The sequence below is a fragment of the Canis lupus genome, chromosome 6, assembly GCF_048164855.1.
Source record: "Canis lupus baileyi chromosome 6, mCanLup2.hap1, whole genome shotgun sequence".
Lineage (NCBI taxonomy): Eukaryota > Metazoa > Chordata > Mammalia > Carnivora > Canidae > Canis > Canis lupus.
The window spans coordinates 27,266,258-27,382,219 of NC_132843.1; the positions used below are offsets into that span (position 1 = coordinate 27,266,258).

Sequence of the window (115,962 nt, forward strand, 5' to 3'; positions counted from 1 at the left end):
GGCACCATCCTTGCTTGGGCTCGGTCTTCCACCTGCCTTCTCAGTTTGAGCACAAATCCTGCTAGGTCAGTTTAGGGAGAATTCCCTGAACCTTGACACCTGACCACCCTGGTCTGCCTTCACAGCAAGAATCTCCTCACCCTTGATGTCTTCTCTTAGTAATCTCCCACCCCTTGACCCCCTCATTCTGCTCCTTGGCTACAAATCCCAAACTGTCTTTGACATCTTCAGAGTTGAGCCCCATCTTTCTCCCCTGTTGGGATAGTCTTGATATGTATCACAAAAGACCTTAATAAAAAGTCTTTCTTACTCTTTTAACAAGTATTAGAATAATTTTTTAACAGTATCAATACTTGTCTAATATATCTTCAGTCTAATTGCTTAAATTCATATTTAATCCAAGGCAGTTTCCTAAAAAGTGACAGACTTACTTTGGCAACCAATTCCTTGAGGTGGCCTGTAAGTACTGGAGATTAAGGGAAGCCTGTTCTATGAATTTACTTTGTGAAATACAGAAAATCCAAGTGGTTCAATCTCCAAAGTTTATGTACAAGGGGTCCTTCCAGCCTCAGTTTTGTCTTCCTGAAGGGGCTCAATCCATAATTCTAAGTGCATGATTTTTATTTTTTATTTTATTTTATTTTATTTTTTTAGTGCATGATTTTTAAACACAAGTTTCTCTGGAATAATTCCAAATCACCTTTTATTTTTCTCAAAGACAGAAACCGTAGCAACACTTTTGGAATTAATATATTCTTTTATAAATTGGGTATCCCAAAATGTTAATTTTAAATTCTGGCTACAATTATCAGTTGTCATTAAAGTTAACAGACAAAAGAGAATGCAGTGGTACAGGTGTTTAAAGTATATGGTTTTTATTATATTCAATTCAATATTGTTAAGCCCTTTTAACTTTGTTTTGATATGAAATATTTTACATCTCTGCAGACCAATTAGCTTGCAGAACACCTTCTTACTAACATTAGTATCCAATTACACACACATGCATCAAATGCATATATAATTTATAATACTTTTTTAAAGTCTTTTTTTTTTTTAATTTAAATTTGAGAGAGCAGCATGATAGGGGGCAGAGGGAGAGGGGAGAAGCAGGCTCCCCACTGAGCAGGGAGCCCACCATGGTGCTCAATCCTAGGACTCTGGGATCATGACCTGAGCTGAAGGCAGACACTCAACCAACTGAGCCACACAGGCACCCCTAAAGAATGTCTTTAAATCCTTAACTTTTAGAAATATAAAATCTTCAGACCTACCATTAAATCATACTGGTTTCAGATTACTTATTTCATCACTTCATTCTGAACTTAGGAAAAGATCACACAATACTCATGTAAGGATTAGATAATGGTGTTAAGTATCTATGTTTTGGGTTTTTGTTTCAGTATCTTGGAATTACACTTATAGGGTATAGATCTAAATTTTCCCTGCTAGCATTTGCTAAATACAGTACAAGCTACTTTTTATCATATACCGACGGGGAAACATCAGGCAGGATACCTGGTATTTAAATATAATTGTATGTGACTAATAAGGGATAAATAGAAGTTTTTTAGGTGAGGTCTAAAATGGTCTTTTAATTTTTAAATTTTGTGGCCAAAAGCAGGCCTATTTTATTTACTAGTGACAGTTTTTATCTTTTATTTTTTATTTATTTATTCATGAAAGACACAGAGCGCGCGCGAGAGAGGCAGAGACACAGGCAGAGGGAGAAACAGGCTCCATGCAGGGAGCCCGATGTGGGACTCGATCCCGGGTCTCCAGGATCAGGCTCTGGGCTGAAGGTGGCACTAAACTGTTGAGCCACCCAGGCTTCCCAGTTTTTATCCTTTATTTATTTATTTATTTATTTATTTTTCAGTTTTTATCCTTTAAAAAGAGTTTGTTGCATTCCCAATTCAATACAAGCAATGTTTATGACTTTTTTTAATTTTTATTTATTTATGAGTCATAGAGAGAGAGAGAGAGAGAGAGAGAGAGGCAGAGACATAGGCAGAGGGAGAAGCAGGCTCCATGCACCGGGAGCCCGACGTGGGATTTGATCCCGGGTCTCCAGGATCACGCCCTGGGCCAAAGGCAGGCGCTAAACCGCTGCGCCACCCAGGGATTCCTGTTTATGACTTTTAAATAAGTACTCAGACATCTGCCTTTGGACTGATCAAATACCTGACTTTTAGATAACTGGAATATAAAGGGAATATATAGTTGGGAAGCAGTATGGCTGCCTTCAAGCTTGTGTTTAAAACTCTAACTTGGACTTCTGGATTTTGCAGGGAGCATACTCCCCTGCTAAGATTTTGCTAAGTACTGTGTTGTTTCCTCATATCAATTCAATAAGAAGTTCACTATTCCCATGAGTTTCCAGCATACCTCTAAGATGCATTATCTTATCTAGGATAAAATTCCTCATTAGAGAGAATGGTTCATCTAAAATATTGCTGGCATATGAATTCTAAAGAATTTATAAACTTTCTGATCAGTCTTAATATATGGGCACCAAATATGCTTATGTTCTCTCTAAGCATTTCCCTGAAAACTACAGTACCTAAATTCATGAGAGTAAAACACTCAGACCAGTCCAACCTTAGTTTTACCTGGGGGAATCTGATAACCTCAACTAATATGTGAACCTTCAGGCTCACATAGGAGTTACTAACTTTAATAAAAGCAGAAGAATACATGCCACCTAGTTAGTCTTTGGGTTAAACTGTAAACAGAACCCTCGCTCGAGTATAATAAAAGTCCAGATCTGAGAGACACAGCCAAAGCTGGGTAAGAGGTGCTCCTCCAAGGAAAAATTCAAATATTTTTCTTCAGCTAGTACATAGTTCTGGCGGTTGCTACAGATACTTTACACAATCAGAAATGGCATTCCTCATATTATGTGGTCAAACTGATGTTTCATCCATCCAAACGTAAATCTAGTAATTTTAGCAGTGAGAACAAGTGGCATGGTCCTTGGTCTACGGTTAGGACAGTCTGTCCCATTCCTTTTTGTCATATACAGTCAATCCTAGTCATGGCAACAAGTATAATGAAAGAAGTTTGATTGCCCATCATGTTTCATTTTCATCTGCAAAGGTCTTTATTTTACTGGTCCATACTATAACAATCATTGCAATTGATTTCAGATAGGGAGCCATGTTCTAGCCATCACAATATTTCATGCTACATAAACAGAATAAAAAACTGTAGCCACAGAGAAGAATAAATACACAGCTGTGGTTTGCAGGGGTGGGGAGGTTGGGGTCACACGGAACAATTTTAAAGAGTTTCTGTTGTTTGACCCAAGCAACACATACTTGAAATCAGGCCACTACATTTTTAGCGCCGCCTTCAGCCCAGGGTGTGATCCTGGAGACCGGGCATCAAGTCCCACGTCGGGCTCCGTGGAACCTGCTTCTCCCTCTGCCTGTGTCTCAGCCTCTCTCTGTCTCTCATGAATAAATAAATAAATAAATAAAATCTTTAAAAAAACAAAACCTTACCCTTCTATCCAACAGAATGAGTAAGATTAATGCCTTCAGATTTCCACTGAGCAAAAAGTATGTTTATATATATCCTATCCCATTAGTTTTTCTTTTAATTCATCAGTATTGCTCAGTTAAAAAACACATTTAAAAAAATCTTTTCCATTATTTTTTCAACCCATGGTCAGTTGATTGACCTGCAGAAATGAGTTCAAATGTGAATTATCTATTCTAAAGCACTTTTTCACACCATTTGTAGAACTTATAGTCAGTGTCTCTCCCACATTAGACTCTGAGTTTTATAGGGCAAAGCTGTATCTTTCTTACGTTTTAATTCTCTCAGCTTCTGGTATAGTATTTGCTACATATTAGACACTGAACACATTCATTCAGAAACCACAGAAACTACATATGCTTTATTAAGTGGAAAAGGAGTAATTATTTAGACATATTAATTAATTAATTATGACATATTAATTAAAATTAATTAATTTTATGTGCCTAAGTACATAGGCACATAAAAACTTGAAAAGCTGAGGAAGAGTTCTGGACTGGGTATTCTAGGGAAACTATAAACTCTGAGAACTTATTCTTCTTACTGGTTACTACAGTTCAGGTGGCACCATTCTTGAAACTGAAAAGCACTGAACTTTTCTCCAAGAGAAATAGCAAAGAAATGTATTTCAATTCCTGTTCTAATCCCAGTGAACCAGTGATGGCTGCATGAAGCTCTGATTTTGATAAAGCTTCACAGAACTAGAGACATATGCCATAAACAAGAGACGGAGAAACTGATGGCGAAAAGGGCATGTATGATCTATACTTGCAATCCCTGCTCTGAAAAAAATGTGGCATGAATTCAGAAGAAAGAAAACTTGTCGAGTACTCTGATAAACTATCTTCAAGGACTGTAAGAACCTGATGATACAATTTTGAGTTTATAACTAAATTTTGTTGGCTCTTAGATGGTATATCTTTCTAGAGAGTAAGACTATTTTTTTAATCTGATATAACCTCTGCGAACAATTGCTGAAATCAGGTTTCAGTTTTATTCTTTATTTTTTTAAAAGATTTTATTTATTTATGCATGAGAGACACAGAGAGAAAGGCAGAGACACAGGCAGAGAGAGGAGAAGCACGCTCCATGCAGGGAGCCTGATGTGGGACTCGATCCCAGGACTCCAGGATCATGCCCTGAGCCAAAGGCAGATGCTCAACCACTGAGCCACCAAGGCGTCCCAGTTTTATCCTTTAGAAAACCAAAGTATGCTGTGCAGAAGCATTCTTAGAGAACATAAAATACAAATTACCATTTCATTAAGTAGCACACAATGAATCAACTCTATACATCCTTAGCACTGTATTTTAATAACAAATGAGATTTCTAATACAGTAAAGAAATTTTAAAGTGCCTAATGTAACAAAAATAGAAACCAAATCAAAGTCCAAAAGTGAACATGAAACAAGAATATCTTAACCAAATGATGCTTATTACTGGTGCTTTTTATAAGTAACTATTCATAATTTGTAAAAAAAGACAGAAAGCAAGCACTTAGTAAATCCCCTCATTTTATCTAACCTCATTATTCAAAGGTAATTATTAAGCTGCCAAAAATATATTTAGTGAATATATATTTTTAAAATATTTTATTTATTTGAAAGAGCGAGCATAAGAGTATAGACAGAGAAAGGGAGAAGGAGACTCCTTGCTGATCAGGGAGTGCAATCTGGGACTCGATCCCAGGATCCTGGGATCATGACTAGAGCCAAAGGTAGACACTTAACTGAGCCACCCAAGTGCCCCTCTAATGAATGTTTTATTTCATATATTACTAAGTAACATCTGAAAATAAATTTTCATATTTATTGCCCTGGATTATTTTAAATATTTTATTTATTTGAGAGAGAGGGTGCACATGTGCATGGGCAGGGGAAGGAGCAGAGGGAGAGGGAGAGAGAGTCTGAAGCAGACCCTGTGCTGAGGCTAGAGACTGACACAGGGCTTGATCCCACAACCCTGAGATAATGATCTGAAGAGTCAGATGCTTAATGGACTGAACCACTCAAGCACCATGCCATAGGTTATTTTAATTAGCAGTTGTTTCACTGTATAACTACAAGGATTTTTAGACTAATTTAAATAATATAGAGCTTTTAAAAATTCACACTGAAAACACTTACATTAAAAAAGATAGCTTTAAAAAAAAAAAAAAAAAAGATAGCTTTTGGGATCCCTGGGTGGCGCAGCGGTTTAGCGCCTGCCTTTGGCCCAGGGCGTGATCCTGGAGACCCAGGATCGAATCCCACGTCAGGCTCCCGGTGCATGGAGCCTGCTTCTCCCTCTGCCTGTGTCTCTGCCTCTCTCTCTCTCTCTCTCTGACTATCATAAATAAATAAAAATTAAAAAAAAACCAAAAAGATAGCTTTTCTGTTTAAGTATTATTTTCAATCATATGCTTTGAAAGAGGTATTAGTCTTAAAACAACAAAAAAAGTCATGTCATAAGAAAAAATAATCAATAAGCTCAATCACTAGCAGTTAGCATTTTATTGGTTCCTGGTGGGGAAAATTACACCCACCTGGAAAAAGAGCGAGCTTTATGCTATTGACGTAAAATTTCACAATGTTAACTGTTCTGTTCATCAATGGATATAAAAGCAAGAAACCAAAGATAAAGGAGCTAGAGCTTTCTTCACCATGCTAAGACATGGAGATTAGTAATTCAAACAGGGAGAACGTTAAGCCCTAATAATGACATTTGTGTTAGGCTAAAATATTTAGAGCTACCAGCTAGATAGGAAAAGGAACTGGGCACAGGGCTCACCTGAGATCCTGCATAGCTCAAACACCAGCTCCAAAAGAAGAATGAAAGTAGTTTAATGTCCCTCCATTAAGCCCATACCAGCTATAGTCTATAACCAAGGCACCACTTCCCACTTTGGGCAGTTATAACTGAATTACATAGAGATCTTAAGAAGAGTTCAACTACCAACAGTAGTGCTCTATTAACTTGATCCCATAAAAGTACAAGATTTTATTTTTTATTTATTTATTTTTTTAAAGTACAAGATTTTATAACAAATATCAAGAGCTGGAAAAAGAAAACAATAAACACTACTGTATTAATGCATGATTTAAAACGTCTTAAAATCTCTCATTTGAATTTCCATAAATAAAATGAAATTTCTTTCCTGGACAAAGAAATAGGACTTTAAAAAGATGATAAGCTTAACCAAACAAAGTACAAACAATTTTTCTAGAATGTCTGAATTAGCTAATGGCTCAACATAACAATTTCACTTAAATTCAAAATTTCAATTTTGTAGCTTTTCCATGATGCATGGAATTCAAATGTGAAATGTATAATTCTAAAATTCATTCCATATTCCACTTTAAGTCAATTATCATTAAGATAATTATCATTATCTTCACCAAAAAGGCAGTAAAAACAATTTCTATTTTTGATGTCATTTAACAGTTGGAAATAAAATCACAGGGATTTCTGCATGAAAATGGCTAAACCTGTGGTGGTATAAATACATCAAGGGCTAATGAGTCTTTCAGATACTGTAGATGATGGCCAGCCCCCATACTGCATTTCAGTTTCCCCTTCAGTCTATCAACCTCTGAAGAATTGCAAGACATGAGCTAGACAGAGAAATGAAATAAGGAAATATGGAAAAATTTGCCAGGATGCAGAGTGGGGTTCATTAAGACTTGAAGGAAGCCAGATGAAAAGCATTTCTTGGCTTGTCAAGAAAGCACACTTTTTTTTTTTTTTAACAATTGCTTTTTGTTGGAGCAAATCTTCTCACTCCAATAGTTTCTCATATAGAGAAGAAATCTCTATGAGGTAAAGTGTTAGATGCCTGGAAGTGATGCACAAGGCATCAAGGCAAACCTGGAACTTAAGTGTGCTTCAGAATTATTTAGAGGGCTTGTTAAAAATATATTATTGCTGGTTCCCACTCTCAAATTTTTCTGATTCAATAGATCTGGAGTCCAAGAATTTGTACTGCTAACAAATTCTCAGCTAAGGCTAATCCTGCTGTCCTATGGAACCACTAATTTAGAAGAAATATGTTAGAATTAAAATGAAAGTAAGCTTTGGCCATTTCTAAAAGTTGTTACTATATTTCATTCCCACTAGACTGTAAACTCTTTGAGAAGACCTGCAGTTGAATCATCTCTGTATATCTCAAAAGATTTGACACTAAATGTCTAGAATATACTTATCAATGCTTCATTCTGACTCTGTTGATGTGAATATAAATTACTGCTTTGAAAGAAACAAATGGAAATCGAAGCAGGAACTTGCACAGATATTGTACACCCATATTCATAGCAGTATTATTCACAAAAGTCAAAATGTGGAAGCAATCCAAGCATCCATCAACAAATGAATAAACAAAATGTGGCACATCCATACAATGGAATACTATTCGGTCTTAAAAAGGACACACTCTACAATGTGATGAACCTAGAAGACACTATGCTAAGTGAAATAATTCAGTCACAAAAGGACAAATATCTTTAATCCCACTTATATGAGGTACCTAGAGAAGTCAAATTCAAAGAGACAGAAAATAGGATAACAGTTGCAAAGGGCTGGGAAATAGGAAGTTATTGTTTAATGGGCAGAGTTTCCGTTGAGAAAGATGAAAAAGTCTAAATATTCATGGTGGTGATGATTGCACAACGTTAATCATCAATGTACTTAATACCAGAGTACACTTAAAAATGGTAAATTTTTTATTACATTTTTTTGTTACATGTATTTTACCTCAATAAAAACACAAACCTGAGTGTAACATCCTTTCACAAGCCCCCTCCAGTAGTGCTTTTAGCTAAGATGTTGGTTTTTAATTTGCATACCTGAATAATGTTATAATTTCAATACAACTTGACATGTGATGCAAAATGCGGATTTGGTAATCATGGAGCTGCTACACAATGTATCAGTTAACAAGCATCATCATGTACTGGTTAAGAAGCACAGGCTCAGGGCAGAACTTGGAGATGGATCTGAATCCCAGCCTCGCCATTTGATCTGTTCAGGGTCACACGGAATTTACACTGTGTTTTAGTTTCCTCGTATGTAGAAGTGGAATAATCAGAGTATCTATTTTTATTTTTTAAAAAGATTTTATTTATTTCTGCGAGACAGAGAGAGAGAGAGAGAGAGAGGCGCAGAGACACAGGCAGAGGTTTGAGAAGCGGGATCCATGCAGGAAGCCCGATGTGGGACTTGATCCTGGAACTCAGGATCACGCCCTGGGCTGAAAGCAGGCGCTAAACCGCTGGGCCACCAGGGATCCCCCCAGAGTATTTATTGCAAAGGACATATGAAGCAATATTCATATGAACAGTTCCTGATGCACAGTAAGTACCACATATGTGTGAACTACCATTATTGTAGAGTACAGACTAGAATTTGCTGTGTGGGGCACTATTTCTCAAAGTACAGTCTTTCTCAAAGTGCATCAAAATCATGGGAGTACCTTGTTAAAATGTAGACCTCTAGATCTCAAATCTTCTGAAGCAGCATCTTTGGATAGGTGCCACTGTATAAAACCTGCTACTGCAAAGGGGGAGAACTGGAGTGGGAATGAGATACATCTGGATTCAGATAAAGTAACCAGAGGACTCCCAGGAACAAAGAACCAGGAGCAGTGGTCAGAGGACATTTCCCCAGCTTTCTAGACAATAAGAATCACAGAAAATTCTGATTCAATAGGTATGTACCCTTTCTGAAAATGTCCCAAATGAACCTTACCAAAGAAATTTGGCAAACACTGACCTAGAGATTCCCACAGATTTTTAGTATTCCCTAATTCTGCTTTAAATTCAAGATTTGGTGAGGGCCCATGCTCTACAAGTGCAAAGTACCAAACGAATTTGTTCACTCAAAAACACTTTGGCATTACAGTGCAGTAGGTCACAAAAGAAGTGGTGATCCTGTTCTCTCCCCATAAGGAACTTGCTGAGGAATGAGCTGTAAAAGCCATACTTCATTATTATCTGGAATTGCAAATTGTGAAGCATGTCATGTACTTGAAAGTTGATCTAGAGTAATGGTTGTCAAGAATGTGGTCCCTAAATTCAGTGCATCAGCATCAGTGCATCAGCATCAAATTGTTAACAATCTAAACTATCAGGCCTTACCCTAAAGCTCCGGGAGCAGAGCCCAGTAATCTGTAGTTTAGTAGCCTTCTAGGTGATTCTGACGTTCGCTCAAGTTTGGGAACCACTGACCAAGCAAAAGGAATCTCCTTCAACACTTTCTCCACCATAAAGTCAATGAATACTTCCAGTATTCTGCTTCCTTCCCAGTCCATTAATCTCTCCCCTCCCCACCCCACATTCAATTAACCAATTCCCAAAAACAATGTACACATTTCAAAAACAACATAAAACTTTATTAAGAACATCTTATATTATCATCAGATACAGCCAAAGAAAAAGGGGTAAATAAACAGGGAAACTTCATCTTCCCATGTGCTATTGCCACCTCAGAACAGACTCGTGTGCGAATGGCTGGAATTACAGATGGCAACAAATGCTCTGTATAAATAAATTCAGTAACACAATGCTCCCTTTCTATACAGAGAAGAACTGGGTTTACACTTTAAAAAGCTTTGATATAGTGCAACAACTATGAAACAAGACTACATCTTTAGGAGCTATTTCTTAATAGAATACAAAGCAGTTTTGTAGCTTTATGTTATTTCATATAATACAAATTTTTAGAATGGAAAATTCAGAAAGGACATTCTAACTTTCCCAATTAATTTGTACTTTTGAATTTTTTTCTTTCTAAAGATTTCTCAGAGCCAGTTCAATAACTATACTCTAATAGAGAATCTGCTCATCTACAGTGACAACTGACAACCTAGTTTTGTTCTTTTAATTCTGCAAATCAAGATAACCAGGTCATCCAAGCTTTTGCTGATTCTGAAAGAATTCTTATAGAAAAACCCTGATTCAGAGTGCATGTGAGAAGAGGTACCAAAATAGCTGCATCTGGACTGGTTTTCCTAGAGAGGGAGGTTGGCTATTGAGCACAGCTGATTTTCTCAGACTCCCGGGTTCCCCCAGGTGGTTCTTTTACTTACTGTAGTGACGGAAGGAGCAGAGGGAACGTCAGGGAATCTGTTCAAATTGCCACTCCAGACAGCTCTCTGCACTGTTTGTGGAGAAAAGAGTGATGGTATCCATTCAAACCACAGTACCCCTACTGCAAGTGTGGTGACATGCTTTTCTCTTCAGGGGCCAGGCCAAACTGCACTCAAAGATGCATGATTTGCCTCATGTACATACACAGCGGAGAAAATGCTCATGATTTAGAATTTGGTATTATAGTACCCCATCTTACCCTATTTCTTGAGAACACGTAAGTCTACCTGTTAGAAAGGAAGACTATTCACTGCTAAGGCTTACCATGTTAACTATCATAAGGCTGAAAAAAATAACTTCTAAACCAGACCATGTCATTTGTGTTTACAGTTAGTGAATTAACCAACAGCTAAAGGTTTGTGGAGGATTTGGTCAAAGGGTGGGACTGGGGGTAGGATTCAGGTTGAGTACTATCACTTATCACAAATTGCATCAAGCTCTTTAAAAAAATAATGCATTTTTATCATAAATATTTAGAACAGATACTGGCAATAAAATCAGTATCTAAGAAGTCTGTCTTAAATGGTGAAAATATTTCAACAAACTTCTAATAATTCAAATCTTCCCAGGAGTACATAGTTTATAAATTAGTTTTAAATGGAAAAAATATATTTTGAATGGATAAATCACCACTTTAGCAGATCATAAATAAGATCAAGACACTGAAAATAAATTAATATACAAGCTTTTGTTTTCACTTTAACAAGAAAAACTAACTTACATGGTATACTTTTATAACAGGTATAACTAGGTTTTTATAATTGTGCATTGGTTACCCCACCACCCCCATGCTGAATCTTCTTCTCACATATCCTACACCTAGGGACAGAGGTACACAAGACAGACAGACACCCCAATGTATGAGTCTGGCTGCTGCACACCATTTTCTTAGTTAGAGTGATGTTACAAATGCTGGTCAGGATCTATTAGTAATTTGTCAAACACATTACAAGTTAAGTACATTCATGGTTAAGTGGATTAGATTCCCAGGTGAGCTTTCTGTGGTAGTGTTTACAGGGAAACTAATTACTATTGTTTCTGTGAGAAAATGTGCCCAGAGTCCCAAAAGTTGACTAAAAGACTTTGGAATATAAGCCATATATAGATGGGGACTACTAAAATGTGTCTATGTTTTGGAGAGGTCAAAGTGTTAAAAGCACTGTTTCCAGAACTACTGGGTACTGAAAGTAAGTATTTGCCTTTTCCTTCACATATAAATTAATTTTAACTATAATTTCTAATATTTAGAACAAAAGAGTGAAGCCATTCAGACTAGTAAGACATTAACTGGCTTATGGGATTTAAAAGACGTTTGTTTTATTGACTACCTAGTTTGAATCTGCTTACAAGGAAAAGAAAAATGTCTAATATGTAATGAGTGAAAATAATGTTTATCCTAAGTCATTATTGAGTATAAATCCACAGCTTAACAATGTGATTTAAAAAGAAAGCAGGAGAGCATGCAACTGCTCTAACACACAGGGTTAGAAATAAAAGGTAAAAGTACATTTGTTTTGGTAATTCTAAATATACAAATATAGTATTTGCCAGATCTACCCTGTAGTGTAGCACTGCTTAATTTCCAAATATACAGTCATTCAAAAACCTTAAGGAAACATTAAAAATGTTCCAGGCTACTTTACTGAACTTCAAGGAATATTGTGTTGAGATTTTAGAGCTAAAAATACTATTGTTTTTAAAGTTAAACGGCTAAGTAAATAGTAAAAGTTATCATTATTTTGTTTCTTTTAATCCCCTAGATGGCTTTATGTTAAAGGGATCTATTGTGTTAAAAGGAGACTGATTTGAAAATAGCAATCAGTTCCAGAATTAAAGTTGTCCTCTTGGTAGAAGGTCAAATTTTACAACATTTCCAAAGCATTTTCATATTAACCTACTCAAATAATTCTAAACCATTTGATCAAGGGGGTCCCTATTTAACACTCCTTTTATTCTACACTGGCAGCTGGAATGGAACCCCGACAGTACTATTGTGGAAAAGTTCCCTAAACTTTAATCTGAGCCTTACTTTTGTGTTAAATTACTGACCTCTAGAAAATAAGGAATCAAAAGCTTTAAGAGGCACAGAACTGATATTTTGGTCAGGAAGAAGGGTGAAGATTAAGTTGGAACATTTAGTCACTCCTACAATCAAGTCCTAACTATACCATAATAAAGTCTCTACCAACTCTTGATTAATTCTCACCCTTTAGGAATTACATACTTTACAGTGATTAGATACTGAAGAAAATAAAGAAAAATATTTGAAAATACATGAAGAAATAGAAACATGGAATTTCTCACAAGGCCTTGAATCAAAAAAATTTACAAAAAGATCTTTTGAAAATAATCACTATTTCTAGGCTTATTAATACACAGAGATCACTTTGTTTAAACTAAGTCATGTTAACTTACCAATAAAATAGTAAACAAACCAACATTTTAAACAATTTTTATAAATTACTTTTCACTTCTTTTTCTTAGTCATTCTCTCAACCATATACAAAAATAACGCTACAGGACTGTCCACCTAACCTGTCTCCATCTCTTGCAAAGTCCTGGGCCCTGGAAAGAGACTGGTCATCAATCTTCACTGTAGATGTCCCCTGCAAAGGGCAGGTGCATGTGGCTTCCAGTAACATTGGGCAATCGGGATAAGTCTGGCAGGCTCTGGATCCGGGACCTGAGTTCTTTGCGTACCAGGGAAACTCTGGCTAACTTCCGCTTGTATTCCTGTAAATCAAACCACTTTCATTAGCATTCTGAGAGTTGAGAGAAGAGCTATCTAACTAATACTCTGCATATAACCTGGTATTACACTCAGTTAATGCTGAATAAAAAAGGATGATTACAACGTTAGCTTTAGGATCAAAAAGGGACTTTGGAAATACACTACTAGGATAAACTATTATTATGAAAAAACCACAAACCACAATCTTTTCTTTTCTTTTCTTTTTGAGATACAGAGAATGTGAGCACAAGTTGGGGGGGGGGGGAGTGTAAAAATTTTAAGCAGGCTCCATACTGACTTGGGGCTCAATCTCACAACCCTGAGATGGTGACATGAGGGGAAATCAAGAGTCAGATGCTTAGCTTGACTGAGCCAGCCAGGTGCCCAAGAAGCCACAATTTTAAACAGTTGTTGTTACACATCTGTGAAAAGAAGACTAACATATTAATATTCCAACCTCAACATGTAAGATTTCCAAGTGTCCTTGAGCTTAGATAAGAAAAATTATGTATTTGTTTTCACAAACCTAAACTCAAATTTAGCCTTTTTTTTTTTTTTTAAGATTTTTATTTATTTATTCATGAAAGACACAGAGAGAGGCAGAGACACAGGCAGAGGGAGAAGCAGGCCCCACACAGGGAGCCCGATGCAGGACTCGATCCTGGGACTCCAGGATTGCGCCCTGGGCCAAAGGCAGGCACCAAACCACTGAGCCACCTAGCCTTGTTTTCAATTGTGAATGGTGGCAACACATCACAGGAGTATTATTAGTACCTGTGAGTTTGTCTCCAATAGAAACAAGTTGCTATAATATTACAAGTTTTTAAAGCTATCTTGAAATACTGTTTACATTTGTTACAACTTTGAAATTACGGTAGTTATTAGACCAACCACTAAATGTTATTTAATGTGTCAATAAAGATTCATATATTATTGTACAAATTTGATTATGTCAACAACTGTATTTTAATATAATTTGTTTCCTTTGTAATGCCATGCATTTTACTTTCTACATTAAAATACTGAACTTGAAAAAAAATTAAAAAAAAAATACTGAACTTGAAGGGCACCTAGGGGCTCAGTCACATTAGGTGCCTTTGGCTCAGGTCATGATCCTGGAGTCCTGGAATCAAGCTGGGAGCCTGCTTCCCCCCCTCCCTCTGCCGCTCCTCCTGCTTGTGCTGTCAAATAAATAAAATCTTAAAAAAATAAGATACTGAACTTGAGAAGGGGTCCAAACACCAGACTACCAAACAATTTCAACGGCCCAAAAAAGGTTAGGAAACCCTGCTAACAGTGGTCCAAAGACTCAGAGACTGGAAACCAATCAAGATCATTTGGCTTAGAGGGAAACAGCCCATTCTCTACACTGGGAATATCTCCTTTTAACTGGTTTCCAGAATTCAACATGGAGAGGATTCTTCTATGCTCGATCACCTAGTGGAGGGGAGATGTGAAAGAGGGAATTAATTAATTAATTAATTAATTAATTTATTTATTTATTTAATTTATTTAGAAAGAGGGAATTTTGAAAATGGGTATTTTTCCTTCTAGAAAAGCCTAGAACCTTCTCCTTCCCTCTAACCATTTGTCTCACAAATAAGACAGAAAAGGTAATTGATAAGCTTTCTTTTAGGTAGAAGGTCTAACTATCAAAAGCCCTTCTTCTTTGGTGTTCTCAATTCTGTACAGAGTCAGCTAAGGAATTTTTGAAGGAACAGATTTTTCAAGAGAACTTCAGTCCTACTACCTATTAATTAAATGAGAATAATCTCTGGAAGTGGGTCCAAAGTTCATGGATTTTGTAAAGTTCCCAAAAGGATGCTAATACATAAAGTTGTAAGCCACTTCTTTAGTTTTTCTGCCTAAATGAAATCAACTAGTAAGGTTTCTTTGTATGACTGAGCCTTCTCCCTTAAAGAATAACCACACAAGGGGAAAGGGATTTATAACAATTACTAAACCTCAACTGCTCTAAGGGAATGGGGAACAGAAGCATTCTGAAGTACAGGGAACTGGGCAGAGTAGCAGGCAAAGCAGGCAAGGCTGAAGGCTGGAAAAGTTCAAGGATAGCTTTGGGCACATAAGAGGTAGGTGTCAATTCTTGCCGTATCTACATGTCCCTGCATTTCTAATTTATCATGAAGATCAAGATGGAGTATAAGAATTTAATAGAAATCTAGAATTTCAAGGTATGAATTTTCCTCTTCCCTTATCCCCTTCACAAGTGATACACACTGGAACACCAATTAAGTTTCAGCATAGTAGCTCAGAGCGGCATACAAAAGATTAGCACCAGAATATTTCACATTCTAGATGCATACCTCTCAGTAAGATCTCATTACACATGTCCACATTTAGCAGTTTCTTCCTCAAAACACACTGGTATGGGGCAGACAACTTCTCTCCATCTGTCCCACTGTTCTTAGATAAATCATTTTTGAATAAATACATAAAGCAGTCTGGGGCCAGCATGATATATTCAGATGTTGTTCAAACATACTCAAAAGCAATTATTCTCTGCTAGAAAATATGTGGGGGTTTTTTGTCTTTTTTTTTTTTTTTTTTTTAGAAAATATGTTTTGAGGGGCAGCTCCGGTGGCGCAGTGGTTTAGCGCCGCCTGCAGCCCAGAGCGTGATCCTGGAGACCCTGGATCGAGTCCCACATCAGGCTCTCTGTATGATGCCTGCTTCTCCCTCTGCCTGTGTCTCTGCCTCTTTCTCTCTGTCTCTATGAATAAATAAATAAAATCTTTAAAAAAAAAAAAAGAAAATATGTTTTGAGAAATGTCATGTCCCTTTAGCGGTCATTACTGCTCACCCTAATTTCCAGTTTCTAGCATCCAGTAGGTTGTTCTTCAATTAAGATTTAATTCAAATGATATTGGCAACTACAAGCTTTCAGCTAATTGGTGTATATAAACAAAAGCTGCCATTTACTGAATGTCCATGATATGCCAGGCATTAAAATATGAACTCATGGGGCAGCCCGGGTGGCTCAGTGGTTTAGCGCCATCTTGAGCCCAGGGCCTGATCCTGGAGACCCCGAATTGAGTCCCATGTCAGGCTCCCTGAATAGAGCCTGCTTCTCCCTCTGCCTGTGTCTCTGCCTCTGTCTGTCTGTCTGTCTGTCTGTCTCTGTGTGTCTCTCATGAATAAATAAAATCTTTAAAAAAATAAAATAAAAATATTAACTCATTCAATCCTCTCAATAGTTCCATGTGAAAGAAGAGTTATTATCCTTCATAAGCATGTGAAATCATACTTCCCCAACTCAGAAACAAAAGTATGTAGTAGTCAAAGCTTTCTGCTATTGCCACAGGCAGGATCTCCTACCCAGAAGATTTAAAGAGCTGTGGCAAGTTGTCTGATGTGAGCCTGAAGAACTGGATGAAGCCTGGGAACTACTCGATAACACGAACCAGACCACAGCCCTGTTAGTTTTAAATTGCTTGATTAGGTGGTCTAGACAGAGGCTCCAAGGTTCCAGATTGGTTTCTTATGGCAACAATGCTTACAAGAGGATGCATTACTTTGATTTTGCTGTACAATAACAACAGTACTTCTCTCAGATCAGAATCACAGCACCATGAATGTACTCTCCTTTTTCACAGCCCTTTTAGAGAAATGCTATCACAGCAGTCCCTGGCATATGGCAAGTATATATTTATTAAAGCAATGGAGATATAGCATTAAACAAAACAGATAAGGTCTCCTGCCTCCACAAAGCTAACATTTCAGAAGGAAGGAGACCTAAAAAACATTTAAGTATTATTTTAGCTATAAATACAATAAAGAAAATAAAATTGGGCAAAAGGAGAAGAGGGCATTAAAGATTCAAAATGTCGTTTCAGAACTACTGACCTAGAGGAGACTGACTTTCAGCATGATAGTGTGAGGAGTTCAACTGACCCACTCCCTGATGAAAACTATTTTAAAAAAACATACTAGCCATTTAAAGCCTCTGGAAATGATCTTAAAGGACATCTATTCCAAAAAAATCCATTAAGAAAGGCAAGCGTCTGTGGTATCAACCAAGATGTTCCCTCCCTTCCTACTCGAAGCTCAGCAAGGCAGACTCCCCTCAGACACCTGCAGCCAAGAACACAAGGATCACTCTGGCAGTTCCCAGTCAGAGGGCTTTCTTCCTGAGAAGGGCAAGGCATCGGCATTTATCATCCTATCCCCAGCTACCTGTTGCTAAGGTTGCCTCAGCATAGTGTAGTTAAGGGCCAAAGGGCTTTTGACTTGGCCCCCACTGGTAAAACAGAAGCTCTATCTTGGACGTGGCAAGTAAAGAATATTGTGGCGCTGAGAACCCTCGCCCCGACTCAGGAGGTGATAGGCCACAAAGGCAAAACTGAGATAATACAGGCTGCTGCACCCCTCCTCACTTACTAAAAGCTCAGCTCTTATACAGCAGGGGTAACACTCAGACAAAAATTTACATTGTCCCCATCCCTAGTTATAGACCCCTGACACAAAAGATTTTTGCCTGACAGAAGAAGCAGGCCATAAAACAGACAGAACCTAATTTCTTCACAAAGGAACTGATTTTAGTTAGAACAAAGCAAGGAAAAGTTCAAGCCTAATGGTAATGTCAAGAACAGTGGAGGCTATGGCGAAAGGCAATTAGGAGATTCATAATAGCTAAACTGTAGGCCAACTAGTTTGCAGGAGAGAAAAAGGGAAGACAGCTAGGAGGTGACCTCCAGATGTTAGAACAAATATCTAACACTGACCTCAGAAAGAAAATCAGTGATCTCAAAGAGGTATCTACACCCCATGTTCACTGCAGCATAATTCACAAAAGCCAAGATATGCCAACTGAGTTTCTGTCAACAGATGAAGGAATAAAGATGATGTAGTGCATATATATATATGCACACACACACACATATATATATAATTAATATTATTCAGCTGTAAGAAAAAAGATTAATTCTGGCATTTGCAAATGGACAAACCTAGAGGAGATTATGCTAAGTGAAATCAGTCGGAGAGGATCCCTGGGTGGCGCAGCGGTTTGGCGCCTGCCTTTGGCCCAGGGCGTGACCCTGGAGACCCGGGATCGAATCCCACATCGGGCTCCCGGTGCATGGAGCCTGCTTCTCCCTCTGCCTGTGTCTCTGCCTCTCTCTCTCTCTCTGTGACTATCATGAATAAATAAATAAAATCTTTTTAAAAAAAAAAAAAAGAAATCAGTCGGAGAAAGATGAATAACTATGTAATCTCACTACATGTTGAATCAGAAAGAAAGAAAGAAAGAACGAAAGAACGAAAGAACGAAAGAAAGAAAGAAAGAAAGAAAGAAAAGAAAGAAAAAAGAAAGAGAAGAGAAGAAAGAAAAAAAAAAGAAAAGAAAAGAGAAAAGAAAAGAAAGGAAGGAAGGAAGGAAGGGGGCACCTGGGTGGCTCAGCAGTTAAGTGTCTGCCTTTGGCTCAGGGCATGATCCTGGAGTCCCGGGATCGAGTCCTGCATCGAGCTCCCTACATGGAGCCTGCTTCTCCCTCTGTCTGTGTCTCTGCTTCTCTCTCTGTGTGTCTCTCATGAATAAATAAATAAAATCTTGAAAGAGAAAAGAAAGAAAAGAAAAGAAGAAAAGAGAAAAACTCATAGAAACAGAGTAGAGTGGTGGTTACCAAGAGTTGGGATGGCAGGGGGAGATGTGGAAATGCTGGTCAAAGGAAACCAGTATTCAGTTATAAGATGAATAAACTCTGGAGATCTAATGTAGAGCATGTTGACTATAGTTAATAAAATACTATGCTGTGCACTTGAAAATTGCTGAGAGGAAACCTAAGTGTTTTCATCATACAGACAACTATGTGACATGATAGATGTGTTAATTGCCCTAATTGTGGTTATCATTTCAACAAAGTAGACATAACAAATCACACTGTACAGTTTAAATATATACAATTTTATCTGTCCATTTTTAATTAGTAAAACTGAAAAAAACAAGTATCTCCTTCTTCAATTAGTAAACCAACCCCAACCTCGCCCCTAAAAAAACTCCACAAAAAAAAAACCTAAGCATGAAAGAGAAAATACAAATTGTGGATCCACTGGCACATATGCACTGAATCAGGAAAAGTCAAAGTGACAAAGTCAATCAACAGGCAAAGCCAATACTGGTTTTAAAAATCCCTCTCAGAATCTTCTCATTCTTTTTAAACTAAACCTGCATTTTGCAAAAACAGCCTTTAAAAAATTTATTTTGTGTTTAAACTTAACTTTTTTTCCCTAAATGAATTTCTGTTCCAGCTCCAAAGAAAGGGAAGAACTTGAATTTTAAACTTTAAGATAAAAAGAATAAATAAATAAATAAAGATTAAACATTTCCCCAGAGCAAACCCATTAAGAAATTAAGCCCCTTCTCTTAGCAATAAATACTGAGATGGGGATCCCTGGGTGGCGCAGCAGTTTGGCGCCCGCCTTTGGCCCAGGGCGCGATCCTGGAGACCCGGGATTGAATCCCACGTCGGGCTCCCGGTGCATGGAGCCTGCTTCTCCCTCTGCCTATGTCTCTGCCTCTCTCTCTCTCTGTGTGTGACTATCATAAATAAATAAAAATTAAAAAATAAATAAATAAATAAATACTGAGATGATGTATACTGCTTTTACTGGAAATGTAAAAGCAGCAGGGAGTCTGCTGAAGATTCTCTCTCCTCCTCTCTCTGCCCAACCTCCACCTCAACCCCAGCTCACCCAGGGCTTATGCTGTCTCAAATAAATAAATAAATCTAAAAAAAAAAGAAAAAAGAAAAAAAGACAACAAGTGCTGACAAATATGTGGAGAAACTGAAACCCTCACACATTGCTGGTGGAAATGTAGTCTGGCAGTTCCTAAAAAACCATACAGAGTTACCATATAACCCAGCAATTCTATTCATAGACATATACAAAAGAGAAATGAAAATGTATGCCCAATGAATGTTCATAGTAATTCACAATAGGTGAAAAGTAGGAAAAATAATCCAAATATCCCTCAACTGATGAATAGAGAAACAAAACATGATATATTCTTACCATGTAATATTATTTGGCCATAAAAATAAACAAAGTATTGTTATATCCTATGACATGAAAGACCCCTGAAAATATGCTAAGTAAAAGAAGCTAGTTAAATAGACCATTTACTGTATGGTTCCATTTATATGAAATCTCCAGAAGAGCCAAATTTATAGAGACAGGAATGAGATTTGTGGTTGCTTAGGGCTTGGGGGTGGGATGAAGTGGAAATGGTTTAAGAGGTCTCCATTAGGGTGGATAAAAATAATCTAAAATTATAGATAGTAGTGATGGCTGTAAAATTCTGTAAATATATTTAAAAACTGGCTGACTGAATTAGTAGAGCATGAGACTCTTAATCTGGGGGTTATAAATTCAAGCCCCCTGTTGGGCACAGAGATTGCTTAAAAATAAAATCTTTTTAAAAAAACCCTGTACATTGTACATGGTATGTGAATTACATCTCAATAAACATATTAAAGGGAGTTTTGAAAAAAGGCTTTGTGAGTTAGTCTGAGAACCTCAGTGCCACAAATAGTATTGTTTATTTTTCTTTTTTTTAAAGATTTTACTTATTTCAGAGAGACAGAGAGAGAGAGAGAGAGAGAGAGAGACTGCACACGTGGGGAGCAGCAGAGAGAAGCAGAACATGGAGCCCAATGTGGGGCTTGATCTCATGACCCTAATATCATGACCTGAGCCAAAATAAAGAGTAGGATGCTTAACCGATTGACCCACGCTAGCACCCTCGAACAGAATTGTTTTTATAATGGGAAAGGGATTCCAAGTTCTGCTACTTCACAAGAAATTCACTTAAAAAAAAATTCAAGTGCAGTAAATGCCAAGCTTATACAATATAAATATTCTCCAACAAATTCCAACCTGACTTTTTGGAAAGACCAATCTGTTAATGCAAATATTACATAAAAACCAGTGATGAACATGAGCGATGGTCAAAAGGGTCAAACAAAAGCAATTCCACAGAAAATAAAGACATTGTTTATAATAACTACTTTCTATACATCTATAACTTATAACACCTATCAATTTATATACCAACATGTTAGATGCAGTGTGACAGTCTTTGGATTTTAGATTCTAGTTCTTACTGTGTATTATTTTCATTTTTCCAACAAATGCATCATTCTGTTATTTGATATTGAATTTGAAGGTCTCAACTGATCTACTCGATACTTCATTTAAACATTTCTTGAGTATCTACTACAGAATGTACCCAGTCACTATGCTGGGAACACAAAGATGAATCATAATCCTTACCTAGAAGAACATGTAAACAAATGAATAATTACAATAAAGTATGATGTGCTCCATTAGAGGCAAAACCCACTTTCTATGACATACCAGAACTGCAGGATGGAGGACTTCGCCACAATGAAAAGTTCAGGAAGGTTTTCAGAATTGAAAGAGGTGAGTAGAACAAAATAGAACATGGAAACAGCAAGATAACAGGGTAGAGAGGATAAAGAGCATGATATGAGCATGCCAATTCACTACCACCAGTGTATGGTACAGAGTGAAGAAATTAATTCCATTACCAAGACAGCCACATTTAAGAGTTTGAACCTGAGGAAGAAACCCAATTAGGAGTTCACTGCTAATGTCTAAGAAAGAGAACTAGGGTCTGAACCAAACCAGTAGTAGGAGAGCACTTCACAAATTACACTGTACATCAAGTAGCAGTGCACTTTACAAACTACACTGTATGCATGTACTACCTTAATCCAAAAGATAAATGCCTGACGCCAGCCACACAACACAATTTAATAACATCAGTCAAAATTAATGAATAAACAATTAGATCTTAGTTATCCTTGGACAACTACTACAACAATCACCATTCAAAAAAGATGGTATCATCAAAAACTATTCAAAATGTTTTGTTGAATACCATTTGTATTAAATTATCCATATTCTGCTGCAGATTTGTTAAGAATTTTGCAGAACAATCTGTAATTTTCGACTCCAAAGACACAGTAAAGCAATACACTCTATTTATTGATAAATAATAAGGAATTCTGTAGTATTAAGACTGCTCTGAACACAAAATTTTTGTAAAGCCAAAATTGATACAAATTCCTCTTCAGAATCTTTTGTCCAAATTATTCCTTTTACCTATTATCCACATCCAATTTCTAACCATCCTTCAAGTGCCAGCTTAAATCCCAAACCCTTCAACTGAACTTTCTCTGATTACTTCTCCCACACTGTACTTTCACTAGTACTTGCTGATCACTCAACAATGTCCTGCTCTGACATCCTACTGATTGTTCACATATGCACAAAGATACACTAAAAAAACTGAATGAGTACACCAAAAAATAATGGAAAACAATTCTAGTCATCTGAATAACTAAAGCCCTTTCAGACACACATGTATTTAAGAAATACAACATTCATAAGAGAATACATATCTTTTCTTTATATAATTGTTTAGCTACAGCCTTAAAATATTTTTTTTTAGATTTGTTTTGGAGAAGGGGAGGGGCAGAGGGGAGAGAGAATGTTGAAGGAGACTCCCCACTGAGCTCGGGAGCCCAATGCAACTTGATCCAGCTTCATCCCATGACCCCAAGACCATGACCTGAGCTGAAATCAAGAGTTGGTCATTCAACTGAGCCACCCAGGTGCCCCAAAAATTAGTTTTTGAAAAGAGGATACAGATCAAATGAAAAATTTATCTGCATACTTTTCTACTAGGAAATGATATTTAAATTAACTAAAAAACCAACTTTGCATCTTTTCTCTCTACAAATTGTTCTTTTCCATCTTAACGACCTTTATTTAGCTAATAGCTATTTACAGTATTTTAAATGAGACACATCTTAAGTCCACAACTACTTTTTAAAGTAGCCTCTAGACCCAATATGGGGCTCACACTGACGACCCTAAGAGTCACCCACTCCACTGACTGAGCCAGCCAGGCGCCCTGTAAGTCCGTAACAATTACGTACATACTATACTTTGAGTAGGTATGTGTTATATACCCAAAACTCTACAAGAGATAGACTTTTCAGAACCTCAGGCTTCCTCAAACCACCTCTCCCAACTTTCAATCACTATTTTCCAAACTTCAATGAGCTAATTGCCATCTTTTATTTCTTCACCACATGAGTCACCTATACTGTTTATATAGTATTTTTATTGAAACTACCTCACTTTTTAAGAGCTTCATTCTAAGAAACATCCATATAATCACAGCTTTGTTGTGCTACTTTGGATTTCATTCACTCACTAAAACAATTACTAGAGTAAATGTTCTCAGGCAGCATTGTGGCAGGACTTTGAGAACCAATGCTTTACACTTCACTCTTATTAACTGTTTACATGGGTCACTTTACATCTCCTTCATTATATTCCTCACTTAACAATGCCCATATTTGTCCTCTCTGTACTTCAACATTAATGAATTAGGTGTGATGTCTTGTGTGCACTCAGAGTGGGTTAGAACTAGCTTGAAATCTGAACTACCTATAGAAAAGCCTTTTACACCTGAGCATATATTGACTAATCTTCTCCATTTTAGAGCTACGTTAAGACCAGATACTGTCACACAAACTTTCTACGTTAGTCTCACACTAACTTCCTGAGCTGCTACTATTAGAGTTATTTCTGAACTTAAATACTGTTACACTATTACTATTCTGGTCTTCATACCCATAATTAGGGGGAAACACACTTTGTGTCCAGCAGAGCACTGGCTATGAACAGGTCCCTAGTCAATACTTCTAAGCATGAGGTCAAAAGATCTGGGTGCAAGTACTGCCTTGATTTACTACCTATGTGACTTTAGGCAAGGACTCCCTAAGATTATCTAAGCCTGTTGCTTTCTTTATAAAACAGGGATACCTATTTTATAGGGCTGTAAGGATGAATAAATTAAAGCACAAGTTTTCAAATTATGAATTGTTATATAACTTGTTAATATTCTGGGATGGTGCCAGAACCACCGTGCACTAAGAGCAAAGAAAATAAATGTCCCCAAATTTGGAGTTCTTAATTATTTTAGGGCTGACCCAGATACAGTTCTTCTAAAATTCCAATTGCTGTAAATAAACATTTTAACTATTTCTGAATTTAAGTATTTATATGGCTGCTTTTTTCTTGCAGATGCTACTAATAATTACACTCTTGGGTCATACTTGATTAGGACTTTAAAAAAAAAAAAAAAGATTTGGGAGAATTTCAACTGCATCTGCATGTGGTCATTAAAAACCATGGGCAACAACTGCATGTATCAGGCCTACCATGTTACAGCCCCTTTCTCCGTATCCACTTCTTGAGAGCTTCTGTAGCAGGAGGAATGCATCAAGCCAGGAAGCCCAATCCTAATTCTACTGAGCATGCTGTGTAGCTTAGCATGCAAGTTTGAGCATAGTCCAGGTTTCAGGATGTTCTGAAAACAGGCCTTTGAGAAGTCTTTCTCTCTTTTCATTTGTAAAATCAATCTTTAGGTTCCCTTTCAAGTAGAACAATGTGATGGGACTGGATAAAACCCAGTAAGAAAGACATGCTGAGTCTTTTTCAGCAAAGGAAATCGGGTACATCTGAGAATGATAGTTAAGACTTTCCCTCCTCCTCCTCCAACAGTGTTTCTTAACGATGGAGACAGTGGTGTAGTATTCCCATGACACCCTATTTCCGAAGGCATATCTATGCAATATCCAAGCAACTTAATTTCTCCCTGAATACCTCAATATATGTATCCTTAGTCTGAAATCTTGTTTTATTTAAAATTTATCATTCTTACCAGTCTTTACCCATTTGAGAATTAAAGTAAGTGAATTCTTGAGTCACAGAAGAACAAATAAATTTTGAAGGTAAGGTTACTTATCTTCACTCAAAATAGTATCGAGACACAATTTTTATATTATAGAACCCCATCTCCACAATCTTGGTTCCTTTTTTTTATTCTCTTGAAGACCCCTAGTGGTTTTGTTCTTTAACGTGTATTCCATTATGTCAGTTCCCTCTCTTAAAATGTTAACATACATGTCTTTCTTAAGTTTCTGCTCTCAATATAACTATTAGCTTGGATTCTCATTTTTCAGGATTCACTATAATTGACTTCATTTTGGTTACCCTGGGGTTGGGGCTCTTTGGTAGGATAGATAGGAAAAGTCAACTGAAGTATTAAGACTTAAAAAAAAAAAAATCGCAGTTTTGTTTTTAAGAAGGCCAAAAAATTCCACCATGTTAGGGGCTTTCTGAGATTGATTAGTTGTCTTAGTTGTCTATTGCCATCTCCAGGAGAAAGAGGGCAAAGCAGATAAAGATATTCAGTGGTTTGCTTGAATTTGTCTTCTACTAATACTCAAACTTAGCTTGGGATCTAATCCTGCTTTTGATAATTTTTTAAAAATATGTAAAACGCAGTTACCAAGTTCCTTCTCATTTCTTTTCACATTCCACTTCTCTCTGATGGAGCCATTTTCCCTTGACTGTGTGCACAAGTTTTATCATTTAGTGGCAAATACTTTAGTGTAAATAAATAATCCCTAACACAACCTCTGACATCCTTTGTAGGCTTACTCTCATTCTCTTAAATGTGCTTTCTAAAGGCAGATTTAACTTTAAAAAAATATCCTTGAAGGGGATCCCGGGTGGCTCAGTGGTTTAGCGCCTGCCTTCGGCCCAGGGCGTGATCCTGGAGTCTGGGGATCGAGTCCCACATCAGGCGCCCTGCATGGGGCCTGCTTCTCCCTCTGCCTGTGTTCTGTGTCTCTCATGAAATAAATAAATAAAATCTTAAAAAAAATAATTCCTACCTGTTAATAAGTTACAAACCTATTACTACAAAGGTTCATTAGCTTTCTAAGTTGTTAACAAGTGGAAAAAAGTTTCCTCAGGGACAATTTTTTATGCAAGGAACTCAATGCCAACCTGCTTATCAACTGGGTTTTGAAAAATCAATGCTCACTTGTAATGAGGGTAGATACTGTTATAAATAAGCCTTATACATTTTTAGATAGAATCTAGCATATTGTGACCCAAACTGATTTTTTGACGTGCTTATTACTAAATGTCAACCATTGTTCTAAGTGATCCATTTAATCTTCATAGGTAGAGACTACCATTATCCATGCATTACATACAATGAAACTAAAGCACAATTAACAACCACTGATTAAGAAATGTCCCCCAAAGTCAACAAATTAAGGAACAAAAAGGAACTCAAACCTAGACAGTCTGGGTTCAGAGTCCTCATTCTTAACCATTATACTGCCCTTTCATATCTTGGAATTATTAATAGGATGGGTATTTTGAGGAAATACGCTATCCAACTGCAGTTACATCAAATAGAGGATCACCACAGTGACAGGATCGTCATGTCCATAAAACAAAATTCTACAAATTGACTTGTATTAGGTAATCTAATTCTGCCATTAAAATATCTCTGAAATACCCAGTAGTGATGAGCTGTCCTTTTCTCATGAATAACAGCATATGGGCCTTAAGACTAATTTTTTTAAACACAAAAAGGACCAATACTAGTAAAAGTAGCAACAACAGAGAAGACACAAGCAGAAACGACACAAGAAAAGGAGCTAGTCTAATCAGGAGTGATGACCAATATTCCAAGAAAGCAGAACCTGCTGATAATCATCAGTTTTGATTTTGGGGGGGAAGAGGTTGTCCAGGAGTTAACAGCATATAGACTAATTCTGTTTACAAAACAAAAATGAAGTCAGGAGAAGTAATTTAAGTCAATAAGCTGTAAAAAAATCAAGTTAATTTTTTTATTCATTTAAATGAGGAAGTAGACTTAAATAAGCTATCTTTATTTTCATTTTCTGTGTGACCTTTCAGCCTCACTCCCATAGTAAAAATATTATCCAGTTACTAAAGAATCACACTATCTCAGGGTCATAAAGGTCAGATAATTCCATAATTGGTTATCTCATGGAACACTGTTACACAAGGTTTTAACAGGCAGACCATAAATCGGAGATTCTGGCTGTTTGGGAGCAAAAATTGTGGGGTTTTTTTGGCTTTTTTGTTTTGTGTATTTTTGCTTTTTGGCTACATCCCTCCTCCAACCCTTAATATACTCATGTCCAGGGCAAAGCTCCAAGAGCAAAATCTTATTTATAACATTCCTCAAAATCACTGAAATACGTTTTTGCTGAATACATTCTACCCACTCCCAGGGCTAGTAGTTTATATATATACAAGTAACAGACCCATCATTTCTCTTGTCCTCATCATTCAACCTCTTCTTCAGTATGCCCAACAGCAAACTATTTATCCTTAACTTTGAAAGAGTAATTTCACTGGATATAAACTTCTAGATTGGTGCAGTTTTTCATTTAACATTTTTCATTCTTCTTCCCTTCTTGGGTGTTTCTGGAAGAAACCCCTATAATTCTCATCCTATGTCTCTCTTGCCCTTACTGTTTCTTTCAAGGTTTTCTTTGGCGTACTGCAGTTTGAATAAGATATGCTTAAGTGTAGACTGCAGGTTTTTGGGGGGTCCTGCCTAGTGTTTCTTCTTGGAATTTCCTAGATCGTTGATGTCAGTCATTAATTTTGAAAACTCTTGGTCAGTACTGCTTCAATTTTTCTCCATGTGTTCCAAGCATGTGTGTGACAACTTTCCAAATTATACCACAATTCTTAAATGTTCAATGTTGGTTGTTACCCCCCCCTTATTTTTTCTTTTTGCATTTCAGTTTGGAAGTTTATATTGACCTATTATCAAGCTCATTAATAACTGTTCCGTCTATTGAGGTGACCATCAAAGGCACTCTTCACTGTCAGTGTTTATTTCTAGCATGGTATCTACTTTCCGTTAGAGTTATTAACATATTAACCAGTAACATTTTTCATCTGTTAATTCCAAATATGTCCTACATGAGTCTGTTTTGTCTCTTCAGGATGTTTTTTGACTTCTGGCATTCCTTGTAATTTTTTAAAAAGTTGAACATGATTATTCGCTAACAGGAACTGAGGTAAGTAGATCTTTATTGTGAGGTTTTACCTTCATTTGGCCTGAGATGGGCTGTGTTTGCTGTAGATGTGGATGGGAGAGGCTGAAACTCTGTACTTTATTAAGTAGTTCTTTCACATTAGTCAGTGCTAATAGAATGGTCTTGGCACCTGTAACATATCCACTGGTCCTAGTTCTACCCACTTATCTAAACCCACCTCCTCTCTTCTGATAGTTTTCAAAGCATGTGAAGACACATAGCACATAAGTTATGCCTGTCCCCAAGTCTGGTCTCTGATATCCCTATTTCCTTCAAATGTCTTCCAAAGTATTGTTTCTATTTCCTTTGCATCCTAGCCCCTGCCTCTGAATACACTGTAGTTCATTCCTTTTTCTAATGTGGAATCCAGAGTCAAAAAAGAAACCCATCTGTGACTAAACTGGCAACCAATAAAACAATGTGCTTGCCATATTCTGAACATTTAACGTAGTTTAACATTGTTATGCCAGCTACATCACCATGCTAACTGCTACATGACCAATGCTTCCTCTTGTGAAGTGATGCAAGCCAGGTCCTGACCAAACTGATGCAGTGAACTTAGGAGGAACTGACTGGAAGTTTATAAGCAGAGAAACCATTGCAAGATTCCCACAGACCCCCCCCCCCCCATTCAATTTGCACTGGTTATGGAACAATGGTCACTAAAATGTGAACCATTATTATTCTCAAAGGTGGCCCTAATTTAACTGAAGTTGTAAGCAAATCTGTGTGCACGCTGCATTTTTCAAAGCTGTTGGCAGCTCAAAAAAAAGGTTATTAAGAATGTTCATGTTCTTACGGTATTCTATAATCTTTCTGATTTTCATAAACTTTTTAAAAAAATTTATTTATTTATTCATGAGCGACACAGAGAGGCAGAGACATAGGCAGAGAGAGGGAGAAGCAGGCTCCATGCAGGGAACCCAATGTGGGACTCAATCCCAGCACTTTGGGATCATGCCGAGCCAAAGCCAGACGCTCAACCACTGAGCAACCCAGGCATCCCTCATAAACTTTTAAGTAAAAAATCCTAAACACACTTAGTTATATTCCAAGTCAAATGATAACTAATATCTCATTAGGAATGAGAATACAAAACATATTACTACAGCATAATATTAGGTCTAGCATCGAGTAGGTCACCAAACTTAGCAAATTTACAGATAATGAGCTGCCTTATTATCTGTGCATTTTGTTACGTAAATTTTTTTTAAGAAAATAATTTGCGAGAGAGAGCAAGAGAGCGAGAGCATGAGCAGGGGGGTAGGGCAGAAGCTGAAGAAGTAAACTTCCCGCTGAGCAGGGAGTCTAATGTGGGGCTCCACCCCAAAACCCCAAGATCATGACCCTAGCCAAAGGCAGATCCTCAACTCACTGAGCCATCCAGGTGCCCTGCAAATTATGTTTTAAAATGTATTGTTAAAAAATAAAATAAATAAAATAAAATAAAATAAAATAAAATAAAATAAAATAAAATAAAATAAAATGTATTCTTTATTAATCCTAAAACCTTCCAAGAATTATTTCACATTGGAATCAGATGACTGGATCTTAGAAAGGTTCCAAGAACAGGCTTTGCTTTGAAGCAATTAACATTCTCTATAAACTGATCTAAACAGGACAAGATGTAGGAGATGCTTTACAAAGAATTCTTGCTTTGTAAGTTCTTGTCTGACAGACAGTTCTTGTCTGACAGTTCTTGTCTGACAGAACTCTAGGAGACAGTTGGTATGAATGATGCACAGTTCTCCATAAATTTTTCATTGACTGAACTATGTAAGAAACTTACATTTTACTTAAATTCAATGTATGCAATGATATTAAAATTATCAAGATTTTTTTTTTTTTAAGAGAGAGGCAGAAACCGAGGGAGACACAAGCAGGCTCCATGCACAGAGCCCCATACAGAACTCGATCCAGGTACTCCAGGATCATGCCCTGAGCCGAAGGCAGCCGCGCCCAACCGCTGAGCCACCCAGGCGTCCCTAAAATTACCAAGATTTAAGTTCTAACAACAAATCTTACTTCAAGCAGTGGATAAATTAGATGGCATAGTTACCCGTAATACGACTCTCCTAATAAGTTACAACAGTGTAATGAAGGAATTGGACTTACAGGCAATAACTTTTATTTACGAATAACTTAAATATTCATAATGGTACATATTTCTCCACAATTTTGTCACACCTAATTCTTTAAATAGGTCCACCAAGTATAACTTATTTAACCCAATGTGGATTAATTTTTTTTTCTTAAAGTTCTATCCTATCTGAAATGAAGGAAATAAAAAATGGTGGCCAGCAGCTATAAGTATTAAGCTTAGAAAATCACTTGCACATACTTTTTAAAAAATGAAAGTGAATATATATAACCACTTAAATACAAGAGTGTAGCAAAATACATCAAAATATTAATAATAATTGCTTTCAGTGGTTGGTGTAAACTCAGGAGTGTTTTTGTATTTTTCCAGTATTTTCCAGATTTATTTTAAGTGGGCTCCATACCCAACATGGGGCTTTAACTCACAACCCTGAGATTAAGAGCCACATACATGCTCTGCAGACTGAGCCAGGCAAGCACCCTTATTTTTCAGATTTTCAATAATTAAACATGTATTATGATGGGACAGTGTCCTAGGAAAAAAAGGCAAGAAAAAGGGATCCCTGGGTGGCGCAGCGGTTTAGCGCCTGCCTTTGGCCCAGGGCGCGATCCTGGAGACCCGGGATCGAATCCTACGTCGGGCTCCCAGTGCATGGAGCCTGCTTCTCCCTCTGCCTGTGTCTCTGCCTCTCTCTCTCTCTGTGACTATCATAAATAAATAAAAATTAAAAAAATTAAAAAAAAAGGCAAGAAAAAGTTTTAAGCTCTGTATGTTACTTTTATAAGTTGAATTAAACTACTTAGAAGTTCCCAAGTATGAGATAAAGACGGGAAAAAGAGCCCTGAATTTCAGAACTTGAATAGATCTTATAAATCATTAGATTTGATATCTACATTTTAAAGATGAGAAAAGAACAGGCTTGGTATTATACAATTTCAAGTTCACTTACTAAGTTCCAGAACCCAGGACTCTTAAGTTCTCAGTTCATTATTTAAGTCCATACTCTATATGCACTGAAGACTTAAGATATCCTAGTAGAATGTAAATTTCTACATATGGTATGGCTATTAACTGGTTTTCAAAAAAACTTTCCATAACTGTTTACCATGATATTTCAATCTATGATCTTTATAAGATAAAAGGAAATATATCAAGATGTCATCAGGAGCTGCGTGGCTTTAATGTATTCAGTGTAATGGAATTTTCAAATTTCCTTGTAATATATTAATATTCCTAGGCTCCGATGTTCTCAGTCATAAAACATGCTATCAATAGTTATCTACTTCATAGAGTTACAAATAAAAATAGGATCAATACTTACAACAGTACCTTGGCACAGAGTAAATGCTATTAGTTATTTTATGATAAAGTTTTCAATTTTAAATTATCTCTCCTACAGTCAAGTTTAAGTGCATATCAAGTAACACACAGGGGCTTAAAAATATTAATTGCAGGGGTGCCTGGACAGCTCAGTTGGTTAAGCATCAACTCACATCAACCAGTAGGGTTTCGGGTTAGGTACAAAGACATTGGTAATTTTTCAATCACAGAATTTATGGAAACATATCCTTTAAGCACTATTGGTTGAATAATTCGGATATGAAAATAAGTACTAGAGGCTTCAAGAGCAGAGCTTCTTGATGAATGTGCTTTCTTTCTTTTTTTTTCTTTTTTTTTTTTTTGCATTACAAGGCTTGAACAAAGGGCACTGGTGCTCACTGATTAGTCAAAAAGGGAAAATAGTAAGGGATTGCAGACAGAATGTAATCTAGCACACAGAGCCCAAACTGACAACCCAAGCAAACTCACTAGTACCGGTCATTCAGATGGTCCACTCCTCCCTGCAGATAACTTCTAAGACAGGTAGTGAGTTGAGGAAAAAGGGCCACCTGGTATAAATGCATGATACCAGCTACTGGATGGGAACACAACACTAGATTCCGGCAGGCATAAAGCAAGCTGTACTGTTTGTCCTATTTTCCTTCTTTGTCCCAGTTTTCCTTCTGTCCTTCATCTTTTTTTCCTCTTCTGCTTTTGTTGCCCTGCCTCATCCTGTGTTCTACTGTCAAAGGAAACTCTTACACTATTATCATTTAGAATTGTAATGTGAAATTTTCAGTTCTGCTTTACTTACAAGGCATCTCCAACTTTCACACAAAATTCATTTTATTTGAAATGTATATACATCAATATGCCTAACATACACATGTATATACAAAATATACAGGTAATTCAGAACAGCTTTGACACCAAATTCAGGTTTCACACTATAGTTAACAAACGGGTCAAAGCTACCCCATGATGCTATAGTCATTTCAGTTCTGTACAGCAGTCTGTGAACTTATGTGGGTACTAATATTTGTGATAAGAATGATAAAAAAGACATGCTACAGGTGGCAATATTTAGGTACACTCAGATACTCCCTGGACTTCAGCTGGTTGGCTGTATGTTCCATATTAAAGGAAAATGAAAATAGAATTTTATAATTCTAAATTGGGATTCAGCGTAAAAAAAATACCAGGGGTCCAAACACAAAAGGAATTTCACGAATCCAAAGAGAAGGATATTGCTTCTTTACATGAAAAGACAAGAGAAAATAGCAAATTGTAGCACATGTTTTGCTTTATAGACTGAAGGAAAGTTGATGGGACTATGGTCAAAATCAACACTGCAGTTTAGTCCAAGGCACTAAAAACTAAATCCTTCTTCCAATTTAAACATTAGCTCTTCCTACTAAATGTCATTCCTATTAAGTCACGAGAATATTATTTAAAATTGCATCTTTTAAATAATTCATCTATGTCCTTACTAATTTTACATCTCAAGTAACACATAGGGGCTTAAAAATCCTAATTGCAGGGGTACCTGGACAGCTCAGTTGGTTAAGCATCCAACTCCAGTCATTATCTCAAGGTCACAGGATCAAGAGATCCAGCCCTGTCAGGCTCTGCACTGAGCATAGTCTGCTTGGGATTCTCTCTTACTCTCCCACTGCCTCCCTATCCCCTGATTACACTCTCAAAACAATAGCAACAACAAACCAAAAACCTTAAAAAAATATTGATTTTTAAGAAATTTGCCTGGGGGGCAGCCCGGGTGGCTTAGCGGTTTAGTGCTGCCTTCGGCCCAGGGCCTGATCCTGGAGATCCGGATCGAGTCCCACATCAGACTCCCTGCATGGAGCCTGCTTCTCCCTCTGCCTGTGTCTCTGTCTCTCTCTCATAAATAAATAATAAAAAATCTTAAAAAAAAAAAAAAAAAGGAAAGAAATTTGCCTGGGGAGAACATTATATATTACATAATATAGAATTTTTTTGCTAAAATGTCCTAAAATCTATTTTTATTCACATTTTTAGGAATGCATTATGTGCAAAGATAGAACACTGACTATATTAAGTTCAAACTTCATCAGCAGGTCTACTTTTCCACAATCTCACAAAGTAGCTAACTTATCCCACTGTTTCACTCTTATGCTCTCATTTTATAGCCATTCTAACTATAAAGCTTTTGCTTATATTGTTTCCTTACTTACCTAGAATTCCCAACTACTCCTTTGTCAATCAGCATGTAAAAATACAGAGCTTTTTGTAACATGGCTGCAAGGACCCTGTTATCTTTTGATGGATACTAATTAGGGGTGGGCTGCGATCTCCAGGTGTTTAGGCATTTTCAGTACATCACCGTGCTGGGTTTTCCATTATTTCCTAGGAGAAATTTCTTCCCGCTGCATCTACTGCCTTATGTATTGGCTTTCTGAAAATGCTCGGTGGTTCCAGTGATATTATCATCTTTACATTATCTATAGATTATGTAACCTGCTTGGGTTGTCAGTAAAGTGGACAAATTCCAACATGGATTATAGTGATTGTTTTTTTGAATATAGATGATCCTCATCACTCTTGGGCCTCACCAGCCAAAAGAGACACTGCTCTTTTCCTCTGTTGCAAGCTCCCATACAGATACCAATTCCTCACCATTGCAATCTGGTCCAAGAAAGGATATACATCAGAATTTGACCTCCCTGATTGTTTCCATTCTGGAGTACGCTAGTTCCAATCTCCTGCTTCCAGGTGTTCCATGTGGGACGTAGAACACTTGCATAAATGTTCCCACTTTTAGGGAGAGTAAATGCCAGGATGTGGTTCTTCAATTCAATTCCTGTCAGTACCTATCTTCTAATAATACTGTTCACTAGGACAGGCTCAGGTGGTTAAAAGCCTGCCTTTGGCTCAGGTCATGATTCCAGGGCTCTGGGATTGAGCCCCGCATTGGGCTCTGTGCTCAGGGGGGAGCCTACTTCTCTGTCTGCCCTTTCCCTCTGCTCCTGATCTATCACTGTGTCTCTCTCAAATAAATAAAATCTTAAAAAAAAAATACTGCCATTGGGAAGCACCCATCATTTCTTATCAGAGCAGAGCTATGACATGTATTATATAAAGTATAACTTCTTCATTTCTCGTATATCGATATCTTTTAAGCAACCTTGACCAATCATTATGAACAGAATTTCCTGTGACAGTGAAAATGTTGTGTATCTATACTACCCAACAAAGTGGATAAATTTTAATGAACTTAAATAGCACAAGTGGCTAGTGTCCATCTACTGACATAGTGCATGCAGTTCTGTATCTCTCTCCATTTCATCTCAACCTCTCCATTTTATCTGGCTTTCCATTTTATTTCTCTGCTCTCACTTATTCTATTTTTATTATATATTATCACCTTGTTTTGTATTTATATAATAGATATGTAATATAATATGTAAGGTATCTATATATACATCTATTAGTTATATGATAAAGACAGTCTATACTAAGTTTTATACATTTATTCTAACATCTTAAAATAGAAGTCAAGGGTTGTCTACCTAAGCAACTATCCTTTTATCTACAGAATAGAATGAAAATCTAAATCATCAAGGAAATAATGTGACACTTTATTTGAATCCAAATCTCTCAACATAATCAATTACACTTCAGAACACTGGGGTGAAATGCAGAAAACACCCTAGACCAACTTGATTTCTGAGACAATTACTTTCCTAAGGAGCTAAAAAGGTGAACATGAACAAACACTATACTTAACTTTAAAGAGGCAGATTCCAGAAGAGACAAGTAGGTCTGATACAGTAAGTCAGAATCTCAAAAAATGATTAAACACATTGTTTAAAAAGAATTTAGGAATCTAGGCACAATCCTTGAGATGCTAATAATGTAACTAGCAATATAAACACTTCATTTTTTGAGAAGACCATGGAAGATAGATATAAGCTATCTAGAAAACCTCCAAGTTTTCTTATCTCGGGCTAGAACTTCTGAAGTAGTTAGTTACTATACACTGGGCAGGTTTAAGTACTCAATTCATGTAAATCTCATAATAACCATATAAAGCAGATATAATTATTATTCCTAGTTTACAAACAAGGAAACTAATGTACAAAGAGATCAAATGTTTTGCCTAATGCCACTGAGCTAGTTAAGTGGTAAAGCCAGAATTTAAACTCAGATTATCCAGTTCTAGAGTTCTCACTCTTCATCCATCACAAAGCTAATGTGCTTCTCGAACTGTTCACTAATCTAAGACCAAAGTCAACTAAGAAAAGTTTCTAACCACAGACCTGTTCTGGCCTTATCTCTTCAACACATAAAAGCATTTTATCTAGAACTCAGAATATATCCTTAAGAAATCTGAAAAGAAAGCAAGCAAAGAAAACCAAAATAAGAAATGAGAAAAGTTTTCAAGAAATTCTAAGGGCTGAAATATTGACTCAATAAGATAATAAAGATAAACATATTTTAAAAATTAAGTTTGTAAGAATCTGATGAACAACTCACAGAATGGCTGGTGTTAAAAAAAAAAAAAAAAAAGAGGTATGAAGTAGTCCCAATACTAACATGATAAAAAAATGCCAACACTCCATTGTTAAAAATATGTACATTCCATAAAAAACAAACACACATACACACTTCAGAGCCTAAGGAGTAAAGCTTATAAACAGCAGAAATAAATGCCATAAAAGTATTTATGCTAAAGTAAAAATTTTATTTACTGGACCTTAAATATTCTTTATTAAAAAAATAAAAAAACATAAAGACACATTATAGATCTTACTATAATTATACTGTTTACTGAAATCCTTAGATCCTTTCTCGGAGCCCATTACTTTCATCAGACATACACTTTTAAATATTTACTTACATAATTCCTCAACTCATGGATTAGGAAAAGTAATCTAAAAGCAGGCAGAGCAAATGCGTTAAGCACTCATTGCAGTAAGTAAAATGATAACCAACAACAAAAATCCCACATTAAGGTTTGTAAAAAATTAGCACCTAATTAAACAGTATTTTACATTTACATTAAACAGGTCCAAACATTCTCAGTAAGACCGTATCAAACTCTTCCAGGCATGACTATTCTAGTAGTTATGGACATTTATAATACTGATTTTCGTGTGGGTCACTTTAACAAGACAACCCACACCTATTGGGAGTCTCAACAACACGAAGATCTAGGCAGACATGCAAGGACTTGCACTATTTTTGTCACTGGTACTGGATGGTGTGGCTGCTGTGCTGGCAAAAAGAGGCAAAGTTCTAGTCAGGTCTGGGCTGACTTGGCAAACTCACAAAACTCTGGCACTACCATCTCCTTTGATTTCCTTCTGACTTGCCCCAGAATTGTAGAATCTGTGAATTGTCCCAGTAAAGTTATAATAAATCCTTTTCAACAGATAAAATCCATTTTATGAATCCCATAAAAATGTGGGAAAACAATCTCAACTCCTATCAGACAAGCATGCTGTAAGGATGAATACAACAAAAACAGCAACAACAAAAACTCAAGGAAAATATTAAAGGAAAATTATAGAAGTAAGGATAAATGAGGAAAGATAAATATGAAGATTCAGAAGATTCAATATAACAGGAATCTAAGGAAAAACTGAAGAATCAAAAAAAAAGGCAACTTAGATCTTTGCAATTAAAGGGAACATTAAATATCAAGCAAAAAAATTTTTAAGAGTTTATTTATTCATGAGAGACAGAGAGGGAGAGTGAGAGGAAGAGGGAGAGAGAGAGAGGCAGAGACACAGGCAGAGGGAGAAGCAGGCTCCATGCAGGAAGTCTGACATGGGACTCAATCCCGGGTCTCCAGGATCAGGCCCTGGGCTGAAGGCAGCACTAAACCACTGAGCCACCCGGGCTGCCCCAAATATCAAGCAAAAATTAACAAAAGACTAATATCCTACATGTGTGTTAGGCAAAGCGAGCGTTAAATGTGCAAGAGAAAGGAAAAATATAGTAACTGGGCAAAAGAGAAAAAGAGAAGAATGATTCAATAACTCTATATGCAGCCAACCAGTCATTCATGAGTAAAAAGGAAAGTCATTCTCAGACATGCAAGGACTTGCACTATTTTTGTCACTCTTCATGATTTTTATACCTGTTTGACAGTTGACTGAAATAGCTATTCGTGTAAAATTTTTAATGACAAATACATGAAAAATGGTAATGAAACAATAAAAAAATAAAAATATTCTTTATACATGAATAAAAGAAAAAAAGCCTATAAACAAAATTGGACTAGAAGGAGGAAAGGAAGAGAGGGGAAAACTAAGGGGCTATTATCTCGAATTATGCATTTTCAATATCAACAGTAGATTCTGGTTTTTATCTTCCATTCTGGATTTTTAGTATTTTCCATTTTCTCCAATGCAGAAGTGTGTGTGGACACATATACAAACACATAAATATATATATATATATATATTTAATCAAATATGTTTGTGAAAATTTTAAAGAAGTACATATGTTGCTAGCACTTTTCCAGAAAATGGAAAAGACTGCTCTCAAAACAGTGTGCTCCCTTTTACATCAGAAACATTCAAGCAGAGGCTATCTTTTGAGAAATGTTCTAGAATAACATCTAGGACAATCCAGCACTGGTGGATTCATAATCTTCAAACTTTTTCTCCCAGGAACAAATTATCCTCAACCTTAGTCTATATATGTCATCCCTTTATTGCAACAAAAAAACAAAATGAATTAAGTATATGAATAGACATTTCTTCAAGATAATAAAGCAAATCCATTAGGATGGCTACCATCAACAAAAAGAAATAACAAGTGTTGTTAAAGAAGTGAAGAAAAAACTCCGTGCATTGCTCTAAGAATAAAAAATGGTGCAGCTGTTATCAGTGATATGCTATGGTACAAGCAGTTTCTCAAAATACTGAAAACAGAAATGCCATGTGATCCAACAATTCAACTTTTGGGTATAAACCCAAGACTTGAAAGCAAGGACTCTAAAGAGATATTTGCCAAGAAGCCATGTTCGTAGCAGCATTATTCACAACAGCCAAAAAGTGGAAACAACCCAAGTGTCCATCAACAGATGCATGAGAAAACAAAATATGGTATATACATACCATGGAATATTATTCAGCCTTTAAAAGGAAATTTTGCACATGCTACAACACTAATAAACCAGAGGACATTATGATGAGTGAAGTAAGTCAGTAACAAAAAGACAGTGTATGATTCCACTTAAATTAGGTTCCTAGTCAAATTCAGAGACAGAAAGAATGGTGGGTGTCAGGGTTGGGGACTGTGGGGAATGGGGGAATTGGTTAATGGGTAGAGTTTCAATTTGCAAGATGAAAGAGTTCTGAAGATAGTCTGCACAGCAATGATAATGTTTTTTAAATTACTGAAGTGTACATTTAAAAATGCTTAAGATGGTCAATTTTATGTAATGTGTATTTTACAATATTTTAAAATATGAAAGCAAAAACTATACATCATTTTAATGGCTCCCAGAATTTCCTCTACAAGTTAGCTACTTGCATTTTTTAAAGATTTTGAGAGTGCACACATGCATGTGCACCCACAGAAAGGGGGAGGGGCAGAGAGAGCAGACTCCCCACAGAGCAGGGATCCTGAGGCAGAGTTGATTCCAGGACCGTGGGATGATGACCTCAGCTGAAGGCAATGGCTTAACAAACTGGGCCACCCAGGTACCCCTAACTAGCTACTTTTAGGGCATTATGCAATTTAGATGACTTGGTAAAAGGAAAAGAGCAGAAAAAAATCATTATGTAAAATAAGGGGTTCTGATACTTATTATCACTATCTTTACACAGATTGTGTCATATGAATTTACATCAACAAAATGCAATTGAGACATCTCCACTTTCACCTCCTCTTGTCACCAGATATCATTTTGTTTTCCTAAATTGTAGCAGATTGAGCATGAAAATCACTTGATCTCGCTGCTTTATTTTCTCCCCTACATCTAGGAATTTATGAAAAAATTACCATAGATAAGCAAAGATTTAGCTAAAAGGTAATTCATTTTTTTAAAAATATTTATTTATTTATTTATGATAGTCACAGAGAGAGAGAGAGAGAGAGAGAGAGAGGCAGAGACACAGGCAGAGGGAGAAGCAGGCTCCATGCACCGGGAGCCCGATGTGGGATTCGATCCCGGGTCTCCAGGACCACACCCTGAGCCAAAGGCAGGCGCCAAACCGCTGCGCCACCCAGGGATCCCGCTAAAAGGTAATTCAAAACAATGTTTTTCAATAGCAAGAAACTGGAAAAAATTGCTAAATAAAAGAAAGATTTCATTTTAGATCAGAGTATTAAAAAAATGTTCCTGTAAATGTGTAAAAAATATGTAGAATAGCATGCACTATATGATTCCATCTTCCAAATCTTGTCAATATTTAAGAGGTAATGAGATTAGAGGTGCTGCGTTCTTATGAATGGTTTCTAAACTATGCGAAACACTTATTACTTTTATAATTAGGAAAACTTTGGTGGCAACTGGTCAATATTTTAAGAAAGAAAAAAAAAGGAATTTTGAAATAGTTCACTCATTATATGTCAGGTATCTCAATAAAGCTGGAAAAAATAAAGACTTCACTGCACAAACAAAAAAAAGTTTAAATTTGACCTACCTAAAACCAAAATCATCCTTCCCACCAAAACTACAAAATAGTTCCCTATTTTAATATTCTTTTAGCCAATGCCAGAATCATTTGCTCCAAGGTTTTCAAAATTTCTTTATCATGGATTCCTTCTACCTCTCTACCCTCAGATCCAATTTACATATTCTTATGATTCAACTGTTCCCTATACCTATTCTCCCTTTATTTTCTCACTGCTATCACCAACTATGGTTCAGGCCTTCAATACCCATACTATAAAGCTTTCTAGTTAAACCCTGCCTGGTCTCCTTATTGCAAATTTCTCCAGGCTTGCAAACATTGCCAGTGCTACCATTCCTTTCCATCCTCTGCACTGTTCTAACAATCAGTTCAATTTGGAATCTACTTTTCAATCTCACCTCACTTCTATTAATTCTCAAATGCTACAGTAAAAATAGTAGAAGTTAACAGTTACTGAGCACTTACTTTGCTTCAGGCAGGGTGCTAATTGCTTTGTGCCCATAAATTCTTTAATCACAAAGCCCCTCTAGAAGGGTATTTCTATTATCAGCTCTATTCTTTGAGCAAGCAAGCAAAAGGCAGTTACTGTTTAAATTCCTTTCTTTGTAAAAATAAAGAACACTGGCTTTAAAGATTCTGATTTCATTTGTGGCTTCAGTTCTTCCACCAGGTAGCACTGTGACTCTTATAAATTCAGTGTTTCTTCACTGCTGAGTACTGTTCACTTGTTATTCATACTTTCTAACATATTGTTAACATGTTATTCTACTGAAGGAAAAACAGGGCAAACGGGTAAAATAATTTTTGATTTAACTACAAAATAAATCACCATTTAAAATATAAATATTTATCTACTTCTTGCAAATTACATTTGTACTGGTATTCACTCATTCATCATTTGAATCATTTACTCATTCAACAAAAAAAAACTTAATGCCTATCAGGAGAAAAGCACTACTCCAAGAGCTTAGGATATGGCAATAAACATGAAAAACAAAACAAAGTTCTTCCTCTCATGGAGCTCACATTCTAATGGCAGGTACAGATGATAGCTAAATACATATACAAAGTTTTAAATTTTCAAATAATGATATGTACCGTGAAGGAAAAATAAAAAACAAAAAGCCAAAAAGAAAATGACAGTGGGGCGGCCTGTGTGGCTCAGCCGGTTTAGCGCTGCCTTCAGCCCAGGGCATGATCCTGGAGACCTGGGATCGAGTCCCACGTGGGGCTCCCTGCATGGAGCTTGCTTCTCCCTCTGCCTGTGTCTCTCATGAATAAATAAAATCTTTAAAAAAAGAAAAAAGAAAATGACAGTGTAACATAATAGGTAGGAAGAGGGCAAAGGGATACTTGAAGGACTCTGAAGAGGTGACACAGGAACATAAATCTAAATTTAAAAAGGCACCAGCTAAGTAAAGATCTAGTGGAGAGAGCATTCCAGCTACCTTGTTAGCAAAGCAGAAACCCTTATGTGAGAAATGTTTCACCTGTACAAGCTTTTAGAGTAAAATGGATGCTGCTTAGATAGTCCCAAGATAAAGCTAAATGGAGACTCATGACTAGTGATCTCATAGCCCATATACGGAGTTTCAAGTAAGATCTAAAAGTGTAATGGGAAGCACTGTAGAGTTTTAAACAAGGGTATGATGAGATCTGACTTCTTCAAAGATAAACTAGGCTGCAGTTGCATTGGCTCTAAGAGAAAAAACAGGAAGATCAGTTGTTAACAATCTAGGCAATGTTGGACCAACCCCTTAGACAAGGGTAGTTTCACAGAAGTTACAAAACACATATACTAGTTCTATTTAACAAGACATAATGGGCTTCCATTTTCATAATAAATTGAGCTCATATTTATCTCCACTCACTCCCCAAATGGCACTAAAATAATAAAACAATTTATAAAGGTGGAAACCCAAAGGAATGGAGAAGAGGGAATCGAAGTACACAGCTGTCAAGACACTTGTGAAAGATGGAAAAAACTGGAACAAGAAATAATGATCGAAAGTGATATAATTCATCCTGAGGAACTTTGGAGAGGCTCAGGACTTTGAAGTACCAAGCTCCTTGAAATACAATAGTAAGTCTTAAGGTTGACAATAAAGATCACCTGAAAATCCCTACATCAGTCTGTTACAACTCTTATCCCATAGAGCAAAAGATAGGAGTGAGAAACCAAGCCGAAGATCTGCATTTGAAAATCCAAATCAGATAAAAGGCACTGTTCTGAAAACAGATGCCCTATGTTATCTACCCAGCAATCGGATGCATTTTTTTCTAGAGAAAATGAATGACCCAAAAAGAAGACCATCACAATGATCTAGTATAATCTTACTGAAAGTTAGATTGATAACATGTATCAAGTCCTTAACATGAATCAGCAATTTCACCTTTAGGAATTTATCATAAAAAAAGATATACAGGAGTCAAGAATATACTACAAGAGATGTTCACTCCAATACTGTTTCTAGTAATATCCAAGCAACTGAAACACCTACACTATCAAAGAACATGTAGCTGTTAACTTACAATACAGCCGTTCATTAAAAAGGAAAACAGTGGCATAGAAGTTGCACATATATTATATGAAAACAACAGTATGCAAAATACAAGGTGCCAAAACACAGGGCTAATAAGCCTTTTGCTCAAGAAGCTTTTTTCCTATGATGAAAATAGATTACTTGCATAATCAAAAAAAGTGATTAAGATTATGGTTCTTGAAAAATAATCACAAAAATTTTACACTTAATATTTAGATCTCAAAAAATAATATAAGAAACCATTGAGTAATTAGTATATCTGCTTTTTAAAAAAATTCATAGGGACGCCTGGGTGGCTCAGGGGTTGAGCATCTGCCTTTGGCCCAGGGCATGATTCTGGAGTCCTGGGATCGACTCACATCAGGCTCCCTGTGTGGAGCCTGTTTCTCCCTCTGCTTATGCCTCTGCTCCCCTCTCTCTCTGTGTATCTCTCATGAGTAAATAATTAAAATCTAAAAATAAAAAAATTCATATAGCTCCATCTTATCAAATTTCTAAATTTAAATCAGTATGATTTCAACGAAAAAAAGTAAAATGTAAGAAATAAGTGAACTACAGATGAAAGCATACATAAGCAGTTCTCCATATTCTTACTACTATACCCTTAGTAATATATGAAACTTGATAAATAACCATCAAAAAGCTACATGCAGGTAATATCTTCAGTAAGGTTTTTAAATTTGTACTTTCAGTGCTATTTAAAATATTCTTCTTTCCTATAGTAAGAGGAGACATTAGAAACATCTAATCATTAAATGTCCCAGACAAAACAAAATTTATCTTAAGCATTTAAATAATGAAAACTGAACTTTCTGGAAAACAAAGTTTTATGAAAGTAAACTTTAGAAAATCCTGGAAAATACGGTCTAGCAGATAGAGGGGATGGACAACAAAAGTAAAACCATGCATTCAGAAATGGAGAAGGCCATTAAATTAAGAAATCTCTACTTAGGAAAGTGCCATTTGAAATATTTAGTATGAAAGCAAATATGTATAAAATAAGTGGAAGAAAGTAAAAACTCACATACATAATAATTATTTAAAATTGTAGACACAAACAATACCAAAAATTATACAAATAAAATTCTACTGCATAATTAAAGATGAGTAAAAGATAAATGGGCCAGCAGAATAAAAAAGGGACTACATTCTCATATATACATATATAGGAATTAAGTATAACCAAAAATAGCATTTCACAACATAATAAAAGACAGTCAATAACTGATTGATCATTAATTGATACATGACAAGGGACATTTACTTACTATCACTTTCAATTAGATCCCTAGGTCATATAAATTAAAAAATCCTAATGAATAAAATTACTAGAAAAAAATCTCCAGGAAAAGAGCATAGTATGTTTATACTTATGAATTGAGAATACTATCTTAACTATAACCAGAAAGCCCAGAATATATAAAAGACAAGACAAACATTAACACACAAACTTAGAACCAAATAGAAAAGTAGTCAAAGGAAATAGGGAATTGGCAACAAAAAAGGCTAATAAGTATTTTTATTTATTTTTATTAAGTTTTGCTAGTATTTTTAAAAGATGACCAATCTGAGTGAATAAAAAAATAATTTTTAAACAGATATGCAAAAATTTAAAAGATCAATGATATTCAGTGTGGGCTAAAGGAAAGGGTAAAGGAAAAGATGAACTCATATTGCATGATGTTTTAAAAGATAGAACATCTACACTTGAACCTAATGTAACACTATGCATCAATTATACTCATAAAGAAAGAACAAAAAAATTACAAATTTAATTAAAATTAAAAAAATAAAAAGGCAGAACCTTTTGGTGGACTTGAATACCCTGTCAACACTTAAACATACATTCGCTTGGACCCAGATATTCTATTCTGATTCCGACAATCAATCCTGCATATATACTTGCAAAACTGTATGAGTCTGCATCACTGGGATGTTCTCTGCAGCGCTACCTATAATGTACAAAACTAATAAAAGCAACTTAGTGGTTGCAATCTGACACCATGAGAAGAGGGACAGACTTAAACTAAACAAACAACATTCATACAATGAATACTATGCCCTCAATTTTAAAATAAGCTAAATTTGAATATACTGATGTAAGACTGCAAAAGATAAACACAGTCCTGACAGCTTTCCCATCCTGACTTACAGAACTTTGAACTATAATTTAAGAGCCATAAATTGTGATTTCCAATCTTCTATGTAAATCTATTTCATGGACTAGACAATCAATTTTCCATGGAATTCTAGCAATTTAAAACAGATCAGTGACATAAAAACGGATTTTATAAAATTGTATTTCCTTATACCAGCTGTATCATGAAAAAAGTATCCAAAACCGAGCATCAAAGAAATTCTTATTAAATATGAAAGAATTGCTGATCTCTGTATTTCCCCTCCCCAAAAGTATCAAACTAAATCAAAATGTCATTTTAAGTACCGTATCCATGAATGCCTTCCAAAAATAAACTAAGTGAACAAGAGTTTATTAAATAATTTCAACTTCTGAATGGTGAAATAGGATTTCTATAGCAATCTGTGACATGTCATTTTGTAAACATTAGATTGTCAAATATTTTAAGTTATCTGCCTAATAACCAGCTATGTTTGTCACAAGTTCCAAAAATAATGATTCATAATTTGCAAAATTAAAAAAAAAAACACTTCATGTTTTCATTCATTACAAATGCTTTAACAGCAACCTCTTTAAAAAATATATGAAATAGACAATCCCTGAATGGATACTTTACATTTATGTTCAATTTAAAGAAAAAAAAATGAAAACCAAAAAAAGGACTCATCAATACCTGGTCAATGACAGTTGGTATTCAAAGATGCAGATAACTGAAAAAGCTTATATGGTAAATATAAATCTTGATCGTTCAGTGTCAACTTCAAAATGATGCCATCTACTCAATACAAAAAATGTCTACCTCAAATCATTTCCATAATCTGACAAAGGAATCACTTAGTTCTAAATGGTAACAAAGAGTTCTGCGGAATGACTTCCTAATTTATTGGAAATCTAAATTTTTATTACTTGTAAACTAATGTTCGGTATAATTTAGGTGGTCTCTTTTTAATATAATATCCAGTGACACTGAAAAACAAAAAAGTGCCTAGAACACTTTAAGACAGTGATTACCTCTGAGGAGGGAGGAAACAGAAAGAGCTGAAGAGAGATTTTTTAGCTTTTGCTGTGATCTTAAATCTCTTTATGTAAAACCTGGAAGCAAATGTGCCTTTTGGAGAAAGAGTTCCTGGGTTCTTAACAACTCACTACCTCTTTGTGACCTTAGGCAAGTTACTTAATTTTCCTGGGCCTCCTCCCTTTCTTTACCTGTAAAACGGGGATCATTCTTCCTACTATATAGGATTAAATGAGTTGAGAGATGTGAAGTGCTTTCAATAGTACCTGACACATGGTAAATGTTATTGCTATTATTATCATCAGCCTCATCACCTATAACCATCTAGCTGAAAGAACTGGGAAAAGAAGGAAGTGGAGGGTGACATCTGATCTATTTCTACACTTAATTACATTTCAAACATAAATTCTATTTTTTGTAACCAGTGATTAAATAATCAAGCATAACAGTTTCAGTCTTCAATTCTCAAAAACAGGAGACAATACAGGCTTTGGAGTTTGATATTTATTTTTAGCAGGAAGAATATGCTAATGATGATGACATCGTTAGAAGATACGCCCATGTCCAATACCTGCAACAGAAGCTCAATAGAAGTTAAAGAAACCATACCAAAAGACTGAGGACAAAAATTGCATAACATTACTTACCCTTAACTCTGCTAACAATAAAACAAGTAACAGTATGTTTAAGAGTGAAGTTGCATCACAAGATCAAAAACTGGCCAAGTTAAATAACATATGTTATCGTCTTAAAATTTTTTACCTTCTCCTGTCTATGTACAATGACGATACTTTTCTAAATGCAGAGTATGATGCCAACAACTACGCTCTATATTGAAAAGGGGCAATGTTAAATTAAAAGCTGAGAATTTGGGGTGGGAGAGCTCTTGATCAAAAAGCTGGTCTCACAGATAGAAATGATGATCCTCTTTGGCAGAGACTGCTAAAACAAGAACTAAACACGAATAAAAGCAACTCTAAATAGAGGCAGTATCATACCTACAAATTTATAGAAAATGGTTTAATAAAGGGATCCAGACAAATGAGAAATTCTTGTACATATACATATGGAATAAAAATTGCTATAGCAATAAACAATTTTAAACAAAAACTAGTCAAAAAAGATTCTGGCTCATCCACCCCTGACAACAACTACTCTGCTCGAAGGAAATCGGAAAATGTTTCTTTTTTCACCCCTGCACCTCCAGATTCATCAACAGTATCAATCACCACTTAACTTAAAGGGGTGATGACTTTCTTCTCCCTAAGGGTGTGTGAGAGCCAGAAGTGAGGTGTGGGAATATGTTAAGCATCAGAATCAGGGATGGAACAAAAGACTAACTTGAAGACTAACTTCTTGAACAGAACTGATGAACTGTTCAGGGACAGAGAGAGGGGGAATAGCATCCCATAAGTTCAATGCCAAAAAACTTTTTTTCTTAATTGTATACCTAAAAGTACATACGTGTACTCAGAACAGGAATTCAATAAATCCAACCATAATTTCCTGTAGCTGACACCAGACTTTATACTACTATTTTCCCATTAGTTCTGTTCTTGACAATAGAATTTAAACTTTTTGGATGAATTAATATTACTGGAATTTCACATGAATAGTTTTATAAAGCAAGTAATTTTCATAACACCAAATTTCTAAGTTTAATTAGGCTGATTTGCTTCTAGCAGAAAGAAGCCCATTCTTGCAAGGAGTAGCTTACCTGCGCCATTGTCTAAAAAGGTCTATGTCCAAAAAAGTGCAAAATGTGTGGGAACATAGTATTTTGAAATTCCTACCAAAAAATAAATTAAACAAATAAGCACTAAAGAAGGAAAAGGTTACGCACTTCCAATTTATGCTCTTTCTCTGCAAGGGCTTCCTTTTGACAACGAAGAAAATCTGCTAACATTCGAGTGAGTTGCTTCCTATCATCTATTTCAGCTGCCAATCTGCCATTGTAATCTGCCAGCAACATACAAGCATCCTCTACCATTTTAGAAAGCCTTTCTCCAGATTCTTTATCTAAGAAAAGCACAGAATAATAACATTATTATACAACAAAAACAATGCCATATGCCGTTCCACCCTGACTTCCAAAAAAGTTCCAGATCACATTTTCTTTTCTTACCTGTTATCTTATCTAGTAGGGATACTTCTTGGACTTCAACAGGTAAAGATGCTATTCTTTGATGAACTGCTGCATCACCTGAAGCTGCATTCTCTAGATCTTGTAATGCTCTAACAAGATCTAGAGTCTAAAAAGTTACACAACTTTAGAACCATAATAAATGAAGCTTAAACAAATACAAAAGACTTATAATTTATTTCATATTTTTCACTCCCTATGGGCTATACATCTGTGCAAAGTTTTAAATATAAACTACTTTTGAGGTAGTCCATTTCTTTTAAGAAATATTAAGACAAAGAAGTTAAACTCTATTAAGTATTAGAAATATATAAATTGGAAACTAAAATAAGACATGGCCCTCAGCCTTGAGGAAGTCATACTCCAATGGCAGAGACAGATAGTGTAAAAATAATTATCAGACTCTGAAAGTGACTTGCTTGATTTATATGCCAAATACATACAATGGCAAAAGGGAAATCAGGCTATAATTTCAACCTAGACAATAAAGTTTTATACAACATATTCATTATATTATCATTATACATGAGCAGAATCTTTTAATACCAAATTGGATATTTGGGAAGGGGGATACAAAGCATGTTCTACTACAACAAAGAGTCTCACAGATTCTATTTCTACATGATGTAATTAAAGCACAAGAACAGTGTAGTTCTGGAGTATGTTCAAATAGGGCATCTACAACTATCCTACAGTTTGTTAATAAGATTATTAAAATATCACAAAATTCCATGTCTGATGACTAATACTTGCATAACACTTAACCAATATAAAAATTATTTTATCATTAGAATATTTTATTTGCATTGTTTTTATATCAGATATAATTAGGATGGAATGGCAAGCCTTTGCTGATAACTTCATAATGTCTATAAATTTATTTCAAAGAAAAATGAATACACATTTTCTTTTTACTGGACTCCATTTCCATCCCACCTCCTTCTTTTCTTTTTTTAATCTCTAAGACTAGTTTCTGGAACAGTAGGTAATCACACACACTCTTAAAAATATAAGATCTAACCAATTCAGTGTATACATTAAGATGACACTGACAGATGATTACTGATTTTTCTTTAAGCTATTCCAAGAAAATGCTGTCACTGGGGTCTAGCACACAGTAAATCATCACACATGGTAAGAATGAATGGAGCCTAGTAAGAAATATACTATCCCACATATGCTTTTAATTCATTACTATGTGTTTAATTCTAATATTTTACAAAGTCATTTTGATATATATGCCCCCACAAATGAAAGTGAGCTTAAGAGCAACAGTGATTATCAGGAAGCTTGTTTCTCATGGTACCCCAATTAACCTTTATATCGTCATTTTTACTCAGACTTAGAAAGCTCTAAAATTTTCTGAAGTTCTGAGAAGCAATCTGGCTTTATAGTCTTGACATGCATGCTTTAACTAAAACCTACTCTTATCTCACCTTCACATTTCCATGTGAGTTAATTCAAAGTTTCCAGGGCTGGGTCAAGGATCAGAAAAAAAAGCAAAGTTGTCTGAAAACACTACTACCTTAAAACTTTCTAATAGAGGAAAATGAAATGAGTTCAACTGGATCCTACAAAGAGAAATTGTAGCCATTCTTATAAAGAATGACATAAATAAAATGGTAACTACAAAGCTGAATCACTAAGAATAAAGCAGTACAACTAATCTGAAAATAATCATTATAAAATGAAAAGCAACAGCATTTAAATACTAGATTAGAGTTGGACAGATACTCCTAAGAAGTACAACTGAGGCTATTCTTCTTACCAGGGAGAACACAAGAGGATCAGACCCTGTATCTAGGAACTCAGGTAAAATACTGTTTATGAAATCATAACAGGGCTCTTAGCACAAAGTGCTTTGTCTTGAATTATTATCAAATAAAAAGAGATATAATCCTTAGCGCTTGGTTGTTTGAAATGTTATGTTCTTATTTTTTACTCAAGCTTTTTCCCCTAGTGTTTATGTGGGCTTCAGCACCTCCTGTCAGGGAGTGAACAGGCAATTAATTGAGTTCAGGTCCTAGCTGAGCACCTTGGTCAGATTATTCTCCCTCTCCAGTACAAATATTGATATAATAAACCCACAGTTCTAGGAGTAACTGGTTTTATCTTTCGTTCAAGCTCCGTTCAATGGAAAAAGAGTTTCACCCAGCCTCTGGTTTCATGCAGTGAATTCAGGTCCAGTCCTCCAACTCTCACAGAGCACTGTGAGTTCTTATTACCCTAGTATTTCTGGAAAGCCATGTCTGCTTCCAGACCAAAGTTTAGCAAGAACCAGGCTCTGGTTCACATATGGAGTTGTGCTTCTGTACCATTTCTAGCCCACAAAGATATTTACCTTGTTTTATGAGTATGGCTATGTCTTCATTTTCTCCTTTTAAATTTTATCTGTCCCTCCTATATGTTTGAAACATAGAAGGAGGAAGCTTTAACACTCAATGCCCACATAATTAAAAGTTAAAAATGTCTTTCTGGAATCATCTGACGGGTAAAGAATGCTATACTGTATCAACTTGGGAGGACATGGGGTATTAAGATAATGACTCTAATCCATTTTATTTTTACCATGGAATTAAATGATTCTATATAGTTACACAGAACTGTATGAATACATGCTTGTTACTGTTAACACTCATTTTTACATGTTTAAAAGAAAAAGTACTCTAAAGGGCAATGTTAAGGAATGGCATTTTCAATGCACTTAAATTATATTAAAATATAGCCTTATCATACAATGTTTTTTTTTATTTAAAATGAAACTATTAAAATGGCAGATATCTCACCAGACCTAATCATACTTAACAATCAGATATCCTCTTTCTATGCAAAATACAGTTGCCTTTTCTATGCAAAATACAGTTGCCTAATACACAATATATAACATGCTACATTAAACATAAGCAATCTGTTAATCAGAAAATAAATATTCATATAGCTTCTTTTACTAAATTACAATAATAAAAATCAATTTATAAAAGTAAAACTTTGAAATTAATAAAGCTTGATTCAAGGCCACATGAAGTAATAGTAACATAACTCCCTTAACAGAGAAAAACTTCTACCTGTGGTGGTTCACTTGGAGATCCCAGAGAGGAACAGTTTTCATTTTCATCCACCTTTATCTGTTCATAAGTTCGCTTCCTAGGCTTCTTATCACCATCTGAATTGAAAGAACACTGAAGTTTTAATGAAAGCAAACATTTTAACGAAGAGATCATAATAAAAGATTACACACTTACACAGAGCTTGCTTAAGTTGTTCTAACACATCATTCTCATAAACAGACCTTTCTTCCCAAATAGATAATATCCTTCCAAGATGCTTCTTACAACTTTCATCAGTTTCACTAAAGAAAAAAAAATAAATAAAATAATTAATAGAGCTACTGAAAAGGTAATGGTGATTTTCAATACAACCACATACTCATTCCCTGAAAAAAGCTGTCCAAATATTTACTGAGCACCAGTATGTGACCAGAAGTTCAGGGGTGAAGTGATTAAGACAGACATATCCTCTGCTTCCTTTAAAAGCTTATAGAGGGGGCAGCCCTAGTGGTGCAGCGGTTTAGCGCCGCCTGCAGCCCAGAGTGTGATCCTGGAGACCCGGGATCGAGTCCCACGTCAGGCTCTCTGTATGGTGCCTGCTTCTCCCTCTACCTGTGTCTCTGCCTCTCTCTCTGTCTCTATGAATAAATAAATAAAATCTTTAAAAAAAAAAAAAAAAGCTTATAGAGGGATCCCTGGGTGGCACAGCGCTTTGGCGCCTGCCTTTGGCCCAAGGCACAATCCTGGAGACCCGGGATCGAATCCCACATCGGGCTCCGAGTGCATGGAGCCTGCTTCTCCCTCTGCCTGTGTCTCTGCCTCTCTTTCTCTCTCTGTGACTATCATAAATGAAAAAAAAAAAAAAAAAAGCTTATAGATAGGGGGGATCACTGGGTGGGGCTCAGTGGTTCAGTGCCTGCCTTTGGCCCAGGGCGTGATCCTGGAGTCCCAGGATCGAGTCCCACATCAGGCTCCCGGCATGGAGCCTGCTTCTCCCTCTGCCTATCTCTCTCTCTCTATCATGAATAAGTAAATAAAATCTTTAAAAAAAAAAAAAGCTTATAGATATATATTTTTAAAGATTTTATTTTTTAAGTAATCTCTATAGCCAAAATGGGGTTCAAACTTACAACCCCAAGATCAAGAGTCATACATTCTACCGACTAAGCCAACCAGGTGCCCCTAAACACATTATTAAACAAAAAATTATCAAAAAAAATGTAAAAAGTACTCTTACTGGCTAGTAGGGGCTTACAAAGAAGATGGCCCTAACTGAATGGGGGCTGAATATGACGCTAAGAAGATTTCAAATTGTGATTTTTAAATTTATTTAACAAATACTTATTGATCAACACTCTATTTTTGACACTGGAGAAACAAATGGAGCTTTATGGCAGCTGTTGTTATTTATAAGTGCCAAAAAAAGAACAAGGTTTTAGAGACAAGCATAATACAGAGGCCTCATCCATTTCAAGAAAGATTTTAAAAAGCATCTGAGGGGGACACCTGGATGGCTTGGCAGTTGAGCGTCTGTCTGCCTTCGCCTCAGGGTGTGATCCCGGGATCGAGTCCCATATTGGACTCCCAGCATGGAGGCCTGCTTCTCCCTCAGCCTATGTCTCTGACTCTCTCTCTCTCAATGTCTCTCATGAATAAATAAAATCTAAAAATAAATAATAAAAAATAAAAAAAATAATCTGAGGAAATGATATTTGAGATCAGATGCCTGAAACAGGGAAGTGGCAAACAGACTACTCCCAACCACCTCCTACTGCCTTCATCACTACCACTGTACACTGAACTGCTATTACCTCTTGTTTGGATTTTTCTTTTCTTTTCTTAAGATTTTATTTATTTATTCATGAGAGACAGAGAGAGAGAGAGAGAGAGGCAAAGACACAGGCAGAGGGAGAAGCAGGCTCCATGTAGGGAGCCCGACGTGGGACTTGATCCTGGGTCTCCAGGATCACACCCTGGGCTGAAGGCAGAGCTAAACCACTGAGCCACCCGGGCTGCCCTGGGTTTCTTAAGTCTTCTTGTTGGTCTCTTAGGCTCTTACTTTTCGCTCTATGCTCCACTAATGTCAATCAAATCATACTGATCGGGCAGCCCTGGTGGCTCAGCGGTTTAGCGCTGCCTTCAGCCCAGGGTGGGATCCTGGAGACCCAGGATCGAGTCCCATGCCTGGCTCCCTGCACGGAGTGGAGCCTGCTTCTCCCTTGCCTGTGTCTCTGCCTCTCTCTTTCTGTCTCTCTGATTGTCTCTCATGCATAAATAAGTAAAATCTTTATTAAAACAACAACAACAACAACAACAAATCATACTGCTCTTCAATCCCCAAAGAACTATCAATCATACCAAGATTAGGCTCAGCGGTTTAGCCCCTGCCTTCAGCCCAGGGCGTGATCCTGGAGTCTCGGGACTGAGTCCCACATCGGGCTCCCTGCATGGAGCCTGCTTCTCCCTCTGCCTATGTCTCTGCCTCTCTCTCTCTCTCTTTTGTCTCTCATGAATAAATAAATAAAATCTTAAAAAAAAAATCATACCAAGAATAAAACCAAAATCCTTATCCTGGACCACAAAGTAGACATGTTCTACTTCCTGGCTACTCAGTACACATTCTCTAGATACCTTCTTCTTGCTGATCCTCAAATATGCCCAGCACGCAACTGTTTCTGCCAGTATTCCTCTACCTAGAATCCTCTCCCTCAACATGCTCAAGTAGCACATTTCATCTTTTCCTTCAGTCTCTGTTCAAATGCCACTTCCCCAAAATAGTCATTCTTTATCTCATGATATAAAGCTCTCATACTATCTAGTTCTTTCCTTAATTTGTTTCTTCATAGTATTTACCTACTGTCATAATATATATTCCCCTCTCCATCTAGCTATTACCTTTGTCATCCACTGAAGTGCAAGCTCCACTAGGACAGAACTTTATCCCGTTAACTACAGTATTCTTAGGCCCCAGCACATAGTAGGTAGTCAATAAACACTTTATTGAATTTTTCAGGAGAGGCAACATATTTTTAAGGTAGAAAAACTAAGAGTTCAGTTAACCTAAACTTGGACTATAAAGTGTATATGTGGAAGAAATGTGAGATAGGAGTTGAAGATGTGGACAGGGCCATGAAACAATACCTTAAGTCTTGCTCAGGACTACAGATGTGATCTCTGGGACAAATGAGAACTCAAAGGCAAGGGAATGTTATGATCAGCTCTGCAACTGTGGCTAGTTTCCTAAATGGATTAAATAATACTGGAGGCTCCTGCAATTATATAGAAATGACAATATGGGGGAACCTGGGAGGCTCAGTCAGTTAAGTGCCTGCCTTCAGCTAAGGTCATAATCTTGGGGTCCTGGGATGAAGGTGCATGTCAGGCTCCCAGCTCAGTAAAGAGTCTGCTTCTCTCTCTCCCTCTGCACCTCCCTCTGCCCCACCACTTGTGCTATTATGCCTGCATACTCTCTCTTTCCCCCCTCTAATAATAAAAATCTTAAAAAAAAAAAAAGACATTATGGAAATTGGAATGGAAAGAAATCTAAAGAACTGTGGGAACTATATATACTACAAAGAAGAAGAGGAATGAAGAAGAAAGGAGAATGTGATAATACTATAAATCACAGTATTAGAGAAAGTTAAAGATAACACCCTATTTCTCAGATGGGCCTTTGGATAGATGGAGTTGGCATCCACTGAGAGTGAAAACTAAAGGAGGAACAAGTCTGGCAGAGAGCAAGGACATAATAAGAATTCAATATGAGACATTATATGTTTGAGATGTCTGGAGGCATGGAACTAGAAATTTATTAGGCAACAGGACACAAAGAACTAAAAGAAAGAAACACATCTGGATTGGCATGTAAGATTGTGAGTTATCAGGGTGTAGATAACTAAATTTATATAATGTATGAAATTGCCCAGAGGTCAAGTGAAGAATATGACCACAGGGAAGAGGGCCTATGACTGAACTCTTAAGAAATGCCAACATCTGAAAAGATGGTAAAAGTTATCTAAAAGGAAAGATAAGGGATCCCTGGGTGGCGCAGCGGTTTGGCGCCTGCCTTTGGCCCAGGGCGCGATCCTGGAGACCCGGGATCAAGTCCCACATCGGGCTCCCGGTGCATGGAGCCTGCTTCTCCCTCTGCCTGTGTCTCTGCCTCTCTCTCTCTGTGACTATCATAAATAAATAAATAAATAAATAAATAAATAAATAAATAAATAAATAAATAAATGGAAAGATAAATAATATTCATTTAAGAAAGTAACATACAGCAGTATTTTACACACTAATTTTTGAAAAATGTATCCACTATGACTAAAGTTGCGGGGCATGCCTGGAGTATATTTTCATCCTAAAATCATTCAACACAGATCTTTATTTACCCCTGGATTCTATAATTCAGATGGATTCAGTAGTCTACCCCAATAATGTTTACCCAGTAATCTACCAAATACTTGTGCAGGTTTGGAAATAAGCTTTAAAAAGGGCTTAAGCCAAAGCATTGACTTTATTCCTTAGAATTTTTCTGTAGCAAAATTTTTCAACAGGCTTGTAAATATTCTAAATAAATATTCTATAGTTCTAAAGCATTTTAAAATGTTATGATATATACTCTAATGCTAAAAAAACCCTTAGAATTACAAGCAATATGAAAGGAAAGGGAACAACTATTATCCAGAAATGTTAGTTGGAAAACTGATAGCTTTATAAGCACACAAATTTTCAATTCAATACCTTCATTCCAATATGGAAGCTGCTTTTGGTCTCCTAAAGCTGTTAATTCAAGTACTTCAAATTATCACCACTGCAACAATTCAAAAATTTCCCTTCACAGAAGTATTTAATGTATTTACAAAAGCTATTTATAGTCTTTTCAAATGAAAATTTCAAAGAAATACAGTCCCTGTTTTTTGTTTGAATGGCTTACAGCAAATTTTAACAAAAGGACATATTATGTGCATTTAAAACAGATTACCTAGTACCCAAACAATTACCATACCTTGAAACATGTTTAAAAGCCTCCACTATAACTGGTGCAAAATCTTTTGTAAACTCCGGCCCCTTCCTTTTGCTGTTCTGAATGACATCATTGGCTAGGTAGAGAAAAGTAAGCTTCCTGTTTGGTTTAGCTGGAAAAAAAAAAAATTAAAAATCTATTTAAAATATCTTCATTTAACTTGGACAAACCTTCCCAATATCTAAATCAAGTAGTTTGAGAACTACAACAAACATACTAACTTTTATGTATCATGTTCAACTCTAGCTTCTCATTCTACTACCAGACTTATCAAGTCACTATTCTTTAATTCACTAGGTTTCTAGTTTCTGGAGATGGATCATGTGAAGGAAAAAAAAGGACTCAGGAGAAGGAACTCGTCCATAATTAATTTGTTTCCTTGCTCTTTACTAAATTGCCCAAATTACTTACCTTTGATTCCTAGTTTTATCATTAATCCCAAATTAATAGTTTTATAACACCAAAATCCTCAAGTCGGTAAAAATGCATATCTGTAACTCTATCTGTACTAAATTTTGTTAAAATTAGTAAACACTACATGAAATACATCTTATTTAAAGTAAGATAGTGAGTGGTCATGTTAAGATGGTATCCTAAAGCTTGAATTTATGACTGTTCTAATACCCACACTGGTTTTACAGTTATCATTAAGTTATTGTAAAACAAGAGTATGAAATGTAAAATATGCTGAAAGACACATCACTTCAATTTATTTATGTATTTTTTGTTTATGAAATAAATATTTCCCAAGCTAACAGAGTAAATGTTAGGGAGATCAAATGGGCAGTTTAGATTTTCATCCACTTTGGATGACATGGCCTTAAATAACTGATTCATTGACAAAAGGATGTCCTTTCTCACTATATTCTGTGAGTGTAATCATCCTTCTAAAAGAACAGAAAAGATTTTAACAATTGTGGGCCAGAATACATTTTTACTAGTTACAATGTTAAGTAGTATAGTATTGAGTGTCACTCAAATAAGAGTCATAGGTATAGGTAAATTTTAGTTATTTGAACATAATCTTTTATATTGGCTCTTTTTATAATTTTACTAGAATTAAATATGAATTATTCAAAGTTGTACAGTTATATTCAGAAACACTGTACTCTGTGGCATCCACATTCAATGGTAAAGGAAACCCAGGGTCAGGACTGATAATCCAGTGCACCATTAACGTAGGCCAGTTTACTGGATTTACGACAAAAACAGGCAGACTACATTTGGTCCTCTAGATTTGAGTATTCACAGTTTAATCATTCAATACAGTAAAAGCCATTTCTGAGTTCACATCTTTCTTGAAGGGAAACTAGTGACACAACCTTCTTAGGAGAAACTAAAATAGTGAGTCAGAGATGGCCAGACTTTACAAATCTGTGCCATCCATCAGAATGGTCTCGTTGGCCTATTGAAAGATGTGGCCTGGGGAGCCTGGGTGGCTCAATGGTTGAGCATCTCTGCCTTTGGCCCAGGTCATGATCCTGGGGTCCTGGAATACTTTTAAATCCATGGGCTACCATCTCTTCAGAATGGTTTCTACAACGTACATTAAAGCAAAAATTTACAAGATTTCAAAATATATTTCCCAGTATATTAAAAAAACAAACAAACAAACCACACCAGGAGCATGGATTTGTATAAGGTTCAAATATCAAGACATTATTTTCATTTTTTTCCCTTTGTGAAACCCAGGCTAAAATATGAAAAATACCTAGAAACCGCTATCAGGTATACCCACCCCTTCTCCAAATTTTCAGTAAAAAAACTTACTTCCATTTAAAACTATTTGTAGGGCAGCCCAGGTTGCTCAGGGGTTTAGCACCACCTTTGGCCCGGGGCGTGATCCTGAAGTCCCGGGATCAAGTCCCACATCAGGCTCCCTGCATGGAGCCTGCTCCTCCCTCTGCCTGTGTCTCTGCTTCTCTCTCTCTGTGCGTGTGTGTTTCATAAATAAATAAAATCTTTAAAAAAAAATAAAACTATTTGTACCTTTATGTAGAGCAAAAATAAGCTAATGGAACTACCCACAAGCAATTTTAGAAGAAAATCACAAAAATGATTTTCAAATGAATTTTGATAATTGAAAATAACAAAGCCAAAAATCGTTATTAAAGCATACAAAATTAACAGAAAGGGCAAAGAAACCATTTCATAATTCCTTAAAGAAAAAACTGAAAAAAAAGAAAAAAAAAACTGTTGGCAAAAGAATATAACCCTTAATACTGGGTGTGACCTATTCACTTCGTTTATTTCTATGTCACAGGGCAATACAAATTCAGTCATCACATAAGTAAGAAACAGTTACATACTCCCAACTGGGAGCCTACTTCTCCCTCTTTGCCTCTGCCTCTCTCTCTCTGTGCCTCTCATGAATAAATAAATAAAATCTTGAAAAGAAAAGATATGAAAAGAAACAATTACATAATAATTCACAATTGAAATGAAAGAAAAATCAACTACAGGCTTCAAAAAGAAGAGCCTAAGGCTATTAGATAAACAATATGAAACAAACTTTGCCTGTCAAAGGATACATAAATGCCACACAGTTTCACTAATTCATCAGTTCAGAATCTAGTTTTACTTATTCATAATCAAAAGGTGACAGTTTTGGGGTGCCTGGGTAGCTCAGTCAACTGGTCGAGCATATGACTCAGGTTCTGGCTCAGATCAGGATCTCAGGGTTGCGGGATTGAGCTCCATGATGGGCTCCCACGCCCTCCTCCCATCCTCTCCCCTTCTGCATCTTCCCCCAACTGCATGCATTCTCGCTCTCTCTCACTTCAAAATAAATGAATAAAATCTTTAAAAACAAAAAGTGAATCATTATTTTCTTATAACTGTACCAATGGTATTCGTATTTCTTTTGGTATAATGCAGAATATCATAATCTAATTTAATAACACTTTCAAGGTGATTGAAATTTAAAATCATAGTGGATGACAATGCCAATAAGTACAAAAAACATCTAAAATTTTATCGTGTTACCTATTAACACAAGAACCCTCTTTATGTATGCAGGAAGACTTCTACATGGGAGAAGCAGCTAAAAGCTTAATAAACAAATATATACACACACAGATGCACACTTACCAATGAGCATTACTGTAGGTCTTATAGGAGGAAATCAGAAGAAAAGCCATTACCTTGAAACAAAAATCTATTAAAGACTTGCTAACAACTGCAGGACAACCTCATTTATTTCCCTGGTAAACTAATTATCACTATAGACAACAAGACCTGTTCATATGGATAAAGAGTCGGTTATTTGGCAGAAACTGCTTTAACTGTTTGCCACAGAAAGTGCATAATCCACAGATAATTCATGAATAGATTTTATTTGTCCCAGACAGGACCATGAGTTCAGTCAGACACAGCTGGCTGCTTCATAATAGCTGAGGTGGGTGAAAAATGAGGTGGATAAACCCAGTGTATTCCTGTACCACTGCCACAATGCCTCAGACTTTTGGCAGCTCATCCCTTGTTTTAAAATCCTTCAAAGATTTTCTGTTCTCCAGATAATCAAAGGCCTAAAATGTCTCTCTCTGCCCTCTATACTACTCTCTCTTCACACCCAATACAACTACTCCTCTACTTCCCCAACTCCTACCCTATCCTTTATTTTTTTTTAATTTATTTTTTATTGGTGTTCAATTTACTAACATACAGAATAACCCCCAGTGCCCGTCACCCATTCACTCCCACCCCCCGCCCTCCTCCCCTTCTACCACCCTTAGTTCGTTTCCCAGAGTTAGCAGTCTTTACGTTCTGTCTCCCTTTCTGATATCTGACCCTATCCTTTAGACTTCAGTTAAATAGGTTCCTCTGGTTTTCCTTGACCACCCAACACACTAGGTTAGGCAATGCTGAATACGGGTCTCAGGCACCTTATTATACTTTTCTATGGAGGACTTATTCCAACTATAAATTTTTTATTTAGTCTAATGCTTCCCAACTACTCTAAGCTCGACTGAAAGCAACAACTGTCACTCTCATCTATCCATCTATGGAATCAAGTTGATTCAAAATTTGCTTGGTTATTTACTAAATTAATAACTTTTGGCCTAGACCTGTCCCTTTAATTATCTGTTCCACTAATTTGGCTTCTGGGTCTTAACCTTACCCAACATAGCTAAAGGGTGGGAAAATATAAAATTACACTGCTCTCAAAAACCTCAACTTTGGGATGCCTGGGTGGCTCAGCGGTTGAGCATCTATCTGCCTTTGGCTCAGGGCATGATCCTAGGGTCTGGGGATCAAGTCCTGCACTGAGCTCCCTGCAAGGAGTCTATTTCTGCTGCCTAGGTCTCTGCTTCTCTCGGTCGCTCATGAATAAATAAATAAAATCTTTTTTAAAATTTTTTTTTTTATTATTTATGATAGGCACACAGTGAGAGAGAGAGAGGCAGAGACACAGGCAGAGGGAGAAGCAGGCTCCATGCACCGGGAGCCTGACGTGGGATTTGATCCTGGGTCTCCAGGATCGCACCCTGGGCCAAAGGCAGGCGCTAAACCGCTGCGCCACCCAGGGATCCCAAATAAAATCTTTAAAAGAAAACAAAACACCTCAACTTCAAATTCAGATTATGAAAGACAAATTTTCTTACAGACCTAGCTTATCTTGCTTATTTTCATAGTATAAATTCAAATATTTTTATTTCCTCCTCCATTCTAGAGTTCTCACAAATCAATAACCTATAGAAAAATGGGCTAGTGTGAATGGAAAGCTAAAAGAAATACAAATATTAAGCAACTAAAACCAATCATCATTTCCCACCCATTTGACTGATCAAGATCAAAGTCTGACACTAACTAAAGTTGGCAAAAGTACAACTAAGATTATCACCTTTAGATACCTTCAGGGATTAGTGGTTAATATATAAACTAGAACAACCTCTTAGAATTTAGCAATACCCATGAAAAGTGTAAATGCACAAATCCCTTGACCCTGTAAATTTCATGTGTTGGAATTTACCCTATGGATACATTATCATAATTGCACAAAGAAATCACTAAGGATACTCATGATAACAAGAAAGGTATCGCTAAATAAATCATAGTACATCCATACAATACAGCTATTCAAAAATGAGACAGAGGGGTGCCTGGGTGGCTCAGTCAGTAAAGCATCCAACTCTTGATTTTGGCTCAGGTCATGATCGTGGGATCAAGTCCCCAAGTCAGGCTCTATGCTCAGTGTGGAGTCTGCTTAAGATACTCTCTTGCTCTGCCTCTGCCCCTCCAACCTCCCCCCACACACACACAAAAGGAAAAGAAAAAAAAAAAGAAAGAAAAGAGAAAAATTAATATACTGATACGGAAAGATATCTAAGTTACATACATTGATACAAACACACAGGAGACAGACCTACTTTGGGGAAAGATTAAAAAATAATTTGGGGAGGGATATGTGTCAAAAGTTACCAACAAAGAATTACATAATAAAGGGAAAACACATGAGGCATGTGGGTGGCTTAGTGGGTTAAATGTCCGACTCTTGATTTCGGCTCAGGTCCTGATTTCAGGGTCATGGGAGTGAGCCCCACATCGGGCTCCCAGCTCAGGAGAGAGTCCACTTGGGATTTTTTCTCTCACTCTTCTTCTGCTCCTCCCCCCGTGCATTCTCTTTCTAAAATAAATAAATAAATCTTTAAAAATAAAATAAAGGGAAAACACATGAGTTACATTTTTTTTTTAAAGATTTTATTTATTTATTCATGAGAGACACAGAGAGAGAGAGGCAGAGACACACAGGCAGAGGGAGAAGCAGGCTCCATGCAGGGAGCCCGACGTGGGACTTGATCCCGGGACTCCAGGATCACGCCCTGGGCTGAAGGCAGGCACCAAACCACTAAGCCACCCAGGGATCCCCACATGAGTTACATATTAAACAATTAACTTGGGCCTAGATACCGAAAAGGGCTTCTGGGTAGTGCTCACTTAATGTTCCATCAATTTAACTCCTATAGGAGCAGCATGATCTTATTTCAATGTTTGGTGGGAGAAAACAAAACAAAACAAAAAAACTCCACCTAGACCAAGCAAATGCACATCTTCTCCAGTGTAACAGGTCAAAGTCAATTCAAGTGCCTACAATAATTTCAAACATTTTGATTGTCTCCTGGGCTGAGGAGAAGCAAGCTGGAGCCAGGGTGTAGGCTTTAGACTGGGATCCCTGGAGGACCTACAGCCTGAGATTCTCTGAGGCCCAAGGGGCGGTGGAGGGGCGGTGGGGGGTCGCGCGTCAGAGGACAGCTCTGTCTCCACCCCTAATAAACAATCTATAGACCCCCCCCACCAAAAAAAAATTTGATCCTAGTATATGCAACAAATGAATTTTACGATCTTGAAAAGAACAATCTTTATCCTGAACTGTCAAGACCACTAGAGAAGACACTGTCAACTGGAAAAGTTCTGGAAGAATAATACACCATATGGTTTATTCACATTATACTTCTAGAGTGGGACCGATACTAAAACTTTTTTGCTCTTTCAAAAATAATATTTTTAAAATAATATTGTGGAATTTCCACAGCCACTGTGGAAAACAGTATGAGGGTTCATCAAAAAATAAAAAATAGAATTACCATATTATTTAATAATTCCACTACTGTGTATTTACCCAAAGAAAATGAAAGAACTAATTCGAAGATATATGCATCCATATGTTTACTGTAGCATTATTTACAATAGCCAAATTATAGGGGCAAGTAGGCTGCTCAGTAGGTTGAGCATCTGATTTGATTTCAGCTCAGGTCATGATCTCATGGTTGTGAAATGGAGCCCCAAGTCTGTGCTCAGCAGGGAGTCAGCTGAGATTTTCTCCCTCTCCCTCTGCTCCTTCCTCTGCTCATGCCTGCACAGACCTGTGGGAACAAGCACACACTCTCCCTCTCAAAACAAACAAATAAATAAATAAATCTAAAAAAAAAATAATGATTGCTAAGATATGGGAGCAACCGAAGTGTCCACCAATGGATGAATGGATAAAGAAAATGGATATAGGGCTTAGCAGTTTAGTGCCACCTTCGGCACAGGGGGTGATCCTGGATACCCGGGATCAAGTCCCACGTCATGCTTCCTGCATGGAGCCTGCTTCTCCCTCTGCCTGTGTCTCTGCCTCTCTCTCTGTGTATCTCATGAAGAAAAGAAAGAAAAGAAAGAAAAGAAAGAAAAGAAAAGAAAAGAAAAAAGAAGGAAGGAAGGAAGGAAGGAAGGAAGGAAGGAAGGAAGGAAGGAAGGAAGGAAGGAAGGAAGGAAGGAGAAAAAAGAAAAGAAAAGAAAAAAGGAAAGGAAAGGAAAGGAAAGGAAAGGAGGAAGAGAAGAGAAGAGAAGAGAAGAGAAGAGAAGAGAAGAGAAGAGAAGAGAAGAGAAGAGAAGAGAAGAGAAGAGAAGAGAAGAGAAGAGAAGAGAAGAGAAGAGAAGAGAAGAGAAGAGAAGAGAAAAGAAGAGAAGAGAAGAGAAAAGAAGAGAAGAGAAAAGAAAGAAAATGGATATAGTGTGGAATATTACTCAGCCATAAAGAATAAAATCTTGCCATTTGCAACAACACAGATGAACCTAAAGGATGTAATCCTAAGACAAGTAAGTCAGCCAGAGAAAGAAAAACACCATATGATTTCATTCATACATGGAATTTGAGAAAGAGAATAAAGAGAAAAAGAGAAATGCAAAATCAGACTCCTAAATACAGAGAACAAACTGGTGATTGTTGGGGGGAGTTAGGTGGGATGGTAGGTGAAACAGATAAAACAGGATTAAGAGTACATTTTTCACAACAAGCACTGACAACTGTATAGAACCATTGAATCATATTGTACACCTAAAACTCATAATATTGTATGTTAATTATACTTGATTAAAAAAATACATACGGACTATTTTCTTATAACTAGGCACTGCTCTAAAAGTCTATTGTGTATTTCATTTAATCTTCAAAACAATCATACAGGTAAGTTATCATCTCCATTTACCAATGAACAATTGTTAAATTAATTAAATGCAAAGAAATTCACCGAAATCAATTAGCAATCCCAGGACCCATACTGTGATCCCTACACATTTTGCCAATAAAAGCAGGAAATACATTAAGATAAGCCTGGCATAACTTGTCATAATAGAAAACAAGAAAGCTATTTAAAAATTATTGGGGTTGGGCATCCCTGGGTTGCTCAGTGGTTTAGTGTCTGCCTTCGGCCAAGGGTGGATCCAGGAGTCCTGGGATCGAGTCCCACATCAGGCTCCCTGCATGGAGCCTGCTTCTCCCTCTGCCTGTGTCTCTGCCTCTCTCTCTGTGTGTGTCTCTCATGAATAAATAAATAAATTCTTAAATAAAAATTACTGAGGTTGTATTGAAAGGACATGAACAACCCTCCAAGAGGCAGCCACTGGCAAAAGAGCATCAAAAAGAATGACTATAATGGTCTGAAACACAAATATCTGAAAATGCAAAAATTCATAAAAATACTTTTAAAAAGGAGAATTAAAGAACTAATTCAGTTTACAAAGGAGAAAAGTTAAGCATTTATCCTGCTTTTCTTACATTAACTGTATTCCAGAATCACCAATGGTTGAAGGCAAGTTGTTAATGCTCAAATGTTCAAACTTCTGTTGTGTTTCAAAATCACTTAGAAGACTTGTTAAAACATAGATTACTGCTTCCTGCCCATTTAGTTTCTGATGTAGGTCTGGGATAGGCCCAAATATGTGCATTTCTAACAAATTATCAGGTGATACTGATACTGCAGTCTGAGGACCATACTTTAGAGATTCACGATTATAGAATTCTGAATAAAGAAAAAATTAGAAATTCAGAATTTTGCAACACCTCATAAACTAAAGGGCCTAATCAACCATCAGTAGCTGACTAAAACCATAGGATGAAAGGTGATAAAGAACTTTATACTGGATTCATGACAACAACTGAACTCACAGATCAGTCTTATCCTTAAATATTAAACAACCTGACATTATGTATCTCTAAATGTGATGCAAGAGAAGCATATAACACAGAGCCAATGAAGGAAGGATCCCTTGGGAGTGACAACAAAAGGATGAAATCCGCAGAATGTAGGGAGGGATATTCTATACTCCATGTGAGAGTCTCCTCAATAAATAAACTGCATGAAAGAAATGAGAAGGGGTAGCAGATCATGAATTTATGAACACCTTTTAACCAAATCTTATCAGTGCACTTTGTTGGAGGCTATTTTCACCATTAATTACAAAGAGATATTTTTTTTATTTTTTAGACATCTTTTTAAAATTATTTTTTAGACATCTTTGAGGGAATCTGGGACAATGAACATAGATTGGACTTAAAATAATCAAGAATTAATGTTGACTTTCTCAGCTATGATAGAGCTCTTACAATTGTATTACATTTTTTATATAAGCCTTAATTTATTATAAACATATACTGATGTATATGGTTAAAATGGTTAAAGTCTGAAATTTGCTTTAAATTACCAGGAAGGGCACCTGGGTGAGTCAGGTGGTTGAGTGTCTGATGCTGGGGTGGCTCAGGGTTGTGAGATTGCATGCTCTCTCACTCACTGTCATTCATTCATTCATTCATTCGTACGTACGTATGTACATACATACATACATACATAAATGAAATCTCTTAAAAATTAGGGAAAAAAAAGAGGGGTTTATGTATGTGTATGTGAGAAGATTTAGGTAGATAAAACTCAAAAGATAAAATGTTAACTGTGTCAAACTGGGTGATGGGAATGCCTGGGTGGCTCAGTGGTTGAGCATCTGTATGCCTTTGGCTCGGATCATGGGATTAAATCCCCACATTGGGCTCCCCGCATTGGGCTCCGCATTGGGCTCCCCACGGGGAGCCTGTTTCTCCTTCTGCCTATGTCTCCACCTCTTTGTGTCTCTCATGAATAAATAAGTAACATCTTAAAAAAAAAGAAACTAGGTGATGATGGGTTCATGGAAGTTCAATATCTTATTGTTTTCATTTGCAGAGAACTTTAAAACTATCATAAGAAGTTAATTTTGGGGATCCCTGGGTGGCTTAGCGGTTTGGTGCCTGCCTTCAGTCCTGGGCGTGATCCTGGAGACCCTGGATCGAGTCCCACATCAGGCTCCCTGCATGGAGCCTGCTTCTCCCTCTGCCTTGTCTCTGCCTCTCTCTCTCTCGAATAAATAAAATCTTTAAAAAAAAAGTTAATTTAAAAACTTAAAAGTTGAGCATAGTGAAACCTCCTTTAATCTCTACTCACTTATCATAAATAAGTTACTTAGTAGATGAATCCTTTTCAGACCTAGTTAGTATTTTTGCAAACATTATATACTTATTCACATTTATACAAACATATGTAAGATTTTTCATAAATAAAATACTACACATATCTTACACTTTCTTCCCAATTCATATATCCAAGACATTTTTGTGTTCATAAACACATTTGTAATCAGTCTCAATCCTTTTTAAAGTTTAAAGACTATTTATCTGAGAGAGTGGGGGAACTGGGGGGGGGGCAGACAGAGTGGGAGAAGCAGACTCCCCACTGAGCAGGGAGCCAGATGCAGGGCTTGATCTCAAGAGCCTGAGATCATGACCTGAACAGAAGCCAGATGCTTATCAGACTGAGCCACCCAGGCACCCCAGGAGAGAGAAAATCTTAAGCAGACTCCATACCCAAAGCACAGCCAGATGCAGGGCTGGATCTCATGATCCTGAGATCATGACCTGAGTAGAAATCAAGTTGGATGCTTAACCCACTGAGCCACCCAGGCACCTCACTGTTTGCTTTTTCTTATGAAATCACAGGACCATCTTATATGCTATTAATATTAGCTACGATCCATTTTAGACACTGCAAAATATTTTCTCCAAATCTGTTGCTTAAAACTGAAATTTGGTATTTTCTATATTCAAAGATTTTAAAAAGATTTTATTTATTTTAGAGAGAGTGGCCAAGCAGGGGGAGGCGCAGAGGGAGAGGGAAAAGCAGACTGCCTGCTGAGCAGGGAGCCCAAAGTGGGGCTCAATCCCCGATGTGGGGCTCAATCCCCAAACCCTGAGACCATGACCTGAGCCAAAGGCAAACACTTAACCGACTGCACCACCCAGGCACGTCAGTAAGGGTGTATTTTAAAGCAATAAAAACTAAAATTGTTTAGCATAGTTATATTAAAATAAACTTGGTGGGATACCTGGGTGGCTCAGCAGTTGAGCATCTGCCTTTGGCTCAGGGCATGATCCCAGGATCCGGGATCAAGTCCCACATCAGGCTCCCTGTGAGGAGCCTGCTACTCCCTCTGCCTATGTCTCTGCCTCTCTCTGTGTCTCTCATGAATAAATAAATAAATCTTAAAAAAAAAAAAAAGATAAAAAAATAAGATAAAATAAACTTGTTAAAATATTAATATCCAAATCAGAAAGTTTCTTATAATATCTAAGACAAGAAAATACTAGTATAAGTACCAGCCTCAGAGTTCCAAATGCTATGTCCCCGTTCAATATAAAGATCAATTTGTAGGGAACTTGTGTTTCCAGGAAGATAGAACAGATTGTTTTCCCTATTTCTCTTGAGAAGTATAATACAAATTCTGGGCATTATAAATAAACATAAGAAGAAAAACAAAGGCAGATAGGCTAGGGACCTTGGGACCCAAAGAACAATACAAAGGTAACCTCTTGGTTTTTTTTTTTTTTTTTTTTTTTTTTTGCCTTTATCTTAGATTGGGAGTTGAAAAGTCAGCAACCCAGAAATCCTAACAGGTGCCAACATCAAAAGTTCCAATACAAATCTTTTCATTCTAGGCAAAGCACCAGGAAAAGGACATCCTAGAAAGACAGAAAACTTTTAGATGATAATCAATCCACTCCAGCCAAACACCGCAGGGAAAAATAAAACAGCACAAAAAACCATGCTCCACCCACATCCACACAAAGGCTAAATGGGAAGGCAGGCTGTGATGTGGAGCCAATACCTCTCCAGAGTAGTGTCAGAGAAAGCAAAGTTAGGGAGGCCCGGACTTCTACTCCCACACAGCAAGCAGTAAGGAGGCACTGCCCCTCAGCCCCTCATGGTGTGACAGAAGGCCTAGTGGAGAGCAAAGACTTCCACCATGGCTCAGCAGTCCTAAGACCACACATTCCTAACTCCCCACTCCACAGTATTAGCCAAACTCCTACATGCACTCAACAGTAACAAAGAGTACTTCCCTCCCCTGATGGGTAATATCATAGAAATCCAGATAAAACAGTATTAAATAAAGTCCAGATTCTCAAAACATAATACACACAAAGAATATAGATCTAGCAAATACCACTCATTAAACCAAGAACCAAAGGGATCTCAAACTGAATGAAAAAAGGCAATCAATAGATGCTAACACTATGGTGACAGAGAGAAGAATTATCTGACAAAAATTTTAAGGCAGCCATCATAAAAATGCTTTAACAAATACACTGAAAATACAACCTATCAAAATTTGTGGAATAAAGCTGAACCAGGGCTGAGAAATTTTTAGCACTAAATGTATATAAGATACACAAGTCCCCCACCAATAATCTAAACTCCCACTTCAAAATCCTAGAGTAAGAGCAAAATTAATCCAAGGAAACAGAGGAAATAATAAAAAATAAAACCAGAAATTAATGAAACTGAAAACAAAAATAGGGGGAAAAAAATCAGTGAAACAAAGAGCTGTTTTCTCCCTGAGATTTAATTGACATACATCTCATACATCAAGTTTAAGGTATGCAGCATAATGGTTTGACATACGTATACTGGGAAATGCTTATTACTGCAATAGATTTTAACGTTCATCATCTCAGACAGAAGCAAAAAACTGATTTTTCTCCTTATGATAAGAACTCTTAGGATTTACTCTTAACTTTCATTTATATAATACAGCAAAAGATAAACTAGTCACCATGGTATACATTACAGTCCTACTACTTATTTGCCTTGTAACTGGAAATTTGCACCTTTTGACCCCTTCTTCCAATTCTCCCTTCCCACGTCTCCCACCTCTGGCAACCACCACATGTTTGATCTCTTTTTGCCAAGTTTCTATTGCTAGGGTTCTGTTTCGTTTTTTAAGATTTGACATCTAAATAAGATCATACAATAGTTGTCTTTCTTTGTCTGACTTATTTCACTTAGCAAATGCCCCCCAGGTCCACCCATGTCACAAATGGCAGCATTTCCTCACTTTTTTATGGCTGAATAATATTACATTGTGTATATACAGAACAATTTCCTTATCCATTCATCTGATGATGACCATTTAGGTAGTTCTGACATCCTGCAGACGGTAAATAATACTGATATTATTAGTAGGGGATACAAATACCTTCTCAAGTTAGCATTTTCATTTCCTTTGGATATATCCCAGAAGTGGAACTGCTGCATCATATGGGAGCTCTATTTTTAATTTTTTGAGGATCCTCAATACTGTTTTCCCTAGTAACTGTACCAGTTTATAATCCTATCAATAGTGCACAAGGGTTCCCTTTCCTCCACATCCTCTCCAGCTTTTTTGTTATCTCTTATCTTTTTGATCATGCTCATTCCAATAGGTATAAGGTGGTATCTCATAGTGGTTCTGATTTGCATTTTCCAATGATTAGTAAGGCTGAGCATCAAAGAGCTGTTTCTTTGAAAATATGAATAGAACTGACAAACTTCTAAAAAGAACGACAAGAGAAAAAAGGGAAAAAACAAATTTTCAGTACCAGAAATATCACTATAGATATCAAAAGGACAATAAGGATACTAAAGGTATACAACGAACAACCTGGACACATAAATTTGACAACTTAGGTGAAATGGACTACACTTCAAAAAAAAAAAAAAAAATAACCTACAGCAGCAACTAACCCAATATGATACGGAAAATCTCAATAGTCCTATGACATTTAACAAAATTGAATATGTAATTATTTAATTCCCAAAAAGAAATCTCCAGATCCAGATGGTTTCTGCCAAATAATTCTACCAAACATTTAAACAACCTTAAAAATTCTATACAACCTCTTCCAGGGAATAGGAAAACAAACCCAACTTATTTTATGAATTCAGTGCTCCTCTGATTTCAAAACAATACATACAAACACACACAGCGGACTAACAGTTTTCATAAACACAGATGTAAATATCCTTAACAAAATATTAGCAAATAGAATTCAGCAATATATAAAAAGAATTCACAATCAAATAAGTGGGATATATGGTAGAGATGTACACCTGGCTCAAGATTTGAAAATTGGTTAGTAATACAGCATATTAAACTAAAGGAAAAAAAAAATCACATGATCCACTGATGCAAAAAAGGCTTTTAACTAAATTCAACATTTAAAAATCTCTCAAAAAAAAAAAAACAGAAATAGAGAGGACCTTCACCTTGATACAGAATCTAAAACTAAAACTACCGGTAACATTTTATCTAATGGTGAAAGACTAACTGCTTTCTCACTAAGGAAAAAGTCAAGGATGTCCATTCTTACCATTCTTACTCAACTCAGTGCTTGAAATGCCAGCAAACTCAATAACATAAGAAAAAGAAAAACAGAGGTCAAAGATGAAGAAATAAAAGCGTACCCATTTGCAGATGACATGACTGTTTTCCCAGAAAAAATCTCAAGGAAACTTACCAAAAAACCTCCAAGAACTAAGAACTATGTTCACGAGATCACAGAAAACAAAATAAACACTTAAAAATCACTTGTATTTTAATATATAAGCAATGAACGTATGGGCAGTGAAATGAAAAATATAATGCCATTTTAAATTGCTCAAAATAACTGAAATGCTTAAGTGCAAAAACAACAGAACACATATAAGACTACATAATGTTGATTAAAAACATCAAAGAAGATCTAAGTAAATGGAAAGATGTGCTATGTTTATGAACTAAAAGACTCAAAGCAATAAAGATGTCAATTCTCCCTAAACTGATTATAGCATTAACGAATGCTTATCAAAATAACTTATTAATATAGGCAAGATTATTCTAAAGTCTGTATACAAGACCAAAGGAACTAGAATAGCTAAAACAATTTTGAAAATACTGTAGAAAGAATCCATTTACTCAATTTCAAGATATGTAGTTACAGTTATCAAGACTATGAATGTGGGATCCCTGGGTGGCGCAGCGGTTTAGCGCCTGCCTTTGGCCCAGGGCGCGATCCTGGAGACCCGGGATCAAATCCCACGTCGGGCTCCCGGTGCATGGAGCCTGCTTCTCCCTCTGCCTATGTCTCTGCCTCTCTCTCTCTGTGACTATCATAAATAAATAAAAATTAAAAAAAAAAAGACTATGAATGTTATCTATTGGTGGAAGGAAAGACACATGGTTCAACAGAACTGAGAACCCAGAAATAAAGTCACACAAATAAGCCCAAGTCAATTTTAACAAAAGTGCAAAAGCAATTCAATGAAAGAAAGCCTTTCAACAAACTGTGCTAGAGACTTCGAACACCTACATGCAAAAACCAAACCTTGACCTAAATTTAACACCCTATACAAACATTGACTCAAAACATATCATGGACTTACACAAAATTATAAACACTTTAGAACAAAACGTAGAAAAAAAATCAAAATCCAGGGCTAAGCAAGGTTCTTAAACAACATCAAAAGCATAATTCTGGGCTGCCTTGGGACTCAGTTAGCTAAGAATCAGAATCTTGATTTTGGCTCAGGTCAAGACCTTGCAGTCATGGGATGGAGCCCAGCATTGCGTTCTGTGCTCAGTAGGGAGTCTGGTTCTCTCTCACTCCCTCTTGACTCCCACCCAACCCCTTGGGTCCACACTTTCCCTTCTCTCTCTAAAATACAGTTATCTTTTTTTTTTTTCTTCAAAAAAAGCGTAATTCAAAATAGAAAAATTGGATAAATTGTGGTCAAGTAGGTGGTATGCTGGTAGTGAAGTGAATATACCTATGAAAGGGCAGTAAGAAAATTCCTGTGGCGATGGTAACGTTCTATATCTTGACTATAATAATGTCAGTATCACAGCTCTAGCAGGTGTTTCCCAATATGTTTTTTTTTTTTTTTGAAATCATAAAAACTAGTTCTGCATGATATTACCATTGAGGAAAGCTGTCAAAGGCTAAACAGGATGTATTATTTCTTACAACTGAATGTGAATCTACAATTACCTAAAAATAGTATTTTTTTTAAGATTTTATTTATTTATTCATGAGAGACATAGAGAGAGAGGCAGAGGGAGAAGTAGGCTCCATGCAGGGAACCTGATGCAGGACTCGATCCCAGAACTCTGGGATCATGCCCTAAGCCAAAGGCAGATGCTCAACCGCTGAGCTACTCAGGCGTCTCAATAAACAGTATTTTTAATTTTTATTTTTTTTAAGATTTATTTATTTATGAGAGAGAGAGAGAGAGAGAGAGGCAGAGACACAGGAGGAGGAAGAAGCAGGCTCCATGCCAGGAGCCTAACGTGGGACTCGATACCGGGACTCCAGGATCCCGCCCTGGGCCAAAGGGCAGGCGCTAAACCGCTGAGCCACCCAGGGATCCCTAAACAGTATTTTTTAAATTTTCACATTAATACCTCTAGTTTCAGGGCCTAAGAATCAGTGTACAAGCAACTCCCTTAAGAAAATAACTGAGGGGATCCCTGGGTGGTGCAGCGGTTTGGCGCCTGCCTTTGGCCCAGGGCGCGATCCTGGAGACCCGGGATCGAATCCCACATCGGGCTCCCGGTGCATGGAGCCTGCTTCTCCCTCTGCCTGTGTCTCTGCGCCTCTCTCTCTCTGTGACTATCATAAATAAATAAAAATTAAAAAAAAAAAAAACATTAAAAAAAAAAAAGAAAATAACTGAGGGGTAGCCCGGGTGGCTCAGTGGCTTAGTGCCTGCCTTCAGCCTGGGACATGATCCTGGAGTTCTGGGATCGAGTCCCACATCGGGCTCCCTGCATGGAGCCTGCTGCTCCCTCTGCCTTTGTCTCTGCCTCTCTCTCCCTCTCTCTGTGTCTCTCAATAAATAAATAAAATCTTAAAAAAAAAAAAAAAAAGAAGATAACTGAAAGAAACTTCATACAGTATTTACATATTTATTTAACAGATAGTGATAGCAATATCACTGATTTCACCCCAAAAGATCTGAAGGCTAATGCTTTAAAAATTAAAACAGGGGGTCCTGGGTGGCTCAGTGGTTGAGCATCTGCCTTCACCTCAGGTTGTGTGACCCTAGTCTTGGGACTGAGTCCTGCATCAGGTTCCCTGGAGGGAACCTGCTTCTCCCTCTGCCTGTATCTCTGCATCTCTCATGAATAAATAAAGTTTTTTGGGCAGCCCCAGTGGCGCAGCAGTTTAGTGCCGCCTGCAGCCTGGGGTGTGATCCTGGAGACCCGGGATCAAGTCCCACATCGGGCTCCCTGCACGGAGCCTGCTTCTCCCTCTGCCTGTGTCTCTGCCTCTCTCAATGTGTGCCTCTATGAATAAATAAATAAAATCTTTAAAAAAAATAAAAAAATAAAAATAAATTTTTTTAAAAAAAACTAAAAATTGGGCAGCCCCAGTGGCGCAGCGGTTTAGCGCTGCTTGCAGCCCAGGGTGTGATCCTGGAGACCCGGGATGGAGTCCCACGTCAGGCTCCCTGCATGGAGTCTGCTTCTCCCTCTGCCTGTGTCTCTGCCTCTCTCTTTCTCTCTGTATCTCATGAATAAAGAAAATCTTAAAAAAAAAAAACTAAAAATTAAAACAATTAATATGTTAAATTAGGCAAGATTAAGATTAAATACAACAAAACTAATGTAAAACATTCATGGTATATATATTAATCTAAGAGCAGTCTTCAAACATTCTGCTCTTAGGAGCCCCTCACAGTCCTACAAATTATTGAGACCAAAGAGATTTTCTTCACATAGCTTATACTTACCAATGCTTACCTTATTAAAAATTAAAACAGAAGAACTTTAAAATATATATTTGATTTTAAAATAGTAATAAAAAATTAACATAATGTTTAAAAAATGTATTTCCAAAACTTAAAAGTGAAAAGAGCTCTGTTATACATTTTTTGCAAACCTCCAGCTCAACAGAATATAGCTGGATTCTCATTATCTGCTCTCTATTAAATAAACCATGATAATGTTGTTTCAGTAGAAGTAATGAAAAAAGGCAGGCTTCACCCCGATACAGTCAGTCCAAGTATTTTAATAGCTATTACAGATAACTATTGATATTCTTTTTTGAAACTACAACAAAACTCAACAAATTTTAAATTTTAAAAAGATTCTGGGGCAGCTGGATGGCTCAGTCAGCTGAACATCTGCCTTCGGCTTAGGTCATCATCCCAGGGTTCTGGGATCAAGCCCTGAGTCAGCTCCCTCCCAGCAGGGAGTCTGCTTCTCTCTCTCCCTGCTGCTTGTGATCTCTCTCTCAAATAAATAAATAAATTCTATTTTCTAAATTCTAAATTCTAATATGGAATCCTAAAACATATCAATGAACTTTAAAAACTTATGTTAAAATCCTATCTATCATGCTCTTCGAATGGATCTTTTATTCATGCATCATTTTGTAACATCATGCATTGGTCTTCTGAAAAATACTGGTTCAGAGTTACAGAGACATTCCAACTCTTAGGCAGTATCAAAATAATAATTTTGAAACATTTCATTTCATCAGGCAGTATCAAAAGTCACATGTGTAAATATCATTATTGATGTCACTAGAAAAGTGTTTAAAAGTACTGGGAAGTTGTCAGGCCTAATGTGGCACATGCAAGTCTTCCAAAAAACTATTCATAAATGACATGATTTTACTTGTAGAAAACCTTAAAGATGCCACAAAAAACAAACCTATTTAGCAAAGTTGCAGCATACAAAATCAGCACTCAAAAGTCAGGTTTTTTAAAAAAGATTTTATTTATTTATTTGTCAGAGAAAGAGAGCATATGTGCACACAAGCACAAGCAGGGGGAGCAGCAGGCAGAGGTAGAAGCAGGCTCCCCCCTGAGCAAGGAGCCCAATGAAGGACTCATTTCCAGGACCCTGGGATCATGACTCAAGCTGAGGGCAGATGCCTAACCAACTAAGCCACCCAGTCGTCCCAAAAGCTTCTGTAAATTATAATAACTCAAAAAGGAAACTAAAGACAATTCCATTTATAATCATATGAAAACAACAAAATACAGAAATAAACTGAATCAACAAGTGTAAGACTTATACACTGCAAGCTAAAAACACCGCTGAAGGAAATGAAAGACGACGTAAATTCAAATGGATCCCATGTCCATAGGTTGGAAGACTTAACTATTGTTAAGGTACTTACTTCCTGAAGTGACCTACAGATTAAATCCAAACCCTATTAAACTCCCCATGGTATTTTTGCAGGAAAAAAAAAATCCTAAAATTCATATAGATTCTCAAGTGTATCAAATAGCCAAAAGAACCTCAGAAAAGAAATTAAAGTTGGAAGACTCGTACATCCTGACTGCAAAACTTATTAGAAAGCTACACTAATTGGAATAGTATTGTACAGGCATAAGGACAGGCAAGTAGATCAAAGGAACAAAATAGCCCAGAAATAACCTTTACCTATAGAATTATCACTAGTGATTTTGGAAATACAAAATTAAAACCCCAAACAGATACTACTCCGAATTCATTAGAATTGTTTTCAAAAATAGAAACAAAACACAAAAAATAATAAGCCTTGGCAAGGATGTGCAGAAATTGGAACCATGGGGGACGCCTGGGTGGCTCAGTGGTTGAGCATCTGCCTTCATTCAGCTCAGGGCGTGATCCTGGGGTCCTAGGATTGAGTCCCATACTGGGCTCCTTGCATGGAGCCTGCTTCTCCCTCTGCCTGTATCTCTGCCTCTCTCTCTCTCTCTCTGTCTCTCTCATGAATAAATAAATAAAATCTTTAAAAAAAATTGGAACCTAGTACACATTCCTACACAAGTAGGAATATAAAATAGTACAGCTGCTGTAGAAAACAGTATAGTGATTCCTCAAACAATTAAACACAGAACTAATGTATGACTCAGCAATTCTACTTCTTGATACATATTAAAAAGAAATGAAGCAGCGATTCAAAAGATATTTGTACACCCATGTTCATAACAGCATTATACACAATTGCCACAAGATGGAAGCAACCCTAGTGTCATCAACATAAACAAAATGTGGTATATATATAAAATGAAGTATTATTCAGCCTTTAAAAAGATAAGAAATTTTGGCATATGCTACAACATGGTTTCATCCATTGCAGGCATGCTAAGTTACATAAGCCAGTCACACACATTCAAAAATAAATTATATGATTTCGCTTCTATGAAGTACCTACAGTAGTCAAATCCATAGAGTGTAGAGGGTGGTTGCTAGGGTTGGGAGAGGGGAGAATGGGGAGTTATTTTTTAATGGATATGGAGTTTCAGTTTGGGAAAATGAAAGAAGGTCTGGAGATGGATGGCAATGTTGGCTGCAAAACAATGTGAAAAGTACATAGTGCCACTGAACTGCACATTTAAAAAGTGGTTAAAATGGTAAATTTATATTATGTGTAGCTTACCACAATAAAGAAATGTGCACCTGCACACACACACACACACACACACACACAAACACGGATGTGCACTCAAGGGTCAAGACAGAACAAAATTAGTGTGAACTGCTTTGATTAGCAGTCAGAAAAGTGATAGTTTAGCTGTGAACATCATGTGAAAAACAATTTTAGTACAGAGTGATCCCTCTGCCTTAATATTTATGTACTACCAGTTTTCACCCACATCTGCTTTTACACTATCACAGCATATATCAGCAGTTGAAAGTGGGGAAATGTCTTAGAAGTATTATGGACATAATTTTTACCTTGTAGATTCATATGCTCCCTACAAGAGTCTTGGTGATCCACCAACCACACTTTAAGAAACACTACTCTTAAGAATTGATAAATACAGGAAGAACAGAATAATATGATAAAAAAAAATGCTGGAAATTTTCCAAGTCTTTCTCAATAAGGGAAATGTTCATAACTGGAATGCATTATTGGCCTTAAAATGTCAGAAGTTCCTACATCAGGCACTGCCTTTAAAAGAAACACCAAAACATTCTGCAATACTCCAACTCTAAAAATCTCAGATTCTACATATTTTTCAACATTCATTGAATAACTCATTCAACACATATCTACTGAGTATGTAACCTTGTGCTAGATTAGATTCTAAGGCAACAAAGGAAGAGGCTCAGCCCTCCAATAATAAGAAACTCAACACAGAACCATTAAAATACTAGACAATAAGTACTATAAGAATAGCAGTATAAAGTACTTGGGAGGTGACACCACAACACCACAGAGTATGTCAGAGTTGGGAGATTCCGCAAATTTAAGATAAGACCACTGACATGGAGTCTGGGACCAGAAAAAAAAATGAATGAAGAAAAGTGAACAGAACCTAAGGGTTCTGTAGCACACTACCAATACAACAAACATAAATATTACAGGAATTCCAGGAGAGAGAGAGGAAGGTGCACAAAGAATATCTGAAGAAACAATGGCCAAAAATGACCCCCAATCTAGTAAAGACATGAATCTACAAATCCAAGCATCTCAATGAACTCTCTCTCTTTTTTTAAATATTTGATTTATTTATTCACAAGAGCACACAGAGAGAGGCAGAGACATAGGCAGAAGGAGAAGCAGGCTCCAGGCAGGGAGCCTGATATGGGACTTGATCCCAGGACTCCAGGATCATACCCTGAGCCGAAGGCAGATGCTCAACTGATGAGCCACCCAGGCATCCCTCAATGAACTCAGAGTGCGATAAACTCAAAGAGACCCACACTGAGACACATCATAAGAAAACTTTCAGAAGACAAAGAATTTTGGTTTTGTTTGTATGATTGTATTTATTTATTTGAGAGAAAGAGCACTCGTGCATGAGCAGGGAAAGAAGAGTAGAGAAGGGCAGAGGGAGGAGGAGAAACAGACTCCCTGTTGAGCAGGGAGCCCAATGTAGGGCTTAATCCCAGGACCTGGGATCATGACCTGAGCAAAAGACAGACTTAACCAACTGAGCCAACTAGGCACCCCTAGAAGACAAAGCATTTTGAAAGCATCAAGAAATGACACACTGTAATGTATAAAGGAAATTCAATTAAGATCGACATCCCGCTTCTGATCAGAAACTATAGAGGCCAAAAGGCAGTGAGATGCCATAAAATAAAAAAAAATAAAAAAAAAAAACTGTTGAAAGAAATCTGGCAAAACTATACTTCAGTACTAAAATTAAAACATTTCAAGCTAAACAAAAGCTTACGGAGTTTATCACTAGTAGACCTGTCCTACAAGAAATGCTAAACAGACTCCTGCAGGCTGAAATGAAAGGACATTAGATAGTAACTAGAAGCCATATAAATTAAGATCATCAACAAAGGCAACTACACACATAGGCAAATACACACACACATATAAAAACCAGTATTATGCTTTGGTTTGTAACTCTTTGTTTCCCATGCATAAAAGACAAATGCATAAGTAATTCTTTTGATGGGCATATAACTTATAAAGATGTAACTTGTGACAATAATAACATAAAGGGGGGAGACAACTGTGTAAGAACAGTTTTTGTATGCTATTGAAAAAAAGTTGGTATCAAACTACATTGTTATAAATTTAGCATGTTAACTGGAATTTTTCCCCCCAAAAAAAAAACCCTCATCCCAAAAAAAGTAGGATTAGGGACTATAGATGGGACAATTAACTTCCTGGAGATTAGAGAAAGCTGCAGAAAGGAGTTGACACCAGAGCTCTGAGGTTAGGAGACAATAAAAATAAAAAAAGAGTATATATATGGGGTGCCTGGGTGACTCGTCAGTTAAGCGTCCAACTCTTGATTTCAGCTCAGGTCATGATCTCAGAGACATGAGACTGAGCCCCACATGGAGCTCCATACTGGGTGTGCTTAAGATTCTCTCTCCCCTCTCCCTCTGCCTCTCTCTCCTGCTCAAGTTCTCTGTCTTAAAAAAAAAAAAAAAGAGAGAGAGAGAGTGTGTATAAAAGCATATAAACACATAAATGTGCAGGTATTTATATCACTTTTTAAAAAGGGAAATTCATATGAAATTAACCACATTAAAGTGCATATTTCAGCAGCAGTTAGTGCATTCAGAAGGTTGAGCAACCATCACTTGCATTTAGCTCCAAAACATTTTTGTCACACCCCACCCCACAATCCCCACAAAAATGACCTCAGACCCATTAAACAATCACCCACTCTCCATTCCTTCCCTCCCCCCAGCTCCTGGCTCCACCTTCTAGCTCTGTGAATTTATCTACTCTGGATAGTTCATACAAATGTAATCATAAAATATGTTACCTTTTGTGTCTGGGTTCTTTCTACTTCACATGTTTTTGAGGTTCATCCACACTGTAGCAGAATTAGCACTCCATTCCTTTTCAATACATGGCTGAATAATATTCTATTGTATATATTCCATCACACTACATATATCTATTCATCCACTGATGGACATTCAGGTTGTTTCCACCTTTTGGGTATTGTGAATAGCACTGCTATAAGCATTCTTGTAAAGTATATGTTTAAATATTTAAATATTTCAATTCTTTGAAATATGTATCTAACAGAATTACTGGGTCATATGGTAATTCTATATTAACATTAGTAAGTAGGACAACTGGTTGGCTGAAGAGGCTAAGTACAAGGAAATCAGATGGGAGGCTACTGCAGAGGTGCTACTAAAGAGGAGGATGTGGGCAGTAGAGATATTACTAAAATAGCAAAAAAATAGCTGAAGATGAGGTATGTATACGGAGGGCTCAGGACAAACTTAAAGTTCTAAGCTTAGGTTACTGATGGACAGTAATGTCTTTCGCTGGAATAGGAAAGCCAAGAAGAGCAACAGTGGGGGGATCCCTGGGTGGCTCAGCAGTTTAGCACCTGCCTTCCGCCCAGGGCCTGATTGGGCTCCATGCATGGAGCCTGCTTCTCCCTCTGCCTATGTCTCTGCCTCTCTCTGTTTCTCATGAATAAATAAATAAAATCTTTAAAAAAGAAAATTAAAAAGAGCAACAGTGGGATAGAAGTGGGGAAAGAGGGCAGCCCGGGTGGCTCAGCGGTTTGGCGCTGCCTTCAGCCCGGGGTGTGACCCTGGAGACCTGGGATCAAGTCCCACGTCAGGCTCCCTGCATGAAGCCTGCTGCTTCTCCCTCTGCCTGTGTCTGCCTCTCTCTCTCTCTCTCTCTCATGAATAATAAAATCTAAAAAAAAAAAAGTGGGGAAAGATGACATAAAGGGATGCTTTGTGCAAACTGAGTTTGTAGTGCTCAAGAAATACCATTCAACAACACTGAGACTGGAACTATGCAAAAAGAATCACTGAGATCACCGAGTCATCAACATACTGATGGTAGAAAGTAGATATAATACCAAATTATAAATACATAAAATGGGGGATGCCTGGGTGGTTCAGCAGTTGAGCATCTGCCTTTGGCTCAGGGCCTGATCCCATATTCCCAGGATCGAATCCCACATCCGGCTTCCTGCATGGAGTCTGCTTCTTCTCCTCCCTCTGCCTGTGTCTCTGCCTCTCTTTCTGTGCCTCTCATGAATAAATAAGTAAAATCTTAAAAAAAAAAGTAATAATAAATACATAAAATGAAATTATTTTTAATCATTAAGTTTTCTGTGTGCTAGTTATAGCAATATCAATTGCATTTTTAAAATTCTCAAATAGCTTTCTTGGATTAAATCCATAATAAATAGAGGTGATTTACTAAATTGGAATAAATCTAAATAAAGTTGTTATATTACTTAATACGCATGTATATACACATAAAGAGATTACAATATTAAGAGGAAGTGGTTCATTAGATTATGAAGGCTCTCAAGTCCCAAGATCTGCAGGCAGCAAGCTGGAGACCCATGAGAGCTGACGGTATAATTCTAATCTGAATGCCAGCTCAAGGCCCAGGAAAAGTCCATGTTCCAGTTTGAGTCCAAAGGCAGGAAAAGAAGCCAGTAGGACAAGAAGAATTTCTTCTTATTCACAGAAGCGTCAGTCTTTTTATTCTATTCAGGCCTTCAACTGACTTTGGTCAGTCACATTAAAGGGCAATCTGGTTTACTCAGTCTACAGATTCAAATATTAAATCTCCAGAAATTACTTTAAGAAATCCTATCTGACCACATATCTATCCACCTCATGGCTCAGTCAGGCTGACACATAAAATTAACCATCACAAGTACTGTTCAAGATAATTCATGATACTCTTATAAGAAAACCGAATTTTGGGCAGCCCTGGTGGCGCAGCGGTTTAGTGCCGCCTGCAGCCCCGGGCGTGATCCTGGAGACCCTGGATCGGGTCCCACATCAGGCTCTCTGCATGGAGCCTGCTTCTCCCTCTGCCTGTGTCTCTGCCTCTCTCTCTCTCTCTCTGTGTGTCTCTATGAATAAATAAATAAAAATTAAAAAAAAAAAAGAAAAAAGAAAACCGAATTTTTCATCAGCAAACATGGTTCTTGACTACCCAAACAAATTTAGTTTGTTTAAAAAAGAACCTAATGAGGGATGCCTAGGTGGCTCAGGGGTTAAGTACCTGCCTTCAGCCCAGGGTATGATCCTGGAGTCTCAGGATTGAGTCTCACATCAGGCTTCCTGCATGGAGCCTGCTTCTCTCTCTGCCTGCGTCTCTGCCTCTCTCTGTGTGTCTCTCATGAATAAATAAATTAAATTTTTAAATAAATAAAAAATTTAAAATTTAAAAACCCTATGAAACAGAATACAGTACACATTATAACTTGTGCAAATCAAAAAAAAAAAAAAAAAAGACAATTTGTTGAATAGATAAGGATTTTAAGCCATGCTCTTGAAGAAGCAGAATGACATTCTTTGAGCTGGACCAAAAAGTGAGCCATCACAAAAATCAACCAATGCAAGCCATTTTCTCAAAATATAAAAAAAAATTTTTTTTCAGTTTTAAGTCTTTTTGCATAATGTGGCTTAATCCTTTGATACTTCCTTCTATTAGCCAGTACTAGAATTAATGAAGATACATTTGGCACAGTTATTTTAAAGTGAAGTATGCATATCAGTATGGTCTTTACCAACATTTATAAAGTATCAAGAACTGGTATCTGAACAAGTTTGAGAACCACTTATTTATTTGAGAGGCAGAGAGAGAGAATCCTTAAACAGACCTCCTGCTGAGTACAAAACCATGCAGGACTCAGTCCCAGGACCCTGACAGGACCTAAGCTGAAATCAAGAGTTCACAGCTTAACCAAAAGAGCTACCCAGGTGATCCCAACACTGCAATTTTTTTTTAAATGAGGCAACACCATAGATAAAAACATGTAACAATCCGAAAGATAAATTAAAAGGGAAAATAGCAATGCACGGAGAAATCTATGTTGTTCTTTTTTTTTTATGTTGTTCTATATAATACTCTACCATCTGTCTAACGAGAGGAGGAAATTGTAACATATATATGACTATATATACATAAGAAATTCTGGAAAGACATAAATTGTTAAATTGACTTTAGGTGGGGAAAATGTACGGGTAAAGAAGTGAATAATGGGAAAGAGTCTGTCTTACTCCTCTCTTTATAAACTTTTTTCCTTTTTGATTTTTAAATTATGGGCACATTATTACTAAAATATAGCTGTGTATGTTTTCAAAACACCTGGCAAGTAAAGCAATTAACATAATCACAGTAAAATTCACACTTAATTTCTCAGTTATTAGGGAAAGGACTAAGGAAAAGCTATAAAAAGAAGAATAAGACTAATAGGTACCTGATCAGCAGCCAAGAGTTATGCTACAGAACCAAAAATGGCCAAAAAATCAAGGTGACTAATTCATCCTTATAAGCCTCTTAATGCATTTTACGAACAAAAAGATTTAAAATATCTTAAATTACTTAAAGTTCTTTGTAGACACAGAACATTTAAAATTTATCTAAAACACTTACTTTATTGTTCTACCTAGTTCCAAAAAGGAATCATGAACTGAAATGTTATATTTACAATGCCAAGTAACGTATGTTCTACATAAAACCACATTTAAATGATTAAAGCAACAGTAAAAATTGTCTATATATTTTGTAAACCCCTAGTAAATTCTCATATTTTAAGTCTCATATCAAAGACGCTTTCCCTGATTGCCTAGACTAGTTTCCCAGTTAGGTTTCTCCTTTGTATCACTGTGCAGGTACTAATTTAATAGAGTCCATTTCCCTGACTGATATGTAAATTCCATAAAGACAGCTATATATGTCTTATCTGCTGAAATCATCCCTTGGTCTAGCAACAGGGCAGGAGCTCTCTTTTTTTTTAATTGGAGTTCAATTTGCCAACATTTAGCCTAACACCCAGTGCTCATCCTGCCAAGTAGGAGCTCTCTTAACAGATATTTGAGGAATAAAGGAAACCAATAGGGTTAACTTACTGGTATATTTCAAATGAAAAATTCATTTTATCCAAAACACAACTGTAAAATTATGGATTATCATACTATGTTTGTTTAAAGTACACCTTCATTTTTATTAGAAATTTAAGGGTAACTGGCTTAAAATTTTACAGCAGCAAAAATATCAAATGAACAATTTTTTTTTTAAAAAAAAAGCTTGTTGTAGGAAAGAGAACCTAAAAAAATTACAAGACAAAGGAAAATCTCATAAATTCAGTTAAAGTTCACACTGAGTAGAAAAGGAATTAATATTTGGAGGGAACATGTCCGCTTAAGGCAAAGTAATGCCTGCTTTAGGCAATGCAATGTATCCTAGCCTCTTGATCGAACTACCAATTTACCGGAAATGGTCTAGTTCTCAGTATATGGTCTATGGATCCCTACGGGTCCTCAAGACATTTTCACAGAGTCATGAAGTCAAAACAATTTTCACAGTAATATCAAGACATTATTTGCCTTTTATTTTTTAACAGTATGCCTTTTTCATTCTAGTTTTCTCACACATGTAGAGTGGTGTATTCCAGAAGTCATGTGATATACAATACAGCAAGATTAAATGCAAAGGCAAACAGAGAATCCAGCTGGCTTCAATTAAGACAGACATAAAGATCTGCAAAACTGTAAATCACTCCTTTCCCTAATATTTTTAGGAAATAGTTATCTTTCATTAAGTATGTTACTGTATATGAACATGAAGTCAATTTAGCACTGCAGTTTTAAAATATTAAGTAAATATTTGTAAATGTTTTAGTTTCTAATATAATTGCAACTAGATACTAAAACCCACATAAATGAAAGATTTGAGTCCTTAATAATTTTTTTAAAGATTTTATTTATTTTTAGAAAGAGGATGAGCAGGAAGGAGAGGGAGAAAATCTGAAGCTGATTCTGAGCTGAGTGCAGAGCCCGATGTGGGATTCAATTCCATGACCACGAGATCATGATCTGAGCCAAAACCAAGTGTCAGATGCTCAACCAAATGAGCCACTCAGGCACCCCAATAATTTTTAAGACAGTAAAGGGGTACTTCAATCATACAGTCCAAGAGCCCCCGATCTAGACTGAGAGAATTTCTATGAAACAACAAATTTGTTTTTTTCAAAGAATAAATGTAAAATGAAAGAGAGGAATCCATACATGTAATGGATCTTAAGGAAAACAATGATCAAATACAATGAATGAACTTTACTTGTACCTTGATTCAAACAAATGGCTTTAAAAAAAAAAGTGAGACAATGAAGAAAACAAAGACTAGCTGGATATTTGGTGATATTTTAAGAAATTAACTTTTTTTTAGTTATTAACAGTATAACTAGTGAAGCTGGGTGATGACCACATGGGGGGAGGGAGGAGTTCATAAGACATGCAGTTTGGAACATCAAATCCTTTTAAGTAGCAGAACTTAAGAAACAAATATATATATTGTCTAACTTACTTGTTCAATTCTAACTCTAAAATAAGAAGCAAATAACAGTATCAAACAACATAAAAGACACTGAACTATCAAAATAGAACTTGTTTTATATGTTTATATTGCTCCATTTTCAGAGCAAACAAAAATGTTCTTTACCTTTTTTATTGTTTTAAAACCAAATAAATTAGAGCTGCTAAGAATATTCTGTACTTATTTTAACACTTCTTACAAACCTAATCATACTCACAAATATAAATGTTAATTCAACATATTTAAAGACCTTTATCAACGGCAATATGCTGGGGTTATACAGGCTAAAAACTGAAAAAAGGAAAACCATCACCTAAAGGTGCCCACTATCTACTTTGTAACCAAGACATAATCTGCACTCCATATGATATAAAGTGATAATTAGTTCCCTGAAAGATGTCTAATACAGCTTACTTAACACAAAGTACTGATTTTAGCAAATGATTACACACAGAAAAAAAATTTAACTTCTAAATAATATTTTAGGTGTCACTTTTGGTAAAGTAGTAACAAGCATTCACCAGCTGAATACTCCCAGGTTTGGCTCTTTGCATCTTACTTCTTCTCCCCTTAGTGTCTTCACATATTCTCAGGACCTGAATGCCGCTCCCTAGAGGTCTTTTAGTAAAAGTCACCTTACAGAGCTAATTCCCTTCACCCATTTAACCACTTAAGGTTTTCCTACTTTAATGAACTTAATTTAAACTTTATATTTAGGGGTGCCTGTGTGGCTCAGCAGTTGAGCGTCTGCCTTTGGCTCAGGGTGTGATCCTAGGGTCCCAGTATCGAGTCCTGCATTGGGCTTCTTGCAGGGAGCCTGCTTCTCCCTCTGTCTATGTCTCTGCCTCTCTCTGTGTCTCTCATGAATGAATAAATAAAATTTTTAAAAATAACTAAATAAATAAACTTTATATTTATAATCTTCTTGCTTATTGCTAGCTCTCCCCATGAGACTAAATTCTATGAGGACAGGGACAAACTCTTCTTTTTATATGTTTATTTTTTATTGAAATACATTTGATATGTAAGAACTGGAATAGCCAATGCCTGGCACATAAAAGATAATCAATACAAGATGAATTAATATATTCTAAAGGGTTGAGGCAATTATGATTTTTGTTAGGACTCAAATATGAAAAACATACCAGAAGCCAGTGTAAAGGATTCAACCAACTAGACTACTGAAGGCAGCAACTCTCGACTGCAAGGAACTTTCTATCTATCTTGTTTTCCACAATTCTCACAGATTGTTGCTGTTGTGTTCATGTGTAGAAAAAAAGGCCAAATGTCAGTGTTGTTTTGTAAATTGTTATGTTCATGGTCATTATTTCCATAGCAATGAATGTAATATGTAATTTATTTAGTGATATATGTTAACAGTTTTACAATTCAGCCCCAAACGGAGTCAGCATTTAAAATAATTGCGTTCAAAAGACAGCTAGCTGGTAAGAGAGGAAGAAATCACCATTGAATGAGAGAAAGAATCTGCAAGTCATGGATCTGACATGGGACTTGTATCCAGAATGCATAAAGAACACTTATAACTTAATCAAAAAACAAAAACCCAATTTGAAAATGAGCGAGGATCAGGGCACCTGAGTGGCTCAGTAGGTTAAATGTCCAACTCTTGATCTCAGGTCTTGATCTGAGGGTGCTGAGTTTAAGCTCTGCACTGGGCTCCAGGATGGGTATGGAGCATACTTTAAAAAAAAAAAAAAAAAAAAAAAAAAAAAAAGCAAGGATCTGAACAAACATTTCTCCAAAGACAACATACAAATGGCCAATAGGCACATGAAAATACCCTCAACATCCTTAGCCAAAAGAGAAATGCAAATGAAAACCACAACCATACACCAATTTACCACCCAACAGAATAGCTATAATCAAAAGACAGATAAGGGATCCCTGGGTGGCGCAGCGGTTTGGTGCCTGCCTTCGGCCCAGGGCGAGATCCTGGAGACCTGGGATCGAATCCCACATCCGGCTCCCGGTGCATGGAGCCTGCTTCTCCCTCTGCCTGTGTCTCTGCCTCTCTCTCTCTCTGTGACTATCATGAATAAATAAATAAAATCTTTAAAAAAAAAAAAAAAGATAATATAACTGTTGGCAGAGATGTAGAAAAATTAGATCCTCTTACACTGCTGGTAGGAATGTATGATGCAGTCACTGTGGAAAAGTCTAGCAGTTCTTCAAAAGGTTAAACATAGGGGATCCCTGGGTGGCGCAGCAGTTTAGCGCCTGCCTTTGGCCCAGGGCACAGTCCTGGAGACCCGGGATCAAGTCCCACATCGGGCTCCCGGTGCATGGAGCCTGCTTCTCCCTCTGCCTGTGTCTCTGCCTCTCTCTCTCTCTCTCTCTCTCTCTCCCCCTCTCTCTGTGACTATCATTCATAAATAAATAAATAAATAAATAAATAAATAAATAAATAAATAAATAAATAAAATAATTTTTTTAATTAAAATGCCTGAAAAAAAAAAAGGTTAAACATAGATATCCTACATGACCTAGCAATTCTACCCCTAGGTATACTCCCAAAAAATATGAAAACTATCCACACAAAAACTTGTACACAAATATTCAGAGCAATATTATTCATAATAGCAAAACATGGAAACAACCCAAATATCTGTCAACTGATGAATAAATTCATATAATGTATTATTATTTGGACATAAAAAGGATGAAATACTGGGGCACCTGGGTAGTGCAGTTGGTTAAGCATCTGACTCTGGCTCAGGTCATGATCTCGAGGTCATGAGACTGAGCCCACATCAGACTCCACTCAGAGCTTAGAGTCTGCTTAAGACTCTCTCCCTCTCTCTCTCCCCCTCCCCTTCCCATCCATGCCCTCCAAGGTAAATAATAAATCTTTAAAAAAAAAAAAAAAAGAGAGAGAGAATGAAATACTGATAAATGCTACAACATGGATGAGCTGGCAAAACATTAATGCTAACCAAAGGAAGTCAATCATGAAAAATGTCATACTGTATGCTTCCATTTACTGAAATGCTAAGAAGAGGCAAACCTATGGAGACAAAGTAAATTAACAGTTGCCTAGGGGCTGGGGAAGGTGGAAGGGATTGTGGGGGGCGGGGGTGATGGCTAAAAGGCAGTTTTCTTTTTTGGGTGATGAAACATTCTAAAATTGTGGTGGCAGACTCACATCTGTATGATATACTAAAACCTCTGAACTACATACTTTAAATGAGTGAATTGTGTGATATGTCAATTATATCTCAATAAAGCTGTTACAAAACAACAAAATCTTCTTGTTTTTTGGTTACACTCTATTGGATTTCTCAGGGATATTATAGCTACATTAGTCCTCATAAAGGCCTTGGGGTATATCCCTCTAAACAGAAATTTCTTTTTTTTCTCCTCTCCAGAAATTCTCCTTCTTTAAAGGAGGCAAAAATAAGGAAGATAGAACAAGAAAGGAAATCTTCAAAAGTGAATGATTACCATCTGTGATATTATCATTTTACCTACTCATTCTCATATATTGAACAGTAATTTTTCCTACTAGTGTTACACTTTTGTCTCCTTTAAGTATTTCAAGAAAGTCAAGTTTAATATGAAATGTTCAACTGAGTTTATTCTTTGACTTATTTCAAGTTTGATCATTCCTTTTATAAATACATTTTGTAGAGATAATGTGAGAATTCACAATATCACAGTAAGATGGCTCAAACAAAGCCTGATATTCAGGAAATTATTCTTTATCTTTATGCTACAAGCGATGAAGGATCCGAAAGTTGAAGAGCAAAATTCCACAGTGGGGGTGAGGGGGACACAGAGGCTCTGTCCTACAAAGGTACAGTCATGCCAAGAAAACTTTTGGCAGATAATCCAAGACCAAACAAAACTGCAGCAGCAGCAGCATGATCACCACCACCACTACCACCACCGCCACCGCCGCCACCACCCCCATGATCACTCAACACCACTCTCCTCTTAAAGCATCTATTTATATGACTTTTTTTTTTCTAATAATGAAGCATTTAAATGTATGGAAATATCCTCAAACCCAGTTAATAGCACATCTTATCATTTTCCCACATGCATCATATCTTAAAATATATATATATATGAAATACAAGGTAACACAGATCCATTTTCACTTCCTCTCTCCCTTTTTTGGTAACCATTATCTTGCAATATGTTAATCATTACTATGCATGTTTAATTGTAACCACACAGGTATCTGTGAACAAAACAGAGTACTGTTTGTTTTTACATGTTTTCAAACTTTACCAAATGGCATATTGTCTGTACCTGCTTTCTTAGCTCAACATTTTGCTTGTTTGTTGTTTTTTAATTCAGTCATGTTGTTTCATGACAACTACTGGTCAGGATTCTGTTCTGTGAATATTACAATACATTTATCCATACTCCAACAGGTCCTAATTTTGTTACTAAGAAGTTGCAATATCCAAAATTTCTTGAGCACAGATACTAGTTTCTAGGATACACTCCTAGGAGGAGGACTACTAGGTCAAAGATTATTGTACCTTCAACTTCCTAAGAGGTCACTAAGTTGATCTCGTTTTTACACTCAAACCAGCAGTATAAGAGTTCCTGTTTCTCCTCATCCTTACCAATTCTTGATACTGTCATACTTTTTTTACTTTTGCACACTGAAGGGTATAAAGTGGTACCTCATTGGTTTATTTTTTACTATTATTATGTATCGTTTATTGGCCTTTCAGGTTTTCTCTCATGTGCAATGCCTTTAACAATACTGCTATTTATCTATTAATTTCTGGTAGTTTATAAGATAGTCTGGGTATCAATCCTTTATTGACTATGTGTGTTTCTAAAACTCTTCCCTCCAAGCCTTTTGCTTATTTTGAAATCAGGACAGTATAGGAGAAGCAAAGACAATTACTACCTTTTCAGAGTTCACAACTATTTTCTAGACCTTCATATACCTATTCCTTTCTCAAACGTTTCTGGCCACTCACAGAAGATGAACTCTTCCCTGAGTGCCAATACACACACACACACACACACACACACTTATATATGAACTGAAAAACAGGGTTCTAAGTCATCTTCTCCTAAGACATTAAAACCACAAGAAGAAAAAAAAAAAAAAAAAAAAACAAGCAAATACCTAAGGACAAGTTTTCTCCTTCCGTATAGCCAATGCCATATTTTAGCCCTCATATCCATACCTCATACAGATTTCATACGGGTCAGTAAACAAGCATCTATTTTGATTAAATACGGTGGCTAAAACCCCTAATTAGTAAATAACCATCATATGGCTACATCAGGATGTCTGAAACAATGAGTTCCCGTTCTCTCGACCCAATGAATTAAGGTGCAAATCAAGACTCCATAAACAAATGAAAAATTTTTATTTTCAGTCACGCTGACATAGAATCAGTTCTTACAGATAAAAGTTGCTCTGCAGAACTGAAAGGATTCTCAGTATTTTAGTGAGAACAGACTACTGCTCAAAGTAGTTTACTTCATTTCAAGGAGAACTAATGTTTTGGCAAACAAGCACGCTGCCCTAGAGATACATAATCATACAGCAAAAAGGGCTTTCGATCACTCAATCTAACGTTTTCATTTCGAGGTGAGGAAATTGCAACCCAGGCATTCATGAATTCCCCGAATCCTAGTCCTCTAAAATCTACAAATTCAGGGTTCTCCCACTGCATCATGCAGAGATGCAGTTTTAGATTCCCCAATTGCAAAACTCAGATTCCCCTGCGAATTTTACGAGATTGAGTTGATGTGTTATAGAAATGATGGAATTAACTCCCATCCCCACACCACCCATCGTTTTGTCTCTCCACTTCCCTTTTCCACCTCCATCCTCCATTATAATCAAGAGAATGAAAAAAAATACCTGACTGAATTTCTGGCCCCAATCAGGGACAGAGTCCTGAGCCCCTGGCTATTGCGTCTGTGTTTAGTCAGAAGGGGTTTTTTGTTTTGTTTTGTTTTGTTTTGCTGTCGTTATTATTGTTTAATCCTCTAATCCTTACGCAACAATACCTACTAAGCGCAGGTTCGGTGGGAAGCGCGGTGCACGCCGCTCCTCCCAGCCCGCAGACCCCCGCCGCCAGGGAGCCCGGGGCGCCGGGCAGGGCGGTGCCGGGCAGCGGGGAGCTGGGGTCGCTGGGAGAATGGGGCTGGCGAGGAGGAGGGTCCCGGCGACACCCGGGAACAGGCCGGGTGGCGGGGCCACTCACCTTTACGCAGCTCCCGCTCCCACACCGTAACGATGGGCCGCGAGTGCTTGCGGTGGTGGATGAGCCACAGGGACAAGGTCTGCACGCTCTGCTGCGAGTTGCTCAACTCCGACAGCTTCTTCTCCAGCGCCGCCTCAGAGAAGGCTGACATCCCTCCGACACCGCGTTCACGCCGTCCCACGCCGTGGGGCTGAGGGGAGGAGAGTTTCGCCGCCCGCGCTGCGGCCTCGCCCCCTCACCCCACCCTTCCCCACGCCTTCACCACCGCTGCCGCCACATCCAAGACCGGCCGCAGACCAGCAAGATGGCGTCCGGCCGGTAGTGACGTCAGGGCCCCTCCACGCCCCGCCCATCGGAAGAGGCAAGGCCAAGCGACGGGCCTCTGAGCGGAAGGGCGGGGCCAAAGCTGGCGCAAGGGACGCACGAGGGGGCGTGCCCTCGGGGTTTTGGCCAGGGGAGGGGTGGGGCTTCCCCAGCCTGCACCTTTTCTGGGGTAGAGCCGTATGTTAAAGAAAGGGTGATTAAAAATCTCTACATAGGCGTGCAAATTGATACAGCCAATTTGGAAGACTATTTGGTGTGATATACTTTAAAATTGCACCTTCCCTGTGACCCTGTAATTTCGCTAATTGCTCTCAATGCTAAGGAAACAGCAGCGCTGCTGTAGGCTAGTTGGGTGTGGCTCATTCACAGCAGATAAATAGATTAATTGTGATACTGCATATTGCAGAATACACGTAGCAGTTTAAAAGATTAATAAATCCAGTGGTGGATTGGAGGGTTTTTTTTTTAAGTTCCAGGGTGAAAAATAAAAATTTGTTTATGAAGTGTATATTGTGGGGCACCTGGGTGGCTCAGGCCTTTGAGCCTCGGATTCTTAATTTCAGCACGAGTTGTGATCTCGGGGTTGTGGGATTGAATTCCCCCATTGGCCTCCCTGCTCAGCGAGGAGTCGGCTTGGGATTCTTTTCTCCCTCTGCCTCTGCCTCTCCCCACTCCCTGCTCATGCTCTCTCTTTCTAAATAAATAAATAAAATCTTGAAAAAATAAAAGTGTATATTGTATATGAGGTCATAAGTATGTAAATGCATGGCAAAAAGTGCAGGAGAATACATACTACATTAACAGTAGTGTCAAAGAGAGGATCAGAATTGGAGCCCTTAAGCTATGTGTATATTGTTTTTATTTTTTACAAGAATTGGTTATGTATTCCTGATAAAATTTATTGGTTTATGTATTCCTGATAAAAATAAAAAATAATTTCAAAATCCATAATTAATCCAGTATTTTGACGTGTGACAAATGACATATGATCTAGGAAAAACCTATACATTTTGACACAGTACTATGAGTTCACAAAGGGAGCAGAAAGATACTGTCACGTTCCAAATATTAATATAAACTTCAAAAAAGATAAATGAAAAACCACAGGAATTCTTGGGTTTTGAGAAGCACTGTTCAAGAACTTTACACCAAGTAGGCATTAATATGATTTTGAGAGGCAGCCTGGGTGGCTCAGCAGTTTAGCACCGCCTTCAGCCCAGGGGCCTGGTCCTGGAGTCCTGGGATCCAGTCCCAAGTCTGGCTTCCTGCATGGAGTCTGCTTCTCCCTCTGACTGTGTCTGTGCCTCTCTCTCTCTCTCATGAATAAATAAACAAAATCTTTAAAAAATATATATATATGTTTTTTGTTTGATTATAGTTTATCATTCCCATTTTTAATGTTACTGCAACTTGAGGTTCAGAGGATACCTCAAGAGGTGAGATAATAATAATAAAAAAAAGAGGTGAGATAATGCTATTCTCTTTTCCTCTCACTTCAATGTCTATTTCCTTCTCTTCACTCTTCTTTCCCTATCGTATGTCCTTTTGTTTTTCCCATCTGTTTAGTCTAGTTTTTATTTATTTTTTTTATAACATTTTTAAAAAGATTTTTTTATTTATTCATGAGAGAGAGAGAGAGGCAAAGACATAGGCAGAGGGAGAAGCAGGCTCCATGCAGGGAGTCCGACGTGGGACTCGATCCTGGGACTCCAGGATCACACCCTGGGCTGAAGGCAGGCGTTAAACCGCTGAGCCACCTGGGGATCCCCTTAATCTAGTTTTTAGCCTGAATTTAAGCAGAGTTTAACTTATCTGTCTTCTGAGACCTTAAAGTAGCTTTAGCGCTATTCCCTTCCATGAACCTTGCAGCCACCAAAATTGCTAAATATCATTCCCAAATTATGTCTTCACCTAAGATTCCAATTCTTCATACTCGCTTATTCTCTACTTCAATTCTATTTGAATTTTTTTTTTTAAAGATTTTATTTATTTATTCATGATAGTCACACAGAGAGAGAGAGAGAGGCAGAGACATAGGCAGAGGGAGAAGCAGGCTCCATGCAGGGAGCCCGATGTGGGATTCGATCCCGGGTCTCCAGGATCGCGCCCTGGGCCGAAGGCAGGCGCCAAACCGCTGCGCCACCCAGGGATCCCCTATTTGAAATTTAATGACCACCATAACTTCCACCTTCTTTTCTTTCCCAACCAGTTCAATGTATGTAAAAAGTTCATACCTGTATCATTTACTGATTTGAATGCCTTATTTAGCAATCGCACTACTAATCTATATTATTTATAATCATATAGTTTATGGGGATCCCTGGGTAGCTCAGCAGTTAAGCACCTGCCTTCGGCCCAGGGCGTGATTCTGGAGTCCCGGGATCGAGTCCCACGTCAGGCTCCCTGCATGGAGCCTGCTTCTCCCTCTGCCTGTGTCTCTGCCTCTCTCTCTCTCTCTCATGAATAAATAAATAAAATCTTTAAAAAAAAAATCATAGAGTTTATATATTCTCTCCCCATCTAGATTTTGTTCTCAGTGACTCAGCGAAATCACCAACTCTTCTGTCTTAGTCTTCATTCTGATTTGGCTCCTCCTGCTCTGGACTTCTACAGTATTCTGTATATGTGTGAAACATGGCTTTCCATAGGAAGCTGTTAGATCTATGCTTATCGACATTGCTACTTATTGCTGTGTTTTCAAAATATTGGTTGTAGCTGTATATGCCCTTAGGTAATCTTTTTAAAGATGATTTTTTAAAATTTTTATTTATTTATGATAGTCACAGAGAGAGAGAGGCATAGACATAGGCAGAGGGAGAAGCAAGCGCGATGCACTGGGAGCCCGACGTGGGATTCAATCCCGGGTCTCCATGATCGCGCCCTGGGCCAAAGGCAGGCGCCAAACCACTGCGCCACCCAGGGATCCCTAAAGATTTTATTTATGTATTTATTTGAGAGAGAGGAAGAGAGCATGAGCAGGGAGGAAAGGCAGGGGGAGATGGAGAAGCAGACTCCCTGCTGAGCGTGGAGCCCAAAGTGAGAGCCCAATTCAGGCTTGATTCCAGGACCCTGAGATCATGACCTGAGCCAAAGGCAGATGCTTAACCGACTCAGCTACTTAGGCACCCCTACCCTTAGATAATTATGACTTATTTTCATAATATCCTCTGACTATATTTCTTGATTTTGTCCTTCCAAATATAGGCCTTAAATTCAGAATAATGCATTTTTTCCATAAACTATCTTTGGCTTCCCTGGAATGGGCATTAAATAATAAAGAGCTGTGCCCCTTCAACTTAAAAAGAGAAGCCTATTGCAAGAAGAGACTATAGGCCAATGTCACTTATGAATATGGAAGCAAAAATCCTTAACCAGGGGCCCCTGGTGGCTCAGAGGTTGAGCGTCTGCCTTTGGCCCAGGGTGCGATTCAGGAGTCCCGGGATCGAGTCCTGTGTCGGCTCCTGGCATGGAGCCTGCTTCTCCCTCCTTCTATGTCTCTGCCTCTCTCTCTCATAATAAATAAATAAATAAATAAATAAATAAATAAATAAATAAATCTTTTATAAAAAGAAAAAAAGAAAGAAGCCAGAAACAAAGGTCACATATCATATGAAAAGAAAGAAGCCAGAAACAAAGGTAACATATCATATGACTTCATTTATATGGAATGTCCAGCATAGGTAAATCCAGGGATAGAAACATTTGGTAGAAGCTGGGGGAGAGGGACCAAGGGAGTGACTGTTTCATGGAGATTTTTTTTTGGAATGATGAAAATATTTTGGAACTAGATAGAAGTGATGGTTGCAGCACATTGCAGATGCGTGAAATGCCACTAAAGTTTACACTTTTTTTTAAAGATTTTATTTATTTATTTGACAGAAAAAGAGCACAAGCAGGGGGAGCTGCAGAGAGAGAGAGGGAGAAGCAGACTCCCCACTGAGCGGGAAGCCCAAATGAGGGGTTCAATCTCAGGACCCTGAAATCATGATCTAAACTTAAGGCAGATGCTTAACTAACTGAGCCACCCCGGTGCTCAAGTTTACACGTTAGAATGGTTTAATTCTAAAAAAAAAATAAAAAATAAAAAATAAGGGATGCCTGGGTGGCTCAGTGGTTGAGCATCTGCCTTTGGCTCAGGGCGTGATCCTGGAGACCTGGGATCGAGTCCCACATCGGGCTCCCTGCGTGGAGCCTGCTTCTCCCTCTGCCTGTGTCTCTGCCTCTCTCTCTATGTCTCTCATGAATCAATAAATAAAATCTTTAAAAAATAATAAATAAAAATAAATAATTAAAAAATGAATGGTTAATTCTGGGGTTCCTGGCTGGCTTAGTCTGAAGAGCATGTGATTTGTGAGTTCAAGCCTCATGTTGGGTATAGAGATTACAAAAAAAAAAAAAAAAAGACATAAATAAATAAAATGCTTAATTCTGTGTTATGTGCATATTATCTCAGTACCAAAAAAAAAAAAAAAAAGCCTAATAGGAATAATTAGGTTTATTTCACATATTTTCCAAATTTTAATTGACCCAAAACTGCTGTGAGGGCTTTTATATTTACCAAATTTAAGATAAAAGAAAACTCACAGGGCAGCCGGGGTGGCCCAGCAGTTTAGTGCCACCTTCAGCCTGGGGTGTGATCCTGGAGACCCAGGATCGAGTCCCTCCTCAGGCTCCCTGCATGGAGCCTGTTTCTCACTCTGCCTGTGACTCTGCCTCTCTTTCTCTCTCTCTGTGTCTGTCATGAATAAATAAATAACATTAAAAAAAAAAGAAAATTTACAAACTAAAGAAGTTTAGTCTTTCTAAGTTAAATTATGTATAAACTACTAATATATATATGTTTCAATGATGTACTTCTCAGATTAAAGGAAGCATACGAGGGGCACCTAGATGCCCATAGAATGATTCATAGAACGTGTGACTCTTTTTCTCGGGGTCATGACTTCAAGCCCCACATTGTGCATAGAGATTATTTCCAAAAAAAGTAAGATAAAAAGTATCATATTAATGCTCATGTACAAGGGCTGTACAAAAATAGCCTACAATAGATTTTACTTATAGGTTTCCAGGTTTAAACATTCCTGTCAACTGAAGCATGTATAATATTTCATGAACTAAATTAAAGGCCCTGGAGATTATTTACTAATTCTCAGAATTATCATAAATTAGTCCCCAAATAATTCTACTCTCCTGTATTCTGATAATGGAACTAAGTATGATAAATTAGGGAAAGCTGTTTAGTTCTATCACCAATTTTATGAACTGCCACTGTCTATAACAACTACACAATCAGTTTCTACCTGATTTTAGACCTAGAGCTTTTAAGTTCTGAAGGAAATCAGAGAATAACGTCAATGGGAAGGACATTAGTGACCACTATTATCAACTTACACAGTGGTAAAAATCCAAGGTGTTAATCCTTGTACTTAAATCTCCCGATTAGAAAGACACGAGCCACCCTCAATTTATTTTGTTCTTGGTATCTCTTGAAGCATAACAAATCACCTTAAAACATGAACTTCAAACAATAACAATCATTTTATTTTACTAAAAAATCTGGGAAATCAACTGCGCTCAGTTAGGTAGTTCTCATTCAGAGTCTTACATAAAGTAATAGCCAGAGAGTGGCTAGAGTCATGCCAAAGCCTTCATCACTCATATGTTCAGTGTCTAGGCTAGGAAGACTCAGACAACTGGGAGGTGAAACAGCAGGGCCCTCCAGACCATCTCTCTTCTAATCTCTCTCTCTTTCTCTCCCTCTCTCCTTTACACCTACCTCTACACATGGTAGCCTCAGGGTAGGCAGATCCCTTCCATGATTACTAAAGCCTTCTAGAGTTAGTGTCCCAGGGGCCGCTGGAAGTCACACAACATTGCTTCTACTTTATTCTATTAGATGAGAAAGTCAAAGCCCACCCAAGCTCATGGGAGTAGGGACGCAGACTCAACCTCTTGATGGAAGGAGTGCTAACAACTTGCAGACATGTTTTGGAATCACCATATACTAGAATACTGTTCCAGGCAGAGTTCCTTATGTGGGGAGTCTTAGGAATTCTCCAGAAGCAGAAGACTACAGATAGGAAAAGCATACACCCAAGATCTTCAGATCAAGTTTTCAATTGCATGGAGTACACATTCTGACCCTAGACCCACAGAACTAGATCCAAATACCTGCAAACAAAGATTATTATGTTCTAATGTCTTGCTTGCTTGCTTGCTTGCTTCCTTCCTTCCTTCCTTCCTTCCTTCAGTAATCTCTACACTCAATGTGGGCCTCAAAGTCATGACCCTGAGATAAAGAGTTGCATGCTTTATTGACTGAGCCAGCCAGGCGCTCTTGCTTCTTATTTATTTATTTTTTAAAGATCATATTTATTTATTCATAAGAGATACAGAGAGAGAGGCAGAGACCCAGGCAGAGAAAGAGGCAGGCTCCGTGTGGGGAGCCCGATGTAGGACTCCATCCCAGGACCCCAGGATCATGACCTGAGTTGAAGGCAGATGCTTAAATACTGAGCCACCTAGGCATCCCCTGTTTTTTATTTTTTAGTTATTTTTTCCTCCTCTCTTTTGCTTAAGACACCTGATACCAGGACGCCTGGGTGGCTCAGTGGTTTAGCACCGTCTTCAGCCCAGGGCATGATCCAGGAGTCCTGGGATCGAGTCCCACATCAGGCTCCCTGCATGGAGCCTGCTTCTCCCTCTGCCTGTGTATCTGCCTCTCTCTGTGTGTGTCTCTCATGAATAAATAAACAAAATCTTAAAAAAAAAAAAAAGACACCTGATACCTCTAGAGTGCAATCCCTATAAGGCCCTATTTTTGGGATGCCTAGGTGGCTCAGTGGTAGAGCACCTGCCTTCAGCCCAGGGAGGTGATCCTGGAGTCCCAGGATTGAGTCCCACATCAGGCTCCCTGCATGGAGCCTGCTTCTCTCTTTCTCTGTCTCTCATATGGAAGGGAAAGAGAGAGGCAGAGACATAGGCAGAAGGAGAAGCAGGCTCCATGCAGGGAGCCCGAGGTGGAACTCCATCTTGTATCTCCAGGATCACACCCTAGGCTGAAGGCAGCACTAAACCGCTGAGCCACCGGGGCTGCCCTAAATAAAATCTTAAAAAAAAAAAAGGCCCTATTCTTAATATTGTTCTTTTTATCTTTTCTTTTCTTTTCTTTTCTTTTCTTTTCTTTTCTTTTCTTTTCTTTTTTTTTTAAGAGAGAGAGAGAGAGCATGAATAGAGGGAGAAGCAGAGAGAGAGAGAGAGGGAGAGAATCTTAAGCAGACTCCATGGCCAGCACAGAGCCTGACCTGGGGCTGGATCTTAAGACCCTGAGATCATGACCTGAGCCAAAATTAAGAGTCAGTCACTCAACCAACTGAGCCACTCAGGCACCTCTGTTCTTTTTATCTTTAGTTGGTCATTGGTACTGAGTCTAATACCTAGTGTGATTTTCTTATGATTTACCTAGAACATATAATAAAACCAGTTGCTATGTTTGTATCCACTTTCCTTGGAGGGCCACCCAGTTCCCACTACTACTATCTTTCCTCAGTTCCCAATGGTAAAAATTCCATTGATTTCCTAGTTAATTAGCTTCAGTTACTAACAATTCTTTTTTTTTCTTTTAAGTCCCCCAATGTGGGACTTGAACTCATGACCCCAAGATCAAGAGTGGCACGCTCTACCAACTGAGCCAGCCAGGTGCCACACCAGCAACTTTTTATACAGCTTACACTGCAACAGACAAGGTATTCAAAGGTTTATAATCCCTATCATGTCATACTAGGAAGGGACTTTACTGTCCACCAAAAAGTATGTGTGTTGTGGCAGGGGTTAGGGGGGTTAGGGGGCGGATTTTACATGGTAAGTTAAGGAAATAGCAGCAAAGGTAAAGGTAAGCCACTAATTTCTTAGAATCCCTCTCCAAAGTTCATAAACTTGAATAGGCAATGATGAAAATAGAGCAGCTCCAGATAGATTAGCCTCTCAAGGTGGGATATGTGCTATCTTAAAAATGTTTGGCTGGCCCTTTAGCAACACGGGTTTGAACTGCATGGGCCCACTTATAAATGAATTTTTTACAGTATAGTACTGTAAATGTATTTTCTTTTCCTTAGGATTTTCTTAACATTTTTTCTCTAGCTTACTTTATTATAAGAATACAGTATATAGGGATCCTTGGGTGGCTCAGCGGTTTAGTGCCTGCCTTTGGCCCAGGGCATGATCCTGGAGACCCAGGATTGAGTCCCACATCAGGCTCCCTGCATGGAGTCTGCTTCTCCCTCTGCCTGTGTCTCTGCCTTTCTCTCTCTCTCTCTCTCTCTCTCTCTCTCTCTGTGTGTGTGTGTCTCTCATGAATAAATAAATAAAATCTTTATAAAAAAAGAATACAGTATATAATGTATATAACAAAATATGTGCTGTTATTGGTAAAGCCCAGTCAACAGTAAGCTACTAGTAGTTAAGTTTTGGAGGAGTCAAAAGTTATACATGGATTTTTGACTGTGCAAGGAGGTTGGAACCCTTAAAAAAAACCTCACCTTGTTCAGGGTCAACTGTACTTACATCCCTACAGACTTCTCTGAAATCTTTAGGATTACAAAAATGTTCCAGGAAACAAATAAATTAGGAGATCAGGTACTTCGACTGATTTTCCCATTCATGTAAATACTGCCTGCCATACAGCCTTTGTCACATCAGATGATTCAACAGCTCATCTTCCAACAAAAGGAACACGAAGTACTGACTTTAATTCAATAACAGATGATGTTCTCTAAGCAACCTTCCAATCAATGGAATCTTGACAATGGATCTGAACTTCACAGAATAATAGATCCTGCAGGCTGACTTCATCTGTCCCCTGCTAAAAGGGGGAAGTGAGAAAGGAAAAAGATAACCCTGCAAGCAGATAACTAGTCTAAAGTGTTTCCAACAAAACATCAACTACTCTCACAGGATATAAACAATTATTAGACAAGGCCATTCTGTGACTGTAGTGAAATAAAACAGAGTGAAGGTCATTTTGAAACCACAATAAATTGCTAACATCTTCCTCTTATAAATAACATAAATGATTATAGGTCCTTTACCAACACCAATGATATTTCTAACCCCACCTTAATTCTTAGGCATTGTAGATAAAAATTACCAAAGATCTACCCACTCACCAAATTACCCCTGCCTCTGGCCAGCACCCGATCCAGAACAGACCCCTGCTTTCCTTAACCCCCACAGAATCAGCCAACACAAGCTCAAACGTTATAATAAGCCCCTCCCAATTCTTTCCCAAAGACACATCCACAGTTTCTCTGATGCACATTCTCCCTTGCTGCAGCAAACTAAATAAACCTCACTTTAGGGGTGCCTCGCTGGCTCAGTCGAGAGAGCACACCACTCCTTCAAGGTCATGACTTTGAGTCCCACAATGAGTGTAGAGATTACTTTAAAAAAAGTAAAGACCTGGGATTGAGTCCCACGTCGGGCTCCCGGTACATGGAGCCTGCTTCTCCCTCTGCCTGTGTGTCTGCCTCTCTCTCTCTCTCACTGTGTGCCTATCATAAATAAATAAAATTTTTTAAAAAATTAAAAAAAAGATTAAAAAAAATAAAAATTAAAAAAGTAAAGAAAGAAAAAGAAAAAGCTACCCCCCAAACCCCTAATTTTAAGTAGTTCTTGTGGTTTTTCAGCTGATGAGCTTTAAAACAAGATATACATCAAACTGTTAGTGGTTAGCTCCATGGGTAAGAAAACAGATAATTTCTTCCTTACAGTGTATATATTTCAGGATGGTTTGAGTTTGTGACCATAAGCATGGATTGAGAAAAAGAATAAATATATTTTGATTGGGGCCAGAGAAGGACCTCCACTGGCTCCCTTTACCTACAAGGAAAAGATCATATGCTTAGTATGGTGTGCAAGGTTCACATTAATTGAGTTCCACTATTCTCAGCAGCCCCATTTTTCACAGCTTCCCTATGTTCTTGAGCCTCTAGCAATGCCAAACTTCTCTATTTCTTGAATCCTATGCAATTGCATTTTCTACTGCCTTCTATCCCTTTAAACATGCAAACAATATCCTTCCTGCAACTGTCTGCCCTTTCTCCAATAAAGAACTTCATTTTAAAAATTGGTTAGAATCAACAGATATGTGTACAAACAAAATGCAGTGTATACACATATAACTGGATGTTGTTCAACCATTAAAAGTAATTAAATTCGGATACATGTTACAACACAGGTGAACTTTGAAAACAATATGCTAAGTGAAATAAGCCAGACATAAATGGACAAATATTGTCTGATTCCACCTATACTAGGTACCTTAGGTAGGCAAATGTACAGAGACAAAAAGTAGAACAGAAGTTACCAGGGACTGCGCAGAGGAAAGAATGAGGAGTTACTGTCTCAGGTACAGAATTTCTGTTTGTGATGAATAAAAAGTTCAGCAAATAGCGGTGATAATTGCACAACATTGTAAATAGACATGATGACACTAAATTATACCCTAAAACATGGCTGAAATGGTAAATTTTATGGGATACCTGGGTGGCTCAGTCAGTTAAGCATTAGACTCTTGATTTTTTTTAAAGATTTTATTTATTTATTCATGAGAGACACAGAGAGGGAGAGACATAGGCAGAGGGAGAAGCAAGCTCCCTGCGGGGAGCCTGAAGCACGACTTGATCCCAGGACCCCAGGATCACTACCTGAGTCGAAGGCAGACCCTCAAGCACTGAGCCACCCAGGTGCCCCCTGACTCTTGATTTTTGTATAAAATACTTAGCAGCATCTGTGGCCTCTACTTCTAAATACAAGTAGCACTCCTCCTCCCCTCTGTGACAACCGACACTGTTCCCGTATGTTGCCAAATGTCCAATAGCGGGCAACATTGGCCCCCAGTGAGAACAACGTCTTCAGAACTCCTCTTAAGAACTACATTGCCTATGTTTGATTTCATTTCTGTCTTCACCTCTAGACCATAAAATCCTCAAGAACAGAGAGATCTTCTTTTTCATCTTATAGTAGTCAGTGTCTGATTCTTTTTTTTTTTTTTATGATAGTCATCACAGAGAGAGAGAGAGAGAGAGAGGCAGAGACACAGGCAGAGGGAGAAGCAGGCTCAATGCACTGGGAGCCTGATGCGGGATTCGATCCCGGGTCTCCAGGATCGCGCCCTGGGTCAAAGGCAGGCGCCAAACTGCTGCGCCACCCAGGGATCCCCCCCCTTTTTTTTAAGATTTATTTATTTAGGGGCATCTAGGTGGCTCAGATGGTTGAGCATCTGCCTTCAGCTCAGGTCATGATCTCAGGGACCTGGGATCGAGCCCCACTTTGGTCTCTCTGCTCAGTGGGACCTCTGCTTCTCCCTCTCCCTCTGCCTTTCCCTTCCACTCATGTTCTCTCTCTCTCAAATGAATAAAAATATTTATTTATTTTAGAGAGAAAGCGAGAGTAGAGGGAGACATAGAAGGAGAGGGAGAGGGAGAATCTCAAGTAGACTGTGTGCGGAGGGCAGAGTCTAACACCTGGGCTTCATCTCACCACCCTGAGATCATGACCTGAGCTAAAAACAAGAGTCAAACAACTTAACTGACTGTGCCACCCAGGCACTCTGCCAGTGTCAGATTCTTACTGGGAACTTCATAGGAAGAAAGCTGGGAGGCCAGGTGAGCTTTGGCAGATCTTCACAGACCTACACAGAAATCTGGGGCCATTAGGTCCAGCCTTCCATTCAGTGCCTTAGTTACTTCTACAATATCCTAGTCCATTATTCCTCCAGCCTCTGTTGGGCAGTCAATAGAGTCCATATTTATGTCTATCATAAATAAATAAATAAATATTACAAAAAAAAAAAAAAAACCTAAGTGCTTCCTAACGTCCCTGAACTCAGCCGCTCCATGGTTCCTCCTAGCGTACATTCTCCCTCATTACAACAGCTAAAAACCCAACTTGTTCAATGACTGGTGTGTTGTTCCTCGTGGTCTTTGACAGCTACATAGGGAACACCTAACATAAGCTAGGCACTGGGGATACAGCAATGAATGAAACAGACAAAAAACTCTGTCCCTTATGTAGCTTTTTAAAAAGATTTTATTTATTTATTCATGAGACAGAGAGAGAGAGAGAGGCAGAGACACAGGCAGAGGGAGAAGCAGGCTCCATGCAGGGAGCCCGATGTGGGACTCGATTCCAGGACTCCAGGATCACACCCGCTGGGCTCAAGGCAGGCGCTAAACCGCTGAGCCACCCAGGGATCCCCCTCCCCATATAGCTTTTATGGTGGTAAAGAATGAACCATGTATGTAAGTGTAAATACACCTTGTGCTGGGGTGTCATGAGCAAAAGTAATTGGTTGGGGGGATAGTAGTATGTGTTAAAATATTTGTATGTATAATGCATACATTTGTTATGCATTATGCATTTGTGTTAGGATTTTTATTTTTTTTAAGATTTTATTTATTTATTCATGAGAGGCACAAAGAGAGGGAGAGAGGCAGAGACACAGACAGAGGGAGAAGCAGGCTCCATGCAAGGAGCCCGACATGGGACTCGATCCTGGGTCTCCAGGATCATGCCCTGGGCTGAAGGCAGTGCTAAACCGCTGGGCCACCCAGGCTGCCCATGTTAGGATTTTTTAAATTGCTTAGCCAGGGGAAGCCTTCCTAAGATGACATTTTGAGATCTAAAGGAGAAGCATGGGCCAGGCAGCTGTTTCAGAGAGTTCCCAGCAGGGGCAACAGCAAATGCAAGGGCCTTGGGTCTGGGTTGTGCCTGGTGGTTCGAGAAACAGCAAAAACTCATGTGGCTGGAGGCAGTGATCAGAGAGGAGAGTAAGAGGAGGCAGAGAGTAAGACGAAGTCCAAGGAGGGAAGAACAAGCATACAGTGCCTTGTAGACCACTGCAGGGACTTTGGCTTTTACTCTAAGATGGAGAAATGTTGGAAAGTGTTGAACAGAAAAATGGCATTATCTTACCTACATTTTAATGAAAAAAGAAGAAAAACCCCATTCTAGCTGCTGTGTTGAGGAGAGGCTGGGTAAGAGGTGGCAGCAAGTCAGGGAGACCAGGCACTCGTTATAACCCAGTGAGAGATGATCAAGACTGAACTCAGGGCCTTACAGTATTTAGAAGTGGGGAAAGGAGAAGAAATAGACTAAACATATCTGAAGGAATAGCCATTGAGTTAGGAGGAAACTAGTGTGGAGTCCTAGAAACCCTGAAGAATGCATTCGAAAGAGTAAATGATCAAATGTCAAATGTTGCTTATAGACCAAGAGGAGGATGGGAATGGACTATTAGATTTAGGAATATCTTCCTTGGGACTTTTCAGGAGAATATCTGATTCCATTATCCCACCTCTTTGTTGGGGTAAAATATCACTAAAAAAGTAAGCTTTATGTCTGACATGGGGCCTGAACTCACGACCCCAAGATCAAGAGTCACACACTCCATCGACTGAGCCAGCCGGGTACCCTAAAATATCAGTTTGTAATACACTATATAACTTGCCTATTTATCTTATTTTATTGTCTGTCTGTTCTTACTAAAGTTTTATTAGGGTGGGGATTTTTATCTATTTTTCTAATTAACAAAATACTGTGTAGAACAGCATCTGGTCATAGTAGGAGCTCAATAAATACTTGCTGAATTAATGGTTTCAGATCCATCATGCTGGTCTGACATTTATGAACATGCCTACCTATTTGGCAGTGTTTCTCTAGAACAATTAGAGTATGTTCTAGACAGGTCTTAAAATACTAGGATGGTTCTCCTTTGTTCAAAGGCTGGCATTTTATGGTGCAGCCCAACAAGTTCAGCCTGTTTGGCAGGCAATTATCTTGCTACTTCATGCCTCCCTATCCAGCACCATGCACTTCCACTGAATTGAATTAAAAAAATCCATAACCAGCCAACCCCACAGAGCTCAGGATATGTGCCTCATCTCTAATAATGGAATCATAAGTTTCAAAGGAAATGGAGAAAAAAGACATTAGACATCAGACTGCGAGATCTCTTTTAAGATAGGGGTGCTTATCTTGAACTCCCAAATATTTCAGCTTTAAAGACTAATAGGAGGTTAAGCCTCTTCTGTGGCATCTAGTAGCCCTGAGACTTTCATCAAGCCAATGAATTTAACCAAACTTCATTTTCTTCATTTGCAACTTGCAACTAATCAGGTCTATCTTGTAGAGTTATCCTAAGGATTGAGAGAATTATGTATAAGCCTATAACAGACCTTAATAAATGCTATCATTTTTACTTCATAACCTTTTTCCATTTGTTGAGTGTTTTCAGCTACAATAAAGCGGAGGTAGGGAACTTTTTTATTTTTTTATTTTTATTTTTTTTATGGAAACACCATACGATAAAAAAAGGATATGTGCCCTTTTGGATCTGGCTTATTATTATGATTCATCATGATGTAGACAGTTATATTTTTGAGTTGTATCTTGTCTCATGAGTGAGAAATTTTGTAATATATAATTTTTTATTACGATGAAGAGTGATTTGAATCTTTACCGTAACCCCATAATTCATGTCTCTGTGTGTGCCTTCCTCCTGGCAAAGAACAGGAAATACCTTTAGGTTTATTCAAATATTTGTGTCCATTAGGCAGCATTTAAAGTTATTTTCACAGAGATCGTGCACAGATATGTTAAATAAAACTGGTTCTTTAAATTGACACGGAGGGGAAAAACCTAATAGTTGAACACAGATAGCATCATTTCTAAATTATAGTCCTCCTCTCAATTTGTAAAATTTAAATTGCATTAAAATTCCACAAGGCGGCAGACTGGTTCCATTAAATTGGGCTTACTGCATTGATTTAAATACATTCTAGATATTCCCAGTATTGGCATTCTCAAGTATAAAACAACTTGTTAAGCCAAATAGGGAATCTATGAAGGTATTTTCTCCCAGAGACAACTTTAGAAATTATGTTTAATTTTATAAATCAGTTCACAAATCTTACCATTAAATTAGTTGTAACAGAATCACAGAATTTTATGTTTAAACCGAACATAGGAAATAATTTATTTAATTATATAATTCTGCCTGAGTGCAAATATCTTTATTCTTGGCTTAAAAAAATCCACGGCAGTGGGAACATAAAATGGTGCAGTTGCTGCAGAAAAAGGTATGACAGCTCTTCAAAATATTGAACACCTAATGATATGATTCAAAAATTCCACTTCTGAGTATATGTGAAAAGTGACGCACAGACCCAAACAGGTATATCCATGTTCATAGAAGCATTATTCACACTGTTAAAGTATAAGTAACCCTTCTATATCAATGAATGAATGATCAATAGAATGTGGTGTATATATATATATATATATACACACACACAAACACACATACATATATGTGTATATGTATTCTTGTGATAGTTCTGCAAATTTTTAAAAAAGATTTTATTTATTTATTCATGAGAGACACAGAGAGAGGCAGAGACACAGACAGAGGGAGAAGCAGGCTCCATGCACCGGGAGCCCAACATGGGATTTGATCCTTGGTCTCCAGGATCACGCTCTGGGCCAAAGGCAAGTGCCAAACCACTGTGCCACCCAGGGATCCCCTATTCATCCAACTCTTGAGGGACATTAGGGTGGTTTTCAGTTTCTTGCAGTTATGAATACAACTGCTATACAGCTTTTTGTGGAAATATAAATTTCAATTACTTTAGGGTAAATACACAGAAGAGGGATTGCTGGCTCATAATGTAGATGCATGTTTATTTTTTTAATTTTATTTACTTATTTATCTTTTAAAAGATTTTATTTATTTATTCATGAGAGACAGAGAGAGAGAGAAGCAGAGACACAGGCAGAGGGAGAAGCAGGCTCCATGCAGGGAGCCTGACGTGGGACTTGATCCCGGGTCTCCAGGATCACACCCTGGGCAGAAGGCGGCGCTAAACCGCTGAGTGACCCAGGCTGCACCCCTCCCCCTTCCTTTTTTAAAGGTTTTATTTATTTATTCATGAGACACAGAAAAAGAGGCAGAGACACAGGCAGAGGGGAGGAGAAGCAGGATCCATCCATGCAAGGAGCCCAATGTTGGACTTGATCCTGGGACTCTGGGAATCCAATCCTAAAACAAAGGCAGAGGCTCAGCCGCTGAGCCACCCAGATATCCCACATGTTTACTTTCAAAGAAATTGCTAAGGAGTGTTCCATAGTGGCTGTACATTTTGCATGATCCACCAGCAATGAATGAAAGTTCCAATTGTTCTATGTCCTTGTCAGTAATTGATATTGCCAGTATATTTTTAAAATTAAAAAAAAAATTAAGTAAAACTCTATGCCACACGTGGGGCTCAAACTCATAACCCTGCGATCAAGAGTCACATGCTCAATTGACTGAGCCAGCCAGGTGCCCCACCAGTATTTTTTATTTTAGCCATTCTAGTAGGTGAATAGTGATATCTCATTATGGTTTTTATAAATTAATTTGAGAGAGAGAGAATGAGCAGGGGGAGGGGCCAGGGGAGAGGGAAAGGGAGAAGCAGACTGCCCACGGAGCACAAAGCCCAACTCCGGGCTTGATCCCTGGACTCTGAGATTATGACTTGAGCCGAAGGCAGATGCCCAACTGACTGAGCCACCCAGAAGCCCCTCTCATTATGGTTTTTAAAAAAATCATTTAAAAAAGTTGTGTGCCATGGATCTTCAAAGGAAATATTTTGATGATAAATAATTTTCTCTGAATGTACTTGTTTTTTGGTCAGTTTTCTTTCTTTCAACTTGTCATTTAAGCTTTCTTTCAACCTGGCATTTAAGCTTTACCACTAGAAATATGCTACTCCTTTCAAAACCCCATGAGATTGTCCTCCAAATCAACCATTAATATTTTTTTTAAAGATTTTATTTATTCATGACAGACACAGAGAGGCAGAGACACAGGCAGAGGGAGAAGTAGGCTCTATGCAGGGAGCCTGATGTGGGACTCCATCCCGGGTCTCCAGGATCACGCCCTGGACCAAAGGCAGGGGCCAAACCGTTGAGCCACCCTGGGATCTCCAACCATTAACATTTCAAAAGCTGGTTTTGTCCCTGATGTGATTTACTAATTTGTATATACCTTGATGGTTGGAGATATTCAAGTATTTTTTTGCTTCCACCCATAACAAAAGGATGTCCATGTGTGGGACACTCAAGTAGAACCAGTAGATGTGAATAATATGGACAAGGGCTTCCCATCCTTCCCAGTGCTGTACCTACATAAATTACTAAATGTAATTTCATGATGTTACAGAATTGAATGTGAATCTACCTCTATTTACTTATTCATTTATTTTAAATATTTATTTATTCATGAGCAACAGAGAGAGAGGCAGAGACACAGGCAGAGAGAGAAGTAGGTTCCCTGCAGGGAGCCCGATGTGGGACTCGATCCCAGCACTCTGTGATCACGCCCTGATTGAAAATATCAGAAGGAAGCATAATTACCTGCCTCTCATTATATAATTATTAAAGACTTTAGCAGAACACCAGCAGTTAATACCACTAGTAGAAAAGGCATAAGAAAAACAGAATGCAAAGAAAGCACAGGAAACCAAGTGAAGAAGATCTTTTGGGATGTATACACATTTCTGCTTCTGCACTTATTTTCATGGAAACCATTACGTATAAAGAACTTTGAGCAACATCCTAATTGACTCAGTGCACGTTTGGCAATAGTACCAGTCTGTCTTGTCTTTAATGCATGGATTCTTTCCCTACCTGCATCATGTGCATGTAGTGTATATTAAATAAAAGTGATATTAAGAGTGAAAAAAAAAAAAAGGCAGACCACCCAAACCCTGAGCCACCCAAGCATCCCTCCTTGGGATTTTATATGTAGACAACCATGACATCTGTGATTAGAAACAAATTTCTTTTCCAGTCCATATGCATTTTAATTTTTTTGGCCTTATTGTATTGACAAGGATTTCCAGTAAGATGTTGAAAATGAGTGGTGAGAGTGGACACCCTTGCCTAATATCCAATTTTAGGGGAAAGGCATTTGTTCCTTTGTCATGAGCTAAATTTGCCTTATTTTTTTAAATTTATTTTAATTTTTTTTCTTAATCATAACTCTTAACCTTCAAATATCTTTGTTGTATCAATTAATACAGCATCAAGTGATATGATCATGTTTTTTTCTTGTAGTTTTCTTGTACTATTCTGGTCTGGTTTTTAAAATAAAGTAATGTTAGCTTTATAAAATGAGTTGGGAAGTGTTCCCTCCTATTTTTCAAGTGAGATCATTTACTGTTAGTACTATTCTTCTTTAAATATTTGGGAGAATTCACCAATGAAATGACTTCAGCCTGGAAAATTTGTTTTCAGAAGATTTTAATTACAAATGAAATTTCTTTAATAGTTATGGTACTATTTAGGGTTGCTTATTCATCTTGGGTGAATTTTGGTAATTTGTGGTTTTTGAGGAATTGGTTCATTTTCTCTAAGTTGCCAAAATTCTGTAAATATGGTTTTCTTTTATGCTTTTATTTTGAACTGAAAATGAAAATGTAACGTATTAAAATTTGATGGATGCAGCTAAAACAATATTTAGAGGGCAATTTATAGTATTAAATGAAGACAAGATGATTTCAAATCAATAATCTAAGCTTCCTCTTAAATTAGGAAACAAAGTCAAAATAAACCCCAAACTTATACTTAAAAATATATTTAAACTTAAAAATAAGTGCAGAAATTAATACAATTGAAAACATAAAAGACACATGAGTGAAACCAAAAAGTGTATTCTTTGTGAAAATCACTAAGATTGATAAACCTTTAGTCAGACTTATCAAGAAAAATAAGAGAAAAGAGACATTACCAATAGTAGAAATGGTATCACTACAAAACCTACTGCTATTATTAGGAGGATAAGCAAATACTATGAACAACTCTATAGCTATAAATTTTGCAACTTAGATATAATGGACTGATTCTTTGAAAGAAACAAAGTACCAGGGCAGCCCCAGTGGCTCAGCAGTTTAGTGCCGCCTTCAGCCCAGGGCCTGATCCTGGAGTCTCAGGATCGAGTCCCATGCCGGGCTCCCTGCATGGAGCCTGCTTCTCTCTCTGCCTGTGTCTCTGCCTCTCTCTCTGTGTCTCTCATGAATAAATAAATAAAATCTTAAAAATAATGTTAAAAGAAACAAAGTACCAAAACTCACTCAAGATGAAATATGTAATCTGAATATTCTTAAATCTATTAAAGAAACTGAATACATAGATTAAAAACTCCAGGCTCATATTATTTTAGCAGTGAATTCTAACAAATATATATATATATATATATATATAAATTTTATTTATTTATTCATGAAAGACAGAGAGAGAGAGGCAGAAACACAGGCAGAGGGAGAGCCAGGCTCCATGCAGGGAGCCTGACATGGGACTCGGTCCCAGGACTGCAGAATCATGCTCTGGGCTGAAGGCAGGGGCTAAACTGCTGAGCCACCCAGGGGTCCCTTTAATAAATATTTAAGGAAGAAATACCAATACCATTTCTACATAATCACTTCCAGAAAATAAAAGAGGAGAAAACACTTTTTCTACTCATTTTATGCAACCAGCATTATTCTGACACTAACACCAGACAAGGACAGTACAAGAAAACTACAGACCAATATTCATGATGAACAAATAATATAGAAACAAAAGTACTCAATAAAATATTTGCATAGTGAACTCAGCAATACGAAACAAAGATAACATTTCATGTATTATGGGATTTAAGAATGCAAGGCTGCATTCTTTTTAAATTTAAAAATTAATGTAATCTACCATATTAAAACCACATGATCATATCAATTGATACCAAAAAAGCATTTGACAAAATTCAACATTCATTCATCAAAATTCTTAGCAAACTAGAAGTAGAAGGAAATTCTTCAATCTGATAAAGGGCATCTACAAAAAATTACAGCTAACACTATAATGATGAAACATTGAATGCCTCTCCCAATACGACTGAACAAAGCAATGATGTCCATTTTCACCATTCCTATTCAACATCATACAGAAGTCCTAGCCAGTGCAATAATAAAAGGAAAAGAACTATAAAGCATACACATTAGAAAGGAGTAAAATGAGTTCTTTTTTTTTTTTTTTAAGATTTTATTTATTCATTCATGAGAGACACAGGCAGAGGGAGAAGCAGGCTCCATGCAGGGAGCCCAACGCAGGACTCAATCCTGGTCTCCAGGATCAGGCCTTGGGCTGAAGGCGGTGCTAAACTGCTGAACCACCCAGGCTGCCCTAAAATGAGTTCTACTCATAGAGGACATTACTACATAGAAAATCCCAAACTATCTACAAAAACCTCTTTTGATAGGGGTGCGTGGCTGACTTGGTTGGTGGAACGTGCTACTCTTGATCTTGGGGTTGTGAGTTTGACCCCCATATTGGGTGTGGAGATTACTGAAAAATTTAAAAATCTTTAAAAAAAAATCCTTTAGAATAAGTGAATTTAGCAAGGTTGCAGGATATTAGGTTAACATAGAGAAGTCAATTTTATTTCTATTAGAAATTAGAAATTAAAATATAGAATTACTTAAAATGGCACCAAAAATGTGAAATACTTAGATATAAATTTAACAAAAGGTATGGAGGATTATGCATGTTAAACACTGTGCTGATGGAAGAAAATTTTAAGAATTTAAATAAGTGGATAAATACTAGTTGTTCACTGATTAGAAGACTCAATATTATTAAGCTGTCATTTCTTCCCAAATTTATCTCTAGTTTTAACCTGACCATAGTCTAAATCCAAGCAGAATATTTTTGGATATTGAAAAAGGTAATTCTAAAATCTTTATGGGAAAACAAGGACTAGAGTATCCTAACATTTTTGAAAAAAGTAAGCAAAATTGGAGATTGCATTATTTCAAGACTTGCTGATTTTAAACTTATAAAAATTCAGGAGTGCTTGTCTGGTTCAGTCAGAAGAGGATGAGACTCTCGATCTCCTGAGTTCAAGCCCCACGTTGGGTACAGAGGTTAAATAAATGAACTTAAAAATAATCAGTAATCAAGACAGAACAGAAACTTCAGTAACAGATTCAAATAAACATAGCCAGAAAGTTACAGTAGTCAAAACCGCAGAAAGTGTGGTACTACATATAGATGGATAGATCAATGGAATAGAATAGAGCCGAGACACAAATCATTGTATAAATGGATATATGGTAAAATGATTTTCAACAAAGGTCAAGATTATTCAGTGGGAAAAGGACAGTCTTTTCAACAAATGGTGCTGGAAAACTGGATATCCACATCCAAAAGAATGAAGTTGTACCCTTACCTAATGCCTTATGCAAAAATTAACTCAAATTGGATCTAAGAAATAAGAACTAAAGCTATGAAACTCCTAGAAGAAAGCACAGAGGAAAAGCCTTGTGACATTGGATTTTGCAATGATTTCCTAGATATGACATCAAAGGTACAGACAACAAAAGAAAAAATAGACAAATTGGTCTTATCAAAATTGAAAATTTTGTAGGACAATATTAAGAGTAAAAAACCCATAGAATGGGGGAAATATTTGTAAATTACATATCTGATAAGGGTAAATTACATATCTATAATATGTGAAGAACTTCTACCACTCAACAAGATAACCAAACAACCTGATTAAAACATGGGCAAAGAACTCTAACAGGCAATTCTCCAAAGATTTACAAATGGCTAACAAGCCATGAAAAAATGCTCATGATTAGTCATCAGAGAAATGCAAGTCAAAACCACAATGAGGGATGCCTGGGTAGCTCTGTGGTTGAGCATCTGTCTGCTTTTGGTTCAGGGAATGATCCATGGGTCCTGGGATCTAGTTCTGCATCAGGCTCCCTAGAGGGAGCCTCCTTCTCCCTCTGCCTATGTCTCTGCCTCTCATGAATAAATAAAATCTTTTAAAAAACAAAAAACAAAACCACAATGAGACACTTCACACCCATTAGGATGGCTATTAGCAGTAAGTAACAAAACAGAAGACAAATGTCGGTGAGGATGTGGAGAAATTGGAACTCTTCTACCTTCATAGTTGGTGAAATTGTACAGTAGCTGTGGAAAGTGATACGGTTATTCCTCAGAAAATTAAACCTAGAATTCCCACACAATCCAGCAATTCCACTTCTGGGTTTATATTCCCAAGGAACTGAAAGTAGGAAAATAAGATATTTGCAACAGCCAAAAGGTGGAAACAAATCAAACATCCAGTGTTGGATAAATGGATTAATGAAACATGGTATATGCATGCAGTGAAATAATATTCAGTCTTAAAAAGGAAGGAAATTCTGGCACATGCGATAACATGGATGAAACCTGAAGACGTACTAAGTAAAATAAACTAGACTCAAAAGGACAAATTGTAGGATTTCACTTAGATGGTATACCTAGAATAGTCAGATACAGAGACAAAGAAATTGGACATTGGTTACCAGGGGCTAGAGAGAATGGAGAATTATTGTTTAAAAAGTACATTCAGTATAAGATGACGAAAAAGTTCTGAAGATGGATGGTGGTGATGGTGGTACAACATGGGACGGTATGTAATGCCACTGAAATGTATCTTTAAAAATGGTTAAAATAGTACATTTTATGTTATGTATATTTTAACGTAAGTTTTTTTAAAAGGAAAAAAATCTTCCTAGTTACCAATAACATAATGCTTATGATGACAGCTATGAAATTGGTAATTTGCTACTTTAATTTTACACACACAAAAAAATAATTTTAATTACAGTTTATATGCTTTATATGGGAACTTCATACTGTTCTTGGAACTGTAGTTTCTCTTTCTGGTCTACATTAGTTCCTCCCTCTCTGCACATTTCCCCTCCCCTCCTCTTCTGCTCTTTCTTAAGCCCTTGACCTCATAGGGTGGGGATACCACAAAGCAAGTTTTTAAAGGACTTCTCAAATTCTAAAAAATATCTTGTACTTTTAATATGCTAAAATGTTTTCCTTTAACCCCAAATTATTCAATTTTTGATTCAGTCATGACTTTAAGTTTTTTCTCTTTAATCTGCTGTATATCACAGTAATAGGTTTTCTGATGAACCATGTTTGTGTTTCTAGGATTGCCTTACTTGATTGTATTATATACTGAGTTTGATTTGCTATTTGGGATTCTTGCACCCGTATTCATTTTTGCTTTTCCTACATGATCCTGTGAGTTTTGGAGATGGTCTGAAATTTTACCCAATTTAGAAGCTGCAAGTTAGCCTGTTATATTTCATGGATTATGGCTGAAGACAGGAGACTCCTGGGACAGGAAGAGGAAGCATTTGATTGCTCATTCTGTGCAAGTAGCATGAGCAGCATTTGCATTAGTACCTCTAAATTCCACAGCAGCAAAGTGAAAAGTCTCAGGCGGATGCTGTACATGCTGTGAATTTGTGCAGCAGCTGAGCTAGGGGAATTCGCCTCTTACACAAGGCCTGATTTTTGTCTCAGAACTCATCCTTCAAAGTTGTTCACTGATAAATGGCCGGAGCAGAGTGGTCAGTGCCTCCCATTGTGGACATAGCTAACAAGAATATATACAAAGCCTTGGGGTCTGAGGTAGATTGCCTTTCCCAGCATGGTTTTGTTTCAAGATTACACCATCCTCAGTTAACACGGACATTCTTTTTTCTAATCTCAGAAACTATTTAACAAGCTAGGTATTTATATGCTGCTTAGTTTTGGTAAAACTCACAGTACACAATACCTTCTTTGAGAGAAGAAAGGGTAGAATTTTGATGTGATTAACAGTAATTGACTGTCTATTGTTTTTTAGTAAACATTTATATTTTTCAGAAAATTAATCCATAATGTTCTCAAGTATACATAACCTATGTCTTTTTCTTTTTTTTAAGATTTGAGATACAGAGCACAGGAGCAGGGAAGAGGGGCAGAGGAAAAGGGAGACGCAGGCTTCCCAATAAGCAGGGAGCCTGATGCGGGGCTCTATCCCAGGACCCTGGGATCATGACCTGAGCGGAAGGCAGACACTTAACCACCCAGGCATCCCTCTATGTCAAGGTCTTTTTCATTCAAGGTATTACTTGTGTATTTTTCTATCAGTCTTTCAAGTTTTCCCCTCAGAAATCAGCTTTTGATTCATATTCTACAGCTCCTATATTTTCTTCTAATCTCCATTCTCCCCCATATGAAGTCATGGAAACAAACTCCTTAAATCTCCC

At 37.4% G+C, this 115,962-nt stretch overlaps 1 protein-coding gene across 3 annotated transcripts; it reads right to left on the reverse strand.

The window, feature by feature from the left end:
• Positions 1 to 9,885: 9,885 nt before the first annotated feature.
• On the reverse strand, positions 9,886 to 91,793 carry RPRD1A (regulation of nuclear pre-mRNA domain containing 1A). Of its 3 annotated transcripts, none has more exons than XM_072829296.1 (7): positions 91,454 to 91,793; positions 56,342 to 56,471; positions 51,532 to 51,638; positions 51,355 to 51,452; positions 48,272 to 48,398; positions 47,990 to 48,165; positions 9,886 to 13,397 (listed from the first exon to the last, which is right to left on the reverse strand). In XM_072829296.1, exons 1-7 carry the CDS (start codon positions 91,602 to 91,604, stop codon positions 13,248 to 13,250), a joined length of 939 nt encoding a protein of 312 aa, XP_072685397.1. In that variant the 5' UTR covers positions 91,605 to 91,793; the 3' UTR covers positions 9,886 to 13,247. The 3 variants fall into 3 exon arrangements, with proteins under 3 accessions (XP_072685397.1, XP_072685399.1, XP_072685398.1); XM_072829297.1 differs by lacking the exon at positions 9,886 to 13,397 and adding an exon at positions 44,923 to 46,717; XM_072829298.1 differs by lacking the exon at positions 47,990 to 48,165 and having other exon boundaries at positions 13,139 to 13,397.
• Positions 91,794 to 115,962: the final 24,169 nt, after the last annotated feature.

Coding starts and splice junctions, on each gene's coding strand:
- RPRD1A (XM_072829296.1), bottom strand. CDS start 91,604: ATGTCAGCCTTCTCTGAGGCGGCGCTGGAGAAGAAGCTGTCGGAGTTG. Junction 51,453..51,531: donor ACAACTTAAGCAAGCTCTGT/GTAAGTGTGTAA, acceptor CTTTCAATTCAG/ATGGTGATAAGAAGCCTAGG. Junction 48,166..48,271: donor CCTACTAGATAAGATAACAG/GTAAGAAAAGAA, acceptor TGCTTTTCTTAG/ATAAAGAATCTGGAGAAAGG.